Source organism: Peromyscus californicus, unplaced genomic scaffold (assembly GCF_007827085.1).
Source record: "Peromyscus californicus insignis strain IS unplaced genomic scaffold, ASM782708v3 Scaffold_4__1_contigs__length_199733344, whole genome shotgun sequence".
Taxonomy (NCBI): domain Eukaryota; kingdom Metazoa; phylum Chordata; class Mammalia; order Rodentia; family Cricetidae; genus Peromyscus; species Peromyscus californicus.
The window spans coordinates 172,924,173-173,035,439 of NW_026294562.1; the positions used below are offsets into that span (position 1 = coordinate 172,924,173).

The 111,267-nt window shown below is 50.6% G+C and overlaps 8 protein-coding genes across 27 annotated transcripts; 5 read left to right on the forward strand and 3 right to left on the reverse strand.

Moving 5' to 3' along the window:
* The first annotated feature begins 3,405 nt into the window (after positions 1-3,405).
* On the forward strand, positions 3,406-10,844 carry Dmac2 (distal membrane arm assembly component 2). 5 transcript variants are annotated; one of them, XM_052714045.1, is made up of 6 exons: positions 3,406-3,507; positions 4,905-5,098; positions 6,452-6,532; positions 8,518-8,654; positions 8,734-8,899; positions 10,455-10,844. In XM_052714045.1, the coding sequence occupies exons 1-6, from the start codon at positions 3,490-3,492 to the stop codon at positions 10,501-10,503; spliced, it is 645 nt and encodes a 214-aa protein (XP_052570005.1). In that variant the 5' UTR covers positions 3,406-3,489; the 3' UTR covers positions 10,504-10,844. The 5 variants fall into 5 exon arrangements, with proteins under 5 accessions (XP_052570005.1, XP_052570002.1, XP_052570000.1 ...); XM_052714040.1 differs by having other exon boundaries at positions 3,408-3,507; positions 9,950-10,844; XM_052714041.1 differs by having other exon boundaries at positions 3,409-3,507; positions 8,737-8,899; positions 9,950-10,844.
* A 128-nt stretch (positions 10,845-10,972) lies between these two features.
* Positions 10,973-16,108, forward strand: B3gnt8 (UDP-GlcNAc:betaGal beta-1,3-N-acetylglucosaminyltransferase 8). 3 transcript variants are annotated; one of them, XM_052714031.1, is made up of 3 exons: positions 10,973-13,365; positions 13,722-14,413; positions 14,765-16,108. In XM_052714031.1, the coding sequence occupies exons 2-3, from the start codon at positions 14,083-14,085 to the stop codon at positions 15,964-15,966; spliced, it is 1,533 nt and encodes a 510-aa protein (XP_052569991.1). In that variant the 5' UTR covers positions 10,973-13,365; positions 13,722-14,082; the 3' UTR covers positions 15,967-16,108. The 3 variants fall into 3 exon arrangements, with proteins under 3 accessions (XP_052569991.1, XP_052569990.1, XP_052569992.1); XM_052714030.1 differs by having other exon boundaries at positions 10,973-14,413; XM_052714032.1 differs by having other exon boundaries at positions 10,973-14,371.
* Positions 16,109-16,603: 495 nt separating this feature from the next.
* On the reverse strand, positions 16,604-45,619 carry Bckdha (branched chain keto acid dehydrogenase E1 subunit alpha). 3 transcript variants are annotated; one of them, XM_052714034.1, is made up of 9 exons: positions 45,486-45,619; positions 28,149-28,328; positions 27,967-28,053; positions 25,222-25,330; positions 20,031-20,192; positions 18,319-18,525; positions 18,024-18,165; positions 17,686-17,857; positions 16,604-17,114 (listed from the first exon to the last, which is right to left on the reverse strand). In XM_052714034.1, the coding sequence occupies exons 1-9, from the start codon at positions 45,591-45,593 to the stop codon at positions 16,944-16,946; spliced, it is 1,338 nt and encodes a 445-aa protein (XP_052569994.1). In that variant the 5' UTR covers positions 45,594-45,619; the 3' UTR covers positions 16,604-16,943. The 3 variants fall into 3 exon arrangements, with proteins under 3 accessions (XP_052569994.1, XP_052569995.1, XP_052569996.1); XM_052714035.1 differs by lacking the exon at positions 20,031-20,192; XM_052714036.1 differs by lacking the exon at positions 28,149-28,328 and having other exon boundaries at positions 45,486-45,611.
* A 274-nt stretch (positions 45,620-45,893) lies between these two features.
* Positions 45,894-54,964, forward strand: Exosc5 (exosome component 5). 3 transcript variants are annotated; one of them, XM_052714037.1, is made up of 6 exons: positions 45,919-46,216; positions 49,259-49,372; positions 50,424-50,545; positions 51,613-51,753; positions 52,625-52,728; positions 54,632-54,964. In XM_052714037.1, the coding sequence occupies exons 1-6, from the start codon at positions 46,069-46,071 to the stop codon at positions 54,939-54,941; spliced, it is 939 nt and encodes a 312-aa protein (XP_052569997.1). In that variant the 5' UTR covers positions 45,919-46,068; the 3' UTR covers positions 54,942-54,964. The 3 variants fall into 3 exon arrangements, with proteins under 3 accessions (XP_052569998.1, XP_052569997.1, XP_052569999.1); XM_052714039.1 differs by having other exon boundaries at positions 45,927-46,216; positions 52,625-52,714; positions 54,632-54,941; XM_052714038.1 differs by lacking the exon at positions 49,259-49,372 and having other exon boundaries at positions 45,894-46,216.
* Tmem91 (transmembrane protein 91) lies at positions 51,925-62,872 on the reverse strand. 9 transcript variants are annotated; one of them, XM_052714052.1, is made up of 5 exons: positions 62,671-62,872; positions 61,380-61,623; positions 59,003-59,017; positions 58,593-58,742; positions 51,925-52,122 (listed from the first exon to the last, which is right to left on the reverse strand). In XM_052714052.1, exons 2-5 carry the CDS (start codon positions 61,587-61,589, stop codon positions 51,943-51,945), a joined length of 555 nt encoding a protein of 184 aa, XP_052570012.1. In that variant the 5' UTR covers positions 61,590-61,623; positions 62,671-62,872; the 3' UTR covers positions 51,925-51,942. The 9 variants fall into 9 exon arrangements, with proteins under 9 accessions (XP_052570012.1, XP_052570006.1, XP_052570010.1 ...); XM_052714046.1 differs by lacking the exon at positions 62,671-62,872 and adding an exon at positions 62,519-62,616; XM_052714050.1 differs by lacking the exon at positions 62,671-62,872 and adding an exon at positions 62,346-62,459.
* A 6,383-nt stretch (positions 62,873-69,255) lies between these two features.
* On the forward strand, positions 69,256-75,088 carry B9d2 (B9 domain containing 2). Of its 2 annotated transcripts, none has more exons than XM_052712280.1 (4): positions 69,256-69,469; positions 69,859-69,950; positions 71,950-72,075; positions 74,520-75,088. In XM_052712280.1, the coding sequence occupies exons 2-4, from the start codon at positions 69,863-69,865 to the stop codon at positions 74,831-74,833; spliced, it is 528 nt and encodes a 175-aa protein (XP_052568240.1). In that variant the 5' UTR covers positions 69,256-69,469; positions 69,859-69,862; the 3' UTR covers positions 74,834-75,088. The 2 variants fall into 2 exon arrangements, with proteins under 2 accessions (XP_052568240.1, XP_052568241.1); XM_052712281.1 differs by having other exon boundaries at positions 69,256-69,459.
* Positions 75,089-76,100: 1,012 nt separating this feature from the next.
* Tgfb1 (transforming growth factor beta 1) lies at positions 76,101-92,000 on the forward strand. The gene is made up of 7 exons (XM_052712279.1): positions 76,101-76,794; positions 80,193-80,353; positions 81,691-81,808; positions 84,437-84,514; positions 84,661-84,808; positions 91,318-91,471; positions 91,804-92,000. The coding sequence occupies exons 1-7, from the start codon at positions 76,440-76,442 to the stop codon at positions 91,960-91,962; spliced, it is 1,173 nt and encodes a 390-aa protein (XP_052568239.1). The 5' UTR covers positions 76,101-76,439; the 3' UTR covers positions 91,963-92,000.
* A 6,481-nt stretch (positions 92,001-98,481) lies between these two features.
* Positions 98,482-109,553, reverse strand: Ccdc97 (coiled-coil domain containing 97). The gene is made up of 5 exons (XM_052761003.1): positions 109,361-109,553; positions 102,152-102,604; positions 101,257-101,526; positions 100,868-100,997; positions 98,482-99,635 (listed from the first exon to the last, which is right to left on the reverse strand). The coding sequence occupies exons 1-5, from the start codon at positions 109,407-109,409 to the stop codon at positions 99,515-99,517; spliced, it is 1,023 nt and encodes a 340-aa protein (XP_052616963.1). The 5' UTR covers positions 109,410-109,553; the 3' UTR covers positions 98,482-99,514.
* Positions 109,554-111,267: the final 1,714 nt, after the last annotated feature.

The following is a 111,267-nucleotide window of genomic DNA, read 5'->3' on the forward strand; positions in this document are numbered from 1 at the left end:
CAGGGTCCATGCCTGCCTGGCATGTAAGAAGCCCTTGGTTCCACCACCAGAACCAACACAGGAGCATATATGCATACACACACACACACACACACACACACACACACACACACACACACACGCACACGCACACGCACACGCACACGCACACGCACACATATACAAGCACACATACAAGCACACACAAGCACAAGCAGGCACATAAGCACACACACACAAGGACAAGCAGTCGCGCGCGCGCGCGCACACACACACACACTTCAACCCCTAGCACTGAAAGGGGGGAAAGCCCACAAGGTTATTCTCTTGCCGCTCTAAAGCATAAAGTAGGCACACTGGGCTTGGTTGCTTTTAGGAGAGAATCCACACTCTACTCTCCGAGCTTCTAGGCCTACTTGCTCTCCTTGCATCACTCCAATCTTTGGCTTCCGGCATCCTGACTCCTGTTGATGGCAATGGCCATCCTTCTGATAAGACCTTCATATTCACCAGTGCCACCCAGTCATCTATGATAAAGAACATCCTCTCAAGATCCTTAAACTGGGCAGTGGTGGCACATGCCTTTAATCTCAGCACGGAGGCAGAGGCAGGAGGATCTCTGAGTTCAAGGCCACTCTGGTCTACAGAGAGAGTTCCAGGACAGTCAGGGCTATGCAGTGAAACCCTGTCTTGAACCCCACCCCACCCCCAGAAAAAGTTCCTTAAACTGAACCTTAAGGTACATATCTATGATCCCAGCCCTCGAGAGGCTGAGGCAGGAGGATTACAAGTTTCAGGCCAACCTGGGCACCAAAGCAATAAATACATTGCTAAGAAAGGGGATCAGGCAATCAGAGGTGGGAGGGGATGTCTTTTACCATATAAAGTAACATAGTTAGAGTGTGGTGGTTTGAAGGGAAATGTCCCCCACAGACTCAGACAGCTGAGTGTTCCGTGGTGGTTTGGGGAGCTTAGGGAGGAACCACCTTGCTCAAGGAAGTGCCTCATCGGAGGCGGGCTTTGAGAGTTTAAAACCTCACCATTTCCAGTGTGCTTTCTCTCCTCTGTACTTCAGCTGAAGATGTGAGCTCTCAGCTTCCTGCTCCTGACGCCAGGCCTGCCACATGCTCCCATACCTCCCCACTAGGATAGAGTCAGCCCTCTGGACCTGCCAGCCCAAATAATGTTCCTTCTGTAAGTTGCTTTGAGTCATCGTGTTTTTATCACAGCAATGGAAAAGTAACTGATACATCCAGCCTCTGAGGATCGCAGGACAAGGACATTTGTGGTTGGGAACTATTCAGTCTACCAAGTCCCCACCCCGGCAACCCCCCTGCTCCCTGCTTCTCCACTTCCATTAGTGACACCTTTTGGCTTCTTGGGCTTTTGTCTCCAACAATTTTCACTACTGCCCACCCCACCCCTATTCCTATTAATCATGTGCCTGTACTATTGTGGCAGCCTCTTTGCCGATTTCATGTCCACCCCTGACCTCTAAGAGTCATTCTCCAGATCTTTGCAATACGTAAATCAGACTTTGAAACTCCTCTCTCCCTCTGTGAACAGAATAAAACCCTGCTGGACCTACACAGTCAGTCCCGCTGCCCACGTCTCTGGTCCTGTCTTCTACCTCTCTGCAAGCTGATGCACACTGCAGGGCTTTGTCACTGGCTGTTACCTCTGCCTGAACACTTTTACTCCACACCTTGAGGTACCTTTTCTTTCCTGTCACTCGTTCCAGTTCAATGCACCTGCTGCAGAGGCCTTTTCTGGCGGCTCTGTGCCCCAGGCACTCCCTAACATACCACCTATTTTTTTTCTACTTCTTTTTGTTGTTGTTGTTTTGTTTTGTTTTCTTTTTGGAGACAGGGTTTCTCTGTGTAGCTTTGGAGCCTGTCCTGGAACTCGCTCTGTAGACCAAGCTGGCCTCGAACTCACAGAGATCCGTCTGCCTCTGCCTCCCAAGTGCTGGGATGAAAGGCATGTACCACCACCGCCTGGCTTTTTTTTCTACTTCTTATCAAACACTATCTTTAGTTTTTTATTCATTTTTTTATCCATCCTCTTTCTGCCTAGAATGACAACTCCCTGGGAAAGGGGCTCTCAGTACTCACTGTGAGAGCTCAGTAAACACTTATGAATGAATGAGTGAATGAATGAATGACTGTATCCACCAAGACTTCACATTTGGAGGCTGGGCAAGTGGCTCAGTTGATAAAGAGCTTGCCTAGCATTCAGAAGGTCCTAGGTTTGTTCCCATTACTTCATAAATGTCTGGCCACAGCACACACATGCCCACACTCATAAACACATCAATATAAAATTTTAATTAAAAAAGTAAAGTTCAAGGCAGCCTAACATGCATGAGAAAGATCCTGTGTAAGAAATAACCCTTTTAGCCAGGCAGTGGTAGCACACGCCTTTAATCCCAGCACTCAGAAGACAGAGGCAGGCAGATCTCTATGAGTTCAAGGCCAGCCTCAGCCACAGAGCAAGTTCCAAGGTAAGGCTAGAGAAAGAGAGAGAGAGATATCTAGATGTGAATTCCAAACTTAAGTCAGTCTCTTACACTGAATTCTAACCTGGCTGCCCACCTTACCTTTCCATTGCCCTTAGGGAAAAAAAAAAAAAAAAAAAAAAACAAGTTACAGCAGCTGGGTTGAAAGCTTCCTGGCAATTAGGAGCACTGACTGCTCTTCCAGAAGACCTGGATTCAATTCCCAGCACACACATGGTGACTGGCAACTCCAATTCCAGGGATCCAATGTCCTCTTCCGCTCTTCAAGGTATTGCACACACGTGGTGTAGACATGCATGCAGGCAAACACTGACACACATATCAAATAAAGTTTAAAAATCCAATTATAATAGGGCCAGCGAGATAGCTCCGTGGGTTAAGGCGCTTGTTGTGCAAGCTAGGAGACCTAAATTCGCTTCCTGGACCCATGTTCTGTTCATCTCTACAGGTGCACCATGAGATGTGAGTGTGCATACACACACAATAATAAATATTAAAATAATAATTGAATAAAAAAAGGAATAAAAAGGAAAGGAAAGGACATGACAGCTCCTAGGTATGGTAAAGGAGAAAGTTTATTGTAGATATGTGGGAGAGCACAGCCAGAGGCAGAGACAGGACCAGACTGAGGTGGGCCAAGTAGAAAGAGGGGGAGGGGAAGGGAGCGGAGAGAAAGGGGAACCAGGTGCAGCAGCCAAGAGGGCAAAGGCACAAAAGGGGAGGACAAACAATCAAGAGAATTGTGACCACAGTCAGGAAAAGAAGCTCCCTAAGAGGAAAGACCGCCTCCTCCCTCTTTAGAGGGTGTAAAGACTCCGTTTTAAAGAAAGGGTGCTCTGAATACCCTAACAAGATTAAAAAGTGTATGCGCCTTTAAAAGGCGGGCTAAAAAAAAAAAAATGGAGGGGCGTGGCCACAAGAAAAGTAGTTTGTGTCTGAACCAGGTGTCAAGCAGAAAAGTCCCGCCTCTTCTGCTTACGTTGTCCAGCAAGATGGCGGCGTCCAGGGCGGTAGGTGACCGCGGGGCCTGGAGCCCTTGAACTATAGTTCACTTTGCAGTTCCGTCCTCGAACCCTCGGTCAGCCTGCGGGAACAGAGCGTCTCCTGCCGGGCCTCGCCCTGGGGACACCGATGGGGTTGTCGGGGACCCTAGAGGGTTTCGGGCCGCGCTGGGCGGAGGCTTGGTAGAGAAACCAAAGGATGAGAGCGGACTAGCCAATTGGAGGAATAGGACGGCTCATCCTGGGAAAGCGGCTAGAATCGGACCTGGAATGGGATTTGGGAGAGTGCAGAGTTAAGGATACTTTTGCGCGAAATTCCTAGAGAATTTAAGGATCTCGTAGTACCAGCATTTGGGATTGCGGAGTCAAGGGCCTCATCAGGAGTTAATCCTTTTATGTATCGAGTTGGAGGCCAGGCAGGGCAACATAAAATCCTGTCGGTAAATAAATAAGTAAACCTTAATAGAAAGTGGAAGGACACGGTGTGCAGGAAGGAACCAGGTAGTGAATATGGAGTTCCGAGGAAGAACCTGAGGGAAATTCATAGAACTTCCAATAGTCGTTAAATTGGAGAATTTAGTTAGTGGTAGAGTGCTTTGTTGATACTCATTGTTTTGGGTTCCATCCCCAGCACTACCTCTAAAAGTGAAGGTTACATGGACGAGATGGAGGGGCAGCAAAGAAATTAGTCATTCAGCAAGACCCTAGGGGGAGAGCTGGTTGGAACTTGGGCTGGGGAAATGGTTCATTGTTAAAGGACATGCCCTTGATGCATGAGCACCAGAGTTAGTAAGAGCCGTGCATGGCAGACCACTTGTCATCCCAGCACTCTGGAGGTGGAGAAAGTTGATTCCTCTACATACATACATTTAGAGAGAGAGAGAGAAGGGCAACAGAGGAAGAACCTGGCTTCCACTCTGGCCTCCCTACACAGGCACATTAGTGCATGGACATCCACACATTCGAATAGACATGCACATGAATGCATATTGCATACATATGTCCTCCCCCTACCCCAAAAAGTGAATGGATGAGAAATTAAGGTATAATGGAGTGGGAGGGGGGGTAAGGATTTGAGGGGAAATTAGAAGATCTTGAGAAAACTAAGACTGGTCGCACTAAGGAAAGAATTTATGGTGGGTTAAATGGAAGAATTTGGAGAAATGTTTGGAATCCCAAAGGTAAGAATTGAGGAAGTGGACATGCTGGGGATTGACCACAGTGCCTTGTGCATATTAAATAGGGACTCTAGCCCTGAGCTACACCCCAAAATTGGGGGATTTTGCCAGGAGGATTTCAGAAGACTCAGGAAGCACAGGGGTGAGATTAAAGGTCATGTTGTAAGACTTGGGGGTGGAATCAACCTCCAGGCTCACCCCTAGTCCTTTCCCTCTCCCCTTCTCCAGTTCCTGCGCCTGGGTGCCCGAGAATGGAATGGGAGAGCCAAGGGCATCCATAGCAAGAGTGAGTCGGTGACCCCAGACAGCAATCAGAAGAGACGAACGCTATTACAGTTCCTCTCAGACCACTTCTATGACATCCAGGCTCTGAGAGAGTATCTGCTCCAGAAGCAGGTCTCAAAAGTGAACCGGAAGAATCGGTGAGAACCTGTGGCTGGCAAGACCCCAGGGAGACCTGCTGGCCAGACCTCCCAACCAGAGCCCCAACTGCTAGCATTACCAACTCACATCTTCATCTCTGCCCACCACTTCTCTGAGACTCTACTTGTATAGGCTCTCCACCACCAGCCCTGCTTAGGAGTTAAGCTGGCTTCTCAGACATATGTGACTAAAACACAAATCCCTCACATCTCCCTTTTAAAAGAAATCTTACTCTCAAGCCATCGCCATCTAAAGAATGCCATTGGCCATCCGGTTGCTAAGGGTGAATTTGAAGGCATCTTCTCTGTCTTCTCTCTGCCTTCACATCTAGTCTTATCAGTTGCTAGAGGATTCTCAGTGTCAGTTCCCACCACTTCACTGTGTGTGGCCTGCCGTGATACCTTTCATTTTAAGATTAGTGTCTTGGTCACTGTTCAGTTGCTGTGAGAAGATACCATGGCCAAAGCAGCTTTTAAAAGAAAGCATTTAAATGGGGGATTGCTTACAATTTCAGAGGGTTAGTCCATGACCATCATGATGGGAGCATGGCAGCAGGCTGGCATGACACTGGCACAGTAGCTGAGATCCATAAGTTGCAAGCCTCGAGAGAGAGCATGAGACTGGGCCTGGCATGAGATTATGAAATCTCAAAGCCCACCCCCAATGACACACTTCTTCCAAGAAGGCCACACCTCCTAACCCTTTCCAAACAGTTCCACCAACTGGGGACCAAGCATTCAGACATATGTGCCTATGGGGGCCATTCTTATTCAACCACCACAGTTATCACATTCATTCCCTAGAGCTGGAGTTCCAGGTGGTTGTGAGCCACTGGATGTGGGGGTGCTGGGAATCCAGCTGAATACTCTGCAAAAGCAGCAAGTGCCCTCAACTGACCTGAGCCATCTCCAGCCTCATTTTTTGTTTTGTTTTGTTATTGAGGGAGTCTCTCATAGCTCAGCCTGGCTGGCCTTGAGCCCTGCTCCTCCTGCTTCTATCTCCTGTGTATGCCACACGTGGCCGAGAAGTGGTCTTTAACATCTGCCCTACATGAGTCTCCACTGTCAGGCTGCCCCTGATTGATCTTCATTTCAGAACTGGTACTCTGCGATTTGCAGTTACTTCTTGCTTTGTTATCTCTCTCCCTCTACCAGGTGGTTTAACAGAGGCCAAGACAGTTAGTTGTATGCTCTGTCCATTGTGATCCCAGGACACAGCACTGAATAGGCGCTCAGGTTTGCAGCGAGCCTAGTCGATAGCCTGTAATCCTGCTGCCCTGTAATCTGCCCCTCACAGAACTGGCACACAGTGAGAGGCTCCAGGCTTCACCTTTGCTCTCATTTTCTCCGCAGATCCTTCACTCACATCCAGGAGAAATATGGCCCATATGTCACAGGTGCCCTCTTCATCCTGAAGCAGGGAGGCGCAGTGAAGTATGACAGCTATCATGACAGGGTGTGGGAGGGTGGAGCATCTTTGCTGTCCAGTGACCGTGTGTTAGGGGGACTTGTTCGTGGACTTCAGTTTGTCATTTATAAAATGAGGTGGTATGCAGAGCTGAGGAGAAGGCTCCGTTGGGAAAGTGCTTGTTATGTTTACATGAGGGCATGAGTCCAGCACCCCTATAAAAGTCAGGCATGGTGGGGTACACCTTAATCCCAGTGCTGAGGGTATAAGACAGGTCGATCCCTGAGGCTCTCTGGCTAGCCTGGCAGCCTAGCCTGACTGGCAAGCTCTGGGTGAGCGATTCTATCTCAAAACGTATGGTGGAAAAGCAACTGATGGTGACGCCCAACATCAACCACCAGCTTATATGCATGCACACTTGTACGCATGCACAAAGACATACAAATACATACACACAAATAAATTTTAAATTAACAGCCAGCCTTTAATCCCAGCATGTGAGGGCAGAGGCAGGTGGCTCTCTCTGAGTTCTAGGCCAACCATGGCTATATCTTAAGACTCTCTCTTAAAAAAATAATTAAGAAGCCGGGCGGTGGTGGCGCACGCCTTTAATCCCAGCACTCGGGAGGCAGAGGCAGGTGGATCTCTGTGAGTTCGAGGCCATCCTGGTCTACAAAGTGAGTTCCAGGAAAGGTGCAAAACTACACAGAGAAACCCTGTCTTGAAAAACAAAACAAAACAAAAATTAAAAATTATATACAGCTGGGCATGGTGGCACACAGCTTTAATCCCAGCACTTGGGAGGCAGAGGCAGAGAGAGTTTGAGGCCAGCCTGGTCTACAGAATGAGTAAGTCCCAGGCCAGCCAGAGCTACATAGTGTGACCCTGTCTCAAACACACAGCATCAATGAATGAATGATGTGTGGTATTGCTAATACAGGGTTTGCTTTGAAGACTGGGATTTCATTCTAAACGGCTGTCGTGAGGCATAACATCTCAGTGCTCAGTCACACCAGGCAGCTAGCTGGGTGATGTGCAAAGCCTTGATCCCAACTACTCTTGATGAGTTCAGAGTCAGCCTGGGCTACACAGCAAAACCCTGCCTCAAGTGTTTTTCTGCTTGGTATTGTGTCAAACTCCTCTAACCCCAGCTCTGGGGAGACAGAGGAGGGTGGATCGAGTATCTCCTAGCCAGGCATGGTGGCACAGGCTTTATATCCCAGCATTGGAGGCTGAAGCAGAAGAGTTAGAAATTGTAGGCCAGAGACCCAAGACCCTGCCCAAAAAAACAAACAAAACAAAACTCTTTCTTTATCCTTTCTCTCTTTTTAAAATACATATTTTTTAACATTTAGTATATGGGGTGTGCTTTTGCCACTGTGTGTGTGTGTGGCGGTCAGAGGACAACTTGACAGAGTCAGTCCTCTTCCAGCATGGGGCCTGAGGAACTAACTGGCTGTTGCCCTTGACAGCAGGCAGCTTTATCCACTAAGCCATCTCATCAGATCCCTGGATATTTTGTTTTGTTTTCTTCTTTCTGGGAAAATACGCAGTTTCTATAGGCTTTATCTACTCCTCCCTTGTTTGAGCACGTCTGCCAACTCCTTAGGATCAGATGTATGTCTGAAAACGGCTGTCAGCAAGGACCCGTGAATGGAGCTGTGCGTGTGTGTGTGTGTGTGTGTGTGCGTGTGCGTGTGTGCGTGTGTGTGTGTGTGAGAGAGAGAGAGAGGATGAAGGCACGCGCGTGCACGTGAGGGGGTTTGGCAGGGTCTCAGTCTGCGGCCCAGGCTGGCTCTGAACTCCCAATGCTCCTGTCTCAGCCTCTCAAATGCAGGGCTTCCAGACATGCAGCCGTGCCCACCTCAGTTCTTGGCTCTGATGTTGAGCAGTATCTGGGGCTCCTAGTGTCCTGTGTGAAGGGATGATAAGGGTGCCGACCTGCTCCCGCTGCCAGGGTGACCACACGTAGGAAGCCAGGCAGTGCCACTCACCCCACTCTTTATTCTAGGTTTCAGGGCAAGGAGTGGATCCGGCCAGATGACCGTGGCCATTTTCCTGCGGAGTTCCTGAAGTTCCAGGAGGTACCTGTGGAGGCTGTGGATGCCAGTGGCTGTGCCCTCAACTACCAGGGCATGAGTCACCTTTGTAAGTAGGCCAGAGTGGGTGGGTTTCCCTTCGGTGTTGGGCTCCAGAAAGCCCCCGGTGCCACCCGCCTCTCATCCAGCAGTGCCCCTGAAGGAGCTGCGGTCTCTGTCACTGCAGCGCTGCCCCAACGTGGATGACTGGTGCCTCAGCCGCCTCTACCTACTGGCTGACTCCCTGCAGGAGCTCTCACTGGCCGGATGCCCCCAAGTCTCAGAACGGGGCCTTGCCTGCCTCCACCACCTCCAGTAAGATCTCTGCTCAGGCTGGCCCTGTGCCAGCAGGGCTAGGAGGGGGTCCTAGGTGCTACTAGCCATCTGCCTCCCTGTCACCATCTAGTACCTGTGGTAGGTGAGCACAGCTGAGCATTCTGTGTCTTTAGAAGAAAGAAGTGACTCCTGGGCTTGCTTCCTTTATGTATAGATGGAAACTCAGTGGTAGTCACACTATTGCAGGAGAATAGAAGCCAGAGAAATATTTAAAGTCAGCAATAAATTTCATATATTTAGATAGCTATAAAGTTTTACTGGAGGGCTGGGGGTGTGGTTCATCGGTAGAGCACCTGCTTAGAATCCCCCAGTGAGGGGCTGGGGGTGTGGCTCAGTGGTAGAGCCCCTGCCTAGAATCCCCCAGTGAGGGGCTGGGGGCGTGGCTCAGTGGTAGAGCCCCTGCCTAGAATCCCCCAGTGAGGGGCTGGGGGTGTGGCTCAGTGGTAGAGCCCCTGCCTAGAATCCCCCAGTGAGGGGCTGGGGGTGTGGCTCAGTGATAGAGCCCCTGCCTAGAATCCCCCAGTGAGGGGCTGGGGATGTGGCTCAGTGGTAGAGCCCCTGCCTAGACTTCCTCAATTGAGGGGCTGGGAATATGGCAGAGCTAGTGTTTGCTTAGATTGTACCAGTAAGGGATTAGGGGTGTGGGTCAGCAATAGAATGTGTGAAGCCCTGGGTTCTATCCTTAGCATGTGCACACACGCGCACACACACACACACACACACACACACACACACACACACACACAGAATAAAAAGAGAAACTATCTGTTGAAATTGGGGTCAGTTCAAGCCGGGTGGTGGTGGCGCACGCCTTTAATCCCAGCACTCGGGAGGCAGAGATAGGTGATCTTTGTGAGTTCGAGGCCAGCCTGGTCTACAGAGCGAGATCCAGGAAAGGCGCAAAGCTACACAGAGAAACCCTGTCTCAAAAAACCAAAAAAAAGAAAAGAAAAGAAATTGGGGTCAGAACCCACCCTCTACATACACACACACATACCAGTCTCACATCTGTCCTTCTCACCTCTTCAGGAACCTCCAAAGGCTGGACATCTCAGCCCTCCCTGCTGTGTCCCACCCAGGCCTCATTCAGATCCTGGTAGAAGAGATGTTGCCCCATTGTGAGGTCCTTGGTGCTGACTGGGCCCAGGGCCTGAAGCTGGAGCCAGACCAGCAGCCTCAGGACACATCTAGCCCAGTCTCTCCCTAGCCTGTAGCCCCACTCTTGCAGGATCTTGTGAGGCTCTGTGGAGTGTGATGTCTTCTCACTCTGGCTTCCAGTGGGGTTCATTCAACAGGAGCATTGGCAAATAAGAAGGCTGAGTCAGGGTTTTGACTGGTGTTTGCCTGCAGCTGGCAAACAGCTGTCACCATGGCAGACAGCCCTCCATGCACAGCTGCTCGCAGCTCCACGGTTTCTCATTATCCCTGTTTGTCAAGAGCATTCCCCCAAACTGTCCACATGCATGTCCCCAGCAACTGTGGCTGACATGAGACACTGCTGGCCCTTTACAGTGGTTGGTCCCTCCTTGTGCAGGGTTGGTCAGCACCACAGGTGGCCAGCATCCTTGGCCCACACTCATTAAAGGCCAGCAGCACCCCAAGCCCCATGGCATCACCCATTGATTTACTGACTTGTCAAATGTGGTTTCCCTGCTCTGTGAAAATGTGAGCTGAGCGGCTGGGAAAATGTTTTCTTCAGCTGGCACAACAGACTTCGTCAGTAGAGGACGCTGGAGATAACCCAGAGGGATGGCCAGGACTGCATGGAGCTTAAAGTGGTTCTCCAGCTCCCAGATTGCTGGGTGGTTGGCACCCCTGTTGTCTGTGAATGACTCCTGGTGTCCATGTTACCAGTGACTGTCATGACTCTAACACACCATACAAGTGTATGATTCTTTATATTAAACTTTCCCTGTTCACATTACCCTGTGGCATTTCCTCCTAACTGGATCCAGATGGCACTGGATGCATAGTTCTGGAGGTGAAGATTCAAAATGGATTTGGGAGGGCTGGGACTTTGAACATGAGCATAGCAGTAAGCTCCTTGCTAGGAAGAAAAAAAAAAGAGAGAGATGCCAAAGATCCTGGCATGCAGGGCATCCCAGATGAACTGTGAGTGGATGCCAACAAGCTGCCAACTGTAGCATGTGCCAGTGGCTGCTGTGCTGACAGCTGTGGCCACAAGGATGGTTTGGATGCTGCGATTTTTGGGAACACAGTGTGTGTGTAGCCAGTCTGAGAACTTATGAACTCCGTGTTAGCCCCAGAAGTTCGTTCTTAGAATAGGGTTGGACTCAAGAGTCATCAGGACTTGACCCCTGTGCCTGGCCACTTCAAGGCTCTTTTGCCAATACCAAGGAGCCAGCAGAACCATCCGGTGATGACCTCATCTGGTCCCTGGCTTTGAAAGGAGTGTCCACTATTCTTTAAAGATTTATTTTGTAGCTGGAGTTATCTCCAGTCCCACGAGGCCTGCAGCCACTCAGACCCACATAAACACACAGACACTTATATTATTTAAACTGTTTGGTCTAATGGCTCAGGCTTCTTGCTATCTAGTTCTTATATCTTAAATTAACCCATTTCTGTTAATCTATAAGTTGCCACGTGGCTTGTGGCTTACCGGTACTTTACACCTTGCTTCTCATGGCGGGGCTGGCAACATCCTGACTCAGCCTTCCACTTCCCAGAATTCTTCTCTCCCTTTGTCCCGCCTATACTTCCTGCCTGGCTACTGGCCAATCAGCACTTTCTTTATTAACCAATCAGAGCAACACATTCACAGCATACAGAAAGGTACCCCCAGCATTATTTACTTACTTTTATGTGCATGGAAGTAAGCGCACGTGTGTGCAGTGCCCATAGTAGCCAGAAGAGGGCACTGGATTCTCGAGTTGGAATTACAGGTAGTTGTGAACTCCGGTGTGGGTGCTGGGAATTGAGCCTGGGTCCTCTGCAAGAGCAACAGTTGCTCTTAACTGCTGAGCCATCCCTCCAGCCCCATGTGTCCATTATTCATAAGACTTCAGAAAGCATTCAGGAGGCAGAAGACGGGCAAATCAGACATGTCTACATAACAAGTTCCAGGCCAGCCAGAGCTACAGTGTGAGACCCAAAATCTCAAAAATAATTAAAGAGACTCAAGAGAGTCCTCTACTGCTAACAAAGCCATAAACCCTAGGATCAAATCCACTTGCTTCAGAGGGAGGGGGGCCTACTAGGTGCCTACTGATAAGAACAAGACACCAGCTGGGGTAACATCGCTCAGTGGCAGCATACACAAGGCCCTAGGTTCAACACTCAGTATTTCCCCAAAACCAATATCCCTGCACTAGGGAAGCTGAAGCCAGAGGATTAAAAGGAATACAAAACAAGACAGAAAGAAAGAAGCCAAGTAAGGGCTGTGTAGTTAAGAACACTGACTGCTCTTGCAGATGACCCAGGTTTGACTCCTAGCACCCACAGGGCAGTTCACAACTGTCTGTAACCCCAGTTCAAGGGGATCTGATGCCCTCTTCTGGTCTCCACAGGCATCAAGCATGCAACTGATGCACAGACATATTATGCAGGCAAGACACCCATATAAGAAAGAAAAAGGGGTTGGGGATTTAGCTCAGTGGTAGAGTGCTTATATAGCAAGCGCAAGGGCCTGGGTTTGGGTCTCAGATCTGAAAAAAAAAAAAGAAAAGAAAAGAAAAAAGAAAAAGATAATTTGAAATTTGTATAAGTAGAAACCTGGAAGTGTGTAAAGTATATAGCAAGGATATTTGGGCCAAATCTGCTGAACAGGTATGCTTTTCAGAGCTAATGAGTTATCCTGTGCCACAGAGATGGTCTGGCTAGTTGGCTGGCTGACTGGAACATGGACCCAACAGTACCCTACAGTTAATAAAGCTGAGAAATTAGAAACTGCCTGTCTTGACATGGGAGCAGATAATGAAAACACCCCGAACTATGGTCCTCAAAAGTAGTCAGCCACTGCCCCTTCGTTACTCAGTCCCATGTTCTTGTTAATCGCGGCTTTCTGTCTGAGCCCTCCTGGTTCCAACAGCTGGGTGGCTCCTCCTGGTTGGACCCAGGCTGCACTCGGCAACCAGCACTGCGTTCTTCCCTGGAGACTATAAGGCCCAGGGAGGAGGATGCCACAGTCACAGAGCCTCAGTGCCCTGGAGGGAGATGAGCCAGGACAGCTGAGGCCTTAACAGGCCTCCCCCACGGCCCTGGGCTGGATGGGCTTGGCCCTGCCTGGCTCTTGGCGATCTTCCCCACTCTCGCTCTTACTTATTCCATTAGCATTCACCATTTCCTCCCCACTGTCTTCCTCCATCTGTTCCCATGGGCTCCATTATTCAAACTTGGAGGGAGGAAATCAGGGCTGGAGAGATAACAGACTGTGGCGCTGGTACACTGGGTTCCTGTTATATCTGTACAGTCCTCCAAACCAGGTAGGCTGCAAGGGGTCAGCCCGGGCTTGGGGTTGGGGAGCAGGCTTCATCCCACTGTACGTCCCCGGAGATCTGGGAAGGCCCCACCTGCTGGCCTCCCCAGACTGCTGGCACAGCTTCAACAGCAGAGGCCCTAGCGCAGGGATGTAAACACAGTCAGAAACCTTCCTGCCCCAGGGGTGGGGCGTACAGCCCACAGCATCATAGGGCGGGGCGCCTCCCGTCTGGGATGGAGGTGGTAGGCCAGTAGTGGCTCATGCACAAGTTGGAGGAGGTGCGCACCTCTAGCTGGGGGCTCTCAGTGCACCTCACTTTACCACCTTTTATTGCTCTCCTTGCTTACCCCCTCTCCCTAGTCCGTCCTTTCTTCTCTGGGTCCTCCTGGGCTCCTCCGACTCTTCTCTGGTTGGTTAGGCTCTGTTCTGACCCCTGCCACCTGTGAGTCTTTCTCTCTCCTGCCTTACCCTTTCTCTGCTCTGCTAGTTGCCTGCCAAGGACTCTCAGGGTTTCTCTACTCGACGTCCCTCCACCCCCTCGCGGCCCCTGCAAACATCCCCTCCCCCAGCCCCGCACGCAGCAGTCACGACGCCTCCTGGCGGTGGCCTCGAACCAACCCCTTGGCCTCTCTTCTTTTCCCTCTTTGGGACCCAGACTGCCCCTGGATCACTCTTGCCACCTGGCCTGGACCTCCCCTTCCCTGGAATTCTCCCCTAGGCCATGGCAGAGTCCGGGTCCGCAGCACTGGCCATACCTGCACCTTTCCCGAGGTCTCACCAGAAAGCCAGCCCTAACTCGCCAAGGCGCGCGTCTCCCCGTCTGCCCTTCCCGGCCCCGCCCCGACTCCTCCCAGCCCCTGGGGCCCTCCCGCCTCCACCCCTCCCGTCCGCCCCTCCAGACTCCAGCGCGGGCTGGGCCGGCAGCCTGAGGACGCACAGCTGCGAGCAGGGAGTCCGGGCAAGGCTTGACCAGAGGACACCCCTAGAACTGGCGGAAGCCGAACCCAGAGGTACCCGGGGCCCCGGGCCCTTGGTTGGGGTTACTGGAGGAGGTAGGTAGGTTTCCAAGCAGGTAAAAGGGGTTTCCCCGGGGCGCTGGGACTTACGGGGAGACAGAAGAGTGGAGGGAAAGGGGTAGGAATGGCGTTGAAGCGATACTACATATAGATCAACACCTTGACTCCAGGAAAGGGCAAGAATAGGATGCGGATGGGGGCTCAGTCTAGGATAACGTGACAGTTCGGTACTGCAGGCCAGGCTGTCTAGGGTCAGGGTCTCAGAAGCCATTACCAGTTGGCCAGGACTGGGTAAACCCCAGGATGCTTGTGTGGGTTCCGCTGGGCCCTCTTTGGAGGGCCACCCTGCACCCTAAAGACCTCTGTGGCTCTTTGTGATTCTTGCAGCCCCACTGGTGGCCTTTTCCCTGGGCCGGGTCATGCGTTGCCGCAAGTGCCAGCTCTGCCTGTCAGCACTGCTCACACTCCTGGGCCTCAAAGTATACATCGAGTGGACATCTGAGTCCTGGCTTAACAAGGCTGAACCCCGGGGCACCCTGCTCAGTCCCACACCACCCAGCGCTGAGCCCACTCTGCCCATCAACCTCTCAGCTCGCCTGGGTCAGACTGGCCCACTGTCCTTGGCTTACTGGAACCAGCAGCAGCGGCATCTGAGAGTCCTGCCCAGTACAGACTGCCAGACTTGGGGGACTGTTGCTGCCTCGGAGATCTTGGACTTCTTTATGTACCCCCAGGACCTTCAGCGCTTCTTGCTATCAGCAGCCTGTAGGAGCTTCCCACTATGGCTGCCTGCAGGGGGAGGCAACCCAGTGGCCAGCTGCTCTAATAAGGATGTCCCCTACCTGCTCCTGGCTGTCAAGTCAGAACCAGGACACTTTGCAGCACGCCAGGCTGTGAGAGAGACCTGGGGCAGTGCAGTCGCTGGGACCCGGTTGCTCTTCCTGCTGGGGTCCCCATTAGGAATGGGGGGTCCTGACCTAAGATCACTGGTAACATGGGAGAGCCAGCACTATGGTGACCTGCTGCTCTGGGACTTCCTGGATGTTCCCTACAACCGGACACTCAAAGACCTGCTGCTGCTGACCTGGCTGAGCCACCACTGCCCCGACGTGAATTTTGTCCTGCAGGTGCAGGATGATGCCTTTGTGCATATCCCTGCCCTGCTGGAGCACCTACAGGCACTGCCACCCACCTGGGCCCGCAGCCTCTACCTGGGGGAGATCTTCACCCAGGCCAAGCCGCTCCGCAAGCCTGGAGGACCCTTCTATGTGCCGAAGACCTTCTTTGAAGGTGACTACCCAGCCTACGCAAGTGGAGGTGGCTATGTCATCTCAGGACGCCTGGTGCCCTGGCTGTTGCAGGCAGCAACTCGTGTGGTACCTTTTCCCTTTGATGATGTCTACACTGGCTTCTGCTTCCGTGCCCTGGGCTTAGTGCCCCGTGCCCATCCAGGGTTCCTCACAGCCTGGCCAGCAGACCGCACCAGGGACCCCTGCAAAATACGAGGCCTGCTGCTGGTGCATCCAGTCAGCCCCCAGGACACCATTAGGCTCTGGAAACACCTATGGGGCCCAGAGCTCCAGTGCTGAGCCTCAGAGACAAGCTAGGGTGGGGATGCTAAGCCGTCTTGTGCCCTTCCTCAACCCCCCCTAGTCAAGAACTGGGTAGCAGACAAGGTGGTAGACTGTGCCCATTCTTTCTCATTTTGAAAACTATGTTCTCCTACTCTGAGGCCAGGAGTTATTTTTTCATATGTGGGACCCCTGCAGGGAAGGCAGATGCTGTTGTACCCTAACCTTCACACTGGACACTCTCTGGACACTTTGCTGGAGAGCAGGCTTCTACAAGCCTGTGGGAGAGTTCTGGAGGGCCCATGTGCCAAAGCTGCCTTCCAGTTTGGCAAAGTTTATAGAAGTAGGTATCTCTAAGCCTTTAACTTTTCTGTCTAAAGCCAGGCTATCCCCAAAGGCTGGTGTGGTAGTCTAGGCTATCTCCAAAGGCTGGTGTGGTGGTCTACTTCTATAATCCCAGAACTCAGAGGCTAAAGCAGGAAGATCACAAATTCCAGGCCAACCTGGGCTACACAGTGAGATCTGTCACAAAAAAATAGCAACCCCCTCCCCCACAAACAAATCAGCCATGCTGGCCTCTCCCCTCCATATGCCCCCTCACACACACACCCCAGCCCCCAAACTTGAGGAGACAGAAACCAGGGGAAGCAGAAGGTCAAAGGCAGGGCCACAGTTTATTCACTCTGCTGACCAGCTCATACTCTGGGCAAGATCCAGGGCCACCTGTCCAGAGGGTCTTGCCTGGCCTGGGTCCCACCCCTAAAAGGCACTGTAACAGGTGAAGGGGGTGATGGGGCCCCAGTAATAGCTGCAAATATTGTGCCCCAGTGAAGTAGCCTGGAGGAGCAGGAATGGGGAGTGGGAGTCACCCCATGACTGTTTGCAGCGCCACCCTGGCCACTGAGCATGTTAGCAGCACTGATTAGGGGAGGGGCAGCATCCTGCCAGCACCCCTGCTCCACTCAGAGCAGGACCACCTCAGGGTGGCTAGGGCCTCACTTGTCAAAGTGGTCCAGGGGGTAGTGCTCCCCATAGGTCTGCAGATGTCGTGCCAGTGACTCCTGCTGCCTGCGGAGCTGGGCGGGCATCTCCTGGTACACGTCGGAGAAGAGCAGGTTTGGGTTGGGCTTTAGCTTCCGCTCAGCCTGTTCAAAGGCCTCCATCACCTGGGAGACACAGGGGGCTAAGAAGTGGCTGTCCCCTTCCCCTTGCCCTCTTCCATGGTCCAGCCTCTCCCCTCTGAGGCCTCGGCCTGGAATTAGCCAACACTCCAGATCCACAGCTCTGGCTGCAGGGGACCTGGCACTGTATTGAGCAGCTCTACAATGGAGGGAACAGGAGTAGAGGATTGGGGCACAGAGAAGGGAGGGACGACTCCTCAGGGTGATGCAGTCAGGGCTGAGCCAGCACCCACAGTGCGGCCTGAGGCCAGACCAGCCTGATCTTAGTGCACAAAGGATGGACACTAGCTCTAGCCACAGCCCAGGTGGGGCACTCCCACTTCACATACCCTGGGAACTTAAAGATGAGGATACTGGCAGATGACCTGCCCTGGGTTCCACTCTGAAGGCTCACTGAGGCCATATGGTCCAGGCAGCTTAGTTCCAGGGGCCACTTATGGGGACTAGTTTGCCTGGGTCAGTGCGAGCACCCAGGTCTTGCACTCCCATCCTCCCAGGGTTCTCCCTGTGTAGGAGCCAGTGGAGCACATACCCTGGGGCTCCAAGGGGCCCTCACCTTCTTCCGTGACTGCTTCCTCCAGGCCTTCTCCTGCTCCTCATCCCACCAACCCTGGCTCAGCAGATACAGCCTCAGCCTGGAGATTGGGTGGTCCTGCTTGTCCCAGTAATTGACCTCGTCCACTGAACGGTATGCTGAGCTGTCATCACTGGTGCTGTGGTGCCCAATCCTGCTCAGAGGAGATGTGGATCAGCTGGTAGTAGGGCCAGAAAAGGACTGAGTAATGATGTAAAGCAAGGGGGGAATGCAGTATGGGTGACAAGGCTGTGTTTGGGGCACACGGACAAAGGGCTGGCCAGAGCTGTGGGTTGCAGTGATGGAAGTGAGACAGGCACCTGTAGGTCATGGCCTCAATGAGGAAGGGTTGGTTCTCAGCCACAGCCCGCCGTCGGGCCTCCTTAGTGGCATTGTACACTGCAAACACATCGTTGCCGTCCACACGGATTGACAGGATGCCATACCCAGGGCCTCGAGCCGCTGCAGGGACAGAGGGGATACCAGTCAGGCCTCAGGGAGAAGAAGGGAGGGAGGAGTGTGAAGCGTGCTCATTTGCTGCCTCCTGTGCCCCTTCTCTGTCAGATACCACGGGAAGAGAACGGGGAGGAGAGCTGGTGGGAGCAGGGTCCTTACCAATGCCATCCCCACGGTACTGCTCGGAGGTAGGTGTGGAGATGGCATAGCCATTGTTCCGGCAGAAGAAGATGATAGGACATTCCAGGGTGGCAGCAAAGTTGAAGCCGGCATGGGCATCCCCTTCACTGGCTGCCCCCTCACCAAAGTAACAGATCACAATCCGGTTGGCATTGGCCCGCTTGGCAGCATAGGCTGCCCCCACCGCTGCATGGAAAGAGGAAATGAATAGGAATAAGCAGCCACACACAGATGCACACAAACACACAGCTCCAGGCTTGGGAAAGTTGTCACCAGGTACCGAGGGCCTACCCATCATAGCCTTCTCTCTCTCAGCTGACTAGAGTGCCATCCTTCCATCTGCATTCTCCCTGACTCCTGTCTGCCATGTTTACATCTACACCACCTTCCAAGGACAGCCAGATCTGGGCCTTCCCCACCAGGGTCAAGCCACCAGCAGTAATCCTAATTACTGAGTAGCCCACGCTGCCCCTTAATCTGTCATCCAAAGGACAGCTAAGGGATCTTACAGTGTGAGTCTGGCAGACTCCTTCCTAACTCTGGGCTCTCAGGCCAAAGTCCCTGCAATAGGCAAAGGTTACTGGGCCCCACCTGCTCTGTATGCCCCACCCCATCCCACCCTGCAACCCTTAGTTCCCTGGTCTGGTCATAATTAAACACATGACTGCCTCATGGAGCCCACATAGCTTCCTTCCACACTGCTTCTAGTCCATTATTAATTACCCATGATGCCTCTTACACTGCCCCCCCAACAGACACTGCTCTGTCCTGGCTTTCCTATTACCTGTATGAAGCCCTCTTGGTACCCGCCTCTTCGCTCTTTCCTACCAGTCTCCCCAACCCAACATCAGTATCAACAGGGCTGACATTTGTCTCTCTTGTTCAGAAAGCCTAGGGTGACACATGGCACATGGTGGCCATTCCATGTATCTGCTGACTGTGGGACCCCAGGGCGCCATAATGGAAGATGAGGCCAACGCCAGCTCCTAGAGAGCTCTGCCACACACCTCTCTCCCAAGAGGCCTGCAGGCTCACAAGCCACACAGCTACTGTGACACACACTTCCCATCAGACTCTGGGTACAGGGGGCCACAAGAGAGCCAATCCTTGGTTTGTGTGTTGTGTGGGCACAGGTCCAGCATCCTGGCAGTCTCTGTAGTATGTCAGGGGCCTCAGGGCACCTACAGCATGCTCTGGGGAGTCTACCTGGCTCTGAGAACCAAGGCTAGCAGGGGCAGGGTAGAACTTGGGCTCTGTAATCACTAGAACTCATGAGTAAGTTCCTGCCCTCCTCCCTACCACAAGACCCTAGTAAGTCACTTCCTTCTTCAACTTCAATTTCCTGTTCTTTGTAACAGCTATAGCAATACATGCTAGCATTTACCCCCACAGCAACTGACAGTGTTATTTGACAGTCTGAGTGTGGCAATGAGACAGTTCCTGGTCCTGCTGGCTTGGAGAGGAGGAGAATCAAAAGGAACAGCAGGAGTCTGGGAAATCCAGTGTGGCTGTGATGACTCAGGGCTGCTGGATGAGATGGGACACCATGGGTCCTTCTCTGAGAGGTCCCTTGAAAGCCCTATACACAGGTGAGGCTCTAATGGCAGCACCCAACAGTAGGCTGGAGAAGGCCTGGGCCCATACACGGAGGTGTGTCATAGGTTTGGCATGCATGAGGCACATGTCCTCACCCTGAGGGATCTGCGTGGCCAGTGGAGAGGAGATGGTGACGAAGTGGCGCTCCTTGCAGCCATAGTGAACGGGCATCTGGCGCCCCTTGCCTGGGTCACTCACGTTGCCGTAGCACTGGGCCATAAACAGTTCCAGAGGGTAGTCCCGGTACATGAGCACACCTGGCAGGAGGAGGCAGCTGTGAGCCTGATAAGCAGTGCACTGGAGGAGTGTCAGACCCAGCCTGTAGGCAACCTGCACAAGTCCCTTCCTCCTAAGACCTTCCTACCTAGACCAACACAGCAGGTCAGTGTGGTAGGGCAGACCTGTGAGCCCAGCACTCGGAGGCTAAGGCAGGAGGAATGTAAGCTGGAGGTTGGCCTGGACTACGTAGCAAGATGATGTTTTGAATTAAACAAATAATAACTAAGAACCAGAATATAGCAGGTAGGCAAACTCAGGGGCTCATAAGGACAGGCAGGTGCCACCCACATGACCTATCCCAGGAGAGACTTACGTTTGGCCCGGATAATTCCTCTTGGTAACTGTCAGTAAGAGGTGATTGATTCAACACGTTAGCATCTCCCTAAGCTTGTCTTTGAATGGGTATAACTGAATTTTGCATATGACAGGGCTGCATTGCACAGAAAATGGCAGACAAGGTCTTTCCTTTTTTTGTTGTGTTTTTTTGTTTTGTTTTGTTGAGATAGGGTTTCTCTGTGTAGCCCTGCCTGTCCTAGAACTTGCTCTGTAGACCAGGCTGGCCTCGAACTCACAGAGATCTGCCTGCCTCTGCCTCCTGGGTGCTGGGATTAAAGGTGTGTGCCACCACCACCGCCCAGCTCGAGGTCTTTTTTGTAAGAACCTGGTTTTGGCCTTCAGGGCACATGGTCAGTGGGGAAAGAACCATCAGATCATACTATTTGTGGTTTTAAGAAAATTATTTGGAGCCAGGCAGTGGTGGCACACACCTTTAATCCCAGCACTCCAGAGGCAAAGCCAGACAGATCTCTATGAGTTCGAGGCCAGCTTGGTCTACAGAGTGAGATCCAGGACAGGCACCAAAACTACACAGAGAAACCCTGTCTCGAAAAACAACAACAACAAAAATTATTTGGTAATTTCATATGTGAGTACAATGCGTTTAGGTCATCCCCACACCTTCAACCCCTCACCCTGATCCCTACCTCCAACTCTTTCTGGGACACCCTCCCCCTTCCTGCTTCCAACTTCATGTTATTTTCTTTTCCCAAAGAACTCACTGGCCAGGCATGGTGGAGCACACCTTTAATCCCTGCACTGGGAGGCAGAGACAGGAAACCTCAGAGAGTTCAAGGCCAACCTGGTCTACACATTGAGATGCTGTCTCAATAAATATCATAAAACAAAAATAATTTGGCCGGGCGGTGGTAGCGCATGCCTTTAATCCCAGCACTCGGGAGGCGGAGGCAGGCAGATCTCTGTGAGTTCAAGGCCAGTCTGGTCTACAGAGCGAGATCCAGGAAAGGCGCAAAGCTACACAGAGAAATGCTGTCTCTTGAAAAAGCAAAAGAAAGAAACAAAAAAAAATTCACTGAGTCCCTATGTGCTACCCCTCTGCTCACAGATATAGGGCACCATCCACTGGCATTTGGACCACAACACTGGGGGGTGACACCCTTCCCTATTAACCCCCCCCCCTTTACTCCTTTTTTACAGTGCTGGACATGGAACTCACCTCAGTCAGGCATGCCAGCAAATAAATATTCTACCACTGACACAGCCCCACCCTAAGACTTCTTTTCCCATTGAGAAATGGTGAGATTTGTTTCTTGAACTAATGCACCTCCTTTAAGTACAGGCCACCAAGTCACACATGCACAGACAGGAAAAGCCCGTCTATTCAAAGAAATAAAATCTTTTCTTCAATAAAAGCCCTGCTGGACCCCAGACCACCATCAAAGGAACCCTGTCTGCTAAGTCAGAGGACTGGAGGTGTGGAGGTTTGAAAGAAAATGACCCCCAAAGGGAGTGGCACTATTAGAAGGTGTGGCTTTGCTGGAGTAGGTGTGGCCTTGTTGGAGGAAGTGTGTCACTGTGGAGGCAAGCTTTGAGGTCTCATATATGCTCAAACCATGCTCAGTGTCTCAGTCCACTTCCTACTGTCTGCATATCAAGATATAGCCAGCAGCATGTCTGTGTGCCACCAAACTCCCACCATGATGATAATGGACTAAACATCTGAAAATGTAAGTCAGCCCAATTAAATGTTTTTCCTTTATGAGTTGCCGTGGTCATGGTGTCTCTTCACAGCAATAGAAACCCTAAGACAGAGGGGTCTGTGATTGCTTCAGGACAAGCTGGGACTCTCTCAACATCACTGAAAGGGACCCCAACTACCTTGGGGCAACACTGTAGGACATGATGTCCTATGGTCCCCCAGGGCCTGAGCTCACACAGGAGCATCTTCATGACACCCTGTGGTCCCTGGAGCCTGAACTGTCAGGTGGCTGGTGCTGACCTTCCCCAACCCTTTACTACAGAGTTGTTCTTCATATGAAAAGTTAATGGGGCTGGGCGTGGTGGCTCACTGCCACTTGGGAGGCAGAGGCAGGCAGAGCTCAGTGAGTTCAAGGCCAGCCTGGTCTACAAAGCTAGTTCCAGACCAGCCATGGCTACATAGTGAGACTTTGTCTCAAAACAAAAGAAAGTTAGTGGGATCACATGACAAGCAGCTTGTTTTTCTTGAGACTGGTCATACTATGTAGCCCTAGCTGTTCTGGAACTCACTATGTAGATCAGGCTGGCTTCGCAGAGATCTGCCTGCCTCTACCTCCCAAGTGCTGTGATTAAAGAAAGGTGTGTGCCACCACACCCAGCTGATCTGAACTTTCTATGTAGGCCAGGCTGGCCTTGAATTTGTGGCAGTCCTCCAGCCTCTGCTTCCTTGTGGTGGAATTATAAGTGTGCACTACTCTGCCTGGCTTTTTTGAGAGTGGCTATGTAGCCCAGGTTAGCCTTGAAGTGGAGATCCTCTTGCTTCTGCTTCCTCGCGTGCCACCATGCCTGGTCTTTGAGGTCATCTGTCACATCTTTGAATGGGCACTATAAATCTGCAAAGGTCTGGCTACACTACATGGACAATTATGGAGGAGGAACTCTGGCAGAGGAGGAAGTGGGCCTTGAGACTAGCCCAGGAACCTACAAGACATAGGCGCTGGGCTTCTACATGACAATCACAGCAGGGGTGAGAAGAGGGTGTTCACACAGAGTCCCAGGCTTGGGTGGGGCTCAGTGGTAAAGTGCCTGCCTGGTGTGTGTGTGTGTGCGCGCGCGCGCGTGCCTGCGTGCGTGCGTGCGTGCGTGCGTGCGTGCGTGTGTGTGTGTGTGTGTGTGTGTGTGTGTGTGTGTGTGTGGAGGCCCTAGGCTCCATCTCCATCGCCACCAAACACAAACAAAACTTACAGTTTTGGCTGCACACAGCACCCAGGTGAATCTGACCTGCACCAGGGACTGCAGGTCCTATGGGACCTACTGCTTTGCCTCAGCACCTGCTGCTGCTTCCCAGTCCTGAACAACACCGCTCCCTGTCACCACCCCAGTTGAGAATGTCCCATAATGGGACGGCAGCCAGGGAGACAAACAGAGAAGGCTGTCACTGGGTCAGACTTCAGTGAAGAGGACTCACTAGGTCCTACCCCTTGGGAGGCAGATGGCCCGGGGCCCTGGGACCTCACTCAGTCCCTGCTGCTTGCTTGCCTGACTTTCATGATTAACAAGGACAGCTGCCTCATTGGCTGGGAAAGGGACCTCCACAAGTCACCCAATCCAGGCCAGTTCTGGCTCCAGAGTGCCCACGATCTGCTGCAAGGGGACAAGACAAAGCTCCAATGTGTTCTGGAACTTGGCCTCCCAGAAACCAGAGAGAGCCACTTGCTGCTCTGAGTCCTCTCTTCTCCCCATATCATAGTTGGTTATTATGGGGTCTGCTGTTTTTAAGGGTTCTTGCTATGTAGTTCAGATGGGCATCAAACTTGCAGTCTTCCTGCCTCAGCTTCCTGAGGACTGGGATTACAAGCACATGCTACCATGCCAGGCTTCTCCACCTCCCAGTGAAAAGCAGCTCAACACAACAGGTGTGCTGTGAAGCAGGAGATGGGTGGCCTCACTCCTCTTCCTGCACTGTTGCCTCCACATACACAAGAGCTTACAGGTCCCCAGTGCCTTGGAAACCTGGGTTTCCTTGCTCATGATGCCAAGCCTCAACCATCATAGGCTGTATATCCTAACCCAGTACAAGAGGGGCTGGTACTGTAGGGGCTGGTCCATCTACAGACTGAATGCCTGACTTATCAGAGGAGGCCTCTGGACAGTCATCCTAGCCTACCCCACTTCTGAAAAGCTGTCCCTGGGAATGGCTCTAATAACAAGGGCCTATAACTCCAAGTGCTCAGCCTATACCAGGCTCTTTTCAGCAGCCAGCTGGAGCTACCACCTCCTTATCAACAGGACAGCATGGCTAGGCAACTTGCCCAAGATGTGGCAGGCCTACCAAGCCTCTAGACTTGCCTGGATGATCCCACCAGAGGCAGCTTAGTTGCAGGACCCCAAGCAACCACATTTCTGGGCTCAGCAAGCCTCTCATTCAGCCCCTACTGGTGGAGTCTAGGTAGGCACTATACTGCCAGGAACATCCCCAGCTCCCAAAGAGGCTCTTGCCTTATTCTCTGTTCCTTCCTCTCACTCCGCATCCATCTCTCTTGCCAAAAATAAGATCCACACTGCACTCAGGACCTTCCCACTACCCCTGCTTCCTAGGGAACATAGCACCTCAGGAGAGTCCACAAGTGCCCTGCACTGGGTAGGCAGGTGTCCACAGAGTGTGCCATGCCCTCAGCTATGCCTGATCCCCAGCAACCTTCTAGCAACCATTCACTTCATGTACCTCCTCACTACCACTTTGGAGATGAGGACATGGTGATTCAGAGAAGACTAGTGAGTTACCCTTCTCTGCAAGAAATGCTCCTTACACTTCCTGGCTCCAGGGGAACACTGCCTCTCCAAAGTCACACCTCACCCACCCTGCTTGCAACGCTGCTGCTGCTGCTGCTGCTGCTGCTGCCTGGACTCCAGAGGCCTTCACAGCACCATGCTGCTCCTGTAAGAGCACTCAGGGAAACTGAACTGTGGGGCTCAATGAAGACCCCAGGAGTAAACTACCAGCAGACATACCTGCCTCCCGGTACTGGCCAAACACCAGGTCTGTACGGTCCAGGGCGGCGGCACTCCCCACATGTGTCCCTTCCTCACCATAGTTGGTCATGTAGAAGGAGATCCGGCCCTGGGGGTGAAGGGGCCAGAGGCCCAGGCTTGGTTAAAGCAGTCCTTGACAGAGAACCCTGCCTGACTTTTTTGTTTTGTTTTGTTTTTGAGACAGGGTCTCTCTGTAGCCCTGGCTATCCTGAACTCACAATGTAGAGCAAGGTGGTCTTAAACTCATAAAGATATGCTTACCTCTGCTTCCTGGGTGCTGGAATTAAAGGGGTGTTCCACCACACCCAGCCCCCCTGCCTAACTGGTAATGATCAGCCATCACTGAGGCCATCACTGTGCTGGGCTACAGGAGCTCCTGCCTCCAGAAGGAACTGAATGGACAGTGGGAACTGCGTGACAAGAGCCCAAAGGAGGGTACAGGCATAGGCAGGTGTGGAGAGAACCCGCTGCTCTGGGCAAAGGAGGCGAGTGGAAGACCCAGACAAAAGGGCAGAGAAAGATAGGAGGCCAAAGAGCCATGACATGAAGGTAAGAGGAGATGAGGTGCGGGGGCAGCTCCCGGATGATGGGGACAAATGCCTGGACTGTCCTCTAGGGCACTCTGCAGAAGTGCTACAGCCACACTTCAGTCACTTGGAATCTCTCAGGCAGCTCTACAGGGAAGGGATGGAGAACAGGAAAGAGAGCAGCAAGCTAGGAGAGGGGGACCGGTGGCCTGTCTGGGAGCTGAGGAGACAGCAGGAGATGGATGAGTCCTCAAAAGCCGAGTTAGTGGTGCTGAGAGTGACCCCCCAGGCCACCTACCTTGGCCTCTCTATCCTGGACCTGGAAAAGACATTGGGCTTCCCAGCCTCCCTTGCTAGCCAGAGATGGTTAGTCAGGGACAGTTTAAACGCGAAGCTTTAATGGAATCTGCTTTTCGGGATAAGGGAGACTACTGCTGGCACTACCCCTACCCTCACCATCTTCCTGCCTTGCTCAGAGCCATGATGTCTGGACCTGTGGCAGCCATCCTGTGAGCCCAAGACAACAGACACAGAACAAACAGAACAAACACCATTCTGTTAGAAAGGATGGAGCAGAGGGACAGGGGTGGGTTTCCAACAGTGCTGCGGAGCTGCTCTGAGACTCAGGGTGCTAGGGTAGATGAGAAGAGTGGCTGGCAGTGCCCAACACTGAGAAATGGGTTAGAGGAGGAAGGGACGCAGGTCAAGTTTGGTCAGGCTGTCGGCTGTGGGGTATAAGTAGAGATGATGCCAACTAGATCTAGGGTGCCAAGATGGAAGTCTGGCTGGAGAGCTGGGGAACCCCTGGTATATGATGAAATCCAGATCACCCAAGATCACATGGAAGAGCTCTTCCTGATTGCCCCTCAGGATTCTCCACCCCTGTGGAGCTCAGCATTGCTCCTGGAACCTGGCTTTCCAGCTGCCAGGGAAAGTGATGAAGAAGGGCTTCTCTAAGTGGGGAGCCAATTAAAAGTTAATTAACTTTCTGGTGCCAAGTGGGTGGGCGGGTGTGGGATATAGAGGGCCTGCAAGGCTGTCAAGTTCAGCCTGTGGAAGAGCCTGAGATGCACCCCCACCTTGGGCCAGTGGCAGAGCCTGTCTACCCAGAGTCCTCCCCGCCTCCATATTCCTCCCCACCTCCCATTCTACGATAGACAGGAGCTACCCAGATGAAAGGGCTATTGCCAGTCTCCCTGGCAACCAGGAAGGGCTGATGACTGTGTGCACATGTTATTCGGGGAGATGCCCGAGAAAGCTCTATGAAGACATAAGTGAGGAGAGAGATGGGATGTGCAGTGTTCGGCCTGCCCGCTTCCTTCTACTTGCTGCCTGGAATGAGACTCCAGCAGCCATCTGGATTGTGAGAAAGAGGCCAACGCTGCAGAGCAGAACAGAGCAGAGCAACAGGAGGAGAAAGGACAAGCAACTGACACTCAGCTGCCACTGGATGAGTTCCAGGCCCCATCCCTAGCTTCTTTTATCCAAGAGGACAAACCAGTCACCTGTTAAGTACTGCTTTTGATTTTGTTTCTTAAGCTTTCCTTTGGAGTGAGGAGTTCTGTCCCTTGTACCTAAGCACAATCCTCAAACGCAGACTGTACTATGTATGTTAGGTAAGCTCCTTCCATCCTAGATACCTAATTCCTTCCTATACCAACCCTACAAGTTAGAACACTGGCTCTCACTCACTGATTTATTGAGTGGGGATGGAGGGGCAGCTTTGAGACAGTGTCTCACTTTGCAGTTTAGGCTGGCCTGGAACTCACAGCTACCTACCACTTCAGCCTCCCACGTACTGGGATTACAAGCATGTATCACCATGCCTGGCTTTTTAAGTATATTTTTTATTTATTTGTAGAGCTAGTGATGGAACCCAGAGCAAGTCAAGAATTCTACCACTGAGCTCTGTACTCAGCTAACACACAGTGTGGAGACCAACATAAAAACAAGAAAAATGTCTTGCCTGAAGTCATGACTGTGACTAGGCACTTCTGCAACTTTTCTCTGCTGTGCACATGGCAACTATTTTTAGTGTCCCTTCCCACATTCTTCCAGTGCCCCAGGAGAACTCCACAGAACTCTCATGACACCACTGAAAGGATCCCCATACCACCCCCTCCTTGGTGCATTCTTGTATACAAGCACAGGTAGAGATTTGGGGTGACCCCACCCTGCTCCAGCCTGTCCCACATACCTGCCGTTGGGACTCATAGAGAATTCGGTCCATGGTGTTGAGCAGCGTCATGCTCCTGTATAACTTCAGTACCTCCTCCTGGGGCAGCTGCAGGCAGAGGCAGACAGATGGGGAAAGTTGGGACCAGAAGAGTCAGGCAAGGGACCTGAGCATGGGGGACCAGGACGGGGGAGCAGCCTCACATGGGGGTCTTCACTGGGGTTGATGATCTGGCCCTGGCGGTCCATGACACGGTAGATGGGGATACCAGAGATGACATTGGGTTGGATGAACTCAAGCTTGTCTACAAACTCTGCCGAGGCCCCTGGGAACTGGGGCTTGTCGTCCAGGGATGGGAACTGCTGCTGCTGCCTGCTGGGTTGCTGGGGAAGAGAAGCAAAGAAGTGCCTCCGTCAGGAGCAGCAGAAGCTTCAGCTGCCTCAACCCTCCCTGGTGGCTGACACTCTGGTGGGTAAGGAGCCAGGTTAGCTTCAAACTTGCTTCTTTCTGAGACTAGCTTTGAAGTCCTAATTCCCTCGCGTCCAGAGTGCTGATTACATATATGTGACTCCATACCCAGTTTTTGTTGTTATTTGTTTTGTTTTTCCAAGAGACAGGGTCTCTCTGTGTAACAGTCCTGACTGTCCTGGATCTCGCTCTGTAGACCAAACTGGCTTTGAACTCACAGAGATCCACCTGCCTCTGCCTCCTGAGTGCTGGGATTAAAGGCATATGCCACCTGAGTGCTGGGATTAAAGGCATACGCCACCACTGCCTGGCTGGGATTGCCTCTTTTAAAGACAGATTGTTGTTGTGTAGCCCAGGCCCAGTTTTGGTTTTTTGGTGTGTGTGTGTGTGTGTGTGTGTGTGTGTGTGTGTGCGCGCGCGCGCCCAGGCCAAGTGTTTTGGGTTTTTTTTGTTGTTGTTGTTGTTTTTTTGTGTGTGTGTGTGTGTGTGTGTGTGTGTGTGTGTGTGTGTGTGTGTGTGTGTTTGAGATAGGGTTTTCCTGTGTAACCCAAGCTAACCTTGAACTCATGGTCTTCCTGCCTCAGCCTCCCAAATACTGACATTATAGGTATGTTCCACAATGCTTGCTATTCTTTTTAACAATATAGTGCCTCAGCTGGGCAGTGGTGGTGCACACATTTGATCCCAGTACTTGGAGGCAGAAACTGGTGGATCTTAGGCCAGCCTGGTCTACAGAGTGAGTTCCAAGACAGCCAAGACTACAGAGAAACCCTGTCTTGAAAAAAAATCAAAATAAATAAAATAAAAAAGAAAGGAAGGTATGTTTATATAATGCCCCAGAGCGCATCTGGAAGTCTTTTTGAGACAAGTTCCTGCTACATAGCCCAGGCTGGCCACACTCTCATGATCCTCCTGCCTCAGCCTCTGGGGCTGGGATTATAGTTTATGGGTGTTACCTGTAATGAATTCTACCACACCTCTGACCTTCCCTTCTCTCATCTGGCAAAGTGCATCACATGCATCAGTACCCTTTCCCTGCCAGGGCAGCTCCTGTGCTAAAGCCAAACTGATCCAGTCAACAAATATTTGAGCACCTGCTTCGCTCCCAGCCCTGTGCAGGGCTCTAGGAACAGCAGATATCTGTCCTTGTAGCCTAGAAGGGGAAGGCATACCAAACAAGCAGGAAGGGGGGGTGATTCCTATTATCCCACAGCCAAGGGGACAAATGCAGAGCTTCTCTGAGGAGGTCACATAAAAACTGAGTTCTGAGGTAGTGGCACACGCTTTTAATCCCAGCATTCAGGGAGCAGAGGCAGGTGGATCTCTAGGTTTGAGACCAGCTTGGTCTACAGAGCGAGTTCCAGGACAGCCACACAAAGAAACCCTGTCTCAGAAAAACAAAACAAACAAACAAACAAAAAAAGCCTGAGTCCCACAGAGTAATGAGCAACCAGGGAAAGAGTGTTGCAGGCCAAGGGGAACATAATATGCACACCCCAGAAAGTGAGGGCTGGTACATGTTCTCTGTGGAAACCTACAGTGGGCTCAGAGTAGCCAGAAGTCCTGTGGGAACATTACACCTCTCAGATCATAAAACTGCATAAGCTCCCCTCCATGAAGATCTGGTTTCCACAAGTTTCTCTTTGCTCCTGCATGCTCTACCTTTTATACATAAACTGAACATGGAACCAGGCACAGCAGCACATGCCTGTAATCACAGCATGCAGGAAGCTGAGGCAGAAAGATGTTGAGTTCCAGGACAGCCGCGAGACACAGAAAACCCCACCACAGACACAAAGCAAAAAGCTAAGTAAGGCGGTGCACACTCATAATCCCTGTATTGGGGGGGGGGGGGCGGTGTTTGAGGGAATTAGATACCACAAGTTCAAGGCCAGCTTAAGCTACAGTTTTCTTTAAAAAAATAATCAGTTTTTTAAAAAAATAGTCAAGTTGTATTTGGTAGCTCAACTTCTAATCCCAGCACCTGGGAAGTGGAGACAGAAGTATCAAGAGTTCAAAACCACCTTTGGCTACATACATAAGCAAGTTCAAGACCAGCCTGGGCAACACAAGACTCTATCTCAAAAAATAAAAAATAAATAAGGCCAGAGATATGGCTTACTAGATAGAGTGTTTGTCTTGTGCGCATGAAGCCCTGGGTTTGATTTCGAGTGATGGTGCAAGCCTGGGAGGTAAGGGGTGGGATATCACCTGCCTGGGGCCAATCTGAGCTACAGAAGATTGTTTTGAAAACATTTTGTTTTTCAAAATGAAAAACAAAACACAAAAAATAAACCAAATAGTTGGACTGCACACTGACGTTATATAGAAAGGAACAAATCTTCCTGCCTTACCCAAGCCTACCCCAGTGCCAAGTTCCAGGGAAGGGCCACCTGCCAGAAAATGCTGACCACACAAAAACCAGGCTCGTATTTCTTTTGTTAACACAGAGGCTTTGGCCTTCTGTCTTCAGACTTTCTGGAGGGCCACTCTCCTCCACGTCCATGAAGGAGATTAGGTGTGAGCAACCCATTCCAGAAGAGGCTACCAGCTTGGGGGGAGGGGGGTACTCCAAGACATACTGGGTGACAGAGAGGCCCACCTGTCTGGGGCTCACATGTCTTCCCACATTGTCTTCCCTTACTGAAAACCCATAGAAACAACTCGACCTCCAGGCAGTGGGGAGGATGGCCGAAGGGAGAGATAGATTGCCATCTTCCAACAATGCTAGTTTGTTGCTAACTAAACCTTTCTGGATCATTCTGCCACAGCAGGTAACAGAACCTCAAGAGGCTACCATCGGAGAAAAGGATGGCTGGCAAAAACCATCCAGAAGCCAAAATGCTCAGGTGACTAATGAGCAGGGTGCCAGGCTGAGCTGAGCTTCCTTAGGGCATCAGTGAAGATTATATGCCACTGCCAGGAAAGAGGTGAGCTAACAGGCTTAGGGAGGTAAAGCAGCCTGTGCCACGCCACAAGTCTGAAAATATACATAACAAGTGGACTTCCAACCTGGCAGGGCTGTGTTTCCAATCTCAGGGCCCCGAGCCCCAACTGCCACAGCTTGTCCAGTTCCCACATATCTGCGTCTTTTCTCCCCACAGCAGCCAGGCTTCCCCTCAGGTCAGCAGTTTGTGGCTTCACATCTAGGGAAGCCACAGAAACAGTGGGTTCCCCACAAACTTGGTCTCATGTGTGTCCCCTCCCTTTTTGTAATTGGGGTGGCCAAGGCGCCGAGGCTCCAGCAGGCAGCAAGTTTCCTGTGCATGATTATCAACATTTGTGGCTGTGAGGAAATTATCACTCCCAACGGCAGGGCAGGTTCAGACTGGCACCACTCAGGCAGGCAGACTGTTCGTGCAGGGAGGAAGTGAGCAGCCTCTCCTCACCCTGAGGTCCAGGCACAGTGTGGGACCTTGATACCTACCTGGAAGGTTCCTTTGTTCTGTGTCTGTCTCCCACACACACCGCAAGGCAGGGGAGGTGTCCAAGTTGGCTTGCATAACAAGCACTCCATAGTAATTATCCAATACATGGGTGAATGAGCGGTTGGTTGAGTTCAGCGGCTCTTGAGTCAGACAGACCTGGGCTCCACTTTCTGAGCTCAAAGTGTGGCTCTCCACAAACACTCTGAATTTTCTCACATCTAAATAGCTGCAGAGGGCTATGTGCAAAGTTCCTAGGGTGATTTACAAAGGGATTCACGCAGGCCTGGGCATAACATGTGCCTGAAAAGTAGGAGGAAAGCAGCAAGCGCATGGTAATGCCACTAATGCCAGTGCTAGAGAGGTGGAGAGGAGATTGCAACTAGAAGACCAGACAGGCTTAGACAATGAGAGCTTGTCTCAAAAACAAAGAAAGGCATGACGGATAATGCCTAGAATCTGAGTATTCTCAAGGCTGAGGCACAAGGATCATGAGTTCAAAGCCAGCCTGGACCACATAACAAGACACTATCTCAAGAAAAATAAATGTTTTTAATTAAGAAAACAAAAGCAAGGCAAGGCAAAGCACATGGAGCACTTTAATCCCAGCACTCAGGAGGCAGAGGCAGGTGGATCTCTGTGAGTTGGAGGCCAGCCTGGTCTACAGAGTGAGTTTCAGGACAGCCAGAGCTACACAGAGAAACCCTGTCTTGAAAAAAAAAAAGAAAAAGAAAAGAAAAGCGGACTGGAGAGATGGCTCAGAGGTTAAGAGCACTGACTGCTCTTCCAGAGGTCCTGAGTTCAATTCCCAGCAACCACATGATGACTCACAACCATCTATAATGAGATCTGGTGCCCTCTTCTGGCCCGCAGGCAGAACACTGTATACATAATAAATAAATCTTTAAAAAAGAAAGAAAGAAAGAAAAAGAGAAAGAAAGAAAGAAAAGCAGGGATTGGGATGTAGTTCGTCTGGCTGAGTAGATACTTATTATGTACAAAGCCCTAGATTTGATCCCTAGCACCACAGCAAGCTATCATGATGACACATCATGTAATCTCAGATTGTAATCAGTCTAGAGGTAGAGGGGGTAGGGTCAGTTCAAGGTCACTCTCCCCTACATAGTTAATTTCAAGCTATCCTGGGATATATGAGACTATCAAAACAAATAAACAAGTTAGATGACACATGCCAAGAACTCCACTGTGGTGGTTTGAATGAGAATGGCCCACACAGACTCATACTTGAATGCTTGGGAAGTAGCATTAGGAGGTGTGGCCTTGTTGGAGGAAGGGTGTCACTGGGGGTGGGCCTTGAGGTTTCCGATGCTCAAGCCAGGCCCAGGATCTCTCTCTTCCTGCTGCCTGTAGATCCAGGTGTAGAACTTTCAGCCCCTTGTGCAGCACCATGTCTGCCTGTGCACAGCCATGCTGCCCACTACGATGACAACAGACTAATCTCTAAAACTGTAAGCCAATCCCAATTAAATGTTTCCTAAGAGTTGCCATGGTCATAGTGTCTCTTCACAGCAATAGAAACCCTACCTAAGACACCCACTCAGGAGGCTGAAGCAAGAGAATAATGAGTTCAAGGCCAGCATGACCCACATAATGACCCACATACTGAAACCTTGTCTCAAAACCAAATCAACCCTACCAAAAGACACAAAGGCTGCAAAGGTAAGAAAATGGGAAAATCAGAGGTGACAGGTACCTTGGGAAGATAGGGAGAGTGGGAAGAACCTTTGGTTGGAATTTAGTACCAGACTTTGGCCCTAGCAAACTTCAAAGAGCAAGAAAGGGAGGCCAAGTGGTTCTATAAAAGGTCTAGAAGCTGAAGTCAGAGGAGGAGAGCTAAAGGAGTAGTCTAGCAGTGGTGAGGGTCAGCAGGCAGAGCTTGCAGGCTGAGAATGAGCTAGGGTATCCAAGAAGGACACACTGTCAGAGGATCCAACGCAGCCATCCAGACATCCAGGTGTGCTTCACATACTGGAGTGGGCCCAGATCATGCTCTCCAACCCCCTCTTTCCAAACCTGTAGATAGGAGGGCTGTCCTCGCCCCCATGGAGTCACTGTGCTAATTCAGTGAGTTCCAAAAATGGCCAATAAGCTGGGCAGCGGTGGCGCACTCCTTTAATCCCAGCACTTGGAGGCAGAGCCAGGCAGATTTCTGTGAGTTCGAGGCTAGCCTGGTCTACAGAGTGAGGTCTAGGACAGGCACCAAAACTACACAGAGTAACCCTGTCTCGAAAACAAACAATCCAATAATGAAGATGCTGGATTATGGGATGGGTGGTAAGATGCCTACAGAGAAGGGATATGACCACATCCAATTTTTCCTTAGCCTGATCTTGGGAGGGGCTGGGAGAGGTGGCCTGGTGGCCAGTGACATAGAATAGCAAAGCTGCTCAGACTGGAACCAGCCCTGAAGCCACGGAAGACCAAGAAGAAGCTGGGTAGCCTGGTCCACCTGCAGAAGTATCCTCATGGCCATTCCCTAAGGCACCTTGGGAACAGCACAGGCACAAGCAAAGCACTGCATGACGAAAACCCCCTGAAACTTAGTGTCTTCTCGCAGTGTACATTCTCGTGAGCTATCATGAGGGTGGCATGAGCTGACCTGTACATGTGATTCAGCCCAGTGCCTAACACATAAGGAATGCATGGCAAACATGGACCACTAATAGGTATGTTTGATAACTGTTCCCGTCAAACAGGTAGACATAAAGTGTTTGCTCTAAGTGAGGCCTGGGTGAGAGCTCACACAGGGAGCATGGGCAACAGATGCTGAGGGAAGCAGAGTGTCATCACAGCTCCAACTAACCTGCCTGGCTGGAATCCCAGTTCTGTCCCTGTCCAACCATATGATAGGGGACAGGAACCCATACCCCATAAAGAGAAGAGACCTGCCTTAGGGCTGCAGGGAATAATACACCAATGAAGCCCATGAAGGAAGTGTCACCAGCCACTCCATGTGGAGTGACAAGAAAGTTCTCTGAAAGAGGGGAGTTAAGCAAGGCTGCTGCACAGGCAGAGAGAGGCAAGGGTGAGGAAATGCTTTGGGCCCAGGGAACAAAGACTGCAAAGCCCAGTGTGGTTGCACAGGCATGTCAGGTCAAGCATCAGAAGGGTGAGGCAGGAGGATCTCAAGTGCAAGGCCAGCCTCTCAAAACAAAAACCAAAACAAAACAAAACCAACAAAAAGGCTCCTGGCAGTCTGGGATACTGGAGACCAAGACGACTAAAGCAGGTCAGTTAAGAGGCAACTATGGGGCTGGAGAGATGGCTCAGCTGGTAAGAGCACTGGCTGCTCTTCCAGAGGACAAGATTTGATTCCTGGTACCCACATCAGTTGACTCACACCGCCTGTAACTCCAGCTTCAGAGGATCCTATACTGTCTTCTAGTCTTCACAGACACCCACACAAATGTACACACACACACACACACACACAAATAAAATAAATCTTAAAAGACAAAAAAAAAAAAAAAAAAAAAAAAAAAAAAAAAAAAAAAAAAAAAGCCAGGCAGTGGTGGTGCACATCCCTAGCACTTGGGAAGCAGAGACAAGTGGATCTCCGAGTTCAAGGCCAGTCTAGAGTGAGTTCCAGGATAGCCAGGGCTACCCAGTGAAACCCTATCTGAGAAAACCAAAACCAAACAAACAACAAAAAAAGAGCCAACTATGAACCCAGGTGCCATATGAAGCGCTTTCCTCTGCATTCACTGAACCCCACAGCCTCCTGGTGAAGCACCTCCATCAACAAGGTGGTATTTGAGGCTCACAGGGCTAAGCAACTTGTCCAAAGCCACACAGTTCACAAATGGTACAGCTGGCATGTGCAGGGCTGCATGACCAAGGAAGGCAGAGTTTAGAACATGTGTATCATTTGGGGTGGGCCTGCTAACTTTAAAGTCTGTCTGTGGAAGAAAGCCAAAAACATCCACACCCACTGATCCTTGAGCCCTGAGGTTAACACAGCAGAGAGCTACATCTGCCTCTACAGTAGCCACTCAGGTTGGAAAGCAATCACGCTCTCTCAGCTTCAGGGAAGCAGCAGCTTTAAACTCTGGCCGCCACACCCCCCACACCCACCCCCGGTGCTGCAGGTGTAAAGCCAGAGGGCATTTCACTCTCTCTGAATCGGTCAACATCAAACCTGTTACTGTCTGACTTACTCAGTGCTCGGAATACAAAGTGCCCCTAGTGGCTCAGAGCTTAAGAGCCCTGACTGCTCTTCCAGAGGTCCTGAGTTCAATTCCCAGCACCCACATGGTGGCTCACAACCATCTGTAATAAGATCTGGCGACTTCTTCTCTATACCTAATAAATAAATAAATCTTAAAAAAAAAAAAAAAAAGAATCTCCCTTGGCGCACGCCTTTAATTCCAGCACTAGGTAGGCAGAGCCAGGCAGATCTCTGTGAGTTTGAGGCCAGCCTGGGCTACAAAGGGAGATCCAGGACAGGCACCAAAACTACACAAAGAAACCCTGTCTCAAAAAACAAAAACAAAACAAAACAAAAAAAAATCCTTGGAGCTGGACAGATAGCCCAGATTAGAGCTGGAGAGATAGCCCAGAAGTTAAAAGCTCTTGCTGCTCTTCCTGAGGACCTAAATTCAGCTTCCAGCACCCACATGCAGCATGCAAATCAAATCACCTGTAACTCTAGCTCCAGGGGAATCTGACACCTCTGGCCTCAGCAGGCACACACCAGCACACCAACACACACACACACACACACACACACACACACACACACACACACACACACACACACTCTAAATCTCTAAATTGTTAAAAAGGAAAAAAGAGCCAGGTATGTATGCTGCACACCTTTAATCCTCATACTCAGGAAGCAGAGGCAGGAGGACTGCATAACAAGACCCCAGGGAAAACAACAAAACCCACACTCTTTAGCTAGATAAGACAGCCCACACTTGTAATCCCAGCACTTGGAGGTGATGGTAGGAGGACCATGAGTTCACAGGGACTCTCAGCTACGTGAGATCCATCTCAAACCCAAAGAAAACATCCCTCTTTAGACCTAGCCAGCATGCTCTAAGAGAAGTATTACTCTGGTTTTACCAATGGAAACCTAAAGTGTATAGTCCTAACTGCTTTGAGGAACTAGCAGGTCAGCCAGCCAAAACAAGCTGAAGGACCCTGATGGTGACCACCAGTTGATTAGTCCTCCACTGTTACCGTTCCTCTGTCCCTACAAGAAGAGCTACCGTGAACGCATCACTTTACCCTTTGTTCCTTACACTTTCTTCAGCCTTGCATTGTCTATCAAACAAAGCTGCTGGGTGACTGGAACACTTCCGTTCCATGGGACAACGTCTTCTCTATCCTGAGGTGGAGCTCAGCAGTAGCATACATGCCCAGCACCTTCTAGCTCATGGTTCGATCCCCAGTACTGAAAACAGAGCAAAACAAAAGCCAAGCACACTGGTGCACACCAGTGACCCAGTACTCAGGCATGAAGGTGAGAAGTAATAAGTTCAAGGTCAACCAGGCTACAAAAGACTGTACCTAAAAAAAAGAGAGAGAGAGATGTTTCATCTGGTAAAGGTACTTGCCACCAAGCCTGATGGACTCAAGTTTGGTATCTGGGACCCCAAAGTTGTCTTCTGACCTCCACAGTGGCATGCACATGCCATCTCCCCCTCAAAAAATAAGTTACTTGTTAGGTTAACAATATTGTACTAAAGATATTTCAAAACAAAATACTTGAGTGTAGTGGTGCACACCTTTAATATCAGCTCACAGGAGGCAGAGGCAGAGATAGGAGATAGGCAGGTCTCTGTGAGTTTCAGGCCAGCCTGGTGATCTACATAGCAAGTTCCAGGCCAGTGAAGGACTACAGAGTGGGCTGAAGTCTCAAAAATAAACAAACAAAAAGTGACCAATGTGGATGAGAAGTGGAGAGAGGGGCATGTTGGGGCCTAAGCCCAGCTTTTCTGATACTAACCCAGCCCAAGAGAAGCAAGTGTCCTGACAGGCTGGTGGGAGCAGACGGACGGGGCTGAGTGTCCAAGTGCTGTGAGACTGGGACATGACTAAGCTTCCTCCCCTTCCTGGAGCTGAAAGAGAGTTAGGTTTTGGGATCCAGGGCTCCATGCTCAGACTTTTTATTGCTGAACCTCAGTTTCCTCATTTTTAATAGCAGGGTACTAGCACTTTGTGACTGAAATTGTCAGTCTCAAAGTGTTTCGTGATGTGAAAAATCCAACCAGGTTTCTTAAGACATCAGCCACCCTCAGGGGTGTTCAACCATTTAACATTGCAACACAGTGCTATTGTCTACAAAGTTCACACTTAGAACGTCACCACAGTTAGCAACACACACACACACACACACACACACACACACACACACACACACACAGACACCTCCTTCCCTCTAAATCTCATCATGTTTTAGCTAAGTTTATAATTTCATGTCTGGTAATATTCACATCTGTCCTTGGCTACATTTGGCCTCCAGGCCAAAGTTTAAACATAATAAGAGAGAAATCAGTAAGAACCATCCCCTCTCGACCCACAATACCCACTGAACATGTTCACATCACTTGGAGAGCCAGGACCAGCTGCCTGAAGCAGAACCATTAACGATGTCACGTGACCAGAGACCTGGCTCTACCCATCCCCTTACTCCAGGGGCCCTGCCCACCCCACAAATAAGGGTCGGAAGAGAGTGGATTTATTTTTTTAAGTTTTTAATTTTTTTTAAATAATTTATTTTTATTGTATTGGTGTTTCACCTACATGTATGTCTGTGTGAGGGTGTCGAATGCCCTGGAACAGGAGCCACAGACAGCTGTGAGCAGCCATGTAGGTGCTGGGAACTGAAACTGGGTCCTCTGGAAGAGCAGCCAGTGTTCTCAACCACTGAGGCATCCCTCCAGGCCCAAGTTTTTAATTTTTTAAATTACATTTTTATGTATTGTGTGTGCAGGTGCATGGAAGTGTGAGATGACTTCTAGGAGTTGAGTCTCTCTTCACCATGTGGGGTCCTGGAGATAACTCCAGTCACCAGGCTTGATGGTAGCTAGCTGCCTTTACTCTCTGAACCATTTCAATGGTCTTAAGGGCAAATCTTTTTTTTTTTTTTAACTTTCAGGGTCTTACTATGTAGCCTGGCTGGCCTGGAGCTTGATGCAATCCTCCTGCCTCTGCTTCCTGAGTGGTGGAATTATAGGTATGCACTATCATACCCAGTTGGCACAGGACTAGCAACCGAATGCACAGCTTTGTGCCTGCTGGGCACCATGGCATTCTACCAACTGAGCCCAAGAGAGTAGTTAGGTTTTTAATCTTTTGATTGTGTGTGTGTGTGTGTGTGTGTGTGTGTGTGTGTGTGTGTGTGTGTGTGTGTGAGAGAGAGAGAGAGAGAGAGAGAGAGAGAGAGAGAGAGAGAGAGAGGGAGAGGGAGTTTTACAGTTGCCACCCCAGGCCTGGCTCTTACAGTGAGAGTTTCTTTGCTCTTTTCCCTGAGCTGTGGAGACATCTGCTATAGCAGCAGAGGGACAAAGAGAAATGAAAATCCAGCACACCCCCAGGGCAACCGTATTGAGTGAAGGGTGATGAAAGGAGGGGTTACTGGGTCCTTCTTCCTGATCCATCTGCCCCAGTAATCCCCTCTAACCAATCCACAGCAGACAACCTCCCCACCCTCCTCCCAAAACCTCTGCTCCCATCTCCATCTGGATACAACTGCACCTTCCAGTCATGGATGGTGGCTCATGCCTGAAATCCCACCACTTGGGAAGTATTTTGGTGGAAGGTCCACCTCATCTCCCGCCCCCATCTCTTTCCCCAAACCTGGCCCCTCAAAGCCCGTCAAACTCCTCCCCTAGAGATGCTCAAGACCACTCCCATAGGATATTTAAACTGCATCCCAGCAAACAGACATGTGGTTTTTCGGTCTCTCGTCCGTCCCCGTCTGATTTGGTCTGATTTGGATAGCTGCGTGGGCAGAAAGGCCTATCAGGGTGCAAACACCTTTCAGGAAGCTAAGGCAGGAGGAATGCCACCAGTCTGAAGCCATAACTGGCTACACAGTGAATGAGTTCCAGACCATCCTGCACTGGGGTGAGATTATGTCTCAAAAAATAAAGATTTTCTGTGTTCCCAAACCGAGTGTGTGGTCCCTTCAGCAACAGGGTCTAACCATCTAGTCACAAGCAACTAAGAGCAGCAAGAGTCTGACCAATAGCAACCATGCCTAACACTGAGGTTTTCATTCAATGACCTCGTACTTCTGGGAGCAACAGTGTTTACTAATGTCAAGTACTTCTGTTTAAATATTTTTTTTAGGAAAAAAAATTTTGCCAGGTGGTAGTGCACATGCCTTTAATCAAAGCACTCGGGAGGCACAGATAGGTGATCTCTGTGAGTTTGAGGCCAGCCTGGTCTACAGAGTGAATTCCAGGGCAGCCAGCGCTGTTACACAGAGAAACCCAGTCTTGAAAAAAAAAAAAGAAAAGAAAGAAAGAAAAAAATTTTTTTAATTAGCTTGCAAACTAATGGGGCTTCTTCATATGGCTTCTTCACATAGTCTTCGTTTTGGCTAACCCACCCCTACCTCTCCTCTCCTTCACCTCCCTGTCCCCATCTGAACTTAAATCTTCCCCATTCTTTCACAGTATGTCAATTCTGCCCTACTCACTGTGTTTTTTCACTTGGATTGCCAAGATCACACATTCTAAAGTGTTTCTTCACGCACACTTCATTCTGTTCCCTTTCCCTGGCCTCTCCCTTCTCCATCTCCGGCACAGCACTATCTGTTTGAGCTCTTGCCCCACTTCCAGTGTTCCCCATCTCTATTTTCATGTCGCCTGTATCCTACTGTCCCCTTCCTTAAATGCATCCTCTTCTCACTCCCTTTTTACTTCCCTAGCTTCCATATGCACTTCAGGTTAAAAACGTAAGATTTTAAGCAAGAACCTTCATGTGAGAATGTGCAACGCCTTTTGTGGCGTTACACAGTATAATTTATTTCCAGCTCCATCCATTTACCTACAGATTTCATGGTCTCAGTTTTCTTTACACTTGAGTAATATGCTACCGTGTGTGTGTGTGTGTGTGTGTGTGTGTGTGTGTGTGTGTGTGTGTGTGTGTCAGCTAATGATCATCTAAGTTGAGCCCATATCCTAACTAGTGTGAATAGAGTACCTGCACCAGTTTACACCCCCACCAAAAGAGGAGAAAAGTTCTTTCATAACGCTAGAAAGTGCTGTGCAAGAAGCCTGGGGAGAAAAAAAACATCAATTTATCCAGTCTTGAACCCTGTGTGCTACAATACCAACCCGCCAGGTAAGATGTGCCCATCGGTGCACATCTGTGGCAAGATTACTCTCTTGATTGAATGAAAGGCCTGTTCCACAGGAGGGAGTTCATACCTGGTACTGTAACCATGGCCAAAACACACAGCTAGGAAAGCCATAGAAACTAAAGGAGAAGAGAGGAAAGAGATGGCTCAGTGGTTAAGAGGACTGAGCAACGTTCCAAAGGACCTGGGTTCAATTCCCAGGCCGTCCAGTGTCCAATCGTGCCAGGGTTTAAAAAAAAAAGGAGAAGAAGAAGAGAAACTAAAGGAAAACCTATTGATGTTGTTTTCCTAAATGGTCATGTTGTCAAAATGTCTTCTACATATTAATGTTTATATCCATGGATCTGTGCTATTCCCAACCTTGGCCAGAGAAGCTTTGTACTGCAGTGGGGAGTGGTTAAAGCAGAGACACACTATTTGTCCAGAATGCTGAGGACAAGTGGCTGTGGGTGCTCAGCTGTAAACGAGACATTCTATCAACTCCCCCTCCAAAGCTCAGGGACATTGTGAAAGAGGGGAGAGAAACAATGTAAGAACTAGAGGGTGGGAGGGGGTGCCCTCGTGACACAGCTATTGCACACATAGTTCACAACAGCTGTGGTTACTTACAAAACATTTGAAAAGATCCAGGCAGTTAAAAGTTCCAGCAAGGTTTGTGGAGACCCCATCCCCAAATGAAGAGCTATTAGCAGTTTCTAGCTTCAGGGGAAGGAAGACTCATTTTTCTTTAGGTCACTGGTAGGTTCCCCATGCCCCAGTGGATGAGTCTACACCCATTTATGTATGGCAACATTAACTGGACTCAGTGGATTAAAAAATAAATAGAGCCAGGTGGTGGTGGCGGCGGCGGCGCAGGCCTTTGATCCCAGCACTTGGGAGGCAGAGCCAGGCAGATCTCTCTAAATTCGAGGCCAGCCTGGTCTACATACTGAGTTCCAGGACAGCCACGGTTTTGTAGCTAGACCCTGTCTCAGAAGAAGAAAAAAAGACAAATAAATAAACAAACAAGTGTAAAAGGACATGAAGTTGGAAGGGATATGAGAATCTTAAGGGGAACTGGAAGTGTTGGGGAGAGGGTATAAGCAAAGTATACTGTATATATGTATGAAATTTTCAAAAAATAAATAAATAAATTTTTAAAAAGAACAATAAACCTTTGAGCTGAGCACACACCTATAATTCTAGGATTTAAGAGCTGAGCCATGAGGACCACCCTTCCCAGGCCAGCCCGGAGTATATTACAGAGAGGATGACCCTATCTCAAAAAGAACAAAATCCACTGTTCTCAAGTCGCACTAGCCACAATCAAAGTGCTGGGTAGCCACATATGTCTGGTGGCTACTGTAGTGGACGGCACAAATATAAGACATCTATACTGTCTGGGAAAGCTCTATGGGATAATCCTGGTCTAAAATCTTCTTTGGCTACTACCCAAGCCCGTTGTTACCACTCAAAAATGTAAAGGGGTGGGCATGGCAACACATGTCTGCAATCTGAGCACTCTGAAGGCTGAGGCAGGAGGGGCTAAAGCCGGAGGCTCAGGAGTATGAGCCTGGGATAGAAAACTCTAGGTGAGCCAGGATATACAGCAAGACTTGGTCTTTTAAAAAAAAAAAAAAAGCAGGAGGTTTTAAAATCATAGAACCAGTGAAAGAAAAACAGGTAGAGGTAGCACTGTGAAATATCATGAGAAATATGTACGAAAAGAAATTTAATAAAAAAAATCTTTTTAAAAGCCAGACCTGGGTGTGGTGGCACACACCCTTAGTTCCAGCCTTGGGAGACAGAAGCAGGCAGATCTCTGTGAGTCTGAGGCTAGCCTGATCTACAAAGCAAGTTCAAGAACAGGACAGCCAGGGTTACATAGAGAAACCTGTCTCAAAAAGACAAAAGAAAAAAAATTGGAAGAGAATATAAAGCCAGGCATGATGGCAAATGCCTGAAATTCCAGCATTTGAGAAGTAGAAGCAGGAGGATCAGGATCCTCCCCACTCCACCATCGCCCCCACACAAAAAAAGGAAGGAAGGAAATGAGGGGAAAAGATGAAAGAAGGAGGGAGAGAAGAGGGAAGGGACTAGGGATGTAGCTCAGTAGGTAGAGCACTTGACTAGCATGTATAAGTCCTGGGTTCGATCCCCAGCACCAAATAAAACCAGGCATGGTGATGAACATTTCTAATCCGAACACTGAGATGGAGGCAGGAAGAGTCAAAGTTCAAGGTCATCCTCAGCTATATACTGAGCTGGGAGGCCAGCCTGGGATACGTAAGACACTATCAAAAAGGAAAAAAAGGGGGGGAAAGAGAGAAAAATTTAAATACACAAAGATTGCTCCCTCCTGCCATTCTTCCAACTTCCTCTCAGATAAGTAAAGAAATAAAAGAGACAACAACAGAAGACTGAGCCAGCAGGAAAAGGAATGTAATCAGCCACAGTGACCTTTCCCTAGGATACCTCACTTTTGTTCACAGTTCAGCCTACCTGCCCAGCCAATGAGTTCAGGGGCTGAAATTAGCTGTGAAGGATTTGATTGCAAAAAAAAAAAAAAAAAAAAAAAAAAAATAGCCAAAGAGAACAGCAGACAACACACTGCCCTACCACCACCCTGCTCCTGCAACCTTTCTCTATTTGCTTGTTTCCACTGACAACCTTCCTATGTACCCACACCTCACTCCTAGCTCACCCTGGTCATCTCTGCTTACCCCCTTCTCTTCCAACCCAGAGCTTCTGCCTACAGATTCCACCCTCTCTGCCCTAAGAACTAGATGGAGATCAGACACAACCTCATAAAATACTGAGATTCGCTGGGCAGTGGTGGCGCACACCTTTAATCCCAGCACTCGAGAGGCAGAGGCAGGCAGATCTCTGTGAGTTTAAGGCCAGCCTAGTCTACTGAGTAAGATCCAGGACAGGCACCAAAGCTACACAAAGAAACCCTGTCTCAAAAAAACAAAAAATAAAAAAATATTGAGATTCTTCATCAGGGCATCGCTGATCCAGTTACCACCCCAAAGGTCACCCTTTCCTCTCTCCCAATCTCTAAGGTCTCTGTCCTCACCACTAATGTAAGGCTGACATTCCCACTGCCCTTTTATGCTGGGTCCAATTTGTAATGCTTCCACAAGCAGGTATTTCCACAACAACCTTATGAAGTGGCCACTATCAACACTGTACAGAGAGGTGAAAGTAGTTCCTTGCCCAAGGCTGCACAACCAGAAAGAGGCAGAGCAGAAAAGTGAAATCATATGGTCCAGCTCCAGAACCCAACCACTTAACCAGACCTGTTTTCACTGGCATTTTACTTCAAAACCCTCTAACCAGGCATTACCAACGAGATCTTTCTTTTTTTAAGAGATGGTCTCACTATGTAGCTCTGGCTAACCTGGAACTCTACATAGACTGGGCTGGCCTTGAACTCACAGAGATCCACCTGCCTCCTAAATACTGGGATCATAAGTATGCATCACCACACCAGGCCCTCACTTGCTTTTTTCAATCTTTTTGGTTTTTTAACAGGGTCTCATGTAGCTCAGGCTGACCTCAAATTCCTGACCCTCCTGCCTCTACCTCCCAAGTGCTGGAATTAGTCATGTGTCACTATATCCACAGCACACAGGGATAGTAGCCCAATTCTGGATATAGCACATGCTAAGCAAGCACTCTGTCACGAAGCTACATAGCCAGACCTCAACATCAGTTTTGAAAGTGTTATCCTGCACCCAGCAACAAAAGATCGAAAGGGACTCTTGAGTTTTCTCAAGTGTTTTCAAGAAAAGTGGGCAGCCAGGTGCGGTGGCTCACAACTGTGATCCCAGTACTTGAGAGACTGAGACAGGACTGTCTCCAGTTCGATGCCAGTCTGGGCATCTGAGTTACAGGCCATCTTGGACTACTCAATGAGATCTTGTCTCAAAAAACAGCGTGGATAAAGGTTCCTGTCTGGATTTCTCGCTCTCTTTGTATCCCTTCATGAAGTCAACAAACACATACTGATCGCCTGTAAACAATAGTCATGGCAAAGTCCCCTACCTTGACTTTTGATCAGGGGACATAGGAATCAAACCAGTTTCTTGCTCAACTCGCTTTAGAATTGAAATTTAAGTAAAGGAATAAAGACATGTAGACCTCTATGAAAATCTGATCTTTCAAACTCCTATCTCATCCCCTGACTTGTCTCCCTCCATCGAGGCCCACAAGAAGTCTCCCGGTCCTTCCTTGACAGCTCGCGGTGACCCACACACACACTCTAAGAATAACCTTTACGTCTTTATTTCTTCTCAGGAAAGACCTCGTGGGGCCCAGGTACTCACGGATCTAGCCAAGCCCCGAACCCCAGGCCGCCGCAGCAGCAGGAGAGCAGCCTGGCCCAGGACACGGCTCGGCCTCCAGATCTTGGCCACAGACATCGCTACCGCCATCTTGACTAATAACCACGCCTCCTTTCTCACAGGATCGATGTAGGGCTGCCCCATCAGTTGCCTTATTCAAGTGGCCGCACAACTAGACCAACAAGCTATCTAATTCCAACCGCCCTGAGTCAAAGACACATACATAAATCCATATGACAATTGTTACTGTCTAAAATTGCTCCAGTTTCCTGCTTAGAGTTGCTCCAATATCAGGCAGAGAAAGGACAGCCTGACTAGCGTCTCACGGATTTAGGGCCCGGGGGCCTTGGGCAAGATGGGCCCGTTCCGACAACCCCCTCCCCATTCTTTATTGTCCAATGGCTTTACCAGAATTAGGAGGTGGAGGTGGGCGGAACCAGATTGTTAGTAAACGTTGAGCCACGTGCGAGGGTTAATTCAGGCGCGCCCGAGACCAGCGCATGCGCAATAGTTATGCGGCCGGGCGGAAGCTACGGTAGGATCTCTGCGCGCGTGGTCGGCGGCTATGGAGGTAACTAAGCGAGCAGACGCCGAGGCAAGTACTGACACCGGAACAGAGTCCAACCCTCGAAATCCAGTCTGCAGCCTCCGGCATTTTGCTTGTGAACAGAACCTGCTGTCCCGGCCGGATGGGTCTGCTTCTTTTCTGCAAGGTAAGACCCCCAACCAGGTTTAAGTGCGTGCGCCATCCTCACCCAAGTGGGGTTTGTTTTTTGAAGAGCGGTTACTGTGTGGTATGCAACCGAGTGCGCCCATCTCCTTGAAAAAACTATTTCTTTCTTTTTTTTTTTTTTTTTTTTCGTTTTTCGAGACAGGGTTTCTCTGTGTAGCTTTGCGCCTTTCCTGGGACTCGCTTGGTAGCCCAGGCTGGCCTCGAACTCACAGAGATCCACCTGGCTCTGCCTCCCGAGTGCTGGGATTAAAGGCGTGCGCCACCACCGCCCGGCCGAAAAAACTATTTCTAAATATTGGGGATACACACCTCTCCCGACTCGAAAAGAAATGATACGTCCAGTCTGGTTAAAGAAAAAAAAAAAAATCTCTGAAGCAATCGGGTCAGTACCACCCTAGTAAGAGTGAATATTACAGAAGAGGTGAAATTCCACCAAGACAAATATTTCCCTTGACTAGATTTCCTCCCACACACTTCTTCTGGATCCATACATCACTGGTTGAGGCTAAGATGTTCATTTGCATACATACCCTTTGAGACAGACTCGTCACCAGTGGTTTAAATGTAATTACCGTGGCAGATGATTTATCCAAGTAAATGCTCTTCAAATTGGATGTGATATTCCCGTCCTGGGCTGACAAGTATCTCCCCCTTCTCCCACTCCATATTTGAGTAAATGTGCCTTTGCTTGGTATACACAGCTCATCAGAGTAAGCGAATAGAGAGAGAAAAGGGAGGTCTCATGACTGACACCCGCACATCCTTACTCCACTGCGGGTCAGCCACCTTTGAGAGGCCATGGGAATGTGAGGAACTATCAAAGCAGACATTGGAAAGAGGGCAGTGAGTTGGTGTCAACATTGGTGAGCTGTGTTTGAGAAGTAAGGGCTGACCACTTTAGGGCTAATTAAGTTGGAGATCATTGCTTCTAGTGCAGTGTAGTGTTGGGGTCAGAGAAAGGGAGAAAAGACAGAGTGGAGACAACTCTTCAGGAGTTTTCCTGTGAGAGAATCAGGTAGAGGGGGCAAAAATTGAAGACTCATGGGAGGTTAAGAAAGGAGAGAACTGGGGGCGGGAAAAATGACTTGGTGGTTAACACCTATTGCTCTTGCAGCCAGAGTTAGTTCCCAACGTCCATGTAACTCTTGATCTAAGAGATTAGAAGCCCTCTTCCGGCCTCTGAAGGCACTTACACTCAGCATGCTCACACACCCCCTACACAGAGGCACCCCTCCTGTGTTCTAAAACTCAAAACCCATGGGGCCCTAGTGCAAATGAAACACTTTTTTAAGACTTTCAAAAAGTATGTTCCAGACACTTCTGAACTCAAAGTCTATGGTGAGTTTACAGAAACTACAGAAGGGGAGTGGGAGGGGCCCGGTGGGGGCAGTGGCAAACAATGCAAATTGATGGGTGTATATGACAATGACAGAATGAAATCTGTTATCTTGTGTGTGTCCTCATTAAGATTCTGTGGCTGAGATAAGGGCTGTGACCAAAAGCAACTCAGGAGGAAAGGTTTGTTTGACTTTCATATCCCAAGGTGTAGTCCATTGAGGGAAATCGAGGCAGGAACTGAAGTAGAGACCATGGAGGAGCCCTTGTTTCTCGTGGCTTGCTCAGCCTGCTTTTGTATACAACCCAGGACTAGCTGCCCAAAAGTGGCACGGCCCACAGTGAGCTGGACCCTCCCATATCAATTATTAGTCAATAAAAAGCCCCTGCAGGCAGTTGTTCATCAGTTGAAATTCCCTCTTTTCAGATCTAACTTGTGATGAGTTGACAAAAGCACAATATCTTAACTTAAAAACAGAATTAATAAAAAAAAAAAAAAAAAAACTGATGGTATAGCAGGGCTCTAGTGGTGCATGCCTTTAATCCCAGCACTCGGGAGGCAGAGGCAGGAGGATCTCTGTGAGTTCAAGGCCAGCCTGGACTACAGAGTGAGTTCCAGTAAAGGCAGAAAGCTACACAGAGAAACCCTGTCTCGAAAAACAAACAAAAAACTGATGGTACATTCCCCTAATCCCAACACTTGGGAGGTAGAGGCAAGAGGATCAGTTCAAGGCAACTTAAACTGTATAGAGCCTAAGCTCAGAAAATCCAACAATAAAAACCAACAAAACCCAGGAGCCTATCACCTGTTTTTGTAGGCTAGCCATCTTGGGTTTTGGTTTTTGTGGGTTATTTTTGGTTTTGCTTTTGGTTTTTGGGGGTTTTTTGCACATGCTAGGTGAATGCCATACCCTTGAGCTACATCCCTAACCCCTTGGTTTTTAAATTATTTTTTTATGGCTCTCCCTGGTGCCCGAGGAGCTTAGAAGAGTATGTTAGGTCCCCTGGAGCTGTAGTTACAGATGCTTGGGAGTTGTCCTCTGCAAGAGCAATAAGTGCTCTTAACCGCTGAGCCATCTCTCTAGCCCCAGTGATTCACTTATACACATACATTTGTCAGTTTGGAGTTGTGCTGTGAAGTGTGTTGGTTATTGGGCATTACGGTCAGAAACATGTGGAAACCACTGTTTGAGTGCAGTGTCTTCACTTTGTAGATGGCCTCTCTGTTGCCTACAGAAGTTATCAAAGTCACACAAGGGCCAAGAATAGGCAGTCAGGAACAGAAGCCGGGCTTTTTATTCTCCAGACCCATTCATATCCTTTCTGGGAAAATGAGCAGAAAATAGACCCCTACCCATCGCAACTATAGACCCTTTTTGTCTATTTTTGTTAGGCCTTTTAAAATATTTTTATTAGTATAGATTAATTATATGTAATAATGGGTTTCTGTTTGAGATGGTCTCGTGTAGCTCAGGGTGGCCTCAAACTCAGTACGGAACCAAGGATGACCTTGTGTGATGCCGAGAGACTCGGGGCTTCCTGCTTCTGTGAATTATTATCATGTGATCTTCACAAAAGTGCCACAAGGGAGGGACTAGAGTGAACCCCTCTTAAAGATAAGAAAGCAGAGAGGAGAATTGGTAAGCGTGGCATGGTGTGGCAGAGGCCTCCGCTGATGTCTCCCCAGGTGACACCTCTGTCTTGGCTGGAGTGTACGGGCCGGCTGAGGTGAAGGTCAGCAAAGAAATCTTCAACAGGGCCACACTCGAAGTGATCCTGAGGCCGAAGATTGGGCTGCCTGGTAACTGGATTCAGCTGAACCTCCGAGGATCCCGTCTGTTAGGGCCTTACCCGATTCCTGCCGCTTGCTGCGTCCAGTCTCCACTGCCCCGCTCGTTGCCCAGCGCTCTTTTTTTTTTTTTCAAAGATTTATTAATTTATTATGCATACAGTATTCTGCCTGCATGTGTCCCTGCAGGCCAGAAGAGATCTCATTACAGATGGTTCTGAGCCACCATGTGGGTGCTGGGAATTGAACTCAGGACCTCTGGAAGAGCAGTCGGTGCTCTTAACCACTGAGCCATCTCTCCAGCCCTGCCCAGCGCTCTTAATTGGCTTTGTTTTAGTTTTTGCTGCACTAGGGATGGAATCCAGAGCCTCACGCCTGCTAGACAGATGCTCTTCCAGAGAGCCACACTCCTGGGCTCTCACTGGTGGATTCTGGTCAAGCCTTCTTCTGCTTAGGCCTCCCAGGTCCTCCCTGATGGGCTCCAAGCAGACATTCTAAGACAGAGCCACAGCACCACCTTTCCCTGGTGAACTTCAGGCTAGGTGGCTGAGCTATGCCACCAGCCTTTTACTTTTTGAGAGGGGGTCTTAAGTTGCTTAAGCTGGTACTGAGCTCTCTGTAACCTAGGCTGCCCTCAAATTTGTGATCCCCCTGCCTGAGTGTCTCAAATCCTGAGATTGCAGACCAGCACCACCAGACCCACCTTCTTGAGCTACTTCTTTGTCTCTGTTCTTCCCTTCTGTGCCTTCATTTCTCCTTTCCATTAACTTTCCATTCATTTTACCACATCACCATGTGTATGGTGGGGTGGGCCTGCTCTGGTGGGGTCGAGAAGGCCAATAGCACAGGATGTGGGCACTCCTGGGCATTCCTCCTCGGGTGGCTGGCTGGCTGGTGGACCCTCAGAAAGGTTCAGGCCCTGCCTTCTCTGTCCTGGGAGTGTGTACACCTTCCTGGGCTGAGACTGTCAGCCCCTTCTGGAAGTCTGCTTCCAGAGGCTGGATTGAGCAGAACAAGATGATAGGGTAGAGGGAAAGAGCCTGACAACTTCCTGTCTCCCCAGGCGTGGCCGAGAAGAGCCGGGAGCAGCTGATCAGGAATACATGTGAAGCCGTGGTTCTGGGAGCCCTGCACCCCCGCACCTCAGTCACGGTGGTGCTGCAGGTGGTGAACGATGCTGGCTCTGTATCCTTCCCCAGTCCTCTCCTCTAGGAAGTGCCCAGCACCTCCAACCTCCCTGTGGCTTCCCTTCTGGTGACCCCTCAGCCACGCAGAACCCATGCCAGGAAGCAGCTCGTAAAGAACATGAAACAAGGCCAGGGCCAGCAAGAGGGCTCAACGGGTAAAGTGCTCGCTGACGACCTGAATTCAGTCCCCAAGACTTACATGGTGGACAGAGAAACCAGTTCCTGCAAGTTGTCCTCTGACCTCCACATGAGCACCACAGCACACACCTGCCATGGACACACACACACAAAACAATTTTTAGAAACTAGCAAGCAGGGTGCACTGTGTGCTCTGAATACTGTCATTTAGTTCCCACAGGACTTGTGTTGAGTAGCATTGTAATTCCTATGTAAATCCCAAGGCTCGGGCTTTCTGGTTTGAGAGCCCAAGGACTCATTCGTGTGTGTTTCTTATGTTTCCCTGTTTTGTGGTGGGGAAACTGAAGCTCAGAGAGGGGCCGTGTCTTGCCCAAAGGAATAGGATGGTGGCAGCCAGAGGCTGCAGAGGTGGGACTCAAGCTCAGGCTTGTCCAAGCCCAGTGCCTGAGCCAGTGACATCTGTTCACCTTGGCCTGAGTTTCTGGCTCTCTGCTGGGGGAGCACCAAGCAGGTAGAATGGTCATTGGCTCCATTTTCTAGCACAGTAGCTGCCCACTGGATCCCCAGGTGGTGGGCCTGGCTTTGCCTGTGTCTTCCCTATGTGACTGGGAGATCCCTCTTTCTCTGACCGTTTCACTAAAGATACTTGGTACATCCTTTAGTTTATGTATCTGTTCCCTAGCAACATCCTATTTAACACAGGGAGACTGGGAGCAATTGGCCTCCTAGCTGGAGGGAGGTGATTACGCCCAGTATGGAACAGTGGCAACTACTTGGTGCCAGAACCACATAGCCGCCCTGCCATGCTGCTGCTCTGTGATCAATTAGTGATGTCTGCCACAGGCATCAGCGGGTAAAGGGACATGTGGATGTGTTCTGCTGGCCAGTCCCACAGAAGACACACTTCTTAACCACTCTGATGCTCAGCTCTTGGCCTGTTGCCTGAATGCTGCCTGCATGGCATTGGTGGACGCAGGTGTGCCCATGCGGGCTCTTTTCTGTGGGGTCAGCTGTGCCCTGGACTCTGATGGCAATCTTGTGCTGGACCCCACAACCAAGCAAGAAAAGGTAGGCGTGGAAAGTTAATGTTGGTGAAGGGCTGCAGCCCAGTGGCCTTCCTTCTGTGCAAGTTAGTTGGCTCGTGCACCCTGGCCCATTTGGCAGGTTCTGCCCCATTCATGAAGGTTCATTCAGCTTTAAGTGCTAGATACCCAACTCACACTTGCACAAGCCAGAAAAGAAACTTGCTAGCATTCATTACCAAAGTGTAGAACAGACCTCTGGTTCTCGTGCTCCGTGTTGGTCCTGATGATGACAATTAGGGAAGCATGTCATTTTCAGCACTTCACATGAAGGGTGTGCTGCAGGGGTGGCGACAACGGTGCCAGAGGCCAGGAGAAAGAAGAGATCCAGTGCAGGCTGGGCCCCAGCCAGCTCCTGCCATGATATCATCATCACAGTTGGTTGCAGATGTACACACAGAATAGAGCTGGGGGGCAGGGTTCTATCTTGGCTGTGGGAGTTCAGAACCCACCTCACCTCTGTGGCTTTTACTGAAACTGCTGGTGTCAGAGTGGGGACCACAATGCTTCTCTCAGGGCTTCCTGGGCTCCCCTCAGATAACTGGGAAAACCTAACGGCAAGGGAGCTGTGGGGACTGGATCACTGGTTTGTCTGTAGTACCGAGCAAGGAAGGGAGAGTGGGCGGTCGAGAGGCAGCCAGGAAATGACCAGCACTGTGGCTCCCCCTATGGGATGGGAGAGCTGTCAGAATAAAGGCAAAGAAGAGAAACAGTTACCCTGGGATTGGATAGTGTGCAGACAGACAACTGCAGTTGACCTAGAAGCTAAGGGTCCAGTCACCCTTCTTCGAGACTGGCTGAGATCTTAAGAGAGGAGGGTCCCAGGACACTTACTACCTTCTACCTCTTGACCCTAGGAGGCCCGGGCCATCCTGACCTTTGCTCTGGACAGTGTGGAGCAGAAGCTGCTGATGTCCACCACCAAGGGCCTCTATTCTGATGCCGAGGTACCAGTGTGGGGGTAGGGGCACAATCCAGAACCTTCCCTCATCAACATACCATCTTGTCCTAGCTCACAGCAAGCCCTTGTTTACATCCCTGTTGGGTGGGTAGGTTACGTTTTCAGGACTTGGTTCTTAAAGTGCTTGCCTGGCATGTACAACGTCCCAAGCCACAAGTTTAATCTCAACACTTGGGAGACAGAGGCAGGCATAGCTGAGTTCAGGGCCAGCCTAGTCTACATGGAGAGTTACAAGCCAGCCAGGGTGACATTGTGAAATCCTGTCTTAATAAGCAAAAAAGCCAAAAGAGGGAGTTTCTCTGTAGCAGTTTTAAAGGAATGCCTGGGTGACGAAATCAGAAAACAGGGTTCAGCTTGAATGAGGTAGTGTGTCTATCTTAAGGTCCCTGGTCGTCAGCACAGAACAGTGCCACCTAGAATTCTGGGTTTCCAAGGGACAGGGTTTGGCAACTTATTCCGTACCTGTATTTCTTCTCTGGCCCTGTGGAGCTAAGCCTATGTGGTGGTAGAGATTTAACTCTAATTTCATGACTCTTAAGGTTATTTGGGTTGGGCGTGGTGGCTTACAGCTATGATCAAAGCACTTCAGAAGCTGAGGCAGGAGGACTGCTTTGAGCTCCAGGCCAATCTGAACTATATAGTAAAAACTTGTCTCAGAAAGGGAGAGGAGGGGCTGGAGAGATGGCTCAGCAGCCAAGAGCTCTGGCTACTCTTCCAGAGGGCCCAGGTTCAATTCCCAGTGCCCACATGGCAGCTCAAAACTGTCTGTAACTCAGAGCTGGGTGGTGGTGGCACCCGGGAGGCAGAGGCAGGTGGATCTCCGTGAGTTCGAGGCCAGCCTGGTCTACAGAGTGAGTTCCAGGACAGGCTCCAAAGCTACACAGAGAAACCCTGTCCCAAAAAAACTGTCTGTAACTCCTGCTCAGGGGGTACAACACCCTCATAACAGACATACATGGAAGCAAAATACCAATGTATGTAAAATAAAAATAAATAACAAAGAAATAAAGGGGGGGGGGCAATAGGTAGGTCTAGTGGCTCTCACCTTTACTCCCAGCTCTCAGCAGACTAAGGCAGGAGAATCACTAAGTTCAAGATTATCTTGAGCTACACAGATCTAGGCCAACTTGGGCTACATAGTGAGTTACAGGCCAGCCTGAGCAATCTTGTGAGACCCTGTCTCACACAAACAACAGTGAAAAGGATTTGAAGGTTAAAGGGTTAAGCTCTAATTCTCGGGAGCTCCAACTCCGAGTTCTTCCATGGTGTCAGGACTCTGATCTCACAGCTTTGAGGGCCTGTGGCTTTCAGAGTCTGGTCCCCCACACCCTTCTGCTCTTTTCATTAAGATAAAACTTAAGGGCTTGGAAGGTGGTTCTGAAAGTGCAGACTTGCTGCCAGACCTGCCTGACCACCTGACTCTAGTCCCCAGGACCAACATGGTGAAAGGAGAGAACCAACTCCCCAATCTTAGATTGTCCTCTAATCTCTACAGGCCATGAGCGTGTGCAAGTGCGCGCACACACACACACACACACACACACACACACACACACACACACTGTAAATTGCATATTAAAAAGGGGAAGCAAGCTTAGGGGTCCTGAGGATGTGGCTTTATTGGTAGAGGGTTTGTCTAGTATGCATGAGACCTTGGGTTCCATCCCCAGCGTCCTATAAAACCAGGTGTAGTGGTGTACTTAGGAGACTGAGGCAGGAGGATTGTTCAGGGCTGTTATGTGTATATCTCATTACAGGTATGCATCACCACCATTATGGGGTGGGAGTTAGGAGGTAGTGAAGACAGAAATGGCCATTGTAGTGAGGAGTAATGGGGGGGTGCTATGTTTAGGGACTCATTTGGGGAGTAACCCTGGGCACTAACTGGCTTCTCCCTTCCCAGCTCCAGCAGTGCCTGGCTGCTGCCCAGGCCGCCTCACACCACATCTTCCGCTTCTACCGGGAATCACTGCAGAGGCGCTACTCCAAGAGCTGAGACAAGACAGGGCAGGGCGCCCCGCCACCACGCCCACTGCCTCCAGCTGCCACAGGCCAGCACCCCAGTTTACCTCTCTCTGTGCCCATGTGGCTTCCAGTCCTACAGCAGCAGGGGCTCCTATACCAGACTGGGGAGGAGGCTTAGGGACATTTCCAAGCCTGGTCACAACCCTCCCCTCAACAGGACACCATTAAAGGGAGCTCACCTGTGTTGAGTGAATGAGTCAATAGCCACTGATTCTGATGTCTGGCGAGGACTTATTGATTGGGCCTGCTGGGTGCTAAGAAGCTGGCACTGAATGAGAGACCCAGGTCCCATGTTCCAGGGTAAGAGAGAGGCGTGGTGGTACGTGCCAACAGTCTTATCATTTGGCATAGTGAGACCAGCATGGGCTACCTGAGACTGTCTTATTTTTAAAAAGAAGGTGATCTGGAGAGGACTCAGCAGTTAAGAGCATTTGTTGCTCTTCAGAGGACCTGAGTTCAGTTCCTAGCACACACATCAGGTGACTCATAACCATCTGTAACTCTAGCTGTTGGGGATCAGACATCTTCTTCTGGCCTCTGGGCACTTGTACACACAGACAAAATTAAATCTAAAAGAGGGGTTAGTTTTGGGGGGTAGGTAATTCTGTATCAGGAGCCTTCACAGGCAAAGGTGGTGCAGCTGAAGGAGGAAAGTGGCAGTGAGCTTTGGGGTGACATGAAGGAGAGCCCAAGGGGTCCGTGCAGGAAGGAGAGCTGGAGGAAAGGGAAGAGGTGTGCAGGAAGGAACAGACAGCCACATGGGGCTTTGAGGGCCACCAGCAGAGGCCCATATCCAACACCCCAATGAAAGACTGATACAGTCCTCATTTGAAGATAACATAAACAGAGGAGCCCTATAGCTGTGAGGTTACCAGCTAGCCTGCAGAAGAAGGCCATGAGACTCTCGTCCCAGAGCCCTGGCTATTCAGGGCAACACCAGCATCTGGGAGCGCCTTGTTTAAACAGGTCATTGGGTCCCAGCCAGCTGGTTGGTGCTCCCATGCTCATGGTATTGAGAAGGCTGGAGCCAAGCATTTGGGAATTTCTGTAAAGATTAACTCCCACAACCTGTCAACATGGGGCCAAATCAGCAGACCACAGATACAATTTCCATGTGTTGGGCCCATTCTGCCTTGTATTTCACAGGCTAGACCTAGCTCACACTCCCTACCATCACCCTCCTGAGCAGGTATCCTTACTCCTGATAACCAGGAAGGAAATGCATGGGTATCTTTAGCTTGGAGTTTTGCCCTCAGATGCTGGAGAGAATGCTAAGTGGAAAAAAAGTATTTTCTTCTGCCACAGTGGCATTTAACAGCCAAACTCCTGCCTTTTTATTACTTGATGTTCTCAGGCCCCATTTTGTGGTCACTGCCTGTGTACTGCTAAGTGCTGGGTTGGCAGTTCACGTACTTGGTACCACCAGCACTTTGATTCCTTAAAGATCCAGCTCTTACATAGCCAGGCGTTGGTGGTGCACACTTGGAGGCCCGTTCTGCAGAAAACCCAAGGCCTTGGCTGAAGTGGGTTTTGAGAGCCATTTGGGAAGGAAGATGTTTGGTCTCTAGATGATTTAAGCTGTTGGGATTCTTTTTCCACAAGAAAGAAAAATTATGTTTGCAGAGGGAGCCATGCTCACATCACTGAAGCCCAGGTACATTATTTTGTTTTGTTTGTTTCGATGTCTCTAAGACTTACTTATTTGGTTTTTCGAAAGAGTATCACTGTGTAGCTCTTGACTGGCCTGGAACTCATGTAGACCAGTTTGGACTTGAACTCAGAGATCTACCTGCCTCTGCCTCCTTAGTGCTGGGAGTAAAGGCGAGCACCACCACCCTGAGCTGGCTCTGGGGTTTAAGCTCAGGGACTTGTGAATTCTGAACAAGCTGTACACTGCTGAGCCATGCCCCTGGCCCTCTTCACCACCATAACCTTCCTCCCTTCCCCCACCCCCAAACTGGGTATCTCTGTGTAGCCCTGGCTGCCCTGGAACTCACTCTGTAGACCAGGCTGGCCTCCAACTCACAGAGACTCGCCTGCCTCTGCCTCTCCAGTGCTGGGAATGCCAACTTCATATTTTGTATGTTAGTCTCACTAAGCTGTCAAGGCTGGCTCTCTTCTCCCCGTAGTCCTGATTTAAACCTAGGACCTGGTACATGCTAGACAAGTGATCTACCACTAAGCTCACCTCCAGGCCAACTTGAACTTGTGATCCTCCTGTCTCGGCTTCCTGAGTTACCAGGATACCAAGCATGGCTCCCAGGTCCTACTCTATCACCACAGTCCTTTCCTTTTGATTATAGACAACTGAATAGTTTCTCCAATCTTCTGTGGGATGAGCTCCCAGGCAAGCCATAGGCTACTCCACCACACACACACTCACACACATACTTTGGAACCTCCTGGCTCTTAATTCTGCTCTTACTGCTGTGAAGAAGAAAATACTGCGGTATCCCACCTCAAACTCTTGAGGTCTGATCCTTGCTGGTCCTTCCTGCTCTCTGGTGCCCACACCATTCCACCCTGGACACACCCAAACACACAGGCGGACTCGGGTTTGGCTTCAGGGTCTCTTTAATCTCACATAGCTTCCCTCTGGGTGGGGGTGGCCAGGAAATCAGCAGACTCTCGTTTCTGGATGATGTGGTCCTCGCCGTCACCACCATATGCACCAAGATCATCCATTCCTCTCACGAGTTCACTGGGCCTCTGGCCTCTGCATTCACAGTGGGGGCCCGCAGGGCAACTAGGGCGGGTCTCAGGAGGCAAGGTAGGCAGCCAAGGTCACCAGGGCAGCCATGTACATGCACAGGCCCAGCCCCACAGCAAGGACCCCCAGCAGGAAGGCACAGCGGGAGGTGGCCCCTGCCCCTTGGATGTCCCCCTTGGCCCAAGCCCTGCTGGTCTGTAGAGGCAGTGGGCAGTGGTAACTAAAGTGTCCCCCTCATACTCCACCCTGCTTCCTGTGGCTCTCCCCAAACCCAGTGGAACTGATCAGTCTATTCTAAAACTGGTTGGGGCACAGGATTGCCCCAGTTGGACAACTAATAAAACAATGTTTCCATGTTTTGTGGTGTCACTCCTTTAATCCCAGCACTTGGGAGGCAGAGGCAGGCGGATCTCTGCGAGTTCAAGAACAGCCAGGGCTACACAGAGAAACCCTGTCTGGGGTGGGGTGGGAGGAATGTTTCCACATGCCGCCATTTTATGCCAGTGTTTACCTTAGTTGATCTGCACAATGACCCTGAGATAGGAATTGTTTCTATTTACTAAGGAGGGAAACCTATGGGGGGCGTACATAGGAATTGTTTCCATTTACTAAGAAGGAAACCTATGGGGATGAGTTTCCAAGACCTTCATCACCACTCCGGGTTCATGAAACGTGTCTTGGTTTTCCTCCCAGCTTCTGTCCTCCCTTTGCTCTGACACAGTCTCGGGTAGCCCATGCTGTCCTGGGGCTCCCTTTGTAGCCAAGGATCACCTTGAAGTTAGATCTTCCTGCCTCCATCTCCATCAAACCCAGGACTTCATGCATGCCAGGCAAGCACTCTGCCAACTGAGCTGCAGCCTCAACCCTGTTCCTTTCTTTGATTCTTTTGAGACAAGATCCCAGTTTGTAGCCAGGTTGGCCTTGAACCTCCTCCTCAGCCTCCCAAGACTGCCCAGGATTACAGGCAGTCACCACCACATCAGGTTATACCTATGTGTTTCTTTGTGGAGGCTACTCTCCAGCCCACCCCCTACCACCTTAAGCATAGCATGGCTCCTCTTGGTTCTTTTTCCTTTTTTTTTTTTTTTTTTTTAACCCAGCACCCTCCCAGTCCCAAACACAGACTAACCTTGTGGGCCAGACAGAAGGCAGCGATGCCCACAGGCCAAAAACAACACAGGACAGAGAAGACCGCCAGGCCCAGGTGGTCATGGGGCAGAAGAGGTGAGAGACGGTCGTCCCCATCGTAATCTGAGTCACTGTCACTGGATGATGTGTCCTAAGGACAAGAGAGATCTGGATGACTATCTCCAGCCACCTTCCCTGCCCCATCACCCCATAGAACCAGTGTTTCCCTGGGACCTCTCCAAAGACAAAAGCATTCGTTCAACAAGGTGGACTTTAGACTTCTGTGTCCATTGGATCCCTTGGAGGGGAGGCTGTGGATACTGAGGCCTCCAGAGAGACCCACCCTTAGGGTGCCGAGTTCATTCTCAAGAGTCCAACTATGGGAAGATCTGAAGTGAGGGCAGACTTTACCTTGGGTACGAGAACCTGTAGAAGAGATGGGGATTAAAAACACTTGAGTGTCCTGAATTGCTAGGACAAACCTGCCAGCCAAAAATGATCCTAAAGCCAGATGTGCCTGTAATCCCAGCACTGGGGAAATCAGGCCTGCCTCGGTGACATGAGCCCTGGGGGGGAGGGGAGCGGGCACCAAAATCTTTCACTGTTGTCTACAGGCAGCTCAGTAGGAGCAAACCAAATCCTCTCTGGAAGATTGTACCTTCATTCTAGGCCTACAAAGAATTGATCCTAAAAATACCTTTTTCAAACAAAATGACCAGTACAGTCAAACATACCAGATACACAAATGGTGAACAGGAACTTGGAGGTACAATGCAGTTATCAAAGCCTTCACTGCTAGGCCCAGTCAGCGATCATCAAGCTATCTGTGACAGTGTGTCTCCCACCCAGCGTGCTTGTTCTGATTTTAGACAGGGTTTACTGTGTAGCCCCAGGTTGTCTAAAGCCAAGTGCTTCAACCTTCTGAAGGCCCGGATTACCAGCACATGCTGAACCTGGCTCCAAGTGGGGGGTGTGTTTGTTTGTTTGTTTAAGACAAGGCCTCTATTATGGAGATCTGGCTGTCCTGGAACTCACTCTGTAGACCAGGCTGGCCTCGAACTCACAGAGATCCGCCTGCCTCTGCCTCCCGAGTGCTGGGATCAAAGGCATGCACTAAAACCCCTTGTTCCAAAAGCTCTTTAGATGTTCCCACCCTCCCTCTCTCCCCTCCTCCCACCCAGTAGCTGTTTGGTAGGTTCTCCCTCCCCTTGAATCTGGGCAGGTTTGTGACTCACCTGTCCTTAACAGAATGTCACATAGTGAATACAAGATTTCCTAGGAAAAGGTGACAGAAATCAGGCCTGGTCCCAAGGATTGAAATTTCAAGTCCGCCTGGACTATAGAGTGCATTCAAAGTCAGTTTGGGCAATTTAACAAGACCCTACTGGGCAATTTAACAAGACCCCACTTCAAGTAAAATGGGAAAGCCAGGGGTGGTGGCTCCTGCCTCTAATCTCAGCATTCGGGAGATAGAGTCAGGAGGAGCAGAAGTTTAAGGTCATCTTCAGTTACATGGTGAGTTTGAGGCTAGTCTGGGCTACATGAGACCATCTCACAGAAAAAGAGAAACCAGGTGGATGGCACAGGCCTGCATTTCCAGTCAGGAAGCTGAGGTCAAAAGATGAGTGTGCTAAGGAGTCCAAGGCCAACATGCAAAACAGATCTTGTCTCAAAGAATGTTAAAGTGTAAAAAGAAAAATGAATGACATGTTTCACAATACAAGCAAGGAATATAACATTATGAAAGTGACTTGAAGCTGGGCATGTTGGCACAAACCTATTAACTCCAGCATTCATGGAGGCTGAGGTGGAAGGATGAATTTAAGGCCAGCCTGGGATACACAGACCCTGTCTCAGGAAAGGGGGAGCAGGGGCTGGAGAGATGGTGCAGTGGTCACTGCTCTTGGAAATGACCTGAAGTTAGGTTCTCAGCATCCATGTGGGTAGGATTACAACAACCTATAACTCCAGTTCCAGGGGATCTGAATAGTGAGAAAATACTCACATGCACAGACACACACACTTAAAAATAAGGGCTGGAGACATAGTTTATTGGTTAAGAGCACTGGCAGAGGATCCAGGTTGAATTCCCAGTACCAACCCTTATGATGGCTCCCAACCATCTGTAACCCCGGTCCAAATGGATCCAGCGCCCTCTTCTGGCCTCCACAGGCACTGCATGAATAGTGTGTACAGACATACATACATGCAGGCAAAACACCGATACACTTTAAAAGCTTAAAAATAATAAAGTAAAAATCTGAAATTTTAAAAAATATATATTTTAAAGCAGTGGGATGGGTCAGCATGTAAAGTCACTGGCCATCAAGCCTAATGGCCTGACTCCGGGTCATAGTGGAAGACGAAAACCAAAGAACGTTCTCTACCTCTACATGTATGCCCTGGCCTCACTCCATACATACACACACACACACACACACACACACACACACACACACAAATAAATGTTAACCTAAAAAAAAATTAAAGACGTTAACTTGAAAAACTGAGTTTGTGGGTCCTGGAAAGAGAGAACTCAGTCAGAAGGAAGACCTCAAACAAAGATCAAGGAATGAGGTGAGAGGGCTGGAGAGAGAAAAAAAAAAAAGCTCTGCACTCGGGAGGCAGAGCCAGGGGGATGTCTCCGAGTTCAGGCCAGCCATGGCTTCACAGAGAAGCCCTGTCTCAAAACAAAACACAAAAACTCCAAGACTCCCAGCCAGCTGCTACACAGTCAAGTGAGACTCCAAGACCTAGGCAGATAGCACCAGCAGCCTGATGGCCCTACCTCAAGGTCAGGGGTCTCAGGCTCTCCCAGGCCAGCGCTCACAGAAGGAAGAGGTGGAAGGAGGAACTGCCGGCCTCTCAGAGATTCCACAAAGGCTGTTTCTGGGAAGGGGGGTCCCAGCTCTGGTTTGTCAAACTTGGGGGACAGGAGATCACAGGCTGTGTTTGGCAGCAAGGGTTGTTGGAGTTCCTGTACGCTGGGGTTGTCCATGGCTGAGGTGGGGGGAAGCTGTGGTGGAGAGTTCCTACAGACGAAGAAAAACAAATTCAAATTCCAAAAGTCTTGCCTTCATCCATCACCCCCTCTATAGGCTTCAGAGAGATGAGTGAGCTCAAAGCCCCTCAGATTCATTTTACAGATAGAAACAGACTGGAGAATAATTCACAGACAATTCAGGGTCCCAGATGATCAATTCTAGGATTCTCTCAACTATATACCTGTTGCACACTCACTGTAAACCATGTCTTACACCTTTGTTTGTCCCATGAACCCTCTCCACACATACACACTCCATCCCCAGACTCACATGCCCTTACCACCCATCGGGCCCACACCCTTCCTCCTATACTATGCACATCCATCTCCTGCCCCCAGTGACCCAGGAACTCCACCCTAGTGCACACACATCTAGCCCTCACACTCAGTTCCCAGGACCACTGTCACCCAGCCCCTCTCAAGGTAAGCCCACCCACACCCACACCCTGTCATCTGCCAAAGGTCTCCTTGAGTACTTGCTGCAAACGACATCAGCTCCCCCTCAGAAAGATGTCTGAGGCCGGCAACGTTCTTACGTATCTTTATGTATCCCTGAGCCTCCTTGTACAATCAATCCTCGCCCTTGCAGCATCTGAAAACGCAAACACCCCCAACATACAGAAACCCCCACACGCACACACCACCGCCACACTTCTCAGCTCTCATCGCTTCCGCTGCACACGTATTTATCCAACTCAACCCATGCCATACCTTGCCCCCTTTTCTACCGCGCCCACGACGCCACACATCTCCCCACTGGCCTGTCGCCTTAGCCCACCTGGCTCATTAACGCCCCCACCCCCAAGCCCAGCATATGTACTGTTCACACTCAACCAGAAAGATCTTTCTCATTCTATTATCCTCTACCCAAGATCGTTCCAAACCTAGCCCAGGTCCTCGCCAAAGATTCACTCCATCCCTTCCTCGCCCCCGCAAAGCCAGGACCCCGGGGGAGGAGCAATGTCCCCATCTCCTCTCCTCTCCTCACCACCCACTGCCAGGCTCCCGACCTCCTTGGGTCTCGCAGAACGCCCACCTTGCTCTGTAGTCCAGAGATCGAGAGTCCTGGATTCCCGGCGCGGGGTCTAAGAGCTGCACTGCGCTTGGGTCTCTGCGCCCCAGCCCCGCAGCGCGCTGGGGAGGGGAGAGGCGGGGCGACAGCTCCAGACTCCGCCCCTCCGCTGCGCTCTGGGAGGGGGCCTTGAAGGCCACTGGGGTCCCAGAGACAGCAGCTTCTCCTCCCTTACCCTAGGCTCAAACCTGTTGGCTGGAAGATGGAGCAAACCCAACCCCCCCCCCCCCCCCAGCTCTGCCAAATATCCAGGCCTTTCCTGGTTGACCCCCCCACCTCTCTCACCCCTAAAAAGGTGGCCCAATAACAATCAATAATAATAATGATAACATCAACTACAGCTTTGTGCCTTGCTCTAGGTGCTTTAAATATACACAGCCACAGAACAATTCTAAGAAGCACTGTGTATGGTCTTCTTTTCACGGCAACAAAGAACACAGAGAATTGAAGTTAACTGGTCCGAGAGCACACAGCTTGTTCATGAGTATGGATGCTACCCCAGGCCCTGTGCTGGGTTCTTCACCTTCAACAGCATATTCATTCCTTCAGCAGCTCCATTTCCATTTTCATCCCTGCCTTTTTTTTTTTTTTCTTGGTTTTTTGAGACAAGGTTTCTCTGTGTAGTTTTAGTGCTGTCCTGGATCTCACTCTGTAGACCAGGCTGACGTCAAACTCACAGAGATCCTCCTGCCTCTGCCTTTATGAGTGCTGGGATTAAAGGCATGCGCCACCACTGCCCGGCCTCACCCCTGCTTTGCAGGTGAAGAAACTGAGGCCAAGACACTGGCTTCTGTGCCAAGATAAGCAAATGGAACCTGCACTGGCAGAAGGTAACCCAAGGCAGAATTCCTTGCTGACCCCAGGGGAAGGGAAGAAGCCGAAGTAGGAAGGTTGAGTGAAGCTTCCCTAGGTCAGAGGCAGACGAGTGGTCCGGGATGGGATGCTATAAGCATTCTTTAGTGATGCAGGTATGGTCCGTGAGTCAGGGTTGGGCTCTTCATACAGAGGTCCTTTGCAGGTATTTCAAGGCACTTGAACTTTGTGAACTTTGAACCATAGCTTTACCTCCCTGAATCTTTATTTCTTCATCTGTAAACTAAGGATATATGCCCAGCCTCCTAGATGTGATGACATACATATTTTTAATTTTTGATGTTTTTCTCATTACATGTATTTATTTATTTAGTGTGATTCTTCTACAGCAAGCATGTGTAGAAATCAGAGGACAACTTGTAGGAGGTAGTTCTTTTCTTTCACCAGGTGGATTCCTGCGCTCGAACTCAGATCATCAGGCTTAGCAGCAAGCTCCCTTTTCCCCTGAGTCATTCCAACAGCCCGACATATGGATTTAACTTAGACATGACAACAAATACCCACACATTTACCCCTGGCAAAGTGAATGCGGTGAACATGTGTAATGTGTTTATTGATGTTATTATTCATAATTCATGTCCACTCAACTGACAAAGAACCCTTGTGGCCCTCCAAGCCGGCTCCTCCTTCAGGTAGTCCACCCAGCTTGCACTGCCTTCTTTTCCTGCAGCCTTCCATCTGGCCAGACAGGAGGATTCCCCGGCCCGATGTAGGGCTGTGGAGTTTCCTAGCTCTGGGGTGCCAGGGCACTGTGCCAAGAGTCCAGACGCTCAAGCTGGCATGGGCCCCACTCCCAGGGAGAGCAGATGGCGTCTGGGAGTGCGCTTGGCTCAGCCCAAGTTTCTGGCAGGGAGACCCGAGGGAGGGGTAGTGCCAGGGCCAGGGCCCAGGGTGGATTTTGCCAGAAGGGGTTTACCAGCTCCCTTCTCTTGCTCTAGTTGTCATTTATACCGTGTAAGAACTGCCAACGTGTTCCCTTTGCGTTGCTCCTGACTGCTCCCATCAGCATCAACTCTGACGCAGCTAGGATTTATTCTCTTTTGTTCATGGCAGTGCCCCAGGCCTGAAACAGTGCTTGGCACCAAGTAGACCTTACTTTGAGGCTCATGGAATGAGGGTATGAATTCCTACCAGCCTCAGTTTTCCATCAGATCACTGAGCTCAGAGACGCCCCATCCTCCTCTTGCCATCCCACACATGGATTCCTGTCAAGTTAGAATCATAACCACCATCAGCCTTTTAGAGTCTCCCCAGCCTATCTCTTCCAGGAGACCAGAAAAGGCCTGGGGTCTTATTTCTTATTTTTGTGACAGGCCTAGAATGTGGATGGTGTGTGTGTGTGTGTGTGTGTGTGTGTGTGTGTGTGTGTGTGTGTGTGTGTTTTGCTGGAAAATCTGGGACCTAGCCATACCCTCAGTCACTCACTAGGGAATTCTAGGCAGGGGCTCTACCACTGAGCCACACCCCAGCCTCTCACTGGGGGATTCTAGGCAGGGGCTCTACCACTGAGTCACGCCCCCAGCCCCCCACTGGGGGACTCTAGGCAGGGGCTCTACCACTGAGCCACGCCCCCAGCCCCTCACTGGGGGACTCTAGGCAGGGGCTCTACCACTGAGCCACTAGGCAGGGGCTCTACCACTGAGCCACACCCTCAGTCCCTCACTAGGAAATTCTAGGCAGGGGCTCTACTACTGAGTCACACCCCCAGCCCCTCACTGGGGGATTCTAGGCAGGGGCTCTACCACTGAACCACGCCCCCAGCCCCTCACTGGGGGACTCTAGGCAGGTACTCTACCACTGAGCCACACCCCCAGTCCCTCACTGGGGGATTCTAGGCAGGGGCTCTACCACTGAGCTACACCCTCAGCCCCTCACTGGGAGATTCTAGGCAGGGGCTCTACCACTGAGCCACACCCCAGCCCCTCACTGGGGGATTTAGGCAGGGGCTCTAACACTGAGCCACACCCCCAGCCCCTCACTGGGGGATTCTAGACAGGGGCTCTACCACTGAGCCATACCCCTAGCCCCTCACTGGAGGATTGTAGGCAGGAGTTCTACCACTGAGCCATGTCCCCAGCCCCTCACTGGGGGATTCTAGGCAGGGGCTCTACCACTGAGCCACATCCCCAGCCCTTCACTGGGGGATTCTAGTCAAGTGCTTTACCACTGAGCCACACCTCCAACCCCTCATTGTGTATTCTATGACCCCTAACATAATGCTTAAAAAAAAAAAAAGCAGTGTCACATCTATACTTTTCCTGCTGCATCGTTCAGATCTAATTGCAAAACTCATGAAACCAGGTTGGAGATGTAGCTCAGTAAAGGGCTTACCTAGCAGGAACTGGGGTCAATTCCCAGCCTTGCATAAAAACAGGCATGATAGTGCACAGTTGTAATTCCAGCCTTCAGGAGGTGGAGTCAGGAGGATCTGAAGGTCAAGATCATCCTCTGCTACATAGCAAGTCAGAGGTCAGCCTGAGAAAAGGTAAAAAGAGTTGGGGATATTGGGGATATAGCTATACCTAAATGATAGAGCACTTGCCAAGTATGTGCAAGGCCCTGGGTTCAATCCCTAGCACTAGAAAGAAAAAAAAAAAGAAAAAAATGAAAGAAACAACAATGAATAAATAAAGTCTCAGTATGGGTGGATCACTGAAGCTTCATCTCTGGACCTAAAACAGCTGAGCTGGAGACTCTGCTCTTCCTAGCAATTGTTTACTCCTTTCAATAACTTTGGGGAAGGACCTTGTGAATCCTGTAACTTTCAGGACTTTCCTGACTCTTGCAAGTCTCGTTTACTTTTTAAGCCTTGCTTGTTGTATTAACTACTTTTCTATTGCTGTGATAAAATACCATGACTAAGATAAGTTATTAAAGAAACAGTTTAATTTGTCTTATAATTCCAGAGGGTTAGAGTCTATAATGACAGAGTGAAGCCATGGTAGCAGGTGCCTGGAGCAGCAGCTGAGAGAACTCACATCTTAATCTACAAGTAGGAGTCAGAGCACTAACTAAAAATGGTGCAGTGACATGCTTCCTCCATTCAAGGATACATTTCCTAATCCTTCCCCAACAGCTACTAACTGGGGACCAAATATTCAAATGCTTGAGAGAAACCATCACACGTATTTTCTTTACTTCCTGATTTTAAGTTTTTTAGCTAGGTGTGATGGCACATGCCTTTAATCTCAGCACTCTTGAGGCAGTGGTAGGCAGATCTTTTTGAGTTCAAGGCCAGCCTGGTTCTTCATAGTGAGTTCCAGGACAGCCAGGGCTATATAGAGAGATTCTGTCTCATATATATAATTTTTATTTTATTTTATATATGTGTCTGAGTGGAAGTTACAGAGGCCAGAAGAGAGCACTGTGCCCGCTTTCCTGGATCTGAAGTTATAGGCAGTTGTAAGCCGCTAGATATGGGTGCTGGAAACTGAACTCAGGTCCTCTGGGAGAGCAGCAAACACTCTTAACAACTGAGGCCTCTCTCCAGCTCTCCAGCTCCCTGATTCCCATGAGTCTTTGTCCTGCATGGAATGTTTCCATTCTGAGGAAACAGTTATACAACTTACCTACAATCTCCACTACCACTACACCTTGTTTTCTTTTCATATCAGGTATATTCCATTTATGAAATTCATCCAGATATTTATTTATTACTTGTGAACTTTTCTGCACATAATGCTTTAGAATGTTATTTTTGAAAAGAGTGATTTAAACCTTTCTGTTTCCAAGATGAGTCACAGAATGAAAAAAAAGGCAAGGTGTGAAGCCTTATTACAGCTGCCATGGAAAACAATATGGCTGTTCCTCCAAAATTTTAAAACAGAATTAGCCCATGGTTCTGAAATCCCACTTCCAGTGAAATGCTCAGAAGAATTGAAAGGAGAGTTTCAAAGAGACTGCGTGTCCACAGCAGTAGCCCAAAGGCTGGGGCAACAGAAATGTTGTCTACCTGAATAAAATGTGTATAGTCAGAATGAATGCACTGTGACATTACAAAGGAGGGGAATTCGGACACATGCTTACAATAAGGATGGACCTATGTGACAATATTACTGAATGAGTGAAATCAATCAATACAAGAAATACTATATGACCGTACTGGAGAGATGGCTCAGTTGCTAAGAGCACATACAGACAACTTTTGCACAGGACTCAAGTTTGGTTCTCAGCACCCATACTGGGTGCTCACCATACTGGTGCCTGTAACTCCCTCTCCAGGAGACCAGATGCTCTCTTTCAGCCTTGGCAGGCACTACGTGCACCTGGTGCACAGATGTACGTGCAAAACACCCATACAAATAAAAATAATTTTAAAAAAAGCAAACAAACAATCAAAAGAAGGTGGTGTTAGTATTGGCAGCACGTACAATGAAAATTGGAAGGGAAAAAAGGTGGATAGCTTCTAAGGGACAGTCAGCGTTGGAGGTTGCGGCTTCTGGAGTTTCTGGTCTCTACATATGCAACATACACCCGAACACACATGAACACACCACACCACACCACACACACACACACACACACACACACACACACACACACACACACAGTTCTTATTTCGTTTTTTTATGTTTTGTTTTTCCCCCTGCTTAGGGGGATTGGCCTAGAACTCGCTTGATAGCTCAGGCTGGCTTTGAACTTGCAGCAATACTTTTGTCTGTCTCTCAAGTGCCACCATAAAATGTTTTAAAATTTGTCTGCTAGTGAAAAAAATTGAGAAAAAAAGAAGACAGCCATCTCGCTGAACCTGGAGTTACAGAGTGCAGGGAACCGAACTCCAGTCCTCTGGAAGAGCAACAAGCACTCTCCCGGCCATTTCTCCGGCATTCATTTATCCTTACCCCACCTCCTTTGTTCAAAATTAGCTGTTAAGAACAGCTGGCGGTGAATACCTTTAGTCCCAGCACTCGGGAGGCAGGGCCAGGCAGATCTCTGTGAATTCGAGGCCAGTCTGGTCTACAGAGCAAGATGCAGGACAGGCACAAAAAACTACACAGAGAAACCCTGTCTCGAAAACAACAACAACAAAAATGAATTTCGCAATAACTCTGAGAAAGAAGTTGGGACTTAGTTCTTGATAATTCTGGGGGAACTCTGAAAACGGAAGAGAAAAATCTACTTCCCAATTTCTCTAGTGTCAGAATATGGAGATCCTTTTTTCCCTCAAGCTATAACACAGAGAGACCCACGGTGGGAGTTCCTTTAAGTGCCCCTTTAGGTGTCAGCGGGCTCCATTCTGAGTTATGGACCTGAACAGGAAAAGTGTTTTATTGTTGTTTTTGTTTCTCGAGACAGGGTCTCTCTGTGTAACAGTCCTGGCTGTCCTGGAACTCTCTTTGTAGACTAGGCTGGCCTCGAACTCAGAGATCGACCAGCTATTAACAACCCCCTCTCGCTGTGTTTTTTTTTTTTTTTTTTTAAGAAAACACACAGCGTCAGTAGATCTGCTTATCGTGTGAAGACGATATGGAGAAGAAACAGTTGGCGCTCAAACTTCCTCAATGGCAGTCTAGACCGAGCAGCCTAGCCACACCCCCAACTCTGGGGCGCAACGCGTCGCGGGAGCTGCTAGACCTACGCAGTTTTCCCAAAATGTACCAAAAGACGGTGTCCATCACAACTACGCCCCGCCCCCAGAGGGCAGCTATAGCGCCAATCATCAGCACGCTGGGCGGGCACCAGGGGAGGAGCCTGCTGTTGCCCCAGCAACAGCGAGAGCACTCGAGGAGAGCGCAGCTGCGGAGGTATCCATCACAGATCTCCCTCCGCCCGGAAGGGCCCGGGTGAGGCGCGAGACTAGCCTCGACGGCGCCCGCAAAGAGGAGGCGGCCAGGCCCATGAACTACCATCCCTGCGGCAGCTTTCGTTTCTAACAGTCAAGTACGCGGAGGTAGCAAAAACGCATGCGCTACGCCTAGGGGTGGGGCTAAAGCGACCCTGCACCCGCGACGCATGCGCCTTTTGAAGCTGGGCTGATCGGTCGCAAAGAGGCGGGGCCTTGCACGTGTGGGCGGGGTCATACATCCAGGGGCGGGGCTTCCTAAGGGTCTGAGACTTGGTGTATTTGTGCAGGCTCCCCCCACCTCTGAGTGTCCTCCCTATTTCTCGTGGGCTTTTCTGGGGAGATGGTTTGTGCCGGTGGTGAAGACGGGTTGATGGAATTAAGCTTGGAATCACAGTACTGCTCTTTACTTGATGGGCTTCAGTTTTTCCAGCTGTCTGATGGAAATAATAATACACTTAGCTCACAGGGTCGTGATTGAATTTTTCCCCTCCTAGAACCATGGCTGAAGTGCACGTCATTGGGCAGATCATAGGGGCCACCGGTTTCTCTGAAAACAGCCTCTTCTGCAAGTGGGGCATCCACACAGGTACCCTCCCCAGGCCTGATTCATCTCCCAACCAATACCCAGTCCCCTCCCCCAGCCTAAAGTCTCCGTGTTCTTTCCTCCATTCTCCACTCCCGGCTCAGACCATGCTGTCTGCTTTTTTGTTTTGTTTTGTGTTTTTTCGAGACAGGCTTTCTCTGTGTAGCTTTAGTGCTGTCTTGGATCTCGCTCTGTAGACCAGGCTGGCCTCGAACTCACAGAGATCCGCCTGCCTCTGCCTCCCGAGTGCTGGGATTAAAGGCGTGTGCCGCCACCACCTGGTGGTATCTGTTTTTTTTTTGTTTGTTTGTTTTTGTTTTTGTTTTTGTTTTTGTTTTTTTTATCCTTTTCTCTCAGGTTATCCCACCCTCTGACAACACAGCCCCTTAAGGATGTGAGTTAGAACACATGCACTCATTTCTAGTCCTTAGGCCAGTAGACAAGCTGGGTGTGATATTGGACATCTGTAATTCCAGCACCCAGGTGGCTTTACAAGTAATGGGGCCAGCCTGGGCTACACGCAAGAGACCCTGCCTTGAAGAGCACATAATAATTACGAGATTATTGTAAATGCTAGGAAGAAAAGAAACAGACTGATGGAATAGGTGCTGATTTGGGATTGGAGGGTCAGGGATTTAAAAAGGTCAGAATTAGGGGCATCCAGTAGCAGACCTTTCCAGGCAGAACAGCCACTGCCAAGGCCCTGAGGCAAGGGAGCAGGAATGGGACCAGTGAGGCTAGAGTGGTGAGGGAGGGGAGGAATAGTGGCAGATGAGTTCAGAGAGGTGACAGGAGCCATGCCACACATGGGGTTTGTGGTGATGGTGAGGAATCTGAAAGCTGGGGTGGGGTGGATGGGATTAAGAATCCCAGAGAGCAGATGAAGTGAATGCATTTCCTAGAGGGTTTAGCGTAGCACCTGGCATTTAGCACTCAGTGTGTGGACACTATGCCTATTATTCTTCACTAGAATCGAGATGTGCTCTCGGATGGTACCTAGCCTCTTCTTAGTCTTTGAACTAAGCCTCTAAATGTGGATTGTGACTAGTAAGGAAATGATGTTGGGAATCTCATCAGTTGGGGGGCATAGGCAGGAGGATAAGAAGTTCAAGGTCATTCTCAGCTACATAGCAAATTTGAGGCTAGCCTTGGCTATATGAGACGTTGTCTCAAAAAAGGAAACAAGTGATGCTTGGAATACAGCTCATCAGTAGGGCATGTGCCTAGTATGCACAAGGCTCTGGATCACTTCCCAAGCAGCAAACACAGAGATTAATAAATGAATGATATCTTAAAAACTAATACTCCATACTTGCTATGAGTCCTAAAATTATGAGATTGTATTATTTGTCACTCATTTTATAGCTCGAGAAAACTAACGTGTCTAACTAAGGTTGCACAGACAAAAGGAGGTAAGGCTAGGGGCTGGGAATCGTAGCTTGTTGCTAGAGAGCCCTTGCCTAGCATATTCAGTGCCTTGGATTCCATCCCCAACACTGCAGAATACACAATACGTATGTGAATAGTACCAGGATTAATTAATTAATTTATTTATTGGTTTTCTGAGACAGGGTTTCTAGGTGTAGCCCTGGCTGTCCTGGGAACTTACTCTTTGGAACAGGCTGGACTCGAACTCACAGAGCTCTGCCTGAGTTCAAGGATTAAAAGCATGAGCCACCACTGCCATCAAATAGTTTGAGGATTTATTCTCTTTCGAGCACTCTCCATGTGCCTCCAATTTTCCTTTAGAGATTGGGGCTCACACTTTAGCCCATGCTGACCTGAAACTTATCCGGCAGCCCAGGGAAGCCTCAGACAAACTCCCATGCTAGATTGCAGGTGTACACTTCTGGTGCCAAGATCTGAATCCAGATATTTGGCTCTAGAGTCTACACTGTGTAACTCCCACCCCCAGAGGAAAACAATCTTGTAGCCATGGTGGGGTCCCTTCCTGAAGGCTGCTACTCATCCCCAACCCTGTATGTCCTGGTTCTCATTATAGGTGCTGCATGGAAGCTACTGTCAGGTGTGCGGGAGGGCCAAACACAGGTAGACACCCCTCAGACAGGGGATATGGCTTACTGGTCCCACCCCATTGACCTGCACTTCGCTACCAAAGGTCTCCAAGGTGGGTACAGGATGAGAGGAGTGGGGCCAAAGCAGGAGGAGCTGGGGTCAGAACACCATGGCTGTCCCTGCTCCCCATACTTTGTAAATCCCTTTTCAGGCACAGCCTCCTCTAGAGATGTGGATCTGAGGCCTGACCCGAGCTGTAGAGAGCCCTAGGCCCATGGAATGTGGCGGAGGTTGGAGTAGAGAAGATAGCAGGGAGTGGGGGTCAAGTGGGAGGGGGGCTGCCTTCCAGTAAAGGGCAATGGAGGAGGCTGGCGGGAGTAGAGAGAGCTAGATGGGGAGGAGAGGGGCGGGAAATGAGCCAGTTGCTGTTGCTCACAAAAGCAGAGGCCCTGCTCAAAGGGGAAGTGAGTGTACGAGGGAGGGCGGGTGTCATATCAGCACAGCTTTTCTGATTAAAACAGGGCAGGTTCTGGGAAATGGCCTGGGCATTTCAGCAATATCAGTACTGTTGACTGAGTCTATGCCTGTCCAACTTGAGCAGGACGTCCCCAGTCAAGTCCTGTCTTCAGGTAGAACACAGACCAGTTTCCAGATGGGGCCAGCACAGAGGCCATGGGAACCCAGAAGGCTCTGGGTGGTCACATGACCTGCTAGGGCAGAGAGCAGTTACAGCCTTGCTGTAAAGGGCAAGGAGGAACTAACTAGGCCCAAGAACAAAGACAGGAGAGGGATGGAGGCAGAGAGCTGGAGCTGGGTAGAAGGCTCAGGGTGAAGAGTGAGCCAGGCATTTGATGGCTGTGGGAGAAGAGGACAGGGGTATGCTGTGGGAGGGAGCAGAATGCAGGGTCCCCAGCTGCAAAGGCGCTAAGACCATCTCCTGAAGGTTGTGAGGAGCCCAGGAAGAAATGGACGGACTTGATTTTGCTTTTGAACAATCTTACTGGCTTCTGGGCAGGTGATGTGTTAGAGGGTGAGGCAGAGAAATGAACCTTCATTTCTTCAGCTCTAGCCTTAGGCTGGCTTCCCCTTGATTTCTTTCTTCTTAATCCCTCATTCTGCTCACCATCAAATCCTGTTGGCTCTAAAATCCCATTTGAAATACACCCTAACTTCTGTTTCTCACCCTCTTCCTGCCCTGTGCCCACTCTGACCAATCTCTCAGTCTTCACTGTGCTCCCAGACCTGAGCCTCACAGTTTGCACCCCACATGAGAGGACCTAAGTCTGACCGCGCACACGCGCGCGCGCGTCCTTCGTCTGTACAGAATCCTCTAGCAGTTCTCCTTTTACTCATGATAAAAGCTGGAGTCTTCCCTAGTATCACATGGACCTATGTAATCTGGCTGTCACCTCTGCCCTACTCCCCACAATTCCCCATCCTAGCTACACTGGCCCCACCAGGCTAGCTTGGACTTGAGGACTTTTGCATTGGCTGGGATCTCTCATCCGCTAGGTGCCTAGATGGCCCACTGCCTTTAAACATTTGTGTAGGTGTTGCCTCATGGTTGGTTTGTCTGCTTTTCAGATAGAGCCTCTGAACATAGTCCAGAACCTCATAGCCTAGAACCTCAGCATCCCAAGTGTGCACAAAAAAGGTCACCCTTCCAGATATGGTCTTCCTATATAGCTCTGGTTGTCCTGTAGAACTCACTATGTAAACCAGGCTAGCCTTGAACTTTCGGGAATCCTTTTGCCTCTACCTCCCAAGTGCTGGCATGACAGCCATATACCACGGTGCTCGGCCCCAAATGTCACCTTCTTAGCAAAGCTTCCTTTACTCCCCCCCCCTTCCCCAAACTACGTCCCCTCCTCCTCCCTCCTCGGCATTCTTTTCCTCCATAGCAGTTATCACCATCTGACATACCCTGTAATTTACTTATTTACTATGTTGGTTGTCTAGGATGTCAGCTTCACGGGGCAGGAATTTTTGTCTGCTGTGTTCATCGCAGTGTCCCCAGCTTCTAGAGCAGGGCCCAACAGGGAGGGCTCAGGGTAGAGGGGAAGATGGGTTGGATCTCCAAGCACTTTGACTGTCAGGCTAGGAAGCTCAGCTGTGCTTTGAGGACACTAGAAACCTAATGAAGGGGTGAGGTGGGCTGCACTGGGCAAGAACAGGTGGGGGAGAACAAAGCAGGTCCAGAGGAGAGACCGTGGGAGGGGTCTAGCTGAGGTGCTGACCTGGGGACTGGGAGAGCAGTGGGCTCCACGCAGGGAGACAGAGGAGACCACAAAGGGAAGTCAGCAGAGGCTTTTCACACTCAAGAAGTTGAGCTTTTGTACTGTGGCACAGGTGAGCCCTGGCAGGGTGTATTTATAAAGATCCCTGTTTCTGCTATGTGGAGTGGATGGGGGATGGGAACCCAGAGAGGAAATTAAGGCAGTAATCAAAGGCCAAGGACTGGGCCAAGGTCTCTAGGAGTTCCAAGGAAATGGGAACCCAGGAGCTTGTGGCTGCCTCCCTTCATCTCTCCTTTGTCTAACTGCTCTTGTCCTGCAGGTTGGCCTCGACTCCATCTCCAGGTGTGGTCCCAGGACAGCTTTGGCCGCTGCCAGCTTGCTGGCTATGGCTTTTGCCATGTGCCTAGCAGCCCAGGCACCCACCAGCTGGACTGCCCTACATGGAGGCCCTTGGGCAGTTGGCGGGAACAGCTGGCACGGGCCTTCGTGGGTGGTGGGCCACAGCTGCTGCACGCAGACACCATCTACAGTGGAGCTGACCGCTATCGCCTGCACACGGCCGCGGGTGGCACAGTGCACCTCGGTATTGGCCTGCTGTTGCGCCACTTTGATCGCTATGGTGTGGAGTGTTGAGGGACTTCACCGCCACTAGTCACCATCATCTACAGCCCGAGGAACTCTTGAGCACAGGATGGCACAGCTGTCAAGAACATGGACTCTGGATATTGCCAGTCTTGACCTCACCCAAGTCGTGGCCCCTCTGTCCTACCTAGGACTGCAAAACCAGGAATTCCCCCGAGGCCCATGCGCCACTGAACTACCCGGTAGTAAGTCTGTGGGTTACAGGGACTCGAGGGATGCACTTAATAAAAACTCGCGGGTTTTTCATGGGCATGGTGCCTTCTTGTAACCTCTGCAGCTCTCAGGTGCCCAGTCTTCTTGCCTCATCCTCCTCAACACCTTCCTTGGTAGACGCAAAGTCTGTCCCAGCCTTTCACTCTCTCCATCCCAGGTCCTCACCTCTAACATCTCCTCTGGGACCCTATCTTCTCATGAAGTCCTCATTTTCCCATTGACCCTTCATCAACCCCCAAAGCCACGGGGCGCTTTGGTCACCGGCTTTGGTAGCGCTCGACCGCCAGGAGGCAGCACCCTGGAAGTGGGGCGGGGCCGGGGTGCCCGTCCCCTCCCCGCAGGGCTGAAGGGACCCCCCTCGGAGCCCGCCCACGCTAGATGAAGACGGTGGCCCCCCCACGCCCTCCCCCTGGGGCTGCCCCCGCCCTGCGTGCGCTTCCTGGGTGGGGCCGGGGCGGCTTCAAAACCCCCGCCCGCCCCAGCCGGTCCCCGCCGCCGCCCTTCGCGCCCCAGGCCGTCCCCCTCCTCCTCCCGCCGCGGATCCTCCAGACAGTCAGGCCCCCGGCCGGGGCAGGGGGGACGCCCCTTCGGGGCACCCCCGGCTCTGAGCCGTCCGCGGAGCCGGCCTCCGCCCGAGCCGGCAAAGGAGCAGGAGCCGTCCAAGAGGCCCCAGAATCTGAGTCGAGCCGCCGCCGCCGCCGCCGCCGCCGCCGCCGCCGCCACTGCGGGGAGGAGGGGGAAGAGGGGTGGGAGGAGGGACGAGCTGGTTGAGAGAAGAGGAAAAAAAGTTTTGAGACTTTTCCGCTGCTCCTGCGAGCCGGAGACGCGGGGACCGTGCTGTCCCGCAAAGAGGCAGGACCTAGGAACTCCAGACCGTCCTGCTCACCGTCGTGGACGTTTGCTCGCTACACGGCGTTCCTCAGACGCCCCCATTCCGGACCAGCCCTCAGGAGCCGCAAGCCCCGCCTCCCGCGAAGACTTCACCCCAAAGCTGGGCGCACCCCTTGCACGCCGCCCTCCCCCCCCCCCAGCCTGCCTCCTGAGTCCCCCGCATCCCAGGACCCTCTCTCCCCCGGAGGCCGATCTCTCTCAGACCTGCTGGCAGTAGCTCCCCTATTTAAAAACACCCACTTTTTGGTCCCAGAGAGCGCTCATCTCGATTTTTCCCCCCCGGTGGCATACTGAGACACCCTGTGTCAGAGCCTCACCGCGACTCCTGCTGCTTTCTCCCTCAACCTCAAATTATTCAGGACTCTCTTCTACCTTTCCTTGGGAGACCACCCCACCACCACCACCACCACAGCCCTGCAGGGGCGGGGCCTCCGCATCCCACCTTTGCCCGGGGTTTGCGCTCTCCGCATTGCCGCGGGGCGCCGCCTCCCCCATGCCGCCCTCGGGGCTGCGGCTACTGCCGCTTCTGCTCCCGCTCCCGTGGCTTCTAGTGCTGACGCCCGGGAGGCCAGCCGAGGGACTCTCCACCTGCAAAACCATCGACATGGAGCTGGTGAAGCGGAAGCGCATCGAAGCCATCCGTGGCCAGATCCTGTCCAAACTACGGCTCGCCAGTCCCCCGAGCCAGGGGGAGGTGCCGCCCGGCCCGCTGCCCGAGGCCGTGCTCGCTTTGTACAACAGCACCCGCGACCGGGTAGCAGGCGAGAGCGCGGACCCGGAGCCCGAACCCGAGGCGGACTACTACGCCAAAGAGGTCACCCGCGTGCTAATGGTGGACCGCAACAACGGTGAGCTCGGAGGGGCCGGGGAGCCGGGAGGGAGCCCGCAGGGGGCGCCGGAGTGCAGGGGTCATTGGGAGGAAATTACCGGCAGAGGAAACTGGCTGGAGGAAGGGGACCCCTGGGGGCGCGGGAAACGAGTGTGTGTGTGTCCCAAATTGGATAGCGTTTAGTCCCTACCACAGGTGTCTGCTGTTGGGGAGGAAGAGACAGTGAGCGAAAGTGGACCTCTTCTAGAGGGCGGCAAGATCGAGGCGAGAGTCCCCTTTAGAAGAGCATTTGTCACGTTTTGTCGTTTTTAAATTACCCTTACGGTGCTTAAAACTGCAGGGCTCGTTGGGATCCCTTTTAGAAAGGTAGAGCCCGGCTCAGGAGAATAGGAGGAACCCAGCATTTGGGAAAGGAGAGGCAGCGTGCAAAGCTGACGCTAGATCGGGTCGTGAGATAGAAGAGATTCAAGGACAGAAAAAGTAGGGGATGAGGACCCTAGAACTGCCAGATAAACTCTCAAGTGGACTCACTTCCAGAACGCGCCAGGCTCATGTTGGATAGGGAGATCTGTGGAGTCACCGTGGGGTTGCAAGTGATAAATTAATTGAAAAAAGGAAGTGAAGTTGTTGAGAGAAGGCTAATGGGAGAGGAGCGGAGGTGGTGCGGAAAACGAGCCCGGTGGTGTCACGGGTGTTTTGCTAAGGGACGTAAAAGAGCGCGCGAGCGGGCAGGCGAACCCCAGTGGAGGAAGTGAGCGAGTCCCCAAGAAATCTACAATACTGGGTTCATTGGAAAGGAGTCATAAAAAGTGGGAAGACTGGCGTGGGAAGATGGCCCCGCGGGGCAGGCAGGCGGGCGGGTGGAGCAGGGATACCGTGCCATCCGGGCGTGAGTGGTGAGCGCCCCTCGCCTGGGCGTGGAAGGGAGTGGCTAAGCCCTAGGAATCGAGCCCTAGGGGAGCGGCTAGGGGTTGTGGGGGGGGGGGGGAAGAGTCTGCAAAAACCCAAATGAGAAAACCGAGTCAGTAAGGGTGAGAAAGCCCCACGTGGGTGCCACGCGCGTGGGGAGGAGCCTGCGCTTCCTAAGGGGGTAAAGAGGACCCCACAGAGCTGAACACTGGCAGGCTGTGCCTTCCGAGTCCCAGTTCCTCCTAGGAGAGGCTGGGGAAAACCCAGCGTCCGGCCGCCTAGCTCTCCTCCCTTCCCTTTCCTTCCCGTGCCCGGGAGGTGGGGAGGCGGCGGGGGAGGGGGGGGGGATCGCTTGGAGCCTGGGGCGAGACGAGGCAGGTCCGGATCCCGCCCTCCCTAGGCTGTTAGTCTCCCGCCCTCCTCACTCCAGCAGTGGGAGAGGATACTCACAGCCCCGCCCTGTCGGCACCCACGAAACCCAGGCACTTTGCGTGACCCGGGAGCTTTAGGGAGCAGTAGCCCTCCAGGTTGCACATTGCTGTACCCAGCTGTGGCTACGACCTAATGACACCCCTCCCTGGGCCACTACTTAAAGTCACCTTTTCGATGGAGAAAGTCCTTTCCTCTCCCCTCAGACTGTATTTCTTCTCAAAGGCATTATCTCTTCCGGCATGTGCCTCCCCCATTTCCGTGTCTCCTCTCCCACATACCTACTCATCTCTTTGTCACTCCACCTCCCTCTGTGGCACCCATAATCCTTCCTGCCCTCCTAGCTCTCCCCTATCTGTTACCCCCAGATAGGTTCTTTCCCCTTCTTTTGAGGTTTGCTGAGTAACTGGACCAAGATTAGGGCCCGTAGAAAAAAGGAGGCACGGGGAAGAGGTGTCTTCTGTCTTTCCTTCATCGCTGTCTGGCACATCATCATCTCATCTCCACTGCAGGAAGCCAAATGCAGTTGCCGTAGTAGTAGTTGATTCAGGAATTCAGGATCTTACCCCTTCATCACCCACCCCCAACCCAAACATCCTCTAGCTTCCAGGAAGCCCTCTAGTGAATGGACCTCCATCATTCATTCTTACCTAGAAATACACTTCACGGCTAACTGGCCTGGAACTGGGCTAAAGGCGGAAGTAACTTATGACACCGATAATGGTAACATCGCACTGGCCAGGAAGTAGCAGAGGTTAGGGATTAAGACTAGAGTCTGCCAAGCGTAGTGGTCCGTGAGTGTAATCCCAGCACCCCAGGGGTAGAGGCAAAAGGATTACTTCAAGACCATCCTTGGATACATTATGAGTTTGAGATCCTGTCTCCAGAAACAAAACATAGTAAACGATCAGTCCCTGGAGCCAGTGGCTTGCATCTTCCCATGTTGTGAAGTGTCAATATCTTCATCTTCGTAAAGTGTTTTAAGTGATGTTTTTACCATTCACTGTATTCCCCTCACATCCTTTTAAAAAAATAAACAGAAAAAAAAAAAACAAAACCAAAAATATGGTCTCAACAGATACACATAGGCTAACATACCCCTGAAGATCTTCCTGACTCAGCTTCCTAAGAGCTGGTTGTAGACTTGCACCGGCTAGCATACTTTAGAGTATTGATGTGTGTATTACATCTTTAGCTTTGTCCTGTGTCTTGACTGCTTCTGTAATCCTGGAATTGGGTGGTGTCGAGTTAAAGAGAGGAATTGGCCCACCACAGGTTACACAGTGCTTCACTTAGAACAGCCTGGGTTGGGGGTCAGAACTTAACGGTACCACTGTTTTTCCAAAGATTGATGGGAGACTGGCCCAGCGATAGAGCACTAACCTAGGGTCCACCACAAAGGGGCTGGAGGTGTGTTTCAGCTGATGAGCTGTTGCCAGGAACCTGCTAGTTGAGCTGTGGGTGTGGTGCAGTGCAGGACCACCCGAGGCCGTGAGGCTGAGAAGCGACAAGGAGACTTTCTTGATCTCCCACATTGTGCCTGTGTCCCTTACTCTACAACTTCGTTTTGTTTGGTTTGAGACTTGGTCTCGTGGAGCCCAGGTGGGCGGCCCTTGGCAGCTGTATGCTTGAAGGGAACTTGACAGGTGATGCCTCATGGGATGGGTCAGACTTAGCAGAGATGAAGCACACCCAGACAAGGAGAAACCCTCCCCTGAGGTCAGCCAGCTAGAAAAATCAGTGCTGGCTGGAGAGATGGCTCAGCAGGGAAGAGCACTGGCTGCCTTTCCAGAGGGTTGCTGGAGCCCACATGGCAGCTCACAGCCATCTAGGCTGTTCTAGGGCATTTTGCACCCTCTTCTGTCCTCCACAGGCACCAAGTATGCACGTTGTACACACACACAGCCCGAACACCTGTATACACAAAATACAATTTAAAGTTAAAAAAAAAAGTATCAGGTGGACTGCGGACCTGGGGCTCTCAGGATCAGGGCTCATGGGCTCAGAAGTGGGGTGCCCCTGTTCCTCCCATCCTTATCACACACCTGATGCCTTCTCATTCTGCTCTTCCCCACCTAGCAATCTATGATAAAACCAAAGACATCCCACACAGTGTATATATGTTCTTCAATACATCAGACATTCGGGAAGCAGTGCCTGAACCCCCATTGCTGTCCCGGGCAGAGCTGCGTCTGCAGAGATTCAAGTCAAGTGTGGAACAACACGTGGAACTCTACCAGGTGAGGGTTTGAGCCTGAGAGGTAGCACACAGGCCATCAGTGCAGAGGTGTGGCCAGGTGGCCCAGTTTTGAAGGCTACAGAGTCTACATAGCCAGTCCTAGAGGACAGAAGACAGAATGTGGAGTCCTAGAGTTTTTTGAAACTCTTAGACTACATCTTATTAGCTGAATTTGGGGGGCTGAACTCTAAAAATGCAGAAAGAGCCAGGAGATGGATATCTGTGTTTGTATATACTTGCCTAGAATCCCCCAATGAGGGGCTGGGGTGTGGCTTAGTGGTAGAGCACCTGCCTAGAATCCCCACAGTGAGGGGCTGGGGGTGTGGCTCTTCCTCCCCCAGTGCTGAGATTAAAGGTGTATGCCACCACTGCCTGGCCAAAAATCAATTTTTAAGCCCGAGTGTGGTGGCTCACACTTTTAATCCCAGCATTCAGGAAACAGAGGCAGGAGGATCTCTGTGAGTTGGAGGCCAGCCTGGTCTACATAGTTAGCTCCAGAACAGCTAGGGCTACATAGAGAGACCAGGCCTTAAAAAAAGAAATCCAGTGCTGGAGAGATGGCTCAGGCGGTTAAGAGCACTGGCTGTTCTTCCAGAGGTCCTGAGTTCAATTCCCAGCAACCACATGGTGGCTCACAACCACCTATAATGAGATCTGGTGCCCTCTTCTGGCCTGCAAGGACACATGCAAATAGAACACTGTATACATAATAAATAAATAAATAAATAAATAAATAAATAAATAAATAAATAAATAAATAAATCTTTAAAAAAAAGAATCTGAAGTAAGGCTGAGTGATGGTGGCACACTCCGTTAAAAAAAAAAGAAATCCATTTTTGGGAAGACTGTTCTGTAAATGCACAATAATAATTATAAACAAAGTAATAAACTGTAAGCAAATAAATGAGAAAATTACCACTCTCCCAAAGGCAGGATGTCAAAAATTGCTGAACCGTCTGCTCAGTAATATGAGCAACAACCATGTGCATTGTGGGCCATCCCAGATGCCATGGTTGATCATTCCACCGTGGAAGAAACTGAGGCTCAGAAAGGGAGAGATGTACCCATGGCTCTCAGGCTGGGGTACAGGCTAAGGTGCCTCATGGTGTCTTGACCACAGCCTGGGTTGTTTTTCTCCCATCTGCTTTCTGCTCTTGGGGGCTCTATGTGAGGGTGGAGTCTGCAGGGCTCCTAGTGTGACATGTTCAAAGCCAGTGTCTGTCTGGGCATTATCTGGAAGCCACCTTGTGGGGACAGGCAGCACAGGGTTGCAATCAGGGTATCTGGGGGCATGATGGCAGCTACCCACTCCTCTTTGCTTTGTTTGTTTCCATTCAGAAATACAGCAACAATTCCTGGCGTTACCTTGGTAACAGGCTGCTGACCCCCACCGATACGCCTGAGTGGTTGTCTTTTGACGTCACCGCAGTCGTACGGCAGTGGCTGAACCAAGGAGGTGAGATTGCTTGTCTGTGCCCACCTCCAGTGGGGTCAGCCCTAGTGCTTGTCTTGGCATCACCGGTGATGCCAAGCACCCCCTCATCCCAACCACACAAACCTGATAATGTCAGAAAGTACTCCACAGTTCTCACCGATGGATCAATCGGTGATTGATTGTGATTCCCTGAACTCTGCCAGGTGATGCTAGGGACGCAGCAGTTCCCAAACAGCTCCTATCTTTGCCCTCAGTAGACCTCATGGTCCTTTGGATAATTGAAGGAAGAACCGACTTCCGGCTAGGTAGTGATGACTCAGAGTGGAGAGGGCTAGAGTTGAGTACTCAGGAGGTGCCTGACTGTCTGTATTCAATCTGCATTCAAGGAGGGCTTCCTGGAGGAGGGGGCATCTGAGGTAATATCTGTGTGATGGGCAGAAGCAACCAGGAAAAGGAGATACAAGAGTGCCCTGTATCAAGGCTCTGCAGCCAGGGAGATCCTAACATGTTTGTCTGTCAAGGAGGAAATAGTCTTTCCCTGTCTCTGTCCGAAGTACTTGGGTCTGCTGTCTTCTCTCGTCCTTAGATTCATTCAGTAAATGCCACAGCTTTCGGTTGTGTCTCAGCTGGAGGCTGAGAAGGACACAGTCATAACCTGGGTCCTGGCCTCACAAGGCCCACGAGGTCTCTCCAGACATCAGTAAGGTCTTACCAAAGCCCTAGCAGTTAGTAATGGCCCAGAAGGGAGACCTACCTACACAGAGCAGGCAGGGCGTAGATGAGGGAAACCCAAGGTGCTGTAAAAACCCAGGGCAGCTTAGGATCTGGGAGGACTTCCTGGATGAGCGTGAGTGTGGAGAGACTCATGGGATGTGTGGTTTAGCCAGAGGGATGATGGGATTGAGCAGGCTGACACCAGGAAGAATGATGAAAACCATTGGACAGAGGCCTAGAAGGATCTCTTCTCTCTCCATTGATGTTGAGTCTGAAGCATCCAGTGCAAGGCCTGGTATACAGTAGGAGCTTAAAAGTATCACTTATGTGTCCACTCAAGAAACATCTCCCATAGCCAGGTGGTGGTGGCGCACGCCTTTAGTCCCAGTGCTCGGAAGGCAGGGACAGATAGATCTCTGAGTTCAAGGTCAGCCTGGTCTACAGAATGAGTTCCAGGACAGCCAGAGCTACACAGAGAAACCCTGATTCAGGGAAAAAAGAAAAAAAAGGAAACATCTCCCTTGGGCTAGTAAGATGGCTCAGCAGGTAAAGGTGCGTGCTGCCAAGCTTAACGGCCTGAGTTCCATCCCCAGGACCCATATGGTAGAAGGAGAGGGCAAACTCCTACTAGTTAACCTCTGACCTCCACACACATCCTGGTGCATGTGCGCTCCCCACAACAAATAAATAAAATTGGCCAAATGAGCAATTTATTATATAAAAAAAAAAAGTCTACCAGTGCAGGGTAGAAATCGGCTTATGTTTACACCGTGCCTTTGCCTATGGCCCCCTATGTGGCCTTGGCCAAGTCACTTCCTTTTTGTGTGCTTTCATTTCCTGGCCTATAAAATTGAGGTGTTTGAAGATTAAAGGACCTTACACAGAGTTTAGATCAGGGCCTGGCACCTGCGTTAGGTCTCAACTCACCACTGTACCAACACTGCTTCTGGCCCTTGGCACCTGGATCCCAGGGGGAGTGTTTATTTTTATGACTGAGGGATCAGGTTTTGCAAGGCACAAAGAAAACAGGGGCCCAAGACAACATGCGTGATGGTACACAAGCCTACCAAACCCTGCACTTGGGAGGCAGAGTCAAGAGGTTCAGGAGTTCAAGGACATTCTTAGACACATAGTGAGTTTGAGAATTTGAGGCCAGCCTGAGCTACATGAGACCCTTTCTCAAAAGAAAAAGAGAGCTGGTTCAGTGGGCAAGAGCTTTCTCATTGTAAGAATGAGAACCTAAATTCTAATCCCCAGCACCCATGTGAAAACCCAGACATAGCATATACCCGTAACCCCAGTATTGTTGGGGGTTGAGTGTATGTGTGGAGACAGGCATACACACAGCTCTGTGGCCAGCTAGCCTAGCCAAAGGAGCAAGCTCAAGTTCAGAGAGCTGTCTCAAGACGGTAAGGGGGAAAGCAATTGAGGAAGACACCCAACACTGAGCTGTAACCACACACACATACACACACACACACACACACACACCTTATATAATTATTCTGTATCTCCATATATATATCACATATATATAAAATAGGCATTTATATATGTGTTTGTGTGTGTGTGTGTGTGTGTGTGATTTTTTTTAAAATGAAAGAAGGCAGGGAATGGATCTCTCCCATGCATGTTCTGAGAACAATGAAAGACGTAAATAGTCAAGCAGAAATGGCAGAGCCCCTGCCTGCGATGGAGAAAGTGAAGGGATGTCACAGTGTGAGAGGCATGTGTCTCTTTCAGAGCCTCTCCGAGGGAGGGATTGATGCTTGAGCTCAGCCCTGAATAAGGGAGAGAAGGTTCCAGCAACTCAAAGAATAGGAGCAAGAGTGAAGTGTGGGGCGACACAGGAAGGAGCCCCTGGGGTTGGCAGCTTCCGGCCTCCTCCCTCAAGCCGGATGAGTCATAACCTCAGACTCCTTCCCTCTCCCACAGACGGAATACAGGGCTTTCGCTTCAGCGCTCACTGCTCTTGTGACAGCAAAGATAACGTACTCCACGTGGAAATCAACGGTGAGCCAGCTTCCCGGGTCCAGCCCGCTGCCTGCTGTGGCCTCTGTGCCTGTGCATGCATGTTGAAATCTCATTTGCTCCTTGTTCACCCACACATTCCTCTAAGTGTGTGTATGTCTTTCACCCCAACATCCAAACCCAAACAGGGATCAGTCCCAAACGTCGAGGTGACCTGGGCACCATTCATGACATGAACCGACCCTTCCTGCTCCTCATGGCCACCCCACTGGAGAGGGCCCAGCACCTGCACAGCTCAAGGAACCGCAGAGCCCTGGATACCAACTACTGCTTCAGGTGAACTTCTCTGCCTCCCACTGAGGCTGTGCAAGCCTGGGGCTTGACTGCAGTCTGTGGACTGGTGTGCCACCACCATTGATGCCTGCTTAGTACTTTTAGCCTGGAGGGCTTGGGGACGAGTTCCTGATTCTGTGGGCAGCTGGGAGTCCTAGAATAATGGGGTGTTTCCTTGCAGGAGGGTTGGGATCAGGGAATTCAGGAAGGTTGGCACAAGAGTTAGAAGTCTGTGTTGGAAGGTCAGCTTGTTGGATTTTAAGTTCTGGATAGCGGGATTTCTGCCATATTGGAATTCTAAATGAAAGAAGGATTTAATGTGAGCAATTGGGTGTTGACTTCAGGAAAGCAGGACTGTTGGGATCCTAGCATTTGGGTTCAGAATCAGAAAGTGGTCTGCGTTAGGTTCCCGCACTCTTGTCAGACTGTGGTCTGCTGGCTGATGCAGAGTGGGGTGAATCCTGGGCTCGGAATGGTGGGGTCTGGTGCGGGGATGTTAGCACCAAGGCTGGAGGTGGAGAAAGCCAGAATGCGAGTCTCTTGGTCAGTGCACTTGATCTTGTAATGTGGCCGCCTGAGGAAGTCAGGAGGTGAGACTTCCCGAGACGTAGGCCGAGAGGTTGGAGTGTTGGAGTACAGCATTGAAATAAGAGACTCTAAGACAGGGGTCATCTAGAGTCAGAAAGTGGGGCTTCTGGAGCGTCCAGATTGCTGACAGAATGGCAGACTCTGTTTGTTTGTTATTTTTAAATTATATTTGTGAGCGTGTGTGTTTGTGTGTGTGTGTGTGTGTGTGTGTGTGTGTGTGTGTGTGTGTGTGTGTGTAGGGGCACCCGTGTCACATGACAGTCAGAGGACAGTCTTTGGGAGTCAGTTCTCTCCTTCCACCATGTGGTCCCAGAAGTAGAACTCGGGTGATGAGGATTGGCAGCAAGTGCCTTTCCCCACCAAGCCATTTTGGAGCCCTGCTTTGCTCTGTTTTTGTTTCAGACGGGGCTTTGCTGTGTATTCCAGGCTGGCCTCAAATTCACTTCTTTAGCTCAGGCTGGCTTGAACTCTCTGGCCTGGGATTATAGGTGTGTACAACTGCTCGGTTCCAGAATGGTGAACTCATACCAACCCACTCCTGATGCGAGAAAGTTGAAATGCTAGATCTTAGAGGGTTTGAAATCCAGGGTTCGAGTGTTGAGAGATGAGAGCAGTAAGCCAACCTGCCCCTCCTTCTCTTCTTCAGTCTGCATAGAGTGTGGTACTCCGAGGCAGCCCTTGGCTGGACTCAGTCTACCTCCTTGGCACCGTCACCACCTTTTGCTATCAGTCTTCACATAGGAACAGATGAATAAGAGGACAGGTACAAGCTCTGTTCCCCCACACCGGAGAGCAAACCTAGGGAAACATGAAAATCTCTCTCTGTTTTGGCTGTGCCTGATGTATGTATATGTGGGCTCTGGAAATCCAGACTCAAGTTCATGCTTGCATAAGCAAACACTTGACTCCCGGAGCCATGTCCCCGGCTGTGACAACCAAGATTATGCATGGAAGGGCACGGTGCCACTTGGGAAGGCTTGTCAAATAGAGTGACCATGATCTGATGGGGACTGTAGCTGCCAACTACTGTGTTTCCCTGAAACAGGGACAGACAAACAATACGAAGCAGCACCACAGGTGGTGGGAATACAGATACCTAGCAGAATACAGATGGTGGGAAACCTTGTCAGTTTCTTCAACAAATACAGTACAGAGAGGGAGGGGGAAATATATAGTCAACAGCACTGGAAGAGAGGGAAAGAGAGGTAGGAAGAGAACAGGGGAGAAAAAGAAAGAAAGGGAAAAGAGACATAAATGGAGTATTTTGGGAACTATGAACTTTGAGCAGTATTTGATTTTTAGTAAGTTGCTACTAAATTTTTACCTAGGATTTTATTGTTGTTGTTGCTGCTTTTGTGATTCTGAGGAGGGAACCCAGCACCTTATGCATGGTAGAGAAGCAGTCTCCCACACCCCCAGCCCCTCACTGGGGGATTCTAGGCAGGGGCTCTACCACTGAGCCACATCCCCAGCCCCTCACTAGGGGATTCTAGCAGGGGCTAGAGTCACTGAGCATACTGATTTATACTTTTGGCTCACGTTTACATTTTTAAAATATTCTTCACTTTCTTAGAGAAAGTGAACTTTTCTACAAAAGCCAAATAAACAAATGAAAAGAATATAGGAAGTAGGTAAAATGAAATTAGCCACAAGTTGGCAACTGTTGACACTTACAATTGTGAGGATGTGAACTAGTTAAGAATCCAAATTCAGTTGGGCAGTGGTGGCGCACGACTTTAATCCCAGCACTTGGGAGGCAGAGGCAGGCGGATCTCTGTGAGTTCAAGGCCAGCCTGGTCTACAGAGTGAGTTCCAGGACAGCCAGGGCTGTTACATAGAGAAACCCTGTCTCAAAAAACAGTATGAAAAACAAAAACAAAATCCATAATTCAGAAGTCCAGTATTTAGCTGGCCATGGTGGACACAGCCATAATCCCAGCACTGGGGTAGTAGAGGCAGAGAAGCAAGTTATATAGTGTGTTTGAGGCAACCTGGACTGCATTATTAGACCCTGCATCAAGAAAAGGGTAGGGTGTCTGGAGAGCTGGCTCAGCTGTTAAGAGCATGGACTGCTCTTGCAGAGGACCCAGATTCAGTTCCCAGCACCCACATGGTGGCTCATAACAATCCATAGATTCCAGGGAATCTGATTCCTTTTTCTGGCTTCTGTGGGCACCGCACATACAGGGTACACACACATCTGTGCAGGAAAACACTCGTACACATAAGAATGTTTTTAAATAGCCAGGTTTGATGGCAAACGTCTCTAATCCCAGCACTCAGCAGGCAGAGACAGGCAGATCTCCATTTGAGTTTGAGGCCAGCCTGGTCTGCACAGCAAGTTTCAGGACACTACGCAGAGAGAGCCCGTCTCATAAAATATGAATAATAATAAAAATAAAATAAATGGTGAGCGGTACTTAACCTTTGATAAAGGCTATGTAAACATCCCCGTATCCCAAAAAGTTGTACAATCTGAAATGCTGCTTCTCGTCAGGTATTCAGTTTGTATTGTAACAGTCTCCAGAGTGGCAAAGGAGGCTTGAGAAAGTCACTGTGCGACTGGGCAACCCCTAGGACTACCTCCCAGGAAGCCCTGGTATGTCGTGGTCACCTGGAGAGCTGTTCTTCAGCCCAGCACCTATGGTTCAGCAGGAATGAGCAGGTTGAGTCCACAGGGACCTCAGTGTCAAGAGTTGGGAATTCTGTGGCTCTTGTCCTGGGGGTTGCTCATGATCACTCCCCTTGCAGCCACATTGTCCTGTTGTGTCTTCTTCCAGAATTTCTCCCTGTGGTATACCTACGTATATCCTTGGATGCTTTGCTTTTCGTTGTTTGAAACAAGGTCTCCTTATGTAGCCCTGTCTAGCGTGAAACTTCCTGAATAGACCATGGCTTCAGACTCGAAGCATTCTCATTTCTGCTTGCTTATTGCTGGAATTAGAGAGAGAGAGAGAGAGAGAGAGAGAGAATGAATCGGTAGTAAAAACAATGCTGAAATATTCTGAGAAGGAAAATAAATCTGGCAAAGGGGCCAGGTTAGAAGCAAGGCCAGGAAAAAATGAATATTAGAAGCCAAGTGTGGTAGTACACATTTGTGATCCCAGCACTTGAGAGGCAGAGGCAGGAGGATCGGGAGTTTAGGGTCAGCCTTGGCTACAAAGGGACTTGGAGTCTAGCCTTAGCTACATGAAAGCCTGTCTCAAAAAAGGAAAACAAATAAACAAAAGAAATATTGGGAAGCCCAGTGGTGGTGGCGCACACCTTTAATCCCAGCGCTGAGGAGGCAGAAGCAGGCAGATCTCTGAGTTTGAGGCCAGCCTGGTCTAGAATGAGTTCCAGGACAGCCAGGGCTACACAGAGAGACCCTGTCGAAAGGAAGGAAGGCAGGAAGGAAGAAGACTATTTAATTTTCCTATTCTGATCCAGACTGCGCTACAGTGGAAATTTCAGATAGAAGCAGCAGAGGTAATATAGCCCTCTTCCAGCATCTAACATTGTCACGATTTTTTTAACAGTTTTTTTTTTTTTTTTTTTTTTGGTTTTTCGAGATAGAGTTTCTCTGTAGCTTTGGAGCCTGTCCTGAAACTCACTCTGTAGCCCAGGCTGGCCTCGAACTCACAGAGATCAGCCTGCCTCTGCCTCCTGAGTGCTGGGATTAAAAGCGTGCGCCACCGCCGCCCGGCATTGTCAGGATTTTTGACCCACTTCAAATATGGACAGTTTGGGGCTGGAGAGATGGGTCAGCAGTTAAGCTGTTTTTCCAGAGGACCCGGGTTCAGTTCCCAGCACTCTCCATGGTCACTTACAAGGACAACCATCTACAACTCCAGTTCCAAAGTACCTGGCACCTTCTTCTGGCCTCCTTGGGCGTGGCACACACATGGTACACATAAAACTTACTACGTAGGCACACACGTACACACAAATAAAAATGAATACATAAGTCTTTAAAATATAGAAAAAGCCAGGTGTGGTGGCGCACGCCTTTAATCCCAGCACTCGGGAGGCAGAGGCAGGCGCATCCCTGAGTTCGAGGCCAGCCTGGTCTTTAGAGCCAGGGGACAGCCAGGGATACACAGAGTAACCCTATCTCAAAACAAACAAACAAACAACATCAAAAACCTACAGAGTTTCACATTTTCTTGTAATAATTGTAGCATTAAATTCCCAGGATGGAATTTAACAGTTGTTTCGGTGGACACTTTGGGGGGTAGTGCACAAGGCCCATTAGAGAAGGCTGTGTTGATTTGTGTAATGGATACTTACTGAGCATCTGCTGCGCCCAGGCGCTGTTTTCAGGCGTTAAAGATCCCTGGGTGATAGATAGTTGAGCTAAGGTGGATAAACACGTTTCTATATATTTATTTGTTTGTTTTGATGCAGGGTTTCACCATGTAGCCGTAGCTGGCCTGGAACTCCCAGAGATCCAACTCTTCCTGCTTCTCTGCTGGGGTTACCGCCATGTACACTGCCATGCATGGGTTTATTTTTATATGTTGTTGGTTGTTCTTTAACTCTTTTGGGGGGCCTGCCACCCAACTCTCAAAGAAATCACACACAGAGGCTTTTCTTAATTATAAATGCCTGGCCTTAGCTTGGCTTGTTTCTTGCCTGCTTTCCTTAAATTATCCTGTCTACCTTTTGCCTCTGGGCTTTTACCATAATCTTATTTGTGTAAATCTTACTCTTACTCTGTGGCTGGCTGGGTGGCTGAGTATAGCTGACCCCTAGCATCCTCCTTTCCTCCTGGATCTCTCCTGCTCCCAGATTTCCACTTCTATTTATTCTCTCTGCCTGCCAGCCCCGCCTATCTTTTCTCCTGCCTGTTCAAGTCTTTATTAGACCAGTGGGTGTTTTAGACAAGCAAAGTATCACAGCTTCACAGAGTTAAACAAATACAACACAAACAAAAGTAACACACCTTAAAATAATATTCCCCAACATTTATATTCTATCATTATTATTTTATGAGTGCACACACACACACACACACACACACACACACACACACACACACCGTGGCACACATGAAGAGGGCAGAGGACAACTTTGTGGAGCCTGTTCTTCCATGTTTATGTGGGTTTGGGGAGCCACACCCAGGCTATCAGGTTTTCAAGGCAGGCTTCTTTATCTGCTAACCCTGAGCCAAGCTTAAATGAACTAAGTAAAGGAAGAAGTCAGGCTAACAACACGTGCAAAGGCAGAGGTAGGATCGATTGTGTTTTGGCTTTTTGAGACAGTCTCACGTAGCTCAAGCTAACCTCAAACTCACTATGTCTCCAAGGAGGACATTGAATTTCTCATCATCCTGCTTTATCTCCCAAGTGCTGGGATTGCAAATGTGTGTCCCCCACGTCTGGCTAGGACTGTGTCTGGGGACTAGAAAGGAAGCCTTTGTGGCTGACGTGAAGGTGGGCGAGAGAGGATGCTGAGGGAAGCCAGATGCACCTGTGACTCATGGTGATAACTTAGGCATTGGCTATAAACAGGACATAGGAGTGATGTGACAAGCAAGTGGCCCCCGAAGGTAGCAGTCTGTTTTGTTTGTGCCATCCAGCATCACAGGGCCTCACAGAGTAGTGGCTCAGTAAACATTCATTGTACTAACAGGACATGTCAGCACACGTGGGGCCCTGGGATGACTCTTCTGTGTTCCATGTATGGATGTGACATGATTTTATTATGTCCTCCCCTTGAGTGCTCGTGGGGCTTTCTCAGTGCTTGCTGTGAGCCCTGCAGATACTTACTAAAGTCTCAGTGCTGCGCTCAGTGGGATGTGCTTCGCCAGCAGGCCAGGATGGTTGCTCTCAGTGTTACTGTTACCACAGGAGTCTTGGGGAGGCTGAGCTGAGGGCACCCTACAGGCTGGAGGGGGCAGCATGGCTGTCCCTGCTCCTAACCTGCATTCCTCCTGCCCACAGTTCCACGGAGAAGAACTGCTGTGTGCGACAGCTGTACATTGACTTTCGGAAGGACCTGGGCTGGAAGTGGATCCACGAGCCCAAGGGCTACCATGCTAACTTCTGTCTGGGGCCCTGTCCCTACATTTGGAGCCTGGACACACAGTACAGCAAGGTGGGTCTGGCTCATGGGACAGGATGGAGCAAAGGCTGGGGCGGTGGGGAGAGAGAGAGGTTGGACCAGTGCGGAGTCAGCGGGATAGGGCGAAAGGGAAGCAGACGAGACAGAAATAGGGAGAGGCAGAGGATAAGGACAGATGACAGATAAGAGAGACAGACAGAGCAATGGGAAGAGAGAGATGGGAGAGACAGAGATAGAAATAGACTGGGAGAGATAGGGAGACAGAGATGGAAGTTGGGGAGAGACTCAGATAAGAGACATAGAAATGTAGAGATACTGGTGGGGAGAGCCCGTGGACCCTGGTCGTGACCCTGGCCCGCCCGCAGGTCCTTGCCCTCTACAACCAACACAACCCAGGTGCTTCGGCGTCACCGTGCTGTGTTCCACAGGCGCTAGAGCCGCTGCCCATCGTGTACTACGTGGGCCGCAAGCCCAAGGTGGAGCAGCTGTCCAACATGATCGTGCGCTCCTGCAAGTGCAGCTGAGGCCCCGCCCCGCCCCGCCCCTCCCGGCAGGCCCGGCCCCGCCCCCGCCCCCGCCCCGCCCGCAGCGCCCGGGGCTGTATTTAAGGACACCTGCACCCCCAAGCCCACCTGGGGGAGGGTGTCCATTAAAGGTGAGAGACGACTGGTGGTCTCCCGTGTTATTGGGTGCCGGATTGCATCTCCCTCCTTGCTGAGGCTCCAGCGCCTTGTGCCATCTTGTGCCGCTGTCTCCAGTACTCCTTACCTAGCCTGCTTTCAAAACTCCAGGCTTCCTGTGGGCAACGCTGGCTGGCGCCCAGTGGAAACCCCTGCTGGACTCAGGGATCGAGCTCCTTCGGCGCTGTTCACAGTGCCTTATACCTCGGAGCATTGGCTGAGACAATCCTGGAGAGCCTGGGGTCCTGCTGCTGCCTGGGATGAGGATGAAGAAGAGCTAAAAATACCCGTTCAGCTGGTTGTGGTGTCCCACGTGATGACTCCCAGCACTCAGGCAGAGGCAGGGGGATCTCCTGGTTTGAGGCTAGCCAGGGCTATATGGTGAGACCCTGTGTCAAGCAACCAACAACAAAATACTGGTTCAAAGTGGGGTGTGTGGTGCCGTAAATGCCAGCATTGGGAAGGCAGGAGGAAAAGGAACTCTGGGCTACATAGTGAATTGGAGATCAACCTGGGCTATCAGACCGGGTCTGAAAACAATTCAGTGGCTGGTGGTGGTGTTGGTGACTATGTAGCAGAGTTGAAAAGCTTGGGGTGGGGGTTGGGGAGAGGCAGAGCTACAGGGAGGAAGTGGCATTTGAGACTCGAAGGAAGTTTAGGGGGGGCTCACGCTTGGAAGACCGGAAGTGACAGGTGACAACCACCTTGGGGTGTACCAACCAGTGAGGAAAGAGACCAGTGTGACTGAAGAGAGCAAGGGAAGGGAGATAGGGGCTGAGTCAGATCTGAGCCAGCACAAGGCTGGGAGTGACAACCCTCCTACATGTCAGGTGTGTGGCTGCCCTCCCTGGCTCACCGCACTCTTCCCACGGCCTAACGGAGCAGGGCTTGGCAAACGTTGGCCCAAAGCCTACCCCAGCCTACCACCTGTTTCTGTAAATAAGTTCCGTTCGCCCACAGCCACGCTTGCTGCTTCCTCCACATAACGTTTGTAGCCATGTTACTGCTGGTGCAGCATAATCGATGTACGCAGGCCCAGAAATACCCCCTGGCCCTTCAGAACAAGCCTGCCAAGATGGGTGTGGTGATACATGCCTGTGATTTCGGCAGGAGGCAGAGGCAGGAGGATCACTGCAAGTTTACAGCCAACCAGAGCTAAATAATATGGAGAGTCTTGACTCAACATTTCCCATTCTCTCCAAAAGCTTGCTTTTTTGGTGGGTGGGTGGGGGGACTGTTTGCCCTTTACATGTAGAAGTACTGACCTGCAGGAGCCCTTATTTTTTAAATCCACTCTAGAGCTAGTGAGTGGCAGAGCTGGGATTTGAACCCAGGGTTTGCACATGTACCTAAAACTGCTTTCTTCATCATATCAAGAGTAAAGGACCCCAAAAGAACTTGGGGGACACAGGAGCATGAGCAGATGACCTTAGAAACTGAATTCAGGGACTTAGTTTCTGGTAAGTCACTGAGAGGAGAGGGAGTGTGTGGTGTGAGCATAACCTTGGGAAAATGAGTTGTCTAGGCAAGAAATACCCGTGGCCTGAGCCCAGCGGGCCCTGTGCCATTTCACCCCTTCCCATCTGTTGGGGTGAGTTTGTGAATTCTTTCCTGCTTCCTCTTTCTCCATCCAGTTTCCTTTCCCCCGAGTTTCACTTCCCTACCCTCTGCCTTTCTCATGCCCCTGGGGCTCCTGGACTTGCTTTTCACTCAGGGAATGTCCGGGAGGGAGGCTGATGGAGGGCAGATTTCCTTTGATCTGTAGCTGACCGCTGACCTGACCGACCGCACTGAGACAGGGTGAGTAGGTTCTAGCCTCCCCACCTCTTCCCATTCTGAGTCTGAGAGCCTCCGAGGACCAGGTTGGGGTTGGCTTGGCAGCAGGACGATCTCACTCTGTAAGGACATTTGTCATCGCCACTAGCTCACACTGAGGCCTGGCCTCAAGAGGGAGAGACATAAGACATAACAATCACTGGAGCCCCTCAAGAACTGCTCAACACTCCCACCACTTCCAGCAGAAGCCAAAATATGGACAGTGTCCCACAACCACACAAACACATTCACTTCTCAGGACTAGTGACACCTGGCCGCCATCACAGACCACACATACACAGACTATAAACAGCCCAGCCCTGGAGCCCCACAAGGACCCGACATAAGTAGAGAGTTTGATAGAAAAGGCTGCCACACAAATACATTCCACAGGGCCATGGTTCCTCCACATGCCAGACAGATTCACAGTGTCACACACACCAGACACACATCACAGCATCAGAGCCCTTTTTTGGAAACAAGACTCCCCCCAGCAGTTACACAAACATCCTCCACAGGGTCATGGTCATTGCGTGACCCATCACAAACCCACTCATACCACACACACTGAGCTTTTATACACGTCACAACTCTGGCCAGACTACCAGCAGGTCACAGCTACCGTCTGGCACCCTTCACACACACCCACTTGCCTGGGGAGTCCCAAGTGGCCTCACAGATCCAGACACAGTCACACCCAGGATCCCAGACGTAGCAGCTCCCACGCACCCAGACACACCCCCAGGATTGCCGAGCCCTTACAACAGACCTTTACCCTGGAGCCTGCTTGTGGACATGACAAGTGCTGGCTGTGCCCCATGCTCTGCCCACCTGCCTGTTGCTCCTAGGCAGGCCTGGCTGCTGGCAGGCCTGGGGGAGGGTAAATGCAGGCTCAGCACTTCTGCTGGCCCTTGTGCTGCCCTGCTGCCCTGACACTTGGGTTCAACGGGTGGCCTGACCCAGCACAGCTGGGACACAGCTACCCACAAACATCTACCTCAGGCAGGACAGGGCACAGGGTCGCCGAGTAGTCCCGACCCTTAGGCACCAGGGACATGGGGGAAGTTGTGGGGGGGAAGCCTGGGTTCCGGCTGGAGCCCAGGTTTCCCGTCCAGCTTCCAGAGCAGGAAGCAGCCAAGGAGGCCTGCACAGGCCTTCCTGCCCCCCTCCTGGACCTGCTGGGTCTGGGTGGGGGGAGGGGGAGAGAGACAGGAAGAAGATTCCCCTTGAAGCCTATTCCCTGGCATAGACTGTACCAATGTGTTTTGTTCCTAGAGTGACCTTACAGGTGTTCAGAGCGTATGTGCTCTCTGTGTGTGTCTCTGCCCACCCCCTCCCCCTCCCCCCTTTCCCCCTCCCCCTCTCCCCCCCCCTCTCTTCTCTCCCCTCTCTCTCCTCTCCCCCCTGAGGGCTTTTGGCCTGCATGGCATTGTCAGTTTGGGGTGTGTGTTTCCAGCACGTGTTCAGCTCTGTGTTTGTGGCTAGTACCACATTTCTGCTGAGTGCCTGCCACTTCATAGTTCGGCTGGACAAGCTGGGATACTGTTTGTGGGTTCTCTGCTGGCACTGTTTGCTGGTGAGAGAGTATACCAGTGGGCTGCGTATCTGGGATGCGTTTTGAGTCTGATTCCGCGCCCCACCCCCAGCATCTTCACAGTTCTCTGGGTGTAAATGTTTGCAGTTAGTGTCAGTTCTACTTGAAACCGGGGTGTTTTCTGCGTGTTTGCTGGTCTGTGAAGGGTTTTTTTTTGGGAAAGGTGGTGTGTGTTTTGTTTCTTACATGAGCTGTTTTTGATGCACACCAGTGTTTGTGTCTCTTGTGGGTGGGTGATTTGTAATTGTGTGTGTGTGCTTTAAGAGTTAGTTTAATGTTTTTAATTATATGTGTGGGAGGGTGTAAGTGTATGTGAGTGCTGGTTCCAGTGGAGGTCAGAGGCATCAGAATCTCCCGGAACTGGAGTGACACGGTAATAGTGAGCTTTACCCGACATGGGTGCTGAGAACCAAACCTAGACCCTCTGGAAGAGGTGTATAAAGGCTGCTAACTGCTGAGGCATCTCTCTGGCCCATCGAGAATGCTGAAGTTGGAACTAGGACTTCAAGTGTGCTGGGGAAATCATTTTACTACTTAATCACATCTTCAGCCTCAGGGTTACATGTAGCCCGGGCTGGCTTTGAACTTGAACTCTTAGGTCTCCTGCTTCTCTTTGTAGAGTGCTCGAATTACAGGTTTTATGCAGCATTGTACTGACTAAGTCATACCCCCAGCTCAGGGGGCTGCATTTTGTGCATTAGAGTGTTTTGTTCATAATCCAACACATAGTTCACAGTTTGTATCCATGGTGTGTCTCCAACACACTATGGCTCTTGGTGTCTGTGCGAGAGGCCATGCTGGGCTCTGAGGCCTGCATCTCCTTTTAGACTGACATGGGGGGCGGGTGTCTGAGCAGATGGGGAGTCGGCATTGGTGTGCCCACCCATGGGCTGGTGAATTCAGTATGTGAGTTGTATGGGTCACTTTTGAGAGTGTTTGGAGGTGTCAACACTAGGATTGTGGTGGGTGTGGGTGGGTGTGGGGGAGGCCTTCACCGTGTGCTGGTGTTTTCAAAGGAGGGAACTTCCTATCTTGTGAGGCCATTGGCTGTCGTGTTACCAGTGCTGGTTGGCCTTTGTGCTGAGTGGAGCCTGTCTGCGGTGTCCCCTTGCTGGCGGGTGCCACGCTGGCTCAGGGCTGGCTGTGGCAGCGGGCAGGGCAGGGCAGGGCAGGGGCTGTGGTGGGCACTGGCTTTATGCCCAGCCTGAGTATAAATATCCCCAGGCTGCCCGCTGCTGTTTACTCGGCCCCAGCAGGTCCTTGGTGGTGGTGGTGGTGGTGGTGGGGTGACCAGGCCACAGCACAGACATTTCCTTCTGCTCAGACAGGCCAGCAGCTCTCGTGGGTGGGGACAAGGTGGTGACCCTTTGTTTTAGGTTCCTAGGGGCCACCAGTGGAACTCTGCCCTGGATTTCCCAGGGTCTGGGAGACAGACAGAGAAGGAGATGGACCAGGAGACAGCAGGGAGAGGGACAGGAAAAAGTGAGAGTGGAGGCCGGCAGGGAGGCGGGTAGAGGGGGCGGGCTGCAGACACTAGCAAGAACTAAGAGCCTGGTGACGAGGAGGGACATAGAAGTGTGTTTGAGGGACCGAGAGCAGAGGGAGAAAAGGGAGAGGAGGATGGGAGACATGGGGTCACAGATGGGAGAGGAAGGAAATGTGGGCAGTGTGGGGTAGGCAGGGACCTCTCCAGAAAGGAGCCGGGTTGGGGGAGCAGGCAGGCAGAGAGGTAGGGGTAGGCATTAGAGACCAGGCCAGGCCAGGCCAGACAGGAGACATGGAGGTGGAGGCCGGATGCTCTCCCCTCCCTGACTCAGCCTCTCCGCCCACCCCATCCCCAGGACCCAGATCAGAGGCAGAGGCGCCAGCCACCGTGGGGGCTGCTCAAGCAGGGTGTGCCTTTGCTGTCTGCCCCCTCCTCTGTCTCCACCTTTCTGCCTGTCTCCTCATCTAATCCCAGTCCTTGTGGCCGGCTCCACCTCTGTCTCTCATTTGCAGACTCAACCATCTGACTAACCCCAGATACTGACTCAATGGCTGTGCGGCTCAGCTTTTTTTAAAAAGTTACATAACAGATTGATGGATGATAGCCTTTCTATCTTAAATAAATTTAACAATCAGACAGAATACTGGTCAACCGTGAAAATACATAAGCTAACACAAACTCCCCCAAAGAGCACCCTTGGCTCCTGTCCTGCAAATTGGGGGCTCAAGCAGCCCTCTGGGGAGACAAGGGCTGGGACTGTAACATCGTATCATACACAATACTTCCATCTTCCACACTCTCCCATGTAAGGAAGTCTGGCTTCCTATCTCTACCACTGTCCGGCACTGGCAGTCACATGCCAGCAGACTGGCCAAGTGGGTGTGTAGGAGTGTGTTCCAGTCTTAGCTCTGCCCGGGAGGCCAGGTGATCTCAAGGATGCACATGGCCTTTCTGGGCCATTTCCATCATTTGTGACAAATGGCAGTTGACAGTCTGGTGCTTCAGGTTGTCAGGAGGCTCTCACTCAGCCTGGCCCAGGTGGAGCTGCTGAGGACCTTTTAATATTCCAAGCTTCTTCATGCGAACACCCTCTGCCCCCAGGAGTTCTCTGGGTGAGTTTAGTTTGACCCAGGAGTCAGGACCTTGGCACTACAAAGCAGTTTTGAGGGCCTTGCAGGTGTGGCCAGAACAGAATGCCACAACGGTCTCAGAGGAGCTTGGCTCCTCAGGCCTAGACATGCTAGCCCCCATCCTCACAGTAGCAGGGGCAGCAGGGGCCGGTGTGGGGCATGGGAAGGTAGGACGTCTGGGTTCCCACAGGCCATGGCTGAGTCACAGGCAGCCATCTGGCTCTCATTAGCCCAGGGCAGCAGGGGGCTCTGTGGGGCGGGCCCTGTGGCCTGCTGGGGGCAGGGACATTGGGGCAGGCTGTGTGTATGAGAGAGTGAGAGAGAGATGACTCAAGACCCATGATAACAGCCTATGTGTATTTGGAGAGTGTAAACAGGAGAGGGAGAGGGAGGTGGAGGAAGTGAAGAAAAGAAAAAATTGTGTGGCTGGGAAGCAGGGGGGCGGGGTGGTAGGGAATGGTCCCCTTCTTCAAGCTGGCCCTGTGGTCCCCAGCTCTGCCTCTGCCAGCATTCCCAGCAAGGGTCCAAAGAGAGCCGCAGAGGCCTTGACCCCCACCCATAGGGAAGTCTCATTATTGGGTACCCAGGCTTCTGCTGCCCCTAGCTGCCAGGCCTAGGGGGTGGGCACATAGAGAAGCAGAGCCGTAAAGGCTGAGAAAGAGGGACAGAGAGTGAGGCAGAGGTCTGGATAGAGATGGAAATGGAAGTGCAGAGGGAATGAGAAGGCCTGAAGAGTGAGGTGCAGGAGAGACGGGACCTCAGTGGAAGCAATGGTGACCAGTAGGACCAGTAGGACCCAGGCACAGAGAAAAGGAGAAGCCCAGAGCTATACTGGGAACCAGGTGTAGCCTGAGCTAAGTGCTAGAATCCACGTGACAGCTGCAGCCACCAGACAATCGTTCAGGACTCTGCTGTGGGCACGGCAGCCATAACGCAGAGAAAGGCAGAAGGATGGATGCACAGAAGGTGGAGACCTAGGAAGCTAGACTGGGGGTGGGGGGTGGGGGCACAGTGACATGAGGGGAGAGATAGGGTAGAAACACCACTGGTAGGCCAGGTGTGATTCGCCCCCAAGCACAGCACTTGGGAGGAGGAGGCAGCCAGGGCTATAAAGCAATTAACAGGCTAGTTAGCGCTACACAGCAAGACCCTATCTCAAAGAGAAAGGACAGAGGTGGGGCCAAGGAGAGAGGGGCAGTGACCTTCCCAGGGAGAAGAGTGAGAACCCCATAAACAGAAGTAGGGCACTGTCTGAGGTATGCCAGGCCTGGGGGCCTGCCCTGATGGCCTCTGAGTCACTTAGCCAGCCTGTAACCAGCTGCCTATAGTGGGATGGGCAAGGTGTGTCACTGGCTAGAAGGGTGGGAGCCATCAGTCCCCATCTAGCTCTGGGCTGGGCACATCCTCGGGCTCCTCTTCATCAAAGTATCGTTCCTCCTCGTCACGTGCCACAATGTCCAGGTTGTCAAAGTCAGGGTTGTCATCCACCGTGCTGCAGAGAAGGAAGCTGTCAGAGGTCATGGGGGCCCAGGTCAGAGGAGCTGACCCCCTGGGGATGCTGGGCCTTTTGGAATCCAAAAGAGGTGTTTCCCAAACAGTCTACATAAAATACTGGCTTCTTGCAGAATGGAAGATGTGAGAACACCAGGGCCTGAGGACTTCTCAGGTTTTGCCTCCAAGGTCAGTGTGGCACTTTGACTGTCCCCACAGCCACTCCAGCCCCAGTTCCACTATGTGGACCCAAGTCACCAAGGCTCCACTCATCCAAGTACCCTTAGCAATTTCAGATCTACCTCAGCACGGACGCTCCTTTGTGTCCCTCATCCTCGCTCTTTGCAGATCTGCTCAGAAGCCCCCCTGAGGCTCTGACAACACTGCCCCCTCCCCTTCAGAGCTCCACCACCAATGGAAGTTGGGCAGTCTCTCCCCGATAGGAGGAGACCCTTTCAGGCAGGGAATCCTTGGCTGCCCCTATCCCTCGCTTTAGCTCCAGAGTCTGGACGCAGAAGGCTACAGAAGCATACACTGATTGCGGGGCACATCTGGGTCTCGGCTGCTCTCCTAGTGTAGCAGCGGGCCGGCTCGCAGGTGCCACGGCCCAACATTCTGCTTAGTCTTGGTGGCCCCAGCTAGCAGTGGATGAACTCCACTGGTTCCAGATATGTGGGTTCCCCACATGGACCCTCGAGCAGTAATCAGGACCCCTGTTCCACTGAAGCCATTCATGGACATGGTTCCCACGTCACTGGGGCTGGATGGAGTAGGCAGGGTCCTGAGCTCTCGGATCATAAGGAAGAAAATGGCTCAAATGACAGGCCTTTATCATTTATCTTAATTTTTTTCCTTCTTGAGACGGAGTCTCATCATGTTGCCCTGGCTGGAACTCAGAGACCCAATGCCTCTGCCTCCCACACGCTGGGATGGAGGATGTGCACTACCAGGCTTCATTTCAATGTTTTGTCAACACTGAGCTAAATGTCAGCTCAGTTTATCCCTCTGCCTACAGATCAAGGGCCTAGGGCTCTGAGAGGGACAAGGTTAGCCCAAGACCCTAGCCATCAACTCTCACTGATCTGAAACCTCCAGAGTGACTGACTCCACCAGGACTCATGGTGAGAAACTATTCCAGGGCCCTCTAGCACCACTAAGGGAGGGCCTTTGAGGATAGGCAGGGACGTGCTTGTGGCCCAGGGCCATGGGTACTGGGCTAGGAATGGGAGGCACCTGTAGTCAAAGCCTCCATCTTTGCCATCCAGGAATCGCTGGTGCATGCGGCTGGTGAACTCCTCCCGCAGGATCAGCCTCTCCTCCGAGTCGGGCACCCAGGACTCCGAGTCCTTGTCTGACCTCTGGTCTGTGGAGATACCCAGGACAGTGGCCTGAAGGTACCTGACAAGCTACTGTCCTATGTCCAGCCCTGTGCTATCAAGACAGCCCAATCCCTGCCCTCCTGGGGTGCACGCTGGATAAAATGGTGCTGTCAGTGGTCAGGAGGAGATGGCAGGATGGGGGTGAGGCCAGACATCATGTCTGTTCTCACAGGTTAGGGCCCAGTCAGGTGACCCAGCATGAAGGAACAGACATGCGCAGGGTGCCCTGTTGCCAGCCCTCACCTTCCTCATCGCTGTCCTCTTCCTCCTCAAAGCAGGCCTCCTCCTCTTCTTGCTGCCGGAGCAGCTTCTGCTGCAGCTCCCTTTCCTGGTAGGACTGGAACAGCAGGTCGGAGAGGGGATAGGCAGGTGTGCTGGGGGAGCCGGGCCTGGGGGCCTGGGGGGCAGGTGTGCGGGCACTGAGCTCTTCCTGTGTAAGGTACTGTCCTATATACTGCTCATACAGTAGCGGGGCCCGGAACCGCATCTGCTCATCACTGAAGTACTCGCCTCCTGTGCAGAAGAGGCAAGGTGGGTGGGTGTGAGCACACGCGTCCAGGCATGTATGTGCATGACATGCTTAGAAGATGTATACTTGGATGCAAGTCAGGTACATGATAAAGCCAGCCGTATGTGCCTAAGGTCCTGCGGGGCACTCAGTATACAGCCTGGGTGGAGCATGTTCATGTACCCTGGCCTGAGCCACTATGTAGACCAGGCTAGCATTAAACTCAGAGATCCTCCTGCCTCCCGAGTGTCGTGTGTGAACTGCTACACCAGGCTCTTCTTCCTTCATGCTTTCCACCTGTGTTTTGTTTAGGGTATCCTCAGCCACAGCCATCTAAGATGCCACTTCTGCCAACACTTGGAAGGCTGAGGCATGAGGAATTTGAGTTCAAGGGCAGCCTGGCACTATATAGTGAGACTCTGTCAAACAAATACGACTCTGTCATCTACTGAATTCTGACCCTATCTGCTTACCTTTCTCTCCCTTACTTTACTGTGGGGCTGTTTCTGCTCTTCTTGTCTCAAAACTTACCTCCTCTGGGTTCCTGCGCTTGTGCCTTGTCTCTGTTGCTCGGCTTCAGTCTCCCTTTCCTCCCCATCTCTGCCCCTCCCATCCACCATCCCCCCACACCTTGGATGAGCTCACGCAGGGCAGCATAACGCCGATTACGCAGGCGGGTGCGCAGGGTTCGGGGTCGGGCAGTGCCTTGCCGCGCCACCTCGGCACAGTAGAAGTCAGCTCGGTGGTCCCCACGCAGGTGGCCGAAGCAGGGCAGGTGCTCTTCCCGGAGGCCTGTGCGGAAGCGCTCCAGGAACACCAGTGGCTTCTCACGATACAGCTGACCCAGGATGGCCACCTTCTCACGCTCTGTCAGGTCAGGCTCACCCTGCTGTTGGCTGCACACAGGCAGGTGGCTGGCAGCGATTGCATGCAACATGGCACTCACAGCTGGACTCTCAGTCAGGGAGGTTTCATCATCGGAGACTCCTGGTGTATTCTCTTTTACTTCCTTGTCCTGGGGTGTAGATGGAACCAGAGTCTGGCTCAGCTCCCCCCAGTGTGCACATCTGGGCTCCACGTAGTCTGCAAGTCAAGGGGAGTCTTTACTTAAAGGCTAAGAGGGCATCAGGAAAGGCTTAGGAAGTGGCTAGGTGTTGACACACACAGTTCCCATTTATTGAGCACCTCCTGCATTGTGAGGAATGTTTTAGGCCCTAGATAGATCATGGTGAGCAAGAGGTCCCACTGTGATACCGTACACAGTCAATAACCTAATTAATTACCAAAATCACGTAATATGTTAGGTGTTTCCATGGCTATACAGAAAAACCAAAGCAGACAAGCCTGGTACAGTAGCATACACATTTAATTCCAGGCACCTTTAATTCCAGAGGGTCTCCTGAGTTCAAGGCCAGCCAGGACTACACAGAATGAATCTCAAAAATAAAAACAAACCAACAATAAAAATCCAAAACACCAATAATGATGATGATGATAAGAACATGAGAATGAAAGTCCAAAAATGACAGGAGGCAATGTGGGGATGGCTCAGTTTTAAATGGAAGGGTAACAGAAAGCTTGTCAGGAAGTGACATCTGGAGAGATGGCTCAGTGGTTAAGAGCACTGGCTGCTCTTCCAGATGACTAAGCTCAGCTCCCAGCACCCACATGGCAGCTATCAATTGTCTGTATCTCCAGTTCTAGAGGATGCAGCATCTTATCCTAGCCTCCTTGGCAATACACTCTTGTGGTGCACAGACATGCATGTGGACAAAACACCTACACATACAAGATAAAAATAAGCAAGTTTATCTGAGTAAAAACCTGAAGTGCTAAGAGACTGAGTTCTGTACTTTTGGGGACAAAACGTTCTAAGCAGGGGACAGCAGAACAGGCCCCGAGATCTGACCTACCAAGCTACTCCAGACTTTGCTTGTTTCCTTGGCCATCACGTTAGGATACATTCACTAACTTGTTCAATGACTATAGTGGTTTGAATAAGAATGGCCCCCACAGGTTCATACATTTGAATGCTTGGTCATTAGGGAGTGGCACTATTTGAAAGGATCAGAAGGATTGGGAAGTGTGTCAATGGGTGGACTTTGAGGTTTCAAAAGCCCATGCCAAGCCCAGAGTTTCTCAGTCTATGGATCAGGATGTGGCCCTCGGCTCCGGCCAGCACCTGCCTGCATGCTTCCATATTCCCCACCAGGATGATAATAGACTGACTAAATCTCCAAAGCTGTAAGCAAGCCCCAATTAAATGGTTTCCTTTGTAAGAGTTGCCTTGGTCATGGTGTCTGACTTAGGGTTTTTATTGCTGTAAATAGACACCATGACCAGGGCCACTCTTATAAAGGAAAGCACTTAATTGAGGGTGGCTCGCTTACAATTTCAGAGGTTCAGTCCATTATGATCATGATGGGGTGCATGGCCGCATGCAGGCAGACATGGTGATAGAGCTGAGAGGGCTACATCTTCCAAGTAACAGGAAGTCGACTGACTGTTACACCGAGTGAAGCTTGAGAAGAAGACCTTAAAACCCACCTCCACAGTGACACACTTCCTCCAATAAGACCACAAGGCCACACCTCCTAATAGTGCCACTCCCTTTGGGGGCCATTTTCTTTCAAACCACCACAGTGTCTCTTCATAGCAATGGAATAGTGACTAAGACAATGACCAACATGCTCATTCACATCCCCTTAGGTGTTCTCACATCCCCCTAATCATTCTCAAGTCTGTGCAAAGCCCTGAGCCAGGAGTGTGGAGTGTCCTAGGGAGGACTCCTATAGTTCCTGCCCTCAGTGGGCAGCCAGTCTGATATGGGAGGTCCTGATCAAAGATGACTTAGGCATAGAACAGGAAAGACAGGCACTGGGAAAAGCCGGTGGGAGCTATTTCACAGGCAGGAAGTAACTTCAAGTAAGAGAAAAGCAAAATGGGAGAACCATGTGCCTCCTTTAGATAACTGAGATAACTGACTGGGATTGGGAGCAGGGATGCTGCCTGTGGGTACTGTGGATTTCAGCCATTGAAGCAGGAGAGGCTGGAACTAAGGCAGGGACCGGGGCAGGGGGGTTGGAGGAGGGTTAGATGCTTGAATGGGCAGGAGGAGGGTTAGATGCTTGAATGGGCAAGCCACAGGGCTGGAGGGCTGGGAGGGTCAGGGGAAGGTCCAGGTCTCTAGCCAAGGAGACAGCCAAACTACCCCTGAGACACAGGCAAGAAGCAAATTGGGCTAGGGAAGCTGCCATGGGTGTAGGAGACATTTGAGAGGCTGTATCTAAGAGAATGCTGGAACATGGGCCTCCAGGGTCTCCCAGAGAGAGATACAGGGCTGGAGACATGGTTGTATACATATACAGAGCCAGGCATATGTCATCAGTGCCAGGCAGAGATAAATGGCAGATGGGGTGAAGGGGAGTGTGTGCAGACAAACCACAAAGCAGATGACATTGGATATAAGGGAAGAGGACATGCCTGTGAAAGCTAAGAACTAGGTCCTTCAAGGACAGACGCATCTTAATTGCTGGAATCTGTAACATGCAGGGGTGTGGGGTGTGGGGGAGGGAAAGGGTTTCCACAGACATAATTATATTAAGGTTCTTAAAAATTGAGAGATTATTCTGGATTAAATGTCCTAAATGCAATAAGAGACTGAGGAAGGGCTGGAAAGATGGCTCAGTGGTTAAGGGCACCAGATGCTCTTCCAGAGGACCCAGGTTGATTCCAGCACACATATAGCAGCTCACAACCATGTGTAACTCCAGTTCTTGAGGATCTGATGCCCTCTTCTGGCCTCTGTGGGCACCATGCACAAACATACATATAGGCCAAACCTCATACACATAAAATAATAAATAATAATAGTAGTAGTAGTAATGAAAACATAGCACACATAGGTGCTGTGGTGGTGGAAAAAAGATCAGAGTGTTATGGACACAAACCAACAAGTGCCAGAGCCATCTCTGACTGGAAGAGACAAGGAACCACCTAAAGTCTGTGAGGGAGCCAGGCCATGTGGCTTGATTATTTCTGACTGGTAATATTAAGTTTAGATTTTACTTCTGTTCACTTTAAACACCCATTTTCTGGTGATTTAGCATAGCAGACATGAGAAATAACACAAAGGGCTAAGAAGGAGCAGCCTGAGAAGCAAGAAGGAGCCAGAGCATGTTATCTCATAAAGCAAACTTACCAGGTTGCAGGGTCAACAACATTAACTCCTGTAAGCAGTACAGTAAGGAAACACCTAGATGCCGGACAGAGTGGCGTACACCTTTAGCTCCAGTGCTGTGGGATGGTCTGTATGTCAAATGTGTTGCTGATTGGTCAATAAATAAATCACTGATTGGCCCGTGGCCAGGCAGGAAGTATAGGCGGGACTAACAGAGAGGAAAATTGAGAGAACAGGAAGCTGGGTGGGAGAGACACTGCCAGCCGCCATCAGGACAAGGAAGATGTAAAGTACCGGTAAGCCACAAGCCACGTGGCAAGGTATAGATTAATAGAAATGGATTAATTTAAGCTGTAAGAACAGTTAGCAAGAAGCCTGTCACGGCCATACAGTTTGTAACCAATGTAAGTCTCTGTGTTTACTTGATCGGGTTTGAGCGGCTTGGGACTGGCGGGTGAGAGAGATTTGCCTCGACTGTGGGCCAGGCAGGAAAACTCTAGCTACACTCCAGCACTCAGGAGGCTGAGGCAGAATGAGTCATGAGTTTGAGACCAGGCTGGATTACATGGTGGGTTCTAAGTAAGTCTGGGTTGCAAAGTGAAACCCCACCTCAAATAAGCAAAATAAATAAATGAATAGCAACGAAAATGTAACAAAAACAACAAAACCCAAATAACTAGATGGAGTAGCCATGTTTAATTGCACATAGGAGGACGCCATTGGGGATCCTAAGTGGAAGGCTGTTGTGGAATATTAGTTGAAGATGTGTTACATTCGTTTATGCTGCAGAATGTTTGTTTAATGATGCAAAGATGTATTGCACTCTTTTTTTCAAGATCTACTTATTTATTATGTATCTAGTGTTCTGCCTGCATGTATCCCTGCAGGCCAGAAGAGGGCGCCAGATTTCATTACAGATGGTTGTGAGCCACCATGTGGTTGCTGCGAATTGAACTCAGGACCTCTGGAAGAGCAGCCAGTGCGCTTAACCTCTGAGCCATCTCTTCAGCATTGTGTTGCATTCTTTTATGTTGCATTTTTTTAACTCTGTCAAGCTGTGTTACTTTGCCTGTCTAAAACACCTGACTGGTCTAATAAAGAGCTGGACAGTCAATAGCAAGGCAAGAGAAAGGATGGGTGGGGCTGGCAGGCAGAGAGAATGAACAAGAAGCAAAGAGGGCCGGGCGGCGGTGGCGGTGGCGGCGGCGGCGGTGGTGGTGGTGGTGGTGGTGGTGGTGGTGGCGGCGGCGGCGGCGGCAGCGGCGGCGGCGGCGCACGCCTTTAATCCCAGCACTCGGGAGGCAGAGGCAGGCGGATCTCTGTGAGTTCGAGGCCAGCCTGGTCTACAAAGCGAGATCCAAGAAAGGCACAAAACTACACAGAGAAACCCTGTCTCGAAAAAACAAAAAAAAACAAAAAAAAAAGAAGCAAAGGAGGGAGGAGTAAGAAGAGAAGAGGGGGCTGGAGAGATGGCTCAGAGGTTAAGAGCACAGACTGCTCTTCCAGAGGTCCTGAGTTCAAATCCCAGCAACCACATGGTGGCTAACAACCACCTGTAATAAGATCTGGTGCCCTCTTCTGGCCTGCAAGGATACTTGCAGACAGAACACTGTATGTATAATAATAAATAAATCTTTAAAAAAAAAAAAGAAGAGAAGAGGAGGGCACCAGGAGCCAGTCACCTAGCCACCCAGCCAGCAATGGAGTAAGAAGGAAAGAAAGACATATAGAATAAAGGTAAAAGCCCAGAGGCAAAAGTTAGACAGATAACTTAAGAAAAGCTGGCTAGAGCCGGGGTGGTGGTGGCAGTGGCGGCGGCAGCGACGCACGCCTTTATTCCCAGCACTCGGGAGGCAGAGGCAGGTGGATCTCTGTGAGTTCGAGGCCAGCCTGGGCTACAGAGTGAGTCCCAGGAAAGGTGCCAAAGCTATACAGAGAAACCTTGTCTCGAAAACACACAAACACACACACATACAAAGAAAAGAAGAAAAAGAAAAAAGAAAAGCTGGTTAGAAACAAGCCAAGCTAAGGCCGGGCATTCATAAGTAAGAATAAATCTCCAGCCGGGTGGTGGTGGTGGCGCATGCCTTTAATCCCAGCACTCAGGAGGCAGAGCCAGGCGGATCTCTGTGAGTTCGAGGCCAGCCTGGGCTACAGAGTGAGATCCAGGAAAGGCGCAAAGCTACACAGAGAAACCCTGTCTCAAAAAAAAAAAAAAAAAAACAAAAAAAACCACACCAATAAATAAATAAATCTCTGTGTATTTATTTGCAAGCTAGGTGGCGGGCCCACAAAGAGCAAAGTTTAAAAACAACAACTACAGAAGGCAAGGGCCAAGGGCACTTTTTTTTTTTTTTTTAACCTTTTGATAAATGTTCTTGGGAGTGCTAGGACTACAGGCCTGCTCCACAAGTTTATGTGGTGCTGGGGACTGAGCCTAGGGCTTCAGGCATGGTAGGCAAGCATTCCACCAATAAACTACATCCTCAGTCCCTGGCTTTGAACTTTCCATCCTCCTGCCTCAGGCTCCTGACTATAAGCCTGTCTCACCATGTCTTGCTCCAGATTCTCTTTTAGGTTTGGAGGCCTGGCTTAGTGGTAGCAAGTATAATAAGCATTCATAAGGCCCAGGGGCTTAGGCTCCAGCAACCAGAAGTTTAAAAGATATAGAAAATGTTAATATACATATTTTTGATTCAGGGCCTCACTCTACAGGGTCTCACTTTGTGGCCTGGAACTGTGTAGTTCAGGCTGACTGTAAACTCAAGGCAAACCTCCTGCTTCAGTCTCCCAAGAGCTGGGATTATAGGTTTAAGCCATCATACCCGGTGTATCAAAGACTGAAACCTAGAGATATAGAACACACAGACACCTGCCTCTACATTCATATACCTTCTATTCAGCTTAAGTAATCCCAAATCTTAGTTGTCAAACGGCTTCCACTGTACCTCATCTCGCCCCCGCCCCCATCTGATTACTTTAAAACAATGAGTTTTTAAGGTAAGACAAAAAGCACTTTAAAAATAGGTATGGTAACCGCACAGGGCTGTAACCCCAGCATCTCGGAGGCTGAGACAGGAGGAAGGCAAGTTGCTATAGAAAAAAGACTGACTGAAAACACACACACATACACACAAGAGGTGGGAGCAATACTTGTGGGAACTCGGTAGAGAAGTAAAAGACATTGAAGGTGAGAGGGAGAAAGGACCCGAGGAGGCAGAATGGACAGCGGACTTTGGGGGCAGGGGAGTTAGAATACAATGGGAGCTGTGGGTCTGACATAAGTGAGTTTATATGGGACAAGAGGAGATCTAGCTTGGGGCATAGAAAAGTTCAGATTGGCACGGGGAAGAGGTAAGTCGAGAAAGGTTGGCCTGAGACTGGAAGAATTTGCAAGCAAGCTTATATTTGCTTGAGGCGTTGGCATGGTAAGAAATGGGTTAGCCTGGGATACCGAAAGGGGTTCATTCCTAAGAGAATGGAGGGAATTGTCCACCCGCCACAAGGCCGATAATCTGATATCAAAGTGGATCAAGTGCGGAAAATGCCTGTAAACTGAGGTCACACTTCCTAGGGAGTCCTCAGCGCTTGCCGGAACCGTTTCCAGGTCACACTGCCAAGAGCACCCTCCCGCCGCCTGCACCTGGCCAGTGCCTCACCATCATCGGGCTTCCTCTCCGTCACCGCCCCGGCTGCCACGGCCTCCATCCCGGGTCTCCGACTCGCTAACCGCCTCAGCGGGCTCCGGAAGCCGATCTGGACCTTAAACACTAGTAGCCATTTCCGGCTATGCAAGCGTTACTGGCCGAGTGCTTAAGCTGCATCCAGGAACCAAAGTTCCGGGTCAAAGGTGGGCCATCTCTCTGCGCATGCGTGGCCCCGCCCACAACCACCGGGTACGAAAATGGCGCTAGGTCGAACCTTGTTAAATTGTAAAGTCAGCGAGGACCGTGTGCCATTTGATCGCTGCTGTAATTCCAGATATGTAGTTAATATTTGGAATGGTTATTGCGTGAGCATCCTCCAGGAACTGGAGCCCTCGTATGCAGACTCTCGAGTATGGTTTTTAGTTAAAAAATAATGTATGTTTATGTGATCAGTGGACAATTTATGCAAGTGGGTTCCGGAGATAAAATTCAGTCGTTAAGATTGCCAGCGGAAAATTTTCTTTTTCTTCCCGACACAAGGTTTTTCTGTGTAGACCTGGCTGTCCTGGAAAACACTCTGTATACCAGGCTGGCCTCAAACTCAGAGATCCACTGCTTCTGCCTCCCGAGTGCTGAGATTAAAGGCGTGCGCCACCACTGCTCGACAACCCAGCAAGGATCTTTGACCAGAGCCATTTCACCCACCCTTGTGCTCTTTGTAGATTTGACTCCTATCATCACATCCAGCCTGTGGCTGGCATGAGATGAAGTCAGGGAAAGGGCTTTTGTGTTTCTAAACGAGGAAGGCTGCAGATGTGAGGGAAGAGCTGTGGAAAGGGGAGGAACCTGCCTACAACAGTCTATGTTGGAGGCTTTTAGGTGGGGAAACAGATCCCAGATGAGACCTGAAGGGATGAACAGGAGTTTAGTATTTCAGGCAGTTTGGCTGGCATATAGGTAGTACTAGATGCTGTGGCTTGCTATGGTCAGGGCATACAGGAGGCAGGAGGCAGGGGCAGGGAGATCACTTAAGGTTTGAGCCAGTTTGGCCACTAGTGAGATCCAGGGCTACATAGCAAAACATTGTCTCAAGAAAGCAAAAAATAAATAAAAGGTGTTTGGTCATGGTCATCCGTGCCAGGTCATGCAGGGCTTCCTAGCCTTAATGAGTTGTTGGAGCCTACAAGGTCTGAGGAAGGGAACCAGGGAAAGGAATTGGAGAGCACTATGAGGAAGCTGGTGCATTAATCCAGAAATGAACTACTGTTTGCATTCCCTAGTCGTGGTGAGGAAAGGCCTGGGGAAAACTAATCAGCTGCATCATCAGGAGTGGTCAGCAGAGGGCGCTGCTGCCCTGCACTCGCCTGCCAAGAGCAGGACTTCTCAGACCAGGACAGTAAGGACCCCTCCATTCCTTGTAGAGCAAGTTGACAAGTGCCCTTTAGGCACAGACCAGTCCCTCCTCAGGCTTCACCACTACTCTGCCTCCCTCCTGGTGTTTGGCCACATTGCTGCACCTAGGCCAAGGTGCACTGTGAACAGCATGCATAGCCCTCATCGCTCTGTAGAGGCAGTTAACTTCCCTAACTGCAAGCCTCAAGGGAGCTGGGACTCGTGTCACCACCCCTAGCTTCTCTTTTGGTAGGTTGTGTCCCTTCACAAGGTTCCCCAGTTCCTACAGGGGAGGTGGACTGAACTGTGCACACCAGACCAGATGTGAAAGACACAGCTTGCACAGGAAGAGAGAAATGAAGAGGGATGGTGGGCTACAGAGTCCAACTCTAAAGCTCACGTTGCACTTTACTCTTCTCCAGAGCCCTCTTTCCATTAATCCAGGGTCTCTCTAAACACTTGGAGCTGTCACTGGTTACAAACATGTATTCCCTGGAGGGGGAACCCCGAGAACAGGGACTGGGGTC

Bases quoted from the DNA above. Each gene is read 5' to 3' on its own strand.
- B3gnt8 (XM_052714030.1), top strand. From the start codon at position 14,083: ATGGCAGAGTCCGGGTCCGCAGCACTGGCCATACCTGCACCTTTCCCG. The intron at 14,414-14,764 runs GTAGGTAGGTTT...TGATTCTTGCAG, and splicing joins GGTTGGGGTTACTGGAGGAG to CCCCACTGGTGGCCTTTTCC.
- Tgfb1 (XM_052712279.1), top strand. From the start codon at position 76,440: ATGCCGCCCTCGGGGCTGCGGCTACTGCCGCTTCTGCTCCCGCTCCCG. The intron at 84,809-91,317 runs GTGAACTTCTCT...TCCTGCCCACAG, and splicing joins GATACCAACTACTGCTTCAG to TTCCACGGAGAAGAACTGCT. The intron at 91,472-91,803 runs GTGGGTCTGGCT...GCCCGCCCGCAG, and splicing joins TGGACACACAGTACAGCAAG to GTCCTTGCCCTCTACAACCA.
- Dmac2 (XM_052714040.1), top strand. The intron at 6,533-8,517 runs GTATGACAGCTA...TCTTTATTCTAG, and splicing joins AAGCAGGGAGGCGCAGTGAA to GTTTCAGGGCAAGGAGTGGA. The intron at 8,655-8,733 runs GTAAGTAGGCCA...CCTCTCATCCAG, and splicing joins CCAGGGCATGAGTCACCTTT to CAGTGCCCCTGAAGGAGCTG.
- Bckdha (XM_052714034.1), bottom strand. From the start codon at position 45,593: ATGGCGGTAGCGATGTCTGTGGCCAAGATCTGGAGGCCGAGCCGTGTC. The intron at 25,331-27,966 runs GTATGTGGGACA...CTTCACCCCCAG, and splicing joins TCTATGAGTCCCAACGGCAG to GGCCGGATCTCCTTCTACAT. The intron at 17,115-17,685 runs GTGAGGGCCCCT...TGTGTCTCCCAG, and splicing joins GGAAGCAGTCACGGAAGAAG to GTGATGGAGGCCTTTGAACA.
- Tmem91 (XM_052714046.1), bottom strand. From the start codon at position 62,604: ATGGGGACATTGCTCCTCCCCCGGGGTCCTGGCTTTGCGGGGGCGAGG. The intron at 61,624-62,518 runs GTTTGGAACGAT...CTTCGTCTGTAG, and splicing joins TTGGCGAGGACCTGGGCTAG to GAACTCTCCACCACAGCTTC. The intron at 52,123-58,592 runs GTTAGTCTGTGT...ATATCATGGCAG, and splicing joins CCTTCTGTCTGGCCCACAAG to GAGCTGGCTGGGGCCCAGCC.
- Ccdc97 (XM_052761003.1), bottom strand. From the start codon at position 109,409: ATGGAGGCCGTGGCAGCCGGGGCGGTGACGGAGAGGAAGCCCGATGAT. The intron at 102,605-109,360 runs GTGAGGCACTGG...CTTGACTTGCAG, and splicing joins GGAGAGGAAGCCCGATGATG to ACTACGTGGAGCCCAGATGT. The intron at 100,998-101,256 runs GTGAGGGCTGGC...GTATCTCCACAG, and splicing joins AGAGGACAGCGATGAGGAAG to ACCAGAGGTCAGACAAGGAC.
- Exosc5 (XM_052714037.1), top strand. From the start codon at position 46,069: ATGGAGGTAACTAAGCGAGCAGACGCCGAGGCAAGTACTGACACCGGA. The intron at 46,217-49,258 runs GTAAGACCCCCA...ATGTCTCCCCAG, and splicing joins GTCTGCTTCTTTTCTGCAAG to GTGACACCTCTGTCTTGGCT. The intron at 50,546-51,612 runs GTATCCTTCCCC...TCTGATGCTCAG, and splicing joins TGGTGAACGATGCTGGCTCT to CTCTTGGCCTGTTGCCTGAA.
- B9d2 (XM_052712280.1), top strand. From the start codon at position 69,863: ATGGCTGAAGTGCACGTCATTGGGCAGATCATAGGGGCCACCGGTTTC. The intron at 69,951-71,949 runs GTACCCTCCCCA...TTCTCATTATAG, and splicing joins CAAGTGGGGCATCCACACAG to GTGCTGCATGGAAGCTACTG. The intron at 72,076-74,519 runs GTGGGTACAGGA...CTTGTCCTGCAG, and splicing joins CGCTACCAAAGGTCTCCAAG to GTTGGCCTCGACTCCATCTC.